The 144179-nt window shown below is 45.7% G+C and overlaps 2 protein-coding genes across 8 annotated transcripts; one reads left to right on the forward strand and one right to left on the reverse strand.

The window, feature by feature from the left end:
- Window positions 1–9026: 9026 nt before the first annotated feature.
- Window positions 9027–83444, forward strand: FAM241B (family with sequence similarity 241 member B). 7 transcript variants are annotated; one of them, XR_011024516.1, is made up of 5 exons: window positions 9027–9120; window positions 10441–10532; window positions 14045–14166; window positions 22273–22778; window positions 28469–28841. XR_011024516.1 is itself a non-coding variant. In XM_068258066.1 (4 exons), the coding sequence occupies exons 3-4, from the start codon at window positions 14074–14076 to the stop codon at window positions 22531–22533; spliced, it is 354 nt and encodes a 117-aa protein (XP_068114167.1). In that variant the 5' UTR covers window positions 9027–9120; window positions 10441–10532; window positions 14045–14073; the 3' UTR covers window positions 22534–28398. The 7 variants fall into 7 exon arrangements, 6 of the variants coding, with proteins under 6 accessions (XP_068114167.1, XP_068114171.1, XP_068114170.1 ...); XM_068258066.1 differs by lacking the exon at window positions 28469–28841 and having other exon boundaries at window positions 22273–28398; XM_068258067.1 differs by lacking the exon at window positions 28469–28841 and having other exon boundaries at window positions 9060–9140; window positions 22273–28398.
- Window positions 83445–133940: 50496 nt separating this feature from the next.
- LOC137536730 (zinc finger BED domain-containing protein 5-like) lies at window positions 133941–135794 on the reverse strand. The gene has a single exon (XM_068258951.1). It carries the CDS (start codon window positions 135792–135794, stop codon window positions 133941–133943), a length of 1854 nt encoding a protein of 617 aa, XP_068115052.1.
- Between the last annotated feature and the right edge of the window lie 8385 nt (window positions 135795–144179).

The following is a 144179-nucleotide window of genomic DNA, read 5'->3' on the forward strand; positions in this document are numbered from 1 at the left end:
AGCGGCTGCTCCAGGAGTCCATGGTGACGTGGACCCTTTCACCAACCGCGTGCTCCAGCCCTCGCTCCACATTGGCCATCACAAAGCGGTGCAGTGCAGGAATGGCCTTGCGGGCAAAGAAGTGTCTGCTGGGGAGCTGCCAGTCTGGGGCTGCGCAAGCAAGCAGCGCACGAATGTCGCTCCCCTCCTGCACGAGCGTGTACGGCAGGAGTTGGGAGCACATGGCCCGTGCCAGCAAGCCGTTCAGCTGCCGCACGCGACGGCTGCTGGGAGGCAGAGCCCTAACCACCCCCTGGAAGGACTCGCTCAAAAGGCTCTGGCGTGGCCTTTTGCTGACACGGGAATCAGCAGACACAGCAGAGGAGGCCACTGAGGACTGGCTGCCAGAACAGGCCTCAGTGTCGGCGGCAGGAGTTGCAGAGGGGGGAGGAGCAGTGCGTTTCCGCACTCCTGCTGGTGCTGCTGGAGGAGCAGGAGGGCGGGTGGCTGCTGTTGCTGCTGCTGCTGCTGAAGGCTGTGCAGTGATGGGTGTGGTGCCACTGCCAGCACCAGATGCCTTCAGCCTCTGGAACTCCTCATGCTGGTGGAAATGTTTAGCCACAAGGTGGTTGATGAGCGAGCTGGTGCTGAACTTTAAGGGGTCTGCACCTCTGCTCAACTTCCGCTGACAGTGGTTGCAAGTGGCGTACTTGCTGTACACAGTGGGCATGGTGAAAAAGCGCCAGATTGGTGACAGAAACATCCCCCTACGGCATGGAAGCGCTGCTGCCTGTCTCCCTGGGGTGGTTGGGGGGGGGGCTTGGGTGCGGCTGGTGGTGGTACTGGCTGATGCTGCTGCTGCTGCTGCTGAGCCTGAGACACCAGCAGGCTGTGGGACGCTGCCAATGCTTGCAATGATGCGCCTCCTTGCAAGGCCCACAAGCGCATCCTCCTCCTCCTCCTCAGAGCTGCTGAGGACGACATCCCCTGGAGGTGGTGGCACCCAGTCTCTGTCTGTCACCGGGTCATCATCATCATGCCCCTCCTGAAACATGTCCTGCTGGGATGATGACCCCCCAAACTCCTCTCCTGATGCATGGATGGGACGCTTGACTGTCGCCACAGTCTTGCTGTCCAATCCCTCCTCCCCCAAAGTGCCCATCAGCATCTCCTCCTCAAAATCGCCAACAACAGCAGACAATACCCTGATGGTGCCTGGGGTAAAAAGACTGCTGAGTGACAGGTCGGCGACTGATGGTGAACTGGCCTCCTCCCCAGGCCCTGCTGGGCGGCTGCTGCGAACAGGGGTGGTGGTGGTGGTGGTGGTGGTGGTGAGGGTGGAGGCCTCGGATGCAGAGCTGATGGCGGGCTGCTCATCCTCCGTCATGAGTTGCACCACAGTGTCTGCATCCTTTTCCTCAATGGGACGTTTCCGACCCGGCTGGAGGAAAATGGGAGCAGGTGCTACACGCTGCTGCTGCTGTGTCTCTGCAGCGTGAGTTGCAGATGCTCCTGCTGGGCGGCGCCCAAGGCGTCCACGGCCAGTGGCTATGGGAGGAATGTTAGCCACTGACGCTGCTGCTGCTGCTGCGGAACTGTGCATGGTGGCGCGCCCGCGGCTTGCCACAATGCTGCTCCCTCTCCTCCTGATTCCCTTGCTGCCCTTCCCCTTGCCCAAACCGCGCTGGCTGCCACTTCCAGACATCTTCAATGTTTTGGGCGTATAGACAAAAGTTTTTTAAAAGGGCGGGTGAAAAGTGGGGTACTTTAATGGAGTGGGTTGGTTGGTGAGGTGACTGAGTGAGTGTCCCCTAGTACAGTAAGTAAGTAGTAACAGTCAGGAAGTACAACTAGCAGTTACAATAATCAGTAGTAATCACAAGTAAATTTAGTGTGTGTACACTCAGACAGTGAGTGCACGCACGCAGGAGCTAGTAGCCTATGAACACAGTGACTGAGTGTCCTAGACTCCTAGTACAGTAAGAGTAAGTAGTAACAGTAAGTAGAACTAACTAATTACAATAATCAATCAGCGATCAGAAGGAAATGGAGTGTGGGTGTGTGTACACTCAGACAGTGAGTGCACGCACGCAGGAGCTAGTAGCCTATGAACACAGTGACTGAGTGTCCTAGACTCCTAGTACAGTAAGAGTAAGTAGTAACAGTAAGTAGAACTAACTAATTACAATAATCAATCAGCGATCAGAAGGAAATAGAGTGTGGGTGGTGTGTGTACACTCAGACAGTGAGTGCACGCACGCAGGAGCTAGTAGCCTATGGACAGTGACTAAGTGTCCTAGACTCCTAGTACAGTAAGAGTAAGTAGTAACAGTAAGTAGAACTAACTAATTACAATAATCAATCAGCGATCAGAAGGAAATGGAGTGTGGGTGTGTGTACACTCAGACAGTGAGTGCACGCACGCAGGAGCTAGTAGCCTATGAACACAGTGACTGAGTGTCCTAGACTCCTAGTACAGTAAGAGTAAGTAGTAACAGTAAGTAGAACTAACTAATTACAATAATCAATCAGCGATCAGAAGGAAATAGAGTGTGGGTGGTGTGTGTACACTCAGACAGTGAGTGCACGCACGCAGGAGCTAGTAGCCTATGGACAGTGACTGAGTGTCCTAGACTCCTAGTACAGTAAGAGTAAGTAGTAACAGTAAGTAGAACTAACTAATTACAATAATCAATCAGCGATCAGAAGGAAATGTAGTGTGGGTGTGTGTACACTCAGACAGTGAGTGCACGCACGCAGGAGCTAGTAGCCTATGAACACAGTGACTGAGTGTCCTAGACTCCTAGTACAGTAAGAGTAAGTAGTAACAGTAAGTAGAACTAACTAATTACAATAATCAATCAGCGATCAGAAGGAAATGGAGTGTGGGTGTGTGTACACTCAGACAGTGAGTGCACGCACGCAGGAGCTAGTAGCCTATGAACACAGTGACTGAGTGTCCTAGACTCCTAGTACAGTAAGAGTAAGTAGTAACAGTAAGTAGAACTAACTAATTACAATAATCAATCAGCGATCAGAAGGAAATGGAGTGTGGGTGTGTGTACACTCAGACAGTGAGTGCACGCACGCAGGAGCTAGTAGCCTATGAACAGTGACTGAGTGTCCTAGACTCCTAGTACAGTAAGAGTAAGTAGTAACAGTAAGTAGAACTAACTAATTACAATAATCAATCAGCGATCAGAAGGAAATGGAGTGTGGGTGTGTGTACACTCAGACAGTGAGTGCACGCACGCAGGAGCTAGTAGCCTATGAACACAGTGACTGAGTGTCCTAGACTCCTAGTACAGTAAGAGTAAGTAGTAACAGTAAGTAGAACTAACTAATTACAATAATCAATCAGCGATCAGAAGGAAATAGAGTGTGGGTGGTGTGTGTACACTCAGACAGTGAGTGCACGCACGCAGGAGCTAGTAGCCTATGGACAGTGACTGAGTGTCCTAGACTCCTAGTACAGTAAGAGTAAGTAGTAACAGTAAGTACAACTAACTAATTACGATAATCAATCAGCGATCAGAAGGAAATAGAGTGTGTGTTGTGTGTGTACACTCAGACAGTGAGTGCACGCACGCAGGAGCTAGTAGCCTATGAACAGTGACTGAGTGTCCTAGACTCCTAGTACAGCAAGAGTAATTAGTAACAGTAAGTAGAACTAACTAATTACAATAATCAATCAGCGATCAGAAGGAAATAGAGTGTGTGTTGTGTGTGTACACTCAGACAGTGAGTGCACGCACGCAGGAGCTAGTAGCCTATGAACACAGTGACTGAGTGTCCTAGACTCCTAGTACAGTAAGAGTAAGTAGTAACAGTAAGTAAGTAGAACTAACTAATTACGATAATCAATCAGCGATCAGAAGGAAATAGAGTGTGTGTTGTGTGTGTACACTCAGACAGTGAGTGCACGCACGCAGGAGCTAGTAGCCTATGGACAGTGACTGAGTGTCCTAGACTCCTAGTACAGTAAGAGTAAGTAGTAACAGTAAGTACAACTAACTAATTACGATAATCAATCAGCGATCAGAAGGAAATAGAGTGTGTGTTGTGTGTGTACACTCAGACAGTGAGTGCAGTGCGCACACGCAGGAGCTAGTAGCCTATATGAACAGTGACAGTGAGTGTCCCTACGGGTACAGTAAGAGTAAGTAGTAAGTAAGTACAACTAACTAACAATAATCTATCAGTAATCAGAAGGAAATAGAGTGTGTGTACACACAGACAGTGAGTGAGTGCACACACGCAGGAGCTAGCTAGTAGCCTATAAACAGTGACAGTCAGTGAGTGTCCTACTCCTAGTACAGTATAACTACAATACTATTAGTAAAGGACAGCAGAAATACTGGTATAGATGAGAGAAATAAACAGAGGACAGCTGCCCACAGAGGCAAGGCCCCCCTGAGGCCTAAACCTGTAAGCTTGCAGCAGCTGCCTGTCTCTAATGTAACACACAAGCTACTAACTAAAATACAATGTCTATCTAACTAACAACAATATAGGTGTATATGGCAGGTGTAGGTGAGCAAAAACGCTAGGTAAATGACCACAATAGAGCACTTGCTAAGCCAAAGCACAAAGGAGCAACTCTCTCTCTGTACAAGTCTCAGGCAAGCATGGAAAAACCTAACATGGCGGCCGCTATTTATAGGGTAGGGGCTGGCCAGGGTCCCCCTCTGTGATTGGCTGCCGTCAGAGGGCCTGGGAGCCCTCTGATTGGCTCTAAGGACATCAATCTGGGCTATGACGCTATTCGAGCTCGGTACCGAGCTCGAATAGCGCCGGGTTGCTCGAATAGCTCGAATAGTGAATGGGCTATTCGAGTGTACTCGGATAGCCCATTCGAATAGCTCCAGCTATTCGGAGCTCGAATACCGAGCTCGAATAGCTGAAAAAGAGCTCGAATATTCGAGCTACTCGAATATTCGAGCTCTGCTGAGCACCACTGGAGAAGACTGAGGACGGCAGCGTGGAGGCAATTCATGCGCATGGGCAGTGGCGTAGCTAAGGAGCTGTGGGCCCCGATGCAAGTTTTACATTGGGGCCCCCCAAGCACTCTGTACATAACAATTGATATGACGCACCAAAACCTGCCTAGCACAACCACAGTATCAGAGGTGCAAGAAGGGAATGGGGAGCAGTTTGTTAATAATTACCAGTATTCAAAGTATCTATAGAAGTGATTATTATGAGCACAGGACCAATAAAGAGCTAATACTGCAGTTGAGGGAGGTCCCTTCGGGGCCCCTCTGGCCCAAGGGCCCCGATGCGGCGGCTACCTCTGCAACCCCTATTGCTACGCCACTGGGCATGGGGCTGGAGGATGCCCCAGATATGTAAAAATCTTTTATAGTAACTCGTCTCTGGTACACTTTAAATACTATTCCCCCTCCAGAGTCATAGCAACTCAGAGGGAGAAGTAATTTGGGGTCCAGCTGTCGCTGGCACCCAAATGACACTTAAAATCCTGCTGTGCCGCTATAGACGTAATAATATTATGAGTGGCGTTGCCCAAGTCAGACGTTCAATGAGACAATGCACAGACAAAACAGTACAGCACAATATATGCACGAAAGACAACACCTTCATGTCTTGTTTTATGCTACTGCCCTAACATAATAGCAAGATTCATGTTACAGTCTATAGTTCCATATACCATATAGTTCCAACAAAACATCCAGTGTGGCACGTATCTAAATTCACATGATTTTAAATACAGAACTGCACTATATAATGCATGATAAGTCAAAGACTTTTTCTGGTAACATAAAGGACCAATTAGTGATTACAAAAGCAGGTATTTTATTTCTTTAATTCAAACAAATTCTCCAAAGTGTCCTAATGGTAATTACTTCAGCTTGCATGGTTATACAACAGCGACATCTAATGGTAAAATATGGGTAAACCAAATGGAAAAAGCTAGTATAGTGTGCTTGTCCAGATTGCAAATAAACCATAGTTTATGGTCTCTGCTTGATTATTGTGTATTGAAGCCCCCCTTTGACTACATATCCTCATACCTTCTAAATACACTGAATTTAACAAGATTTAATAAAGGGTTGGTTTTCCACTATTCCAAGTCCACCCAACGAATGCAGTTACAGCCCAATACGATAGGTATCATGCCAAATTTGCTTTTAACACAAGCATAAGCGCACATAAATGCTACAGGACGGATGATTGTGGGTGAAATCACATCACAATCGCATCTCAACAAAGGAAATGTTTCTGCATGTTTTCCAGTAGCTTAGAAGGACCTGGCATTTTTAGATCCATGACAAGTAACTGTAATCTGGTCACAAAACGCTGCAAGTGAAAACAGCCCTTACGCAAGTAAGACTGTTATAACTTTAAACATAATAAATATAATTACATTTAAGCTAGCTATACATCCAGTGGCGTAGCTAAGGAGCTGTGGGCCCCAATGCAAGTTTTACAATGGGGCCCCCCAAGCACTCTATATATAACAATTGATACAGCGCACCAAAACCTGCCAATGGCAACTACAGTGTCAGAGGTGCAAGAAGGGGATGGGGAACAGCTTGTTAATGACTACCACTATTCAAAATATCTATAGAAGTGATTATTATGAGCACAGGACCCTAACAGAGCTAAAACTGTAGTTGAGGGAGGGCCCTTCGGGGCCCCTCTGGCCCAAGGGCCCCGATGCGGTCGCAACCTCTGCAACCCCTATTGCTACGCCCCTGTATACATCTAGCGATGATGGGCAGATTCGACCAAGGGATAATTCACTCTCTAATTGAATCTGGTAAGAGAGAGAGAGAGAGATCTGTCGGCTGTCCATACACCGCAGGCCGATTCCCGATCAATTTTATGCTGAAATCGATCCTGAATTGGCTTTGTGACTCTGCATCCGACTGCCTCGCCGCCCGACACTTTCCCCCAAATGTTAAGTGTCGATGCCCCCCCCCCCCCTCCGGTCAGTGCAAGTTATACAATACCTGTCCCTGACCTCCGCTTGTCCCAGCAGGCTCTGGGTGCACCCTGTTCTGCATACACACGCACCACATGGTTGCCTAGTAACGTGGCCACGTCTATGACGTCTGACATCATACTTGCCCCCCTTACTAGGCAACCACGTGGGGTGCGCGCGTATTGAGAGTGGAGTGCACCCAGAGCTAGCGGGGACAAGCGGAGGCGGAGGAAAGGTATTGTATAACATGCACTGGGCGGTGGGGGTGGGGGGTCACACATGTAACGTTAGGGAAAATAGCACCAGGGTTTTCCCTGGTGTCCATTGGTTTCCCACTCCCCCCATACAGTATGCCCTGTTGTCTAGTGGTTCTTCTTCCTCCCCTGGATACAGCTATTCCCCGGTGTCTATTGATTTCCTCTCCCCCCATACAGTAATCCCAGGTTTCTAGCGGTTCTCCCTCCACCCCCCTCCTGTGTATGCAGTGATTGGCGCAGGGAACGAGGCTTGGTGAGTGACTCACTTCTCACCACATGTCTAGTGTCGCTCCTATTAACCACATGCCGGCTGAAATAGCCCAAGGCAAGCGGGGTGACCTAAACTGGAGATTACAGCCAGCTAAGTATGTAGCTGTGATCCTTCTGCTGCTCTGCATCCTTTCACTGCCGATGTAGTGAAATTTTTTGCAACTTTATTAGATTTTGCAACCGGTTGCACTTATTTATAGGTATAGCTATCAGAAAGTGCAATCTAACCATTGACTTCAACCTATCTGTATCGGAAAATGCAACCCAACCAAACCCTATTCTCACACAGAACCCTCCCCTCTTGCTCAACTAATACCCCCTGGAGGGAACAATCCCCCCTCTTGCTCAACTAATACCCTTCCCCCTGGAGGGAACAATCCCCCCCTCTTGCTCAACTAATAACGCCCTGGAGGGAACAATCCCCCCTCTTGCTCAACTAATAACCCCTTGGAGCGAACAATCCTCCCCTCTTGCTCAACTAATAACCCCCCCTGGAGGGAACAATCCCCCCTCTCTTGCTCAACCAAATAACCCCCCCCCCCGGAGGGAATAATCCCCTCCCCCTTGTTGCTCAGCTAATAACCCCCCCTGGAGGGATCAATCCCCCTTGTAGCTCAATGGCTTCCGTGGTTGCATAAAATTACAAGCGTGTTAACAGAGAGAAGCCACGCCTACACAGTTATACACTGTCCTCTAAGGCAAGTTGCAAAATATAATGGGTTGCAAAATCTTTCATTACACCGGAACACAAGGGGATGCTGTGGGACATGCCTCCCGACCTTGGGATGGTCCCAATGAAGTCAGGACTGTTGGGAGGCAAGCATTGCCTTCATATATTAGAAGCGTTACTAGTAATGAGCTGCTGAATCTGCCTGGGGGCAGCAGTGAGCATTGCACGGGCTGGCCTGGAAGGGGTAGTGTCCCTAGCCTGCCTGGGGGCAGCAGTGGCATTGCACGTGCTGGAAGGGGTAGTGTCCCTAGCCTGCCTGGGGGCAGCAGTGGCATTGCACAGCTGGGAGGGGTAGTGTCCCTAGCCTGCCTGGGGGCAGCAATGGAATTGCACGGGCTGGGAGGGGTAGTGTCCCTAGCCTGCCTGGGGGCAGCCGCAGCAATGGCATTGCACGGGCTGGGAGGGGTATTGTCCCTAGCCTGCCTGGGGGCAGCAGTGGCATTGCACGGGCTGGGAGTGGTAGTGTCCCTAGCCTGCCTGGGGACAGCAGTGGCATTGCACGTGCTGGGAGGGGTAGTGTCCCTAGCCTGCCTGGGGACAGCAGTGGCATTGCACGTCCTGGGAAGGGGTAGTGTCTCAAGCCTGCATGAGGAGGGCTGCAGTGAACAAGGCACTGATTTGGAGGGGTAGTGTCTCAAGCCTACATGAGGAGGGCAGCAGTGTGAAGTGCATGGGCTTGGAGGTGTAGTGCACCAAACCTGCGTAGTTGGATAGGGGCAGTGGTGAGCTGTGCACATGCTTTGGGATGTAGTGTCCCGAATCTGCCTGGGTGGAGGGGGCAGCAGTGAGCAGTGCACGGGCTAGGAGGTGTAGTGTCTTGAGCTTGCTTGGGGGGCAGCAGTGAGCAGTGCACAGGCTAGGAGGAAAGTGTTATGAGAACACACAGCCTCGCTTCCTGCTGATCTTTGTAACACGTAGGACGAAAACAGGAAGTGGCGGTAGGTGGATGAACTGTGCGGTAAGCTGCGCTCTGTGTGGCTGTGCGAGCGGACAAGTGCTCGGATAGGCAATAGAGGCTGCTCGCAGCTGGGCTGTCAGTGTGCAGCCGCTGAGCCCGGCAGCTGGAGGTGTACTGATCACATTAGACAGCAGTGGGTCCTGCGAGCAGCAGCATCTCTATACCTGTGAAGCAGTGTCCCTGCTAGGAGACATCAACTGAGGCGAAATTGCTTGTTTGCCATGTATAGTAAAGAAGACCTATTTAAAAGCCAGTGCAATCAGTTAAACTATTCTTAACCATATTAGGAAATCTGCTTTGTTTATACGTAAACTATATGGATGAGTTTAAAAGTGGACTTAAAGGGTACCTGAGATGAATGAATAGGCTTTATTCATACTTACCTGGAGCTTCCTACAGCCCCATGGGGTGCGTGGGGTTGCTCTTTGTCCGCTCTGTTCTGCCGCTATCTCACCTGGTAATCTGGGCAGTCATGCTCTTCAGTGCATGCTTGGCTTGGGCGCGTGCACCCTCGTTGCGCTCCCACACCCAGAAGCTTTATGCTCCTGGGCAGTGGGCAGTATGCTCCCTGCTGCGGAAGCACGACGGGGGCACTCACGGCCGTGCTATGCATGCACTGAAGAGCACAACTGCCCTGATTACTGGGTGAAAGCGGTAGAACAGAGTAGACCAAGAGGATGGCGAAGGACTTGGCAGGCTTTGGAAGCATTCACTTTCCCAAGGACACGTGTGCAGCATATTTCCTTTCATCTTCAGAATACTAGGGGACACAAGTACTTCCAAAGGCTGCCAGATAAGGGCTGAAGAGGTATTCGACCTGCTGGTCAAATAACTTAAAGAGACACTGAAGCAAAAAAAAAAATATGATATAATGAATTGGTTGTGTACTATGAATAATTACTAGAAGATTAGCAGCAAAGAAAATATTCTCATACTTTTATTTTCAGGTATATAGTGTTTTTTCTAACATTGCATTATCCTATAATATGTGCAGATTACACAACACTCAGCATTCAAAATGAGTCTTTCAGAGCAGTCTGTGAAGTAATGACATCTCCTCTGCCAGAGGAAAAGTAAACAGTTCAATTACAGTTGAGATAATAAAAGTCAGATAACAGCCCTCTCCATGACCAAGTTAGTCGGAGAGCTTAATAGCTTTTTTGCATAGAGATAACAACTGGAGTTTCTCAACTCTTCCTGTACTGGAAACAATTAGACTGATGTATCTGATCTTAATGTTTTTTTTCTTAGCTGTACTACACATACAAATCATAATATCATCATTTTTTTTTCGCTTCAGTGTCTCTTTAAGTGTGGGGACAGCAGCGGAACAAGGGCATGAGGAGAGGACAAGGAAGGCTCTATGGGAAACAGAGCCTTCCCTCTACATAAGTAAGTATATATTTTCTCTTGGCCTGCTTCAGGTTTACTTTAACCTCCTGGGGGATACAATAATATCGCCAGGGGGCGGCGCAGCACATTTTTTTAAAATTATTTTTTTTTTTAATCATGTAGCTAGCCTAGCACTAGCTACATGATAGCCGCTGTGCAGCGGCATCCCCTCACCCCCTCCGATCGCCTCCGGCAATCAAAGCAAACAGGAAATCCCGTTCAGAACGGGATTTCCTGTTTGGCTTCCCCCATCGCCATGGCGACGATCGGGATGACGTCATCGACGTTGTGACGTCAGGAGTCCCGATCCACCGCTCAGCGCTGCCTGGCACTGATTGGCCAGGCTGCGCACGGGGTCTTGGGGGGGGGGGGGGAGCGCCGCGGCACGGCGGGTAGCGGCGAATCAGCGCGGAGTGGCGGCGATCGGTATATACACGCAGCTAGCAAAGTGCTAGCTGCGTGCAACCAAAAAAAAATTATGCAAATCGGCCCACCAGGGCCTGAGAAATCCTCTGTGGCGGCTTACCCCGAGCTCAGCTCGGGATTATCCCCCAGAGGGTTAAGTGTGGTCCATGCCTTAAAAACACAGGATCAGGATGCCAGCTAGGAATTTGCATAGTTTAAAAGGAATAAAAATTACAGCCTTTACAACCCTCCCACTACTGTGTCCTTTTAAGGTTAGTCGCTTGGCAAGGAGATGGAGAATGTTAGGCATTTATACAGGGCTGTGGAGTCGGTACAAAAATCTTCCGACTCCTCCATTTCTGAAACCACAACTCCGGCTCCAACTCCGGGTACCCAAAATTGCTCAGACTCCAACTCCGACTCCTAAGTCTAATACTTAAAAGGGCTGTGGATTTTGTACAAAAATCATGCGACTTCGACTCCCGACTCGGACTCCTCAGTTTCTGAAACTCCGACTCCGGGTGCCCAAAATTGCCTCAACCCCGACTCAACCTCGACTCCGCAGCCCTGCATTTACAGTGGCTTGCAAAAGTATTCGGCCCCCATGAAGTTTTCCACATTTTGTCACATTACTGCCACAAACATGAATCAATTTTATTTGAATTCCACATGAAAGACCAATACAAAGTGGTGTACATGTGAGAAGTAATCATACATGATTCCAAACATTTTTAAAAAATAAATAACTGCAAAGTGGGGTGTGCATAATTATTCAGCCCCTTTTGGTCTGAGTGCAGTCAGTTGCCCATAGACATTGCCTGATGAGTGCTAATGACCAAATAGAGTGCGTCTGTGTGTAATCTAATGTCAGTACAAATACAGCTGCTCTATGACGGCCTTAGAGGTAGAGATGGCCCGAACCGTTTGCCGGGCGAATCTCTCTGGGCCTTCTCTACTCAGAGGTTGTCTAAGAGAATAATGGGAGCAACAACACCATGAAGTCCAAAGAACACACCAGACAGGTCAGGGATAAAGTTATTGAAAAATTTAAAGCAGGCTCAGGCTACAAAAAGATTTCCAAAGCCTTCAACATCCCACAGAGCCCTGTTCAAGCGATCATTCAGAATTGGAAGGAGTATGACACAACTGTAAACCTACCAAGACAAGGCCATCCACCTAAACTCACAGGCCGAACAAGGAGAGCGATGATCAGAAATGCAGTCAAAAGGCCCATGGTGACTCTGGATGAGCTGCAGAGATCTACAGCTCAGGTGGGGGAATCTGTCCATAGGACAACTATTAGTCGTGCACTGTACAAAGTTGGCCTTTATGGAAGAGTGGCAAGAAGAAAGCCATTGATAACAGAAAAGCATAACAAGTCCTCTTTGCAGTTTGCCACAAGCCATGTGGGGGACACAGCACACATGTGGAAGAAGGTGCTCTGGTCAGATGAGACCAAAATGGAACTTTTTGGCCAAAATGCAAAACGCTATGTGTGGCGGAAAACTAACACTGCACATCACTCAGAACGCACCATCCCCACTGTCAAATATGGTGGTGGCAGCATCATGCTCTTGGGGTGCTTCTCTTCAGCAGGGACAGGGAAGCTGGTCAGAGTTGATGGGAAGATGGATGGAGCCAAATACAGGGCAATCTTGGAAGAAAACCTCTTGGAGTCTGCAAAAGACTTGAGACTGGAGTGGAGGTTCACCTTCCAGCAGGACAACGACCCTAAACATAAAGCCAGGGCAACGATGGAAAGGTTTAAAACAAAACATATCCATGTGTTAGAATGGCCCAGTCAAAATCCAGATCTAAATCCAATAGAGAATCTGTGGCAAGATTTGAAAACTGCTGTTCACAAATGCTGTCCATCTAATCTGACTGAGCTGGAGCTGTTTTGCAAAGAAGAATGGGCAAGGATTTCAGTCTCTAGATGTGCAAAGCTGGTAGAGACATACCCTAAAAGACTAGCAGCTGTAATTGCAGCAAAATGTGGTTCTGCAAAGTATTGACTCAGGGGGCTGAATAATTACGCACACCCCACTTTGCAGTTATTTATTTTTTAAAAATGTTTGAAATCATATATGATTTTCGTTCCACTTCTCACGTGTACACCACTTTGTATTGGTCTTTCACGTGGAATTCCAATAAAATTGATTCATGTTTGTGGCAGTAATATGACAAAATGTGGAAAACTTCATGGGGCCCGAATACTTTTGCAAGCCACTGTATATGTGGATTGCAGTGATAAGGTTGTAAAGTGTGTGTGTGTGTGTATGTTAAACGTATCTATACAGGTAGTCCCTGACTGTAGGTTCGTTCTTTACCTGAATCTCTCCATAAGTCGAAACACCATAATCTGTTTCCCCTGTACCTCCTCTAGGCCTACAGTGTCACCCTCTGTGTCAACTCTGTTCCCCCATAGTGGGGTGGACAGTGTCCACCTCTGTCCCCTTGTGCGCTCAGTGTACTGCAACAAAATGTCATTTTATCGGGCTAAAAAACATTTTTTTCTTTGGATTTTTTACATTTGATTTTCTCAACTGCAGGGTCTTTTTTGAAAATACATTTTCCGACCTGTTCCTACAGAATAAAATTTCACATTTTTCAGGCCGTTCGTATCGGCGTGTCATTTGTAAGTCGGTTGTGTTCATAAGTTGAGGACTACCTGTACTGTACTTGGCAAATGGCTCCTCCGGGTAGGCTCTTGTATTGAGTAGCTTACCTCATTTTTCATTGGCAGGTCCACAGCCACGTCTGTTTGCTAAATAGACTGCAAGAACTGTACTGAAATTGTAAAGTGTTTGCTTATGATAGAGTGCTGTTATAGTCCAGCAAAATGCATATCTTGGTGGTAAGCTCACATATGAGAATACAGTAGAATCTCATTATAAAACTCATTCCGTAGGTCCCAAATTCTGATATAGTAAACTTCTGCTATAGAAAACCTACTTTTCCTGGTCCCTTGGAGTTTACTATAAAGGGATTCTACTGTATGAAGTGATTCATGAATTTGCTAACTTTTGCGAATATCCACAGATCATGAACTTGTGATGGAGAAGTTTTGTAAAGTATATATAGCTATATTTCTATGTTTCTGGTAGGTGGATCTAAGCACATCTCTTCGAGCAAAATGGTGAGAATCTTGGCAAATGGTGAGATTGTGCAAGATGATGACCCTCGGGTAAGAGCAAATACTCAGCGAAGGGATAATACTTCTCGCCAGGTGAGTGGCTTTTTTGATTCTTCTTAGCCTTCTGCTGAAGCTACTTACATATTTTAATTTTAGATTTGTCAACTGAAACAGTCCTTCCTGATTGTTTCAGCTAACCGTTCTACCCCTGTCCTTGTTCATCTGCCAAGTATGCTTTGCTCTGTGAAGAGGGAGGGAGGAGTAGGAAAAGTACATCCTCCACTTGTGGGAGCAATCATTATGCTGTCCAGGGCTAGGGTGAATAATGGAAGACTGTCGACTTTAAGGTGTACCAGAGACTAGTAGATAGAATGAATTGAAACTTACCTGGGATTTCCTCCAGCTCCATAAACACGTGCGAGTCCCTCGCCGTCCTCCTGCGGTCTACCGTTCAGCCACGATCAGCCCCAGTAACAAGCTCAGTCGGGTCCAGTCTGGGTCTTCTGCGCATGCGCGGACCTCCTGGGCATGCGCAGTAGACCTGGGAGAAGCGACTGAGCCAGTTACCAGGGCTGATCGCGGCTGAATGGCAGACCGCGGGAGGACGGCGAGGGACTCGCACGTGTTTATGGGGCTAGAGGAAATCCTGGGAAAGTGCTGATTCATTCTATTTATCTCTGGTTTACTTTAACCACTTAAGGAACGGGATTTTCCTGAGATCGGTCCTGCGTGGGCTCTCCAGCCCGCAGCACCAATCAGGATTTAGCCAGGGTGATCAGACTTCCCCCCCCCCCCCCCTTTTTTCCCCACTAGGGTGATGTCCTGCTGGGGGGGTCTGATCGCCGCCGGCTTGCTTCGCTTTGCGGGGGGCTCTTCAAAGCCCCGCTCCGCATCGTTTTCTGCGCTCCCTACCTCTCCTTACCTTCCTCTCCCATCATGGGCCGTCCTGTGCAGGCGCTCCCTCCCTCTCCTTACCTCCCTCTCCCATCATGGGCCGTCCTGCGCATTGTAGGATAGGCTTCAGCCTATCATATGTCGGCGATCCCCGGCCAATCAGATGCCGGGGATCACCGATCTGCCTTACGGCGCTGCTGCGCAGCAGCGCCGTATGACGTAAACAGCGGGGACTTCTTCCCCGCGTGTATACATTACGTGTGCGAGCTGCGATCGGCGGCTCGCACACTGTTCACGGAGGCACCCTCCATGAACTGGCATGTTTCCATGCTATACCACTAACGACCAGGCGCCGGCTATCGGCGTTAGCTGGTCGTTAAAGGGATACTGTAGGGGGGTCAGGGGAAAATGAGTTGAACTTACCCGGGGCTTCTAACGGTCCCCCGCAGACATCCTGTGTTGGCGCAGCCACTCACCGATGCTCCGGCCCCGCCTCCGGTTCACTTCTGGAATTTCAGACTTTAAAGTCTGAAAACCACTGCGCCTGCGTTGCCGTGTCCTCGATCCCGCTGATGTCATCAAGAGCGCACAGCGCAGGCCCAGTATGGTCTGTGTCTGCGCAGTACACTCCTGGTGACATCAGCGGGAGTGAGGACATGGCAACGCAGGCGCAGTGGTTTTCTGACTTTAAAGTCAGAAATTCCAGAAGTGAACTGGAGGCGGGGCCGGAGCATCGGTGAGTGGCTGCGCCAACACAGGATGTCTGCGGGGGACCATTAGAAGCCCCGGGTAAGTTCAGCTAATTTCCCCTAACCCCCCCCCCCCCCCCCTACAGTATCCCTTTAAGTGGTTAAGCGACATCAGTACACATTTTAGACTTTTATTTAAAAGGACTATGAATGATCTCTCTGGACAGCAAAAGTCTGAGGTGTGTTTGTAGCATATCTTCCAAAGCTTAGCTGTGCTCTGCACACCTGAATGGAATTGAAAAGGGGGCATTCATTTCAGGGTAGGAACACACTAGGCAGGAACGCTAGCATTGTGTAAAATGCTAACATTAACGCGCATAATGTAAGTCAATGGGCCACATGAAAAACGTATTTGTTTGCCTTCTGCAATGTGCGTTTTTGAAACGCAGAACTTGCTGCATATTTTTCCAAAATGCATCTAAAATGCACATAATGTATGTCAATGGTTATGCAGAGGTATAGTATTTTATTACGTTTTTATATGCGTTTTTGTATAAAAGCCAAGTTTGATGATTTATTTATGCTTCCTGTTGACTTCCTAGTGATGAGCCAGAGTGGACGTTGAAAATGTGTTTTTATGCTGGCCACATTCCAAAACGTTTGCACAAAATGCGCAATAACACACAAAACCACACTGGCGATTCATATGTGCGTAACGCAAGCAAAATGCGTGTGCGAAGTGCACTCAAAATGCACTTCAAAATGACATAGAACGCATAATCAGCAAAACGCAACCTTTTATGCACCACCTAGTGTGTTCCCAGCCTCAGTTGTAAAGTCAACTTGAGGCAGTTTAAACATAAAACATTAGATACTTACCAAAGAAGAGAGAAGTCTCTGGATCCTCCCGAGGCTTCTCGTGTCCTCCTTCAGACCACCTCTGTTGCCTGGGGCCGTCTGATTGTTCATGGCTGCTTGTACTTGAGCATGGCTGTACTGTGCCTGCGTAAATACGGAGCGCCTGTGCAGTGGCATGGAACCACTTGTGGATGAAAGGCTTCAGCTTACCGCTCAGGCACGGCAGTGCTCGCAAAGGCACAGTACGCCCCTACATTGCGTGGGCGCAGCCATTAGAGCATATCTGACAAGCTGTGAGGCTCCGTGTATGGCATAGTTGAGGGCGGGGTGATGAGAATAATTTTTGGGTTTAAAATCACCTCTGGTTCACTTTAATATTATCCCAACTAGCATTTTTTTCAGTTTTCTTCACAGCAGCACTCAGGAGAGCGTTGAACCTGCTGAGTGTACAAACTGTCCATTTTTCAACCTTTCCTAGTTTTCTAACGTGCCGCAGCTAAATGGCTTACCTGGGAGAATTGTGGAGCAGTGAGCAATTGTAACCAACAGCAACTCATCCATAGCAACAAATTACATTGGACACAATGCTGACTGGCTGCAATAGGTCTTGTCTGTTTTTTCCAGAGTGCAACAAAGGCTTGTACTATGAAATATTAGTTATGAATTTACATGATTTGTTATGTAATTAGAGGGACTCTAGTGAGAGGAATATGGAAGCTACCTTATTTATTTCCTTTAGAGCAGTGCTAATTGCCATGACAATATTTCTGGCTTCAGTAGTGTCTAAATCACACACCTGAAGCAACACGGAGTATAATTTGCCTACTTAAAACGGAAGGTAGTTGCGATTATTCAACTTTAAAGGGACTCGGAGCTGAACTAGAGAAAATGTTTTATTCATACCTGGGGCTTCCGCCAGCCCCATACACTCGGATCGCTCCCACGCCGCCGTCCTCCTCTGCTCGCAGCTTTGGTACCGGGTCCTCGCATTTCCGTCAGTCGGGGTCAGTCTACGCCGGAGAAGTGCACCCTCTACGTATCTCTCCAGCACCTGCTGGAGAGATACGCAAATAGCGCACTTCTCTTACGTCAGACTGGCTAAGACTGACGGAAATGCGGGGACCCGGTACCAAAGCTGCGAGCAGAGGAGGACGGCGGCGTGAGAGCAATCCGAGTGTATGGGGCTGGAGGAAGCCCTGGGTATGTATAAAACATTTTCTCTAGTTCAGCTCCGAGTCCCTTTACAGCTGAATAATCGCAACTACCTTCTGTTTTAAGTAGGCAAATTATACTCCATGTTGCTTCAGGTGTGTGATTTAGGCTCCGACTGACGGAAGTGCGGGGACCTGGTACCAGAGCTGCGAGCAGAGGATGGCGGCGGCGGCGGCGTGGGAGCGATCCGAGTGTATGGGGCTGGAGGAAGCCCCAGGTATGTTTAGTTCAGCTCTGCGTCCCTTTAAAGGACAGCTGAACTGAGAGATATATGGAGGCTGCCATATGTATTTGCATTTAAGCAATATCAGTTGCCTGGCAGCCCTGCTGGTCTGTTTGGCTGCAGTAGTGTCTGAATCACACCAGAAACAAGCATGCAGCTAATCTTGTCAGATCTAACAAAAATGTCAGAAACATTTCATCTGCTGCATGCTTGTTCAGGGTCTATGGCTAAAAGTATTTGAGGCAAACGATCAGCAGGATAGCAAGGCAACTAGTATTGTTTAAAAGGAAATTAATATGGCAGCCTCCATATTCCTCTCGCTTCAGTTGTCCTTTAAGTGAGCAACTGTGATTTCCTATGATGCATCACTGTAGAATGTGCAATGATGTCTTCATGCCTCTGAAGCCAGTAAAAGGGCTTTTCAGTCTCTTCTAGCCCCTTAAATTTTCCTAGTGGTGTTATTTACTATTTTAAAGTCCAACTAAACCTTGGCAGCAATATCACTGGAACTGTGAAAATATGTGAGTTTAGCTATTTCAGAGATAGAATTCAACTTATGTTTCAAACTGATATTGGCCAGTTTCATCCTTTGCCTAGAGTATGAATGCGAAAGTAGGTCTTACCTGTTACTCTATTGTCTTAATTGTAAGAAAAATAAATAATGCAGTACATGGCACAGCAGAAGTGTGTTCAGATGACCTGACTTCACATTCACATGTATTAGGACTTGTGTGCTTCCTAATATTTATTTATTTTATGTATTTATATATTACGCAGCGCTGTACAGAGTATATATTGTCTTGTCACTAACTGTCACTCAGAGGGTCTCACAATCTAGCCCCTACCATAGTCCTATGTCTAGGTATGTATCATGTAGTGTATATGTTACGGCCAGAACCCGAAGTGTGGCCACTTCTAGTTCTGGCTGGCCACTTCGGGTTCTGGCTGGCCAATGCGCGAAGTGGCCGCAGCGCAGCGGCCAATGTTAGAAATGGAATGTTTCCTTTTATTATGAATGTAGTTTTCCGGCCGTCTCTGGCCAAAATGTAGCAAAACAGTTCGTTCATTAAATGAAATGAAGCTGGCGGCAATGTAGAAGGATGAAGCCGCCCGGCTTCTGCTCCGCCTCCTCTCCTCCGCCCCTGCCTCTCTCTCTTCTCCCCGATACTGGCAGCGGGGGACATGCGTGTCCCCCCAGAGTCGTTCGTCGCGGCAGGCAATCCTGTCGTTCGTCCCTGCAGAGCGGGTGCCGGCAGAAGCAATGTCTGCAGCCTCCCCGCTCTGCTTTCCTGCCGCCACGAACGACTCTCGGGGACACGCGTGTCCCCGCCGGCTGCCCGAAGGAGAGAGAGAGAGAGAGAGAGAGAGAAGAGGCAGGGGCGGAGGAGAGGAGGCGGAGCCGCCAGCTTCATTTCATTTAATGAACGAACTGTTTTGCTACATTTTGGCCAGAGACGGCCGGAAAACTACATTCATAATAAAAGGAAACATTCCATTTCTAACATTGGCCGCTGCGCTGCGGCCACTTCGCGCAGTGGCCGGCCAGAACTAGAAGTGGCCACACTTCGGGTTCTGGCCGTAACATATACATTGTAGTCTAGGGCCAATTTTAGGGGGAAGCCAATGAACTTATCTGTATGTTTTTGGGATGTGGGAGGAAACCAGAGTGCCCGGAGGAAACCCCCACAGACACGAAGAACATACAAACTCCTTGCGCTGCAAGGCAAGAGCGCTAACCACTACTCCACCGTGCTGCCCAAATTAATTGTATGATGCAAGATGACAATGGACGCGCACACTGCATGATAATGTGCTATGGAATAATATAGCTTAGGAGATCAGGCCTTACCTATGTTGGATGGCTGGTGAGGAATGATATCAGCATACAGGCGCATAGCTACAGCAGTGATGGGCTTGGCCGTTCCTCCACAGTGCAACAGCTGATTTTTTTTATGGACTCTCTTCCAGCTGGGTTTAACCGTACAAGTGAAGTGATTGTTGTTTCCAGCTTGGTCCCTGGTAACTTAGATGGACACATAGCCGCATCTGTGTTCCACCCGGCTAATTTTTGTGACCATCCAGCTCTCATCGGCTCACCTCGCCTCCTATACTGTAAGCAGAGTTGCACAGAGAAGCACCAGCCCTGTATTCTCCCATCCCACCCAGCTGGAAAAAAATCTGTGGAGAACACTGCACGTCCTGGTGTTATCTCTCACCAGAGATCACTCATAGGTGAGACCTGACCTCACAGGGGACATTACCCAATTAGTATATTGCCACACTGTGTGCTGTTTCTTCAGCTTTGTGTATCTTGCTTCCTTTAAAGGGATACTGTAGGGGGGTCAGGGTAAAATGAGTTAAACTTACCCGGGGCTTCTAACGGTCCCCCGCAGACATCCTGTGTTGGCGCAGCCACTCACCGATGCTCCGGCCCCGCCTCCGGTTCACTTCTCTAATTTCAGACTTTAAAGTCTGAAAACCACTGTGCCTGCGTTGCCGTGTCCTCGATCCCGCTGATGTAATCAAGAGCGCACAGCGCAGGCCCAGTATGGTCTGTGTCTGCGCAGTACACTCCTGGTGACATCAGCGGGAGCGAGGACACGGGTGTGCAGGCGCAGTGGTTTTCTGACTTTAAAGTCAGAAATTCCAGAAGTGAACTGGAGGCGGGGCCAGAGCATCGGTGAGTGGCTGCGCCAACACAGGATGTCTGCGGGGGACCATTAGAAGCCCCGGGTAAGTTCAGCTCATTTTCCCCCGACCCCCCCCCCCCCCCCCTACAGTATCCCTTTAATAGCAGCACCAGTTGCTGAAAAAAAACCTTTGTTCACTGATCAGTGTACATTTAATAAAGGCTCGTGCTAATGTAGATGCCGGGAGTGCCGTCGTTATGACTATTGTTTACAATATGCTAACAGTGGCTTACCATCTGTAATTTCTGTTCCACTATTATTGTTCTTTATAACGTAAAATTAACCCTTTCTCTACCCTGTCCTCAAACAAACCCTCTTGTAACTATGCTTAAAGTGTACCTGAGATGAGAAGCATCTCAGGTACTATACTTACCTGGGGCTTCCTTAAAGAGGAACTCCAGTGAAAATAATGTAATAAAAAAGTGCTTCATTTTTTACAATTATTATGTATAAATTATTTAGTCAGTGTAAAATTGTAAAATCTTTTAAATCCCTTTTTACATTCCAACATTTATTGCATGGTGACATTTTTACTGTTGGCAGATGATGTAGCGGCTGCATGTTTTTTTGGGCAATTGGAAACAGCTGTAAACAGCTATTTCCCACAATGCAGCAAGGTTCACAGACAAAAAACTGCCAGGAGTACGTACTCAGAGTTTCTTGTGGGAGGGGTTTCACCACAATATCAGTCATACAGCGCCCCCTGATTGTCTGTTTCTCATGTAAAAGGGGGTATCAGCTACTGATTGGGATAAAGTTCAATTCTTGGTCAGAGTTTCTCTTCAAGGCCGCTCGACCCTCGCTGTCTCCCTGGGGGGCTCCAGTCCCCTGCAATTCAGCCCGAAAGCCTGGTCGAGTCGCGCTTCATTGCACATGCCCGGCCAGTTGCGCTCCCCCGTATCGCTCCCGAGGCTGGGAGCGTTCTGTGCTTGTGCAGTAGTACTGTGCTGAAGCAGAACATTCACAGGGACAGGAGCGCGCCTGGCCGGGCCGCGCATGTGCGATGAATCCTGACTCGACCAGGCTTTCGGGCTGAATTGCGGGGGACCGAAGCTGCCCAGGGAGACGGCGAGGGAAGAACCGCCTGAAAGGGACACTTTAGCCAGAAAAAAAAATGAGTTTTACTCACCTGGGGCTTCTACCAGCCCCCTGCAGCAGTCCTGTACCCTTGCAGCCAGTCACTAATCCTCTGGTCCCCCGCTGCCAGCTAGTTTCGTTTTTGCCGACAGGACTGGCCACGCATAGCTTTCTCCGCATTCCCGACTGTAATTAGCGCTATTGCGGCCGCAACGCGTACAAAAATACGCATTGCCGCATATCTCTGACGACAGATGGCAATCTCACTACAGGGTAACGGCCCCACCCAGAGGACGGAGGGAAAATTCCAGCGCTGGATCCCAGGGAGGTGAGTAAATGCTGGGCTGCTGCAGATTTCTCTGCAGCATGATTTTTTTGCCTGGTTTTAGGGTGTGAAAGCGTGCAAAATAATTGCAGTGCTTTTAGACCCTAAAATCCGGAAATAACCATACTGCCGGAGGGGGGTGGGGGTGTTGGAGTGTTAATGAAAGTTTGCAGTTTCTGTACTTTTTTCAGTTTTTCCAGAGGTTGTTTATTCCATTTCTCTCACACACAGGGATTTTTTAACACGATGGGGAATGCTGGACCAGGAGCACAGCAGGTGCCACAAGATGGGGGAAGGCAGGAGGGACGCTCGCCTTTCTCTGACATTAATCAGCAGTTGGTGAATATGGGATTCCCACGCTGGAATATTGGAAACCAGGTGGTGGAGCCTGTCATGTCCATCCTCATCCTCTTCCTCGTTCTAATGATGGGTTTCCGTGGCTTGCTCCTACTAGGCTTCATATATGTTGTTTCCCACCTAAGCCAGCGATAACTGCAAATGGATCACAAGGCAATACATGGAAAGACAAAGAATGAATGGTTTATTAAGTTGAATGACTTTGTGATGGTGCTTGTCCTCCTCAGAAGAGGAAAACCTTCTGAACTTTGCTTCTCCTGGAATCAAGAAATGTACCCAAGTTCCTAAGGGGCCAAAACTCATTCGCCATCAACAAAGGAAAGACTTCACAGGGCCAACCATTTGCAAACTGCATTTCAACATTGTTGAGCATTGCTCTGGTAAGGTCCAAAATGCATTTCATTGTTCCCTGATAAATACTTACATACTTACACATTTTGTGGCAAGCACTATCTAAATCTGACATTTTATTTGGGTACTAGTGAGTGAGCATTAGCCATTTGCTGCTTATATCTCTATGATAGGATAATAGTCTGTAGTGCGCATCTCCTCCTCCTCTCCCACTTGCCATGACAAAAGCTCCTCTTTCATTGCAGTTTTATGCTAGGTACACACCATATAATTTTGTGTTAGATAGATGATTCGATAATTTCCGACATGTACGATCTTATTTTCGATCCTTTTTGTCTGATCGATTTTTCATAGACGTGAATGGAAATAGATAAGAAAAGATAACGGAATCAAATCGGAAATCGATCGGAAAATCTAATCGGAAATCGATCAGACAAAAAATCGACTGAAAAAAATGCATTGTGTGTACCCAGCATTAGATCACGTGGAATAATCTACGGAGTCTGATGCCACCATTATCTTTTCAGTGGCTGCACTAGTGGAATGGAACTGTGAGCTCAGGTGGGTAGACAAATTCAGCCCCCACAAACTGAAATAATGGCTACAGTTCACTAACATCATGCTGGTGATAATACGGCAAGTGAAAACTTACCACAAAGCATAAATTTACATTGTAAATGTGATAAGTGTTCAAAGTAAAGGTGGCCATACACTGGTCGTTTTGCCATCAGATCAACCAACAGATAGATCCCTCTCTGATCAAATCTGATCAGAGAGGGATCGTATGGCTGTAAACAGATTGTGAATCAATTTCAGAATGAAACCGATCACAATCTGTGGGGGTGCTGCCGCCTGCATACATTACCTGCTCCGCCGGCGCGAGTCCCCCGGTCTACACTGTCTCTTCTCCGCTCCGGGCTCCAGGGCTGCAGCTTCACTGAACTTCCTGTCCGGGGGAAGTTTAAACAGTAGAGGGCGCTCTACTGTTTAAACTTCCTGTCCGGACAGGAAGAAGTGAAGCCTGCCGGACTCTGAGCCCAGCGCGGAGAAGAAGCAGCGGGGGCACGCGCCGGCGGAAAAGGTAATGTATTGCCGCTAGCATCGGTCGTCGGGCATTCGAAAGCCGCTATTGACGCACTCTTGACCCGCGGGCGATGGAGCAAAATCTTCCGCGCGGACAGATCGACGGGAACGATCGATTTCAGACGGAAATCAATCATTCGGTCAGCAGTTGCGCAACAATTTCACAATCGATTCAATCACAGGCTGTATATTGGCGGGAAAATTGTTAGGAGTATGGGCCCCTTAAGAGTGTTATCTTATCACTCCAGCCCTTAAGGTGCGTACACACGTCTGATTTTATGGCCGATTGTCGTTCAAACCGGATGTTTGAACGACTTGTCGTTCAGACTCATTATACACACAGACGACAAAACTTTTGAAATGCTAATTACAGCTATTTTAAATGTTGTTTGACTGGTCAATGGACCAGATCAAAAAGGCACGTACACATGCCATACTTCCGCCAACGATGGGTCAAACAGACCCTGTCGCTGGGCGGACGTTCAGCTGACAGCAGCACGTGTGTATGTGCTGTCGGCAGACTGATAAGGCTGAGCGCGTACACACATGCTACTGTCGGCTGAACGTCCGCCCAGCAGGAGGGTCTGGCAGACCCGTCGTTGGCGGAAGTATGGCGTGTGTATGTGCCTAAAGACTGATCAAACGACTCGTTGTTTGAATGTCTATTAGTGTCAAAGTAGAAGACTTTCAAACAAGTAGTTTGTACACATGTACGGACCTAACTGTCATTTGAACGACAGTTAGTCCACGGTTCCGCCAAGTGGATCAGTCAAAACTGCTGCTATCAGTCCAACAATCGAACGTACACACGTCCAACTGTCGTTCAAACGACCGGTTCAGTCGTTTAGAAATATCAGACGTGTGTACGTACGTTTTAAAGGTGCCCATACATCTAGCAATAATGGGCAGATTTGATCAAGAAACAAATCTCTCTGATCGAATCTGATTAGAGAGAGATCTGTCGGCTGCCTATTCACTGCAGGCTGATTCCCAGGGGCGTATCTAGAGATCATGGGGGCCCCACAGCAAAGCTTTCATGGGGCTCAGAGATGTAGGAACTCTTAAGCAATGCCACCTGCCACTACCCTATAGGTATGAGTTAATTGGGCAATTTACATTCTCATGCAATCAGCACTGCACGTAGATGGTTAATACATTAAGTACCACCTTGGCCCCCCATGCTCCAGGGCCCCATAGCAGCTGTTATGGCTATTGCTACGCCCCTGCCGATTCCCAAGCATTTTCAGCATGAAATCTCTTGGGAATCGTCCAAGTCCGCTGCCCCCCTAGTGTATAAATGTGCCCTCCTGTATACGCACGCACGCACGCACGCACGCACACACACACACACACACACACACACACACACACACTCCGTCTTTAGAACCCGCCACGCTGACGGTGTGATGTCACACACACGCCATGTGCTATACACCAGCAACTCCTTATGACTTGAGAACTTTTTTGTTTAAAAATGAATTCCATTCTCCTAGGTAGGAAATGTTGGCAACTATTGCCTGGAATATTACAAACCATAACAAGGATTGCTAAGATTCTATTGAAATGATGATGATGATGTGCTAGTGGTTGTATGAATTAATCTACAGTGAAAATATTTTGTAATAAATATAGGTTGTTATAGAACTAATGGAAAGAGCTTTAAAAAATAGTGTATGGTTTGCTGTTTTAATATTGGAAAGGTTTGGCAGATCCCATGAATTCTCTACTGTTCTCTAGCTCTGGAGAACCTTAGTATGGCAAGCACAATGACTGCAATACGTATTTCTCACTGCAGCTTTCCATGCTGAATGTGATTCACCTTTAAGGGATACCAGAGCTGAATGAAGTAGAAATGGGGGGAACAGGCATGTACAGGGAGCTGTCCTGATGCCCAGCAGCCCCCATTCCCCTCCTTTGGCAGCCTCTTCCGAGTTAGGCATTAGTGCGCAGGTGCTGGCCTGGCTGTACACATCCTACAGCGTGCGGCCAGTGACCGGAGCGCTCTGCTCATGACCTAATTCTGACGATGTAGGACGCACGCAGCCGGGCCAGTGTCTGCGCACTAATGCCCGATTTTGGCATGCCGGAAGAGGCTGCCAGGGGCATTTAGCTGCCAAAAGAGGGGGATGGAGGAGACCCCCGTTTCTCCTACTTCATTAGGCTCTGGTATCCTTCAAACCCAAACTTGATCAGGAAACATTTTAATAGGAATCAGGATGATATATAAACAGGATATGACTTATTAAACCAAGGGATTGCCAGTTGAAGTCTCAAGGCTTGTTCCACCACGATCACTAAAGTAGGAAGCCCATCATAAGGCTGACAGTGATATACAGAACCCAGGAACTACTGTGCTGCTCCAGCTGCCCACTAAGCAGTGTACGCATGTGCTTGGTTTCCCTATTCATTTAATGAAGAGGCGCGCTACTGATGTATTATAGTGGGATAGAATCCTATATAAAACACCAGCGCTGTGAATGTGCACTTCAGTGCAACGGCACAACTGCTAATTCTTATACCTTTTAGCAACCCTCACTATAATTCAGAGGGTTGAAAGGGAAAATGTTAGTCCCTGGTGATAGTAGAAAATATTAAATAAGGTGTGGCCTGGTAACTTTCTACGATCACTAGTCATCTTGTGTGATGTAGTAATAAAAGTGCAGTGTGAGCTGTTTGTAATGTTGAGTGATATACTGTATCATTTAGGAATAACCTCATTCTGTGCAGAGCAGCTGAAGGATCCTTTTAGGCTTAGCAGTTTGCTGCATATGTGGCTTCCATTACTCGAACACGTTTAATGTGCCATAGACTTGTGCAGAAATATTGCAGGTGTCTGTCAAAGTTTACAAGTGCAGTAATGAAAAGGCACAGAAAGACCATTGCAGATCCTATGAGCTATAAAAAAAAAATAATAAAATAAATGACCTCACTTGCACTAGGTAAGTGACACGTTCATTCACGGCCTTGATTTAATAAACTGCTCCCTGTGTGGCAAATACATTAATACTAATCTGTATTCAAAGTAAAAAGAGTCCCTGGGGGTTACTTACCTTGGGCGGTGAAAGCCTAGATCCTAATGAACCTTCCATCCCGTGCAGCACAGATCCAGTGCTGGGACCTCTGGACAGCAGCAGATGGCAATATTTAGCTGAGCCTGATCGGGTTCACTCTACTGCACAGGGCTTGGCTATTTCCGCAAGAGCCCGAGGGGGTAAATGGTACTGCGTCTGTGCTGCTTCTATAAGGTAAGTATTGCAGCATGCAGCATTCGCTACTGCGCCTGCGCGCACTTAGCAGATTTTCAGGAGAGCAATCGTTTGATCAGGGCTACACAGGAGGACAGGGGAAGCCTCATTAGGATCCAGAGGCCTTCCCCTCCCAAAGTAGGTACCCCCCAGGCCACTCTCTTTTTCTCTTACAGATTCTCTTTAAATATGGCAAACACTGTGTAGAATTTCAATTCAATAAATAGAATAATCTACAGTAGAAACTGGAGCAAAGGAATACATTTCTGCTGCCCAGAGCAGCCATTGAAATGTCCTATCATGTTCAAGCCTTCAAAGACAAAAATAAAAGGTGGAACTTGGTTTGCTGCAAGCACTACTTGCTCCCTTGCATATTAAAGAGGATCTGTACTAAGAAAAAAAATGCTCCTGGAGGTACTCACCTCGGGAGGGAAAAGCCTAGTCTAGATCCAATTGAGGCTTCCCCTGTCCTCTGTTGCACGTTGGTGTTGCTGCAGGTCCAGGAACAGCGGCAATGTAAATATTTACCTTCCCGGCTCCAGCGCAGGTGCTGAAATAGCCAATCGCAGTTGGGTCCACTCTACTGCGCAGACGCAAGTCTCCTGCACCTGCGCAGTAGAGCGGACCCAGCTGAGATCAGCTATTTCCCAGCGGAGAGCCGCAACAGTGTCCCCGCTGAAACAGGGAAAGGTAAATATTGCACAGCCTGACAAATTGTTGGCTGTGCTTTCCGTGGGCTGCAGCGAGACCTCCTTGGGACAGAGAAGGACGGGGAGGCCTCCCTCTCTCAAGGGGAGTACACCTCAGGGCGTTTTTTCTTAGTACAGTCTCTTTAAAGTGAAACTTCAGTGACATATAATAGAATGCAGTAAATTTTTCAGGATACCCATTTTTCCTTGAATGTTTCCCTGGCCTCCCAGTGATGTTTAGCCTAGGCTGGTTAGATATGCAGAATTATTCCCCCCCCCCCCCCCCCCCCAAGAATTCTGGGAGACCAGGAATATTTTGATATTTTGTACTGGCTTCAGAACTCAGTAAACAAACATTGCGCAGAGATCACCTGACAGGACCAAAGAGGTTGCCACCTGTCATGAATGTAAATCAGGGTGAGGGAACACTGACCATATAATATATAAGTGAACATTGTAAGAAAATAAGCAATTTTATTCATTATGTTATTTTCTTAAATGAGGTAAGCTCGAATAGATTTTCTTTGATACTGAATTAAAATATTGGATACATCTGTGTGTATTATTACCCAGTACATATAATATATTCTCAAAAAAGCCTGTAAAGGACCAAAATTAAAGAATAACTTTGCTTTCTTTGTCTTAATTCTTTTTAGTTGTTAAATGAATAGTAAAATGTTTTTTGTGGAACTCTCGTTATAGTGTCCTTGATCAGTGCTACACTCTGCTGAGTTAATTTGTTGGAACACCGGGCGCTGGTTGGGTAGCTTGTTGTGCTGATTCAGCTGCATTACTAGGGAGCAGAGACAGAAGAGGCCTTGTCTATGCTGGAAACCACTAGACACAGTCGGCATACTATCTAAGTAACCAGTACGCTCAACTATAGAATGGTGCGGGGCACTGCATGCTTGGCAAGGAACACCCTTCGCAGCTAGGCTGCTTGTGTAGCTGGAGATCCAGGATTTTGTGGAACTTTGCAGTGATCATCTGCAGCCTTTTGCTATTTAGCAAAACGTTTACAAAACTGGCTGACTCCTATTGCCCGTCTAAAATAAAATAGATTATATACCATTAATTTGTATTCGATATAGTCACTCCCACTTTTGCCAGATATAAATCTTAAATACATAATATAAATATATATATATATATATATATGCAAAGTGAAACAAAATGAGAGTAGACGAATGCTCCATGGGGAAACACTGCTTTTGTTCTATAAATAACCGCAAAAAAGTTGCACTTACTAGATCAAAATGTTAAATGCTTCTCAAGGGCTTGCGATGCCTCTCTTGTGATGCCTCTCCTGCTACCATGACCAGCTGCAGTATAGGTACCAGGTGTCTGTAAGGACTTGGGCTCCCACCACAGACTTCTGTGTGCCAGCGATGCTATTCCGTGTTTCGCCATGTCATGCCTTCGTCAGGTACGTCACTGGCGCGCACACACGTACGTAAGTATAAATAGGGGAGGCTTGAGGCCTGGCTGAGCCATACATATAACAGGCAAAGCATGCCCACTGTTTGCGCAGGACTCGCTGCCGTAACTAGGGTAGATTACCCCCACGTATGGTGTCTCCTGCCATGCGTAGCAGACACGGAGAGGTGACTCAAAAGAGTGTGCCATTAATGGTGCAGCTACCTCGGCGGGCAGGACAGGGACCTCCTGTTAACAATAACTTGCATTCCAATTCATGGTATAAAAACATTTTAGAACAAAAATCAACGTTGCCAAAATGTTGAAAAAGGTAAGATCTGTAAAAGTGAAAATAAACATTAAAATATATGAAATATTAAATTTAAAGGGACGCAAAATACAAAAATCATCAGTACAAGATTTTCTCCCCATGCAAACAAGAACATAGTTATACCAGTAACATTCTTGAAAATGTTAGTAAATTAAGGCTTTTTTTCTCAGCCAGCTCAGAGACTGATACTGAGAAGTGGTAGGCTTCATGTGAACTAATTAGCTTTCATTTTATCACCTAAGTTAGGCAAAAAATATCTAAAGCTCGCCATAAACGCATCGATTTTGATGACTTTGGTTGAATTTGCCAATAATGTATTGCTTCTACATTTTGAATCAATGTTGTGCTGTTTATTGATTGATAGTCTGATTGGCCATGTTAGAAAATATCTGTGGGATGGGGGTAGGACAGAACTAGTAGGAGATCAATGGCCGATACCTTTGCCCTGCTTCAAGTAGTCAGGCAAGAACTGCATACAGAGATACTCAGCTGCTGCTGGTCCATCAGACTGGAGGAGGAGAGCACAAAGGTTTTTAACTTCGAGGGCTCATTCACACTAGGTGCTGCGCTGTCAGTTTTGATGCAACGTACAGTATACAAGCTACATGGCAACATGAAAGTCCATAGACTTTCATGTCACCATTCACATTACAGGTGTGCGTTCCCATGCGTTACAATGTAATATGATGTAACGCTTCTGGGAACATCTAATCGCACAACGCACACATTTCCTGATGGGTTGCAGTGTTCTCCCCAGGCTCTTTTAGCCGGGTGCTCCACCCGGCTAGATTTGGTGACCACCCGGCTGTCATCAGCTCACCTCCTTACCTCCTCCTATGCTGTAAGCACAGTTGCCCTGCATTTTCAACTCGCCTCACCCGGCTACTTTTTCATGCCACCCGGCTACTATTTCATGCCACCCGGCTGGAAAAAAATTCTGGGGAGAACACTGGGTTGGCAGCCGACGTCTGCGCTCCTAGCGCACCACAACGTGTATTCTGTGCGATGGCCGCACGATGGCAACACATTCAGGAAATTACATTTGTGTATGTGCTCTGTAGTGCGAATGAGCCCTAGGCCTGTAGGTTGTTTTCCGGACACCCTGCATGTTTGTATAGAACAATGCATGTTTTCCACTGCAGTTCTATTGCATTGCGTAGGTAAATCATGTGATGTCTATAAAAATGCAACATGGTGTCAGGTAAACTAGCCCATTAATTAACATGGACTCTCATATCTAATGCATTTTTGTGTTCAGAAAAACTGCATACAGGCGCATGTAGTAGAAACAGGACTTCACTGAGGCATCAGAAAACTGCTGGCCGAAGTTTGCTTAGCCATGAACTGTAATGCTTTAAAAGTTAGACACCTGACTAGAGAAGGATATGAAGGTTGATATACTGTATTTATTTCCTTTGACACAATCCTATTTGCCTGGCACTCCTGATGATCATTCCAGCATTAGTAGTGCTTGGATCACACACATGAAACAAGCATGCAGCTAATAATATTATTATTGCCAGATACCTCTGGTCTGCATGCTAGTTCAGGGTTTCTGACAGTGGTCACTTTGCAGTTAGTCAGTGGGCATTGCAGGCTTAGGATGTAAAAGTGTACAAAGCTGCATGCTGTATGGCATGTAATATCTGATGAATACACTTTACATACTGTAATGGATTATTGGTGGGTATATTTGTTTTCCCTGTCATGTGCCCAAATAGGCACCACCAGCCAGCCATCGTGCCTACTTTGTGCCCTCTTAGGACAGAGTAGATGGGTTCATTCTATGGGTTAGGATACAAGCTTTATGGATTGGGAAGGGGTTAACCTTAAAGGGAACCTTAACTGAGGGATATGGATGTTTCCTTTTTAAACAATACCAGTTGCTTGCCACTCCTGATGATCTCTTTGGCTGCAGTAGTGGCTGAATCACACACCTGAAACAAGCATGCAGCTAATCCAGTCTGACTTCAGTCAGAGCACCTGATCTGCATGCTTGTTCAGAGGCTATGGCTAGAGACACAGGATCAGCAGGGGAGTCAGGCAACTGGTATTATTTATAAAGGAAAAATCCATATACTTCTCAGTTTAGGTTCCCTTTAAAGGAGTCTTGTAGGGGGAAAATGAGTTGAACTTACCAGGGGCTTCTAATGGTCCCCCGCATACGTCCTGTGCCCGTGCAGCCACTTACCGATGCTCCGGGCCCCGTGTCCGGTTTACCTCTGGAATTTACGACTTTAAAGTTGGAAAACCACTGCGCCTGTGTGGCCGCCCCCACGCTGCCACTGACGTCACCAGGAGTGTATTGCGTAGGCCCAGTACGGTCTGCGCACTACACTCCTGGTGACGTCAGCGGGAGTGAGGACACGGCTGCGCAGGCACAGTGGTTTTCCTACTTTAAAGTCAGAAATTCCAGAAGTGAAATGGAGGCGGGGCCCAGAGCATCGGTGAGTGGCTGCGCGGGCACAGGACGTCTGCGGGGGACCGTTAGAAGCCCCAGATAACTTTTTTCCCCTCTACCCCCCCCCTACAGTAGTCCTTTAAAGGGGCACTATGGGAAATGTATGTTGTTCTAGTATCCCTACTATTAGATAGGGACAGCATTACTTTCTCCATAGAGTTTTCGTAAAAAAAAAAAAAAAAATGCCTGCAAACAGCATTTTTTCCGCTGATCTCCCACCAGTAATCAGCTGCAGCCAATGTGGTGTTGATCACATGATCTGACTTGGCAGGGATGTGTAACATATTATTCCTTCTGCTCACACACTTGTCTGTGTCTGTCATCTCTCCCTTAGGCTGGGTTCACACGTAAAATGTGTCCTGTCCTGGCATCAGTTTTGTTTTCTATGGCTTGGTTCACACAAAAATCTGTTCTGGGCCAGTCCTGTCAGTTTTGTATCTGTTTTGAGTTTCTATGTCTTTGTTCACACATAAAATGAGTACAGTTCCAGTCTAGTCCAGTCCTGTCCTGACAATTTTGTATCCGTTTTGTATGGGCAGTTTTCTATGGGAGTGTGCACACTTCAAAGGTTTACAGTTTTAATCCTGTCAGGTAAAAGTGATATAAAACTGATGCTGAACTGACAGGACTGGACCAGACGGGATAAACAGATTTATGTGTGAACTAAGCCTCTCTTTCAGCAGAGATGCTGTTATATGTAACTGGAGTGCCCACACTATTTTCGGCTCGTGAGCTACTTAAAAAATTTAGTCGAAGTAATCTACCCCCCCCCCCAAAAAAAAAATACCCACCACAGAGGAAGCCCCTCCCCACCCAGCATAGACAGCCAGATGTTCCCCAATATTAGCAGTCCCTTTCCCAGCATAAACAGACAGATAAGCCCTCAGTGTTGGCAGCTCCCCTCCCCAGCATAGACAGCTATATGGGCCTCCAATGTAGCTTCCCTCCCCATATGCTGAGCAGAGCAGGGGAGCCTGTTTCAATCACCAGTCCTGCACAGACAGGATTCCTCTTCAGCCCTGCCTGTTGCACAGCCTCATCTCTATGACCACTCCAGTGGTTAAAGTAATGAGAGTTGCCACTGGAGGGTGTCATAGACTATGCAACACAGTTAAAGGACAACTGTAGTGAGAGGGATATGGAGGCTGCCATATTTGTTTGCTTTTAAACAAAACCAGTTGCCTGGCAGCCCTGACAATCTATTTGGCTGCAGTAGTGTCTGAATAACACCAGAAACAAGCATGCAGCTAATCTTGTCAGATCTGACAATAATGTCAGAAACCCTAAGGCTCCCTACACACTGCAAATCCGATTTGCAATTCCAATTTTCCCCAAATGCTATCAACAGAAAAACGCAGCATGCATTAACGATTAACCTCCCTGGCGGTATGCAGTTTCAGAGGCTGCGTCCGCGGGAGGATTTTTTTTAATAAAATAAATTTAAATGCTTAGGCTAGCACTTCGCTAGCTAACTATGTCCCCCAAGTCCCCCGGCACCGCTCTGATCCCCCTGTTTGCCGCCGGCAATATTTACCCCTCCGCGATCCCGCGAGAGCCGCAGCTTCACCATTTAGCTTCACTCGGCGCTATGGCGACGATCGAAGATGACGTCATGACATCATGCGCAGTCCCGATCCTCCCCATAGCGAAGCCTGGAGCTGATTGGGAGGCTGCGCCATCGCGGGATACCTGGGGGGGTACGTATAACGGCGTGGATCGGGGGAGAGAGGAGGGACTTGGTGGGCATTGTTAGCTAGCCAAGTGCTAGCTTAAGCCTATAAATCACATTTATTTTTTAAAAAATCCTCTCCGGCGGCTAGCCCGAGCATAGGTCGGGCTTACCGCCGTCAGACGTCGAAGTTCTGCCAAGCTCGAGGCTGCAATTCACTAAACTGCTGAAGCATCTGGTAAGTAAAACTTTTCTGCTATAGCTTTGCCACTACCTATGGGTGTCGGCAAAGTGGCATCCCCCAGGACCGCCTATTGCCGATCAGCGGCGGCACCTGGGGGACTGAATAGCCGGGGATCGCGTGCAGCATCCGCCGGCATTAGGCTCCGCCCACCCATGTCGTCAACCCGCCGGCCAATTAGCAGCGCCAGCGGGCTGTTGACCCTCGATCTGCCGCTACAAAGTGCATAATACACTTTGTAATGTATACAAAGTGTATTATACAGGCTGCCTCCTACCCTGGTGGTCCCAGTGATCAAGGGACCACCAGGGTAAGAGGCAGCTGTGTATGTATGCACCCAAGCACACTGATTCTGCCCCCTGATTGCCCACAGCACCCCTCAGACTTCCCCCCCCCCCCCCCCCCCCCCGCTTCCCCCCCTCAGACCACTGTTTGCACCCAATCACCCCCCTAATCACCCATCAATCACCCCCTGACACTATCTGTCAACGCTATATTTTAGATCAGGTCCTAAACTGCCCCTGGGGGCTTCTGATCACCCCCCACCCCCTCAGATCCTCCCCAGAACCCCCCTCCCGTGCATTGTTTACATCTGTTCTCCCCTCTAATCACCCACTGATCACCCATCAATCACCACCTGTCACTGCTACCCATCAGATCAGACCCTAATCTGCCCCTTACGGGCACCCAATTACCCGCCCACACCCTCAGATCGCCCTCAGACCCCCCCCCCCTCCCCTATCACCTCCCCAGTGCATTATTTACATCTGTTCTCCCCTCTATCACCCACTGATCACCCATCAATCACCCCCTGTCACCACCTGTCACTGCTACCCATCATACCCATCAGATCAGACCCTCATCTGCCCCTTGTGAGCACCCAATCACTCGCCCACACCCTCAGATTGCCCTCAGACCTCCCCTGATCACCTCTCCAGTGCATTGCTTGCATCTATTCTCCCCTCTAATCACACCCTGATAACCTATCAATTACCTGTCCCCGCTACCCATCAGATCAGACCCTAACCTGCCCCTTGCGGGCACCCACACACCTGCCCACACCCTCAGATCGCCCTCAGACCCCCCCCTAATCACCTCCCCAGTGCATTATTTACATCTGTTTTCCCCTCTCATCACCCATCAATCACCCTCTGTCACCACCTGTCACTGCTACCCATCATACCATCAGATCAGACCCTTGCGGGCCACCAATTACCCGCCCACACCCTCAGATCGCCCTCAGACCCCCCCCCCCCCCCCCCCCGATCACCTCCCCAGTGCATTGCTTGCATCTATTCCCCCCTCTAATCACACCCTGAGACACCCATCAATCACCTCCTGTCACCGCCTGGCACCCCCTAGCACACCTACCCATCAGATCAGGCCCTAATTTGCCCCGAGTGGGCTCCTGATCACTCGGCCAAACCCTCAGATCCCCCTCAGACCCCCTTCTGATCACCTCCCCAGTGCATTGGTTGCATCTATTCTCCCCTCTAATCACCCCCTGAGACCCATCAATCACCTCCTGTCACCCCCTAGCACTCCTATCCATCAGATCAGGCCCTAATCTGCCCCCTGCGGGCTTCTGATCACCCAGCCAAACCCTCAACCGCCCCACCGCAGTGACAGAATTTTTTTTTCTGATCACTGCTGGTCTCTACGATTTAATTGTGGCTGAGACCAACCGTTATGCCACACAATACGCAACCGCCAATCCAAGAAGCTACCATGCCCAGCCTTTTCGGTGGAAACCACTCCAAGTTTCCAAACGTAACATTTTTTTGGGGCCTTCTCCTTAACATGGGTCTAGTCAAAAAGAATGTATTGCGGTCTTATTGGTCTACGCACCCAATACATCACATGCCCATGTTCTCTGCTGCCATGTCCAGGTAACGATTTGAGAACATCCTGCACTTCAGTGCCAATACAACCTGTCATCTAAGAGGCCACCCTGCTTATGACCGGTTCCACAAAATTCGGCCCCTCATAGACCACCTGTCATCAAAATTTACAGATGCTTATACCCCTGAACAGTCACTTTGAGGCATTTGGTTTCTAGACTACTCCTCACGAATTTGGGCCCCTAAAATGCCAGGGCAGTATAGGAACCACACAAGTGACCCCATTTTAGAAAGAAGACACCCCAAGGTATTCCATTAGGTGTATGGTGAGTTCATAGAAGATTTTATTTTTTGTCACAAGTTAGTGGAAAATGACACTTTGTGAAAAAAAAAAAAAAAACAATAAAAATCAATTTCCGCTAACTTGTGACAAAAAATAAAATCTTCTATGAACTCACCATACTCCTAACGGAATGCCTTGTAGTGTCTTCTTCTCAGGAGAAGTAGTATAATGTGTTTTGGGGTGTATTTTTACACATACCCATGCTGGGTGGGAGAAATATCTCTGTAAATGGACAATTGTGTGTAAAAATAAAAAAAAATAAATAAAAATCATCATTATTTCTCCCACCCAGCATGGGTATGTGTAAAAATACACCCCAAAACACATTATACTACTTCTCCTGAGTACGGCGATACCACACGTGCGACGCTTTTTTTTTTTGCAGCCTAGGTGCGCTAAGGGGCTCAACGTCCTATGAGTACCTTTAGGATTTCACAGGTCATTTTGAGGCATTTGGTTTCTACACTACTACTCATAGTTTAGTGCCCCTATAATGCCAGGGCAGTATAGGAACCCCAAAAATGACCCCATTTTAGAAAGAAGACACCCCAAGGTATTCCGTTAGGTGTATGGTGAGTTCATAGAAGATTTAATTTTTTGTCACAAGTTAGTGGAAAATGACACTTTGTGAAAAAAACAATAAAAATTAATTTCCGCTAACTTGTGACAAAAAATAAAATCTTCTATGAACTCACCATATTCCTAACAGAATACCTTGGAGTGTCTTCTTTCTAAAATGCGGTCATTTGTGGGGTTCCTATACTGCCCTGGCATTTTAGGGGCCCTAAACCGTAAGAAGTAGTCTAGAAACCAAATGCCTCAAAATGACCTGTGAAATCCTAAAGGTACTCATAGGACGTTGAGCCCCTTAGCGCACCTAAGCTGCAAAAAAGTGTCACACATGTGCTATCGCCGTACTCAGGAGAAGTAGTATAATGTGTTTTAGGGTGTATTTTTACACATACCCATACCCATGCTGGGTGGGAAAAATTTCTCTGTATATGGACAATTGTGTGTAAAAAAAATAATAATTTACAGAGATATTTCTCCCACCCAGCATGGGTATGTGTAAAAATACACCCCAAAACACATTATACTATTTCTCCTGAGTACGGCGATACCACATATGTGACACTTTTTTGCAGCCTAGGTGCGCTAAGGGGCCCAAAGTCCTATGAGCACCTTTAGGCTTTACAGGGGTGCTTACAATTTAGCACCCCCCAAAATGCCAGGACAGTAAACACCCCACAAATGACCCCATTTTGGAAAGTAGACACCCCAAAGTATTCAGAGGGGCATGGTGAATCCGTGGCAGATTTCATTTTTTTTTTTTTTTGTCAAAAGTCAGCAGAAATGGAAACTTTTATTTATTTATTTTTTTGTCACAAAGTGTCATTTTCCACTAGCTTGTGACAAAAAATAAAATCTTCTATGAACTCACCATACCTCTTAGTGAATACTTTGGAATGTCTTCTTTCCAGAATGCGGTCATTTGGGAGATATTTATACTATCCTGGAATTCTAGCACCTCATGAAACATGACAGATGCTCAGAAAAGTCAGAGATACTTCAAAATGGGAAAATTCACTTTTTGCACCATAGTTTGTAAACGCTATAACTTTTACCCAAACCAATAAATATTCACTTATTGGATTTTTTTTTTATCAAAGGCATGTAGCACAATAAATTTGGACAAAAATTTATATAGATATTTAATTTAAAAAATGTCAGCATAGAAAGTAAAAAAAAAATTTTTGGGACAAAATTCATGTATTTTTTGATGAATATAATAAAAACTAAAAATCACAGCAGCTATCAAATAGCACCAAAAGAAAGCTGTATTAGTGACAAGAAAAGGAGGTAAAATTCATTTAGATAGTAGGTTGTATGACCGAGCAATAAACCGTTAAAACTGCAGTGGTCTGAATGGAAAAAAGTGGTCCTTAAAGTGAACCTCCGGACTAAAAATCTACTCAGCAGCACTGACAGTTTCACAGCATCAGAACTTTGTTTTTCTTACCAAAGCATCATTTTTAGCTGCATTTTTAGCTATGCTCCACCCATCAAAGAAAAAAAGCCCGGGCTTTTTTTCCCTGATGCTGTGCAGAGCATTATGGGATTTCCTATGTTGTTGTTCACGTTGCCTAGCAACTGGGAATGGTTATCAGCACACAGGACAGTTGGAACTGTGTCTCATGCTCCCTGTCACCTCCTTTCAACCAAAAAGATGGCTGCCATCATGAAATCAAACATTTGCCTGTTCTTTTAAAACAGTGTAGGTAAGAGATTATATTACCTATCTATTTAATTAACATAACTAATGTAACTTAATGACAGTATGTTTGTTTAGGCTGGAGTTCCTCTTTAAAGGAGTTATCAGGGAAAATTTTATAAAATAAGTGCTACTTACCGGGAGCTTCCTCCCGCCCCAAGCTCCCAGCATGTCCCTCGCCGCAGCTGTTCACCGCAGCTCCGTCCCAGTCCCCGGCGATGACGTCAGGCCGACGGCCTGTACTGCACCTGCGCAAGCGGCGCTGTCAATCACCGCCACGTGGGCCGGAGCGGACCGCACAGGCGCAGAACTACGGCACCTGTGCAGTCCGCTTCAGCCCACGTGGCGGTGATTGACAGTGCTGCTCGCTCAGGCTCAGTACAGGCCGACCTGGAGGTCGGCCTGACGTCATCGCCGGGGACCGGGACGGAGCTGCGGCGAGGGACATGCTGGGAGCTTGGGGATGGAGGAAGCCCCCGGTAAGTAGCACATATTTTATAAAATTTTCCCTGATAACTCCTTTAACCACCCTGGCGTTCTGATTAAATCGCCAGGGTGGCTGCGGGAGGGTTTTTTTTAAATAAAAAAAAAACTATTTCATGCAGCCAACTGAAAGTTGGCTGCATGAAAGCCCACTAGAGGGCGCTCCGGAGGCGATCTTCCGATCGCCTCCGGCGCCCAGAATAAACAAGGAAGGCCGCAATGAGCGGCCTTCCTTGTTTTACTTATATCGTCGCCATAGCGACGAGCGGAGTGACGTCATCGACGTCAGCCGACGTCCTGACGTCAGCCGCCTCCGATCCAGCCCTTAGCGCTGGCCGGAACTTTTTGTTCCGGCTGCGCAGGGCTCAGGCGGCTAGGGGGCCCTCTTTCGCCGCTGCTCGCGGCGAATCGCCGCAGAGCGGCGGCGATCAGGCAGCACACGCGGCTGGCAAAGTGCCGGCTGCGTGTGCTGCTTTTTATTTCATCAAAATCGGCCCAGCAGGGCCTGAGCGGCAGCCGCTGGCGGTGTTGGACGAGCTGAGCTCGTCCAGACCGCTCAGCTGGTTAAAGAGACTCCGTAACAAAAATTGCATCCTGTTTTTTATCATCCTACAAGTTCCAAAAGCTATTCTAATGTGTTCTGGCTTACTGCAGCACTTTGTACTATCACAGTCTCTGTAATAAATCAATGTATCTTTCCCTTGTCAGACTTGTCAGCCTGTGTCTGGAAGGCTGCCAAGTTCTTCAGTGTTGTGGTTCTATGCACTCCCCCCTCAGGGGGGAAAGAAACACACAAATGATCTCTTGAGATTCAAAAGGAATGCTGTATACAGCCTGCTTGTGTATGGATGTATTTTCTATGTGTGGACTTACTGTACATCAACCTACTTCCTGTTTTGGTGGCCATTTTGTTTGTTTATAAACAAACTTTTTAAAACTGTTTTTAACCACTTTTAATGCGGCGAGGAGCGGCGAAATTGTGACAGAGGGTAATAGGAGATGTCCCTTAACGCACTGGTATGTTTACTTTTGTGCGATTTTAACAATACAGATTCTCTTTAAGGGCCCGTTTCCACCAAAGCGAATCTGCATGCGGATTCGCATAGGCAATGCAAGTGGATGGGGCTGTTTCCACTTGTACGTCTGCGGGAGCGTTTTTGTGTGCGACTGAAATCTACACAGCAGAGCCGTCAGATTTCGCGTGTGAGAGGAATGCAAACGAATCGCCGCTAATGTATTTTAATAGGGAACTCACATGCGGGTTGAGCATGCGGTTTTTGATGCGAATTTGCATGCAATTTCGCATGGATATTAATGTTAATTTAAACAGGCAATAACATGGTTAAATTCGCATATACCCTTACCTATGCGGAATCGCATGCGAAATCGTGGCAAAAGCGCATGCGGAATCGCACCCGCATGCGATTTTGTCCGCGCTGAAATGCAGGTGATTTTGCACCGCACTAGTGGAAATGAGCCCTAAGGGGTTTTAGGACTGCAGTCCTTAAATGGTTAAACATTTAGCTGCCCAATAAAGTAAAACTATATTCGGCTGCTGGGACAAATTTTTCCTGCTGCTGGGGAAGTGTGCCTTTTCCAGTCTTGCCGGCTCCCTTACTTCTCTCTCTCAGCAGAATGCTGTTATGTGTAACAGATTATTTCTTCTGCTCATACACGTATCTGGACTTAACTGTCATCTTTCCCTTCCGTCTCTCTCTCTCTCTCTCAGCAGAGATGCTGTTATGTGTAACAGATTATTTCTTCTGCTCACACAGGTCTGGACCTAACTGTCATCTTTCCCTTCCGTCTCTCTCTCTCAGCAGAGATGCTGTTATGTGTAACAGATTATTTCTTCTGCTCACACAGGTCTGGACCTAACTGTCATCTTTCCCTTCCGTCTCTCTCTCTCAGCAGAGATGCTGTTATGTGTAACAGATTATTTCTTCTGCTCACACAGGTCTGGACCTAACTGTCATCTTTCCCTTCCTTCTCTCTCTCAGCAGAAATGCTGTTATGTGTAACACAGATTATTTCTTCTGCTCACACACGTATCTGGACTTAACTGTCAATTTTCCCTTCCGTCTCTCTCTCAGCAGAGATGCTGTTATGTGTAACAGATTATTTCTTCTGCTCACACAGGTCTGGACCTAACTGTCATCTTTCCCTTCCGTCTCTCTCTCTCAGCAGGGATGCTGTTATGTGTAACAGATTATTTCTTCTGCTCACACACGTATCTGGACTTAACTGTCAATTTTCCCTTCCGTCTCTCTCTCAGCAGAGATGCTGTTATGTGTAACAGATTATTTCTTCTGCTCACACAGGTCTGGACCTGTGAGCTATTAGCAGATGAAATTGCATTTAATGTTTGAATTTTCAAACAGCAGATTACAAGGCAGAAGCAGTGCCAATGCGCTTTTGCTTCTGTTGTAAACTTTATCAAAAGCGTTACTTGGCTTTTATTTGAGGCATTTGTGATGTGGTAAAATCCAGAAATTCTTCCTCTCCGGAAGTAGAAAACTGAACTGCATTTATAACATCGCTGACACATCAGTAATGTGGTAATCAGTGCAGTTCCTTTTTCTACCTCTGGAGGGAAGAGTTCTAGAATTTTACTACTGCCTCAACTAAAAGCCGACCAGTCAGTATGCCCAGACAGTATTTGGACATACTGACTGGCTGCACTTCAAGATGATCTCTAATGCTGGGGATACACGGTACGTTTCTGTACCGTGTATCGAGCAGCTGATCCGGCCAGCTGATAATATTCAGCTGGTCCGATCAAGCTGCTCGACCCCCGCCCGCTCGATCCCCGCTGGCAGACAATGGCAGGGAATTGAGTGGCTGATAAGGAGCGCCGGCGGGGCCGAGCGGTAATCGATCCGCGCGCACGTGTGGACGAGCGGGGACGCGGCTGGGGTTGCTAATCAGCCGCCGGATCGACCCGTGTATTCCCAGCATAAGGGTGCATACACACACATCCAATTTTCATAGGACAATGACTAGACAATTTTGACAATTTTGTGTAGGTAAGCTCTCATACCACATGTGAGTCGTAGAATTGGAAAATCAAAATTGCATTGCGTGCCAGCCACTTAAACTGTCAAAGGTAAAACACCTGCTACCTAACCCCTGTGTAATTAAAATTCAAAAATGTATAGGGCCACAATAAAATTGAGGACTGCAAATACTTGAGCATCTTCGTGGCATCTCTTTTTATCACACCATAGAAGCTTACATGTCTTAGATGTTACTCATGGACTAGGTCAGCCTGTAGTTACTTATCTTGGTTCTCATGCTGCCAGGGACGGATCTAGGGGGGAGCAAGCGGGTCTCTTGCCCCAGGCGCAGTTTGTTGAATTCTTAAAAAAGTGGCAAAATTTGGATGGGGAATGGCAGTTTAGGCGCCAAAACCTGACCTTGCCCCAGGCGCAACTTGGGGCAACTTGGTCTAGATCCGTCCCTGCATGCTGCCTGTGCTAGCGTTCTAATTCTTTCCAAGGAAAACTTTTTACATTTTTAGGCTCTAAAAATCAGGAAAGATTCAGAACGCTAAGTAGGTAAAGATATGTGTAATGGCTTACTTGAATTTCTTGAAACCTATCACATGCAAATTTAGGACACAACTTAGCATTGTTGAAAAAAAAAAAAAGCATTACCAAGATTTGAACACACATAACAGTGATTTAGTTCAAACCAGGTTGGTAGTATATCCACTACACCAAGCATGTTAATAAGTATTGTATGGTTCTATATGGAATTTAGTTGAGGCAGTAGTAAAATTCCAAAGTTCTTCACTCCAGAGGTAGAATACTGAACTACATTAATTTTTCTGGATTTTACCACATCTCAAATGGCTCAACTAAATGCCAATGGCTCAACTAAATGCCAAGTAACAATTTTGAGAGCCCAGTATATACCTGAAGCTATAGTGCAGTGGTATTGATTCTGTCTTGTAAACAACACTTTGCAGGTTTAATTCTGACGGGTTTATTTGAGTTCCTTAGAAGTATTCAGTAATTTGTCACATAGTTACATAGTTACATAGTTACTTTGGTTGAAAAAAGACATACGTCCATCGAGTTCAACCAGTACAAAGTGCAACTCCAGCCTGCTCCCTCACATATCCGTGTTGATCCAGAGGAAGGCGAAAAAACCCTTACAAGGTAAAAATTCCTTCCCGACTCCAGATGGCAATCAGATAAAATCCCTGGATCAACATCATTGGCATTACCTAGTAATTGTAGCCATGGATGTCATTCAACGCAAGGAAAGCATCTAAGCCCCCTTTAAATGCAGGTATAGAGTTTGCCATAACGACTTCCTGTGGCAATGCATTCCACATCTTAATCACTCTTACTGTAAAGAACCCTTTCCTAAATAAATGGCTAAAACGTTTTTCCTCCATGCGCAGATCATGTCCTCTAGTCCTTTGAGAAGGCCTAGGGACAAAAAGCTCATCCGCCAAGCTATTATATTGCCCTCTGATGTATTTATACATGTTAATTAGATCTCCTCTAAGGCGTCTTTTCTCTAGACTAAATAAACCCAGTTTATCTAACCTTTCTTGGTAAGTGAGACCTTCCATCCCACGTATCAATTTTGTTGCTCGTCTCTGCACCTGCTCTAGAACTGCAATATCTTTTTTGTAATGTGGTGCCCAGAACTGAATTCCATATTCCAGATGTGGCCTTACTAGAGAGTTAAACAGGGGCAATATTATGCTAGCATCTCGAGTTTTTATTTCCCTTTTAATGCATCCCAAAATTTTGTTAGCTTTAGCTGCAGCGGCTTGGCATTGAGTACGATTATTTAACTTGTTGTCGATGAGTACTCCTAAGTCCTTCTCCAAGTTTGATGTCCCCAACTGTATCCCATTTATTTTGTATGGTGTTAGACCATTGGTACGACCAAAATGCATGACTTTACATTTGTCAACATTGAATTTCATCTGCCATGTATGTGCCCATATAGCCATCCTATCCAGATCCTGTTGCAATATAACACTATCTTCCTTAGAGTTGATGATTCTGCACAATTTTGTATCATCTGCAAAAATAGCAACATTGCTCACTACTGTATCCACTAGGTCATTAATAAATAAATTGAAGAGCACTGGACCCAGTACAGACCCCTGTGGGACCCCACTGCTAACAGTCTCCCATTTTGAGTATGATCCATTGACCACAACTCTTTGTTTTCTGTCCATTAGCCAGTTCCCTATCCAAGCACACAGACTCTTCCCCAGTCCTTGCATCCTCATCTTTTGCACCAGACTTTTGTGGGGAACAGTGTCGAAGGCCTTAGCAAAGTCTAAGTATATCACATCTACAGCATTCCCAATATCCATATTAGCATTCACTACCTCATAAAAGCTGAGCATGTTAGTCAAACAGGACCTGTCTTTAGTAAACCCATGTTGATGCTGAGAAATAAGATTATTTTCTACTATGAAGTCATGTATAGTATCTCTTAGTAACCCCTCAAATAGTTTGCATACAACTGATGTTAAGCTTACAGGTCTATAATTTCCTGGATCTGATTTTTTGCCCTTCTTAAATAATGGGAAAACGTGGGCTGTACGCCAATCCACTGGGACTCTGCCAGTTGCAAGAGAGTCACAAAAGATAAGATAAAGGGGTTTATCTATAACTGAACTTAATTCCCTTAGGACCCGAGGATGCATGCCATCCGGGCCAGGTGCCTTGTCTATTTTTAATTTATTTAGTCTTGCCTTTACTTCTTCCTGCGTTAAGTATTTAATATTACAGTTAGAAGATTGAGACTCTTCCGCCTCTGTAATTTGCAACAGTGCTGTTTCCTTTGTAAAGACAGAAGCAAAGAAAGCATTTAATAACTCTGCCTTACCTTGGTCATCCACCATTGAGTTTCCACCTTCATCCTTTAGGAGTCCTATACAGTCAACCTTTCTTTTTTTAGAGTTGATGTACTTGTAAAACTTTTTTGGGTTAGATTTGATATCCCTAGCGATTTGATTTTCAGCTTCGATCTTTGCTAGCCTAATTGTGTATGTAATATTTTAAACTGCCTTGACTGCTCAATATAGCCACATATAACATCATGCAGTTGACCCTCAAATAGCAAGTTTGGTGTAGTGTTTACACCACAAAGCTACTATACACAAGTTCAAGTAGTGCATGGAGAACCCAGTCTTGTAAGTTTTTAGAGATAGCTTAATGGTTAAACTCTTGGGTTTCCTAACACAGAGACCACAAGCAATTTGGTGTTCAAATTAACCTTTGAGCTATGGCTCCTTTGCTGATTAAGCCCTGAAACTTTATTTCACTTTGACAGCTTACTATAGCCACTTATACATGCAGCCAACTTTCTAAAGGAATGTTTGGTGAAGTGGTTAAATCACCAAGCTAAAGCTATTGTTAACTGAATCATTAATTTATTAATGTTCAAATTGTAGCTAATGCTTTTCTTTTCCCAGAAACCTTGCACCTTGAGTGCTCAATATAGCCACATATACCAACCTACAGACAACAATCTAACAGTATGTTTGGTGTAGTGGTTAAATCACCAAGCTACCGTGAACTGAATCATTGATTTATGAGTTCAAATTGTAGCTAATGCTTTTCTTTTCCTATAAAGTGACTGGTTTTCGGAGGTTCAAGTAGTGCATGGAGAACCCAACCTCATAAGTGTTAGAGATAGCTTAATGGTTAAGCTCTCGGGTTGCCTAACACAGAGATTACAAGCAGTTTGGGGTTCAATTCCTGTCCAGGCCAGCATCCTTGAGGAGGACCAGAGGAAGGATAATGTCTTGCTGATGGCGTATGAAGAAATAATCTTTTAGAAATCAGCTGCCCTGGGAAGCACAGCTTCTTTATAGAGAAGATTCGTCAGAAGTGCCAGCAAAATGCTCAGCATTTGTACCAGTCATGAGTTTTAATGTAGCCCTATATGTATGGGAAGCTGGGACAGTGCGTGATTAAGTGACTTGTCCAAGGTCTGGATTCAAGGCTGGCTTCAGAGGGTATAAAGAGATCATTTGCATATTCAGTAGTGATGCATTGTGGGAGACCACAGTAGCTCTCTTATAGCTAAATGATCACAAATATCTTCCGTTTTCAGATGGCAAACTACACTTAGCATTGCTTTTTAGTAGGGGGGCTTTTCAGTCTCTTTTAATCCCCCTATACATTCCAAGTATTTTGGAGCACCCCAAGCTGCTTGGGTATTCTGTTGTACTGGTCCAAGCCCTATGCCATGTCAATCCTTGCTATGCACTGGGAAGCACCAACAGTCTGAAGCAGGCTGTTTTCATCTTGGGTTGATGTGGCACTGTAAATTTTATAAGCTATAGTAGGTTTGTTATATGCCTGTAGTTGTAAATACAAGGCTGGCTCCAGGGGCATAGAGATATAATTTGCGTATTCAGTGGTGATGCGCTGTGGAAGACCACATTCACACACACACAAGGCTGAACTATCACAAAAACCTTCTGTTTTTAGAAGACAATCTATACCAGAAACTTTGCTATGCTACAAGCATGTTCGGTGTAGTGGTTAAAGCACCAACGTATTGTCTTGTGTTACTGATATTTGAGTTCAAATCTTTGATAATTCTTTTCTTTTTCCCTGAAAGTCATAGGTTTTAAGGTAGTTTACGTTCAATTAGGGTATGGAAAACCAAATCTCATAAGTGTTAGAGATAGCTTAATGGTTAAGCTCTTGGGTTTCCTAACACAAAGATCATAAGCAGTTTGGTGTTCAATTGGCGTTAGAATTAGAACTGGGGTCTTTCAAGAATTCACATAATGGTTATGCTGACCTTCAGAGTTATTAACCTGCAATCTATGGTTCCTTCGCTGACTAAGCCTTGCAACTTTTTTCCTTTATACCTTAAACTTTGTTATTGCACCATGACTGCTCAATAGAGCTACATATACCAACATGCAGTCAATACTGTAGCAGTATGTTTGGTGTAGTGGTTAAATCACCAAGCTACTGTGAACTGAATCATTGATTTATGAGTTCAAATTGTAGCTAATGCTTTTCTTTTCCCAGAAACCTTGCACCTTGAGTGCTCAATATAGCCACATATACCAACATACAGTCAGCAATCTAACAGTATGTTTGGTGTAGTGGTTAAATCACCAAGCTACTGTGAACTGAATTATTGATTTATGAGTTCAAATCGTAGCTAATGCTTTTCTTTTCCCAGAAAGTGACTGGTTTTACAGAAGTTCAAGTAGTGCATGGAGAACCCAACCTCATAAGTGTTAGAGATAGCTTAATGGTTAAGCTCTTGGGTTGCCTAACACAGAGATTACAAGCAGTTTGGGGTTCAATTCCCGGCCAGTCCTGGCCAGCATCCTTGAGGAGGACCAGAGGAAGCATAAAGTCTTGCTGACGGCGTATAAGGTGATGATCTTTTAGAACTCAGCTGTCCTGGGAAGACAAGATGCTCAGCATTTGTACCAGTCATGAGTTTTAATGTAGCCCTATATGTATGGGAAGCTGGGACAGTGCATGATGAAGTGACTTGTCCAAGGTCACAAGGAGCCGATGCCGGGATTAGAACCGGGGTCTTTCAGGAATTCTCGTAATGGTTACGCTGAACCTTCGGAGTAATTAACCTGCAAGCTATGGCTCCTTCACCAACTAAGCCCTGCAACTTTTTTCTCTTATGCCTGAAACTTTGGCTATATTGAGCAGTCATGGTGCAGTAACACTTATACTGTGAAACAGTGGAGGCTATTAGCATGTTTGGTGTAGTGGTTAAATCCACAAACTACTATGCACTGCATCTTTGCTATATGAGTTCAAATCTTAGCTAAAGCTTTTCTTTTCCCAGAAAGTGACCTGCGAGCTATGGCTGCTTCACTGAATTAGCCCTGTAACGTATATCCCTTATACCTGAAGCTTTAGGTATACCCAAGCAGCTCAGGGTGACCTAAAACTACTAGAACAGTATAGGGGCCAAAAAGAGACCTAAAAGCTCTGCTATTTATAAGCAATGCTCAGTTTAGTTTGCCTTTTTAAAACAGAATATATCTGCGATAATTCAGCTTTAAGTGAGCAACTGTTGTCTACCACAATACATCACAACCAAAGATGCTAATTATCTCTTCATACTCCTAAAGCTAGCCTTACATCCAGAGCCACTGATGCATAGCAAACCTATCACTTATAAAATGTACAGAGCCACAGCAACCTGACATAAGGTAGAAACATTGCTTCAGACTGCTGTCACTACCCACTGCATGACAGAGATTGATATGGCTTTATGGGTTTAGGCTTGGACCAGTACAACAGCATACCCCAGCAGCTCGGGGTGACCCAAAACTATTAGAAAAGTTTAGCGAACTAAAAGAGATCGAAAATCCCTCCTACTCCTACTAAAAAGCAATGTTCAGTGTTTTTTGTCTTCTTATAAAAGAAGGTATTTGTGATAATTCAGCTTTAAGTGAGCGACTGTGGTCTCCCACAATGCATCACTACTGAATATGCAAATTATCTTTTTTTATGCTCCTGAAGCCAGGCTTGCATCCAGAACCGCTGGTGTACAGTATAGCGAACCTATAGCTTATAAAATTTACAGAGCCACAGCATACTTTCCTAGTAGTTTTCAGTCACCTGGAGCTGCTTCAGTATTCTGTTGTACTGGTCCAAGCCCTATTCCATAAAGCCTTATCAATCCCTACCATGCACTGAGGAGGACCAGCAGTCTGAAGCAGGCTGTCTTCATGTTGGGTTGCTGTGGCTCTTTAAGTTTTATAAGCTATAAGTTTGCTATACACCAGTGTTTCTGGATGCAAGGCTGGCTTCAGGGGTATAAAAAGATAATTTGCATATTCAGTAGTGATGCGTTGTGGGAGACCACAGTAGCTCTCTTATAGCTAAATAATCACAAATATCTTCCATTTTCCGATGGCAAACTACACTTAGCATTGCTTTTTAGTAGTAGGGCTTTTCAGTCTCTTTTAATCCCCCTATACTTTCCAAGTATTTTGGAGCACCCCAAGCTGCTTGGGTATTCTGTTGTACTGGTCCAAGCCCTATGCCATAGAGCCATATCAATCCTTGCTATGCACTAAGAAGCACCAACAGTCTGAAGCAGGCTGTTTTCATTTTGGGTTGATGTGGCACTGTAAATTTTATAAGCTTTAGGTTTGTTATATGCCTGTAGTTCTAAATGCAAGGCTGGCTCCAGAGGCATGAAGATATAATTTGCGTATTCAGTAGTAATGCGCTGTGGAAGACCACATTCACACACATAAGGCTGAACTATCACAAAAACCTTCTGTTTTTAGAAGACAATCTATACCAGAAACTTTGCTACGCTACAAGCATGTTCGGTGTAGTGGTTAAAGCACCAAAGTATTGTCTTGTGTTACTGATATTTGAGTTCAAATCTTTGATAATTCTTTTCTTTTTCCCTGAAAGTCATAGGTTTTAAAGTGGTCTAACACCCAGCATTTCAACTTTGCTTTAAAAGATTGCTTACAGCTTATAAACTAGTATGCCAGATTTTTTTTTTTAGCAGAAATTCACTGAATGGATTAAACATGACATTTTAGTGCTGCATTTAGCTAGAAATGCTCCTCCTGCTTGCTTGTTTAGTTACAAATGTATCTATCTACAATGTAACAAACAAACACTGCTCTGAGAGAACAAAGAGGGCTTCCCCGGCAGGCTTTTCAAAGGTCTATTTGTATTCCAAATAAAGATACATTTGTAACTAAAAGATTCCTAGTTAAATCCAACACTAAAATGTCATGTTTAACCCATTCAGTGAATTTCTGCTTAAAAAAAAATCTGGCATAATAGTTTGTAAGCTGTAAGCAATCTTTTAAAGCAAAGTTGTAATGCTGGGTGTTAAACCGCTTTAAGGTAGTTTAAATTTAATTAGGGTATGGAAAACCAAATCTCATAAGTGTTAGAGATAGCTTAATGGGTAAGCTCTTGGGTTTCCTAACACAAAGATCATAAGCAGTTTGGTGTTCAATTGCCGTTAGAATTAGAACTGGGGTCTTTCAGGAATTCACATAATGGTTATGCTGACCTTCAGAGTAATTAACCTGCAATCTATGGTTCCTTCGCTGACTACGCCATGCAACTTTTTTCTTTTATACCTTAAACTTTGTTATTGCACCATGACTGCTCAATAGAGCTACATATACCAACATGCAGTCAATACTGTAGCAGTATGTTTGGTGTAGTGGTTAAATCACCAAGCTACTGTGAACTGAATCATTGATTTATGAGTTCAAATTGTAGCTAATGCTTTTCTTTTCCCAGAAACCTTGCACCTTGAGTGCTCAATATAGCCACATATACCAACATACAGTAAGCAATCTAACAGTATGTTTGGTGTAGTGGTTAAATCACCAAGCTACTGTGAACTGAATCATTGATTTATGAGTTCAAATCGTAGCTAATGCTTTTCTTTTCTCAGAAAGTGACTGGTTTTACAGAGGTTCAAGTAGTGCATGGAGAACCCAACCTCATAAGTGTTAGAGATAGCTTAATGGTTAAGCTCTCGGGTTGCCTAACACAGAGATTACAAGCAGTTTGGGGTTCAACTCCCGGCCTGGCCAGCATCCTTGAGGAGACCAGAGGAAGCATAAAGTCTTGCTGACAGGCAGTATGAAGTAAGCATCTTTTAGAACTCAGCTGTCCTGGGAAGGACAGCTTCTTTATAGAGACGATTCGTCAGAAGTGCCAGCAAGATGCTCAGCATTTGTACCAGTCATGAGTTTTAATGTAGCCCTATATGTATGGGAAGCTGGGACAGTGCATGATGAAGTGACTTGTCCAAGGTCACAAGGAGCCGACGCCGGGATTAGAACCGGGGTCTTTCAGGAATTCTCGTAATGCTTACGCTGACCTTCGGAGTAATTAACCTGCAAGCTATGGCTCCTTCACCAACTAAGCCCTGCAACGTTTTTCTCTTATGCCTGAAACTTTGTTATTGCACCATGACTGCTCAATATAGCCACTTATACTGTGAAACAGTGGACGCTATTAGCATGTTTGGTGTAGTGGTTAAATCCACAAACTACTGTGCACCGCATCTTTGCTATATGAGTTCAAATCTTAGCTAAAGCTTTTCTTTTCCCAGAAAGTGACCTGCGAGCTATGGCTGCTTCACTGAATTAGCTCTGTAACTTTTATCACTTATACCTGAAGCTTCAGGTATACCCAAGCAGCTCAGGGTGACCTAAAACTACTAGAACAGTATAGGGGCCAAAAAGAGACCTAAAAGCTCTGCTATTTATAAGCAATGCTCAGTTTAGTTTGCCTTTTTAAAACAGAATATATTTGCGATAATTCAGCTTTAAGTGAGCAACTGTTATCTACCACAATACATCACAACCAAAGATGCAAATTATCTCTTCATACTCCTAAAGCTAGCCTTACATCCAGAGCCACTGATGTATAGCAAACCTACAACTTATAAAATGTACAGAGCCACAGCAACCTGACATAAGGCAGAAACATTGCTTCAGACTGTTGTTCCTACACACTGCATGGCAGAGATTGATATGGCTCTATAAGTTTAGGCTTGGACCAGTACAACAGCATACCCAAGCAGCTTGGGGTGACCTAAAACTATTAGAAAAGTTTAGCGGACTAAACGAGATCGAAAATCCCTCCTCCTCCTACTAAAAAGCAATGTTCAGTGTACTTTGTCTTCTTATAACAGAAGGTATTTGTGATAATTCAGCTTTAAGTGAGCTACTGTGGTCTCCCACAATGCATCACTACTGAATATGCAAATTATCTTTTTTTATGCTCCTGAAGCCAGGCTTGCATCCAGAACCGCTGGTGTATAGCTAACCTATAGCTTATAAAATGTACAGAGCCACAGCATACTTTCCTAGTAGTTTTCAGTCACCTGGAGCTGCTTCAGTATTCTGTTGTATTAATCCAAGCCCTATTCCATAAAGCCATATCAATCCCTACCATGCACTGAGGAGGACCAGCAGTCTGAAGCAGGTTGTCTTCATGTTGGGTTGCTGTGGCTCTTTAAATTTTATAAGCTATAAGTTTGCTATACACCAGTGTTTCTGGATGCAAGGCTGGCTTCAGGGGTATAAAGAGATAATTTGCATATTCAGTAGTGATGCGTTGTGGGAGACCACAGTAGCTCTCTTATAGCTAAATGATCACAAATATCTTCCGTTTTCAGATGGCAAACTACACTTAGCATTGCTTTTTAGTAGGAGGGCTTTTCAGTCTCTTTTAATCCCCCTATACTTTCCAAGTAGTTTTGGAGCACCCCAAGCTGCTTGGGTATTCTGTTGTACTGGTCCAAGCCCTATGCCATAGAGCCATATCAATCCTTGCTATGCACTAAGAAGCACCAACAGTCTGAAGCAGGCTGTTTTCATGTTGAGTTGATGTGGCACTGTACATTTTATAAACTATAGGTTTATTATATGCCTGTAGTTGTAAATGCAAGGCTGGCTCCAGAGGCATGAAGATATAATTTGCGGATTCAGTAGTGATGCGCTGTGGAAGACCGCGTTCACACACATAAGGCTGAACTATCACAAAAACCTTCTGTTTTTAGAAGACAGTCTATACCAGAAACTTTGCTACGCTACAAGCATGTTCGGTGTAGTGGTTAAAGCTCCAAAGTATTGTCTTGTGTTACTGATATTTGAGTTCAAATCTTTGATAATTCTTTTCTTTTTCCCTGAAAGTCATAGGTTTTAAGGTAGTTTATATTCAATTAGGGTATGGAAAACCAAATCTCATAAGTGTTAGAGATAGCTTAATGGTTAAGCTCTTGGGTTTCCTAACACAAAGATCATAAGCAGTTTGGTGTTCAATTGCCGTTAGAATTAGAACTGGGGTCTTTCAGGAATTCACATAATGGTTATGCTGACCTTCAGAGTAATTAACCTGCAATCTATGGTTCCTTCGCTGACTACGCCATGCAACTTTTTTCCTTTATACCTTAAACTTTGTTATTGCACCATGACTGCTCAATAGAGCTACATATACCAACATGCAGTCGATACTGTAGCAGTATGTTTGGTGCAGTGGTTAAATCACCAAGCTACTGTGAACTGAATCATTGATTTATGAGTTCAAATTGTAGCTAATGCTTTTCTTTTCCCAGAAAGTGACTGGTTTTACAGAGGTTCAAGTAGTGCATGGAGAACCCAACCTCATAAGTGTTAGAGATAGCTTAATGGTTAAGCTCTCGGGTTGCCTAACACAGAGATTACAAGCAGTTTGGGGTTCAATTCCTGGCCTGGCCAGCATCCTTGAGGAGACCAGAGGAAGCATAAAGTCTTGCTGACGGCGAATGAAAGAAAGAATCTTTTAGAAATCAGCTGTACTGGGAAGGACAGCTTCAGTTATAGAGAAAGATGCGTTGGAAGTGCCAGCAAGATGCTCAGCATTTGTACCAGTCATGAGTTTTAATGTAGCCCTATATGTATGGGAAGCTGGGACAGTGCGTGATTAAGTGACTTGTCCAAGGTCACAAGGAGCCGACGCCGGGATTAGAACCGGGGTCGTTCAGGAATTCTCGTAATGGTTACACTGACCTTCAGAGTAATTAACCTGCAAGCTATGGCTCCTTCACCAACTAAGCCCTGCATCTTTTTTCTCTTATGCCTGAAACTTTGTTATTGCACCATGACTGCTCAATATAGCCACTTATACTGTGAAAAAGTGGCCATTAGTAGCATGTTTGGTGTAGTGGTTAAATCCACAAACTACTGTGCACTGCATCTTTGCTATATGAGTTCAAATCTTAGCTAAAGCTTTTCTTTTCCCAGAAAGTGACCTGCGAGCTATGGCTGCTTCACTGAATTAGCCCTGTAACGTATATCCCTTATACCTGAAGCTTCAGGTATACCCAAGCAGCTCAGGGTGACCTAAAACTACTAGAACAGTATAGGGGCCAAAAAGAGACCTAAAAGCTCTGCTATTTATAAGCAATGCTCAGTTTAGTTTGCCTTTTTAAAACAGAATATATTTGCGATAATTCAGCTTTAAGTGAGCAACTGTTATCTACCACAATACACCACAACCAAAGATGCAAATTATCTCTTCATACTCCTAAAGCTAGCCTTACATCCAGAGCCACTGATGCATAGCAAACCTACAGTTTATAAAACGTACAGAGCCACAGCAACCTGACATCAGGCAGAAACAATTGCTTCAGAGTGTTGTTCCTACCCACTGCATGGCAGAGATTGATATGGCTCTATAAGTTTAGGCTTGGACCAGTACAACAGCATACCCAAGCAGCTTGGGGTGACCCAAAACTATTAGGAAAGTTTAGCGGAATAAAAGAGATCGAAAAGCCCTCCAACTCCTACTAAAAAGCAATGTTCAGTGTACTTTGTCTTCTTATAACAGAAGGTATTTGTGATAATTCAGCTTTAAGTGAGCTACTGTGGTCTCCCACAATGAATCACTACTGAATATGCAAATTATCTTTTTTTTATGCTCCTGAAGCCAGGCTTGCATCCGGAACCGCTGGTGTATAGCGGACCTATAGCTTATAAAATGTACAGAGCCACAGCATACTTTTCTAGTAGTTTTTAGTCACCTGGAGCTGCTTCAGTATTCTATACACTTAGCATTGCTTTTTAGTAGGAGGGCTTTTCAGTCTCTTTTAATCCCCCTATACTTTCCAAGTAGTTTTGGAGCACCCCAAGCTGCTTGGGTATTCTGTTGTACTGGTCCAAGCCCTATGCCATAGAGCCATATAAATCCTTGCTATGCACTGGGAAGCACCAACAGTCTGAAGCAGGCTGTTTTCATGTTGAGTTGATGTGGCACTGTACATTTTATAAGCTATAGGTTTATTATATGCCTGTAGTTGTAAATGCAAGACTGGCTCCAGGGGCATGAAGATATAATTTGCGTATTCAGTGGTGCGCTGTGGAAGACCGCGTTCACACACATAAGGCTGAACTATCACAAAAACCTTCTGTTTTTAGAAGACAATCTATACCAGAAACTTTGCTACGCTACAAGCATGTTCGGTGTAGTGGTTAAAGCACCAAAAGTATTGTCTTGTGTTACTGATATTTGAGTTCAAATCTTTGATAATTCTTTTCTTTTTCCCTGAAAGTCATAGGTTTTAAGGTAGTTTAAGTTCAATTAGGGTATGGAAAACCAAATCTCATAAGTGTTAGAGATAGCTTAATGGTTAAGCTCTTGGGTTTCCTAACACAAAGATCATAAGCAGTTTGGTGTTCAATTGCCATTAGAATTAGAACTGGGGTCTTTCAGGATTTCACATAAGTGTTATGCTGACCTTCAGAGTAATTAACCTGCAATCTATGGTTCCTTCGCTGACTAAGCCATGCAACTTTTTTCCTTTATACTTTAAACTTTGTTATTGCACCGCGACTGCTCAATAGAGCTACATATACCAACATGCAGTCAATACTCTAACAGTATGTTTGGTGTAGTCGTTAAATCACCAAGCTACTATGAACTGATTTATGAGCTCAAATTGTAGCTAATGCTTTTCTTTTCCCAGAAACCTTGCACCTTGAGTGCTCAATATAGCCACATATACCAACATACAGTCAACAATCTAACAGTATGTTTCGTGTGTTGGTAAATCACCAAGCTATTGTGAACTGAATCATTGATTTATGAGTTCAAACCGTAGCTAATGCTTTTCTTTTCCCAGAAAGTGACTAGTTTTACAGAGGTTCAAGTAGTGCATGGAGAACTCAACCTCTTAAGTGTTAGAGATAGCTTAATGGTTAAGCTCTCAGGTTGCCCAACACAGAGATTATAAGCAGTTTGGGGTTCAATTCCTGTCCAGGCCTTGTGAGCAACCTTGAGGAGGACCAGAGGAAGGATAATACTGATGGTGTAAGACGAAAGAATCATTTAGAAATCTGGACAGCTTCTTTATAATGTAGCCCTATATGTTTGGGAATCTGGGACAGTGCGTGATTAAGTGACTTGTCCAAGGTCACAAGGAGCCGACGCCGGGATTACAACTGCGGTCTTTCAGGAATTCTCGTAGTGGTTAAGCTGACCTTCGGAGTAATTAACCTGCGAGCTATGGCTCCTTCACTGACTAAGCCCTGCAACTTTTTTCCCTTATGCCTGAAACTTTGGCTATATTGAGCAGTCAAGGTGCAATAACACTTATACCATCATGCAGTGGACACTACTAGCATGTGTGGTGTAGTGGTTAAATCACCACACAACTGTAACGATTGGTGTCAGCAAGTAACAGAAATCTGATTATTAGGTGATTTGCAGTATCACCTATAATGCAGATATATACCTGATTATATGATGATCTGCAGAATCACCATTAATACAAGTATACAAACAGCTACTGTGATAGTAAAGTATGGTGCTTGGTGCAACAGTAGTTAGATAGGTTTAGCTATGCCACACCAGAGGAGCTGGTGGGCACTAACAGTACTGAACACCTCACCAGAGACAAGGGCCCTCTGGTGAGAGTAGAGTAGTCAGACTAAACAAGTTGGCAACAGACTGGCAGATACGGTACAAAGACAGAAGGCAAAGGCAATAAGGTTATAACAGGCAGAGTCAGCAACAAGATCAGATTTGCAGAAGTACAGAATCACTGAGAGTAAGAATGGTCAGGACGAGCAAGAGTCAAACACAGATAATACAATATCAAATTATGATTATGGCTATCAAAATCCTATAACTGTGTGAAATCCCCGGTTTCCTCCCGGATCAAAGCACACCGGATCTATCTAAGGTCTGAGCGCTAACACGAAGTATTCGCAACAGCAGACAAGTTGCGAGTGATTCCGGGAGGCTTAAGAAGCAGAGTAGACTACTTTGGCACGCCCCCTCTCATCAACCAATGAGGAGCGGCGAGCGTCTCCTCTGACTTCAGCCGGCCGGCCGGTCAGCTGACACGCCTCCTCCCCGCATAAAGGTCTAGTCTGTGCGCGCTCGCACGTGACATTGCAACCCTATGTGCTGCTGACAAACCCGTCCTCAGCGTGCTAGACGCCCGAGGACCGGAACAGATTGCTAGGCAGAGAGATGGAGGCAGCTGCGGTGGTATCGCTGTTCACCGCAGCTGTCTCTTTCGTGTTTGTTACAACAACTATGCACTGCATCTTTGATATATGAGTTTAAATCTCAGGTAAATCTTTTCTTTTTCCAGAAAGTGACCTTTTTGTGCATGGAGCACCCAACCTTGTGTTAGAGATTGCTTGATGATTAAGTCCTTGGGATTCCTAACACAGAGATCACAAACAGTTTGGTATTCAATTCCCATTCTAGGAAATTGTTGAGGTGGCCTGAAGAAGAATTATGTCTCAAAGAAACAGTGGCGTAACTAGAAATCACTGGGCCCCCCTGCAAAACTTTGGATGGGGCCACCCCCATCCAAAACCATCTCTCCGGCTTTCTGCACAGGCAAACTGAGAATCGATGTTATTCAATTGGTCTAGTTCACGCTGAATGTGTTTTCCCCATGCAGATAAAAACAGATAGCAGTGAAGCATTGCATGCATTTTCTCTATCAATTATATTAGCTTCTGTGAGAAAACGTGCATGTTTTTACACCGCAGACACACATGGTGTGCTAAGAATTATTTTATTTTAAATGCAATTTTATGGGAATAATAAGAAAAAAATGGGAAAAAAAATCATTATTTTTCAGTTTTCAGCCATTATAGTTTTAAAATAATTCATGCTATCATAATTAAAATCCACACATTTTATTTGGCCATTTGTCCTGGCTATTGCAACGTTAAAATTATTTTTCTAGTACAATGTATGGTGGCAATATTTTATTTGGAAATAAAAGTCAATTTTTTCAGTTTTACATCCATCACTCATTTTAAGCCCATTTTTTAATAATTATATATTTTTTTCCCTTAAATTCAGTAGGTGTGTTTTACAATTTGGCCACAAGATGTCCCCGCTGAGCAAAAAACCTATTAGCGTACTATGTTTGCTAATAAGATACAATGTATCACTACATTGTAACTACTGGAATCGACGTAGGCTTCCATCGGATAGCCTCCAATCACAGTGGCGGTGTGGAGTTTATGAATGGAAACATTGTTTCCATTCATAAATTTAACGATCGGCGGCGGAAACCGGCGGAAATCAGCGGCGGGAGATGTATGTAAAGAATAAACACTGTTTTTGAACAAAAACAGTGTTTATTCACGGCGGACATGTACGGATTGGCACAGGGGACTTTTGCCCCCTGCAGCCAATCCCCCCTGCTAGCAGCAGCAGCGTGATCACGGGCATCTGCCCGCAGGATCGCCTGCAGACCCCCCAAACTGCAGGCACGTGACTAGTGCGTCCCTGCGGCTCTAGCTGCTGCCGCTGCGGACGTGAAGCTCACGTCCGCGCAGCTGAAATGGTTAAGCTGCATTCCAATGTTCTACATACAGCACAATCTGCAGTTGTGAGCATAAACTCAATAAAATGTTTATGAGCTTGATTCACTAAAGGGTGCTAACATAGTTAGCACGCCTAAAAGGTTTGCACGTGAAAACTAGGGTGCTAAGTAGTTTGCATGGGCAAAGCTGTTACTGATCATCACGTGGACGGTGCGATGTTTCGCGCGCACTGGTGCGACGGAAATTTTGTGCGCGCAAACTTTTGCATGCATATTAGCATGTGCAAAGGCGCTTTGCACGTGCTAAGGGGCTTTTCACAAGCGTGCTAACACTTAGCACCCTTTAGTGAATCAAGCCCATTGTGTAGTGTACTATCAGAAGAAAATAATGTTTGAAAATAGCAGAAAACTAAATTACACATTGCGCGTAAAGAATATCGCACGCAATGAATTACGCCGTATTGAATTAACTCACATGTTTCACAGCACCAAACTCTATCTGCTTATCGCGCCAAGCGCCGTACTTATCACGTAAAAAGCATACTTATCGTGTGAAGCGCAACACCATACGCGCAATAAAAATGATCACGTGATCGCTAAACTTTTCACTCACAACACGTGCGTACAATGGTTTACGCGCGCGTATGCGCATGAAAACCTTTAGCACGTGATAACTGTGTTATCACGCTTTAGTGAATTGAGCCCCATGTATCCAGAACAGTGATTCTAGGTAGGCAATCTTAGTTATTCGCAATGAAGCAATTAATGTCTAATTCAATATTGAGTCCTCCTGGTTCCAGGGTTCCTAGCCTATGTATCCACTCTGTTTCTTTCCTACAGAGCTGCTGCAACCTGTAAGGACCTCGCCAATGTGTGTACACCTCTTCAATAGCAGCAACTTTCAAGCCACTGGGATCTTTATTATGCACTTTGGCAAATTGTGCTGAAACCCTGTGCCAACTGTATCCCTTACGAATGTTATACATATGCTGGTATTTGCGCTTTTTCGCCGGACGAGTTGTTCGACCAACAAATTGGAGATTGCAGGTACAAGTTAGTACATACACCACATATGCCGAGGAGCAAGTCATGCATTGTTTAATTGGGAACCTCCTCCCATATTTGTTAGAGATCACAGTGTCTGCGTTCACACTATGGGTTTGATTCACATAACTTATCATGATCACGCTAGCGTTTTGCGCATGCTATAACACTCGTAACGGTTTTCACGCGCAGTCATGGATTTTCACACGAAACCAGTCGCATCCGTTTTCGCACGTAGATTCTCGTTTGCCCACGCAAACCGTTACGTGCGTTATAGCGCCCGCAAAGCCCTAGCGCAACCTTGATAAGAGTTATCACGGCTTTGTGAATCAAGCCCAATCTGTGTCCCTACAGACACAACAGTCTCTACATTTGTGAAACCCCGATTTTTGCCAAAAAAGTGTTTGTCTCAACGGGGGATCCACACAGCTCGGCACCAGAATACCCCTAATATTCGGGACCCTTCTATACAAAAACCTAGGCTTTGATGGTATAACCTTAGACAGAGATTCATCCTGTTGCAAGACAGGCCAGTGTCTATTAATTATATGTTATATCTGTCTAAATTGTTTATTGAATGTGCAGATAAAAGGAAGGTCCACATGGTTATCATCCTTATATGCTTACCACCTTGTAAGTTGGTTCCTGTCTATCTCCCCCACTTCACTCTTGGTTGTTTTCGCATACCTTTTTTCTACAAATCTTCTGTTAACATGGGCGCCTGCTCCTTGTAGTCCATCATTGAGGAACAATTCCTCCTCACCCTTTGGAACTGTCCTTTAGGGACGGCTTTAATCCAAGATGGGTGATGGTAGCTAGACGTGGGAATAAAACCATTCCTATCTGTTTTGTTTTTTAAAACACTAAGTATTTGAAAAATTTCCAAAAAATGAATATTAGAGTAGCTACTCTCTGCTTCCAATTTTATATTGGAGCAAAGGGAATTGGCCATCTCCTATAACGTATTCCATTCTTCAGTTGTACCTGCCCATAGAATTACCAGATCATCTATATATCTATGCCATAATCTAATTTGTTCTGATCCCAACCGTATCGTCCTTTCCTCCCATTCTGATATATATATATTTGCCAGAGATGGTGCGAACGGGGCCCCCATGGCACATCCTTTTATCTGCAGAAAAAACTCACCCTTGTACCAGAAATAGTTTCTAGTGAGTGCGAACTCCAACAATTGTACCAAAAAATCTATCTGTCTAGGTTGCAGATTCCCCTCCTTTATAAATGCTCTTCTAACCGCGCCTAATCCACCCTGATGAGTAATATTAGTGTATAGGGATACCACGTCTGCTGTCACAAGCAGCGTGGCATCCTCTATCACCACATCATTAAGGATATGAAGCGCGGATCTCCTGCTAGCCCCATAGAAGGCCGTTCACACCAAGCGGCATGGAGCGGTCCTGGGGCTGCCACCGCGCTCACGCCAATTGGCATGGAGCAGTCGGCAAGAAGTTAATCAGCCCGGGCCGCATGCTGTGGACCGCGAGCTGCATTCCTTAAATTCCAACCCCCCTCCCTTCCTGCAGAGTTGCGAACAGGTGTCAGGGGATTTGAAACTCACTTTGATCAGCGATTCCCATGTTTCGTCTCCATGGCAACAGGGCGTCACATGACGCGACGTAGGGAACATGCCAGCGTATTGTAGTCTGTCGGTGGGCCAGGAGTAACAGCTCACACAGGACGGATATGAAAGCAGTATGCCCAGCAGTGGGCTAAACATTGCTTCTTTTCTAGTGAAATTAAGTGTGCAAATGTTCCCTGAACTTTGCTAGTTAGGACAGGTATCAGTTTAGTGTCAGGCGAGGGCTAGGCTAGTGGTATGATTTAGGCATCAAATAAAGATTATATTACTGCCAGGTGAATACTAGGCTAGTGTTAGGGTTCTTGTGAGCATGAGGTTAGGGTTAGGCCTATACAGACATTAGGCAAATGAAACAGTCAATTGTGATGATTTTGTACTCCCATCATGACATAATACAGTGGACCTAGCACCACCAAGACATTCCCTTTAATTCTTTAGCAGCCCCACCAGTTATCTTGTGTAGGATAACTTCGGGCAGGGCTGCTGTAATTGGCTATACTACCACGCAGCAAATGCAGAAGGGAAGGCTTGATATTTACCTAATCCAGACGCAGGATCGTCTCTCCTCTTCTACCACCAAGAGGTGCTATAATGCTTACATCATTCTCCATGTCCTGCTCACGTGTGAGCGTCACAGCACTGCTTGGTGGGGGAAGGGGAGAGATGATCCTGCATCTGGATCAAGTAAATATTAAGTGCTTGTAATGAATAGTGACATGTCAGCTGTGGTGGATAGCAGTACCACCGCAGCTGCTCCTGGTTCGCTGCCTGCCAGGCTCCCTGCGCCTCGGGCGTCTAGCACGCCGAGGACGGGTGTGGGGAGTAATCGTGTGTCGGCTGCGGTGGACGGTGGGTCCACCGCGGTCATTGCTGGGTCCCTGCCTGCTGATTTTTCTGCGTCCCAGGCGTCTAGTACGCCGAGGACGCGTGTCTCTGCTGGGCTCAGGGGTACATTAGCGCGTGCGCGCGCTCACCGTCAGGATCTTTATGCCAGGAGGAGGCGCGTCAGCTGACCGGCTGGTCGGCTGACGTCAGAGAGCATGCTCGCCGCTCCTGATTGGCCGAGGCTGGTGGGCGTGCCTTGGGGGTCTCCTCCGCTTTTTAAGCCTCTCGGCTTCACTTGCAAATTGTCTGCTGTCGTGAATACTTCGTGTTAGCGCTCAGACCTTAGATAGTTCCGATGTGCTTTGATCTGGGAGGAAACCAGGGATTTCACACAAGACTAGGAATTATTATTACTACTGCTATTATTGCTTGATTATCTGTGTATGACTCTGGCTAGTTCTGACCAATCTTAGGGCTCGTTTCCACTAGGGCGAATCCGCATGCGGGCACTGCATGCGGATTCGCATAGTTAATGTTAGTGGATGGGGCTGTTTCCACCTGTGCGGCGTGCGGGAGCGATTTGGCGGCGGGCCAAATCTGCACGACGGGACCCGCAGAATTCGCCTGCGTCGGGAATCCGTGCGAATCGCCGCTAATGTATTTAATATTAAAAACGCATGCGTTTGTTACATGCGTTTTTACCCGCGATTTCGCGTGCGATTTCGCACCCTTCTCAATGTTATTTTGCCCTGGCAGTGTCATGGTTAATTTCGCATGGCACCCTGCCATGCGAAATCGCACGCGAAATCGCGGGTAAAACGCATGCGGAAACGCACCCGCATGCGTTTTTACAAGCGTCGGAATGCCGGCGAAATCGCGTCGCACTAGTGGAAACGGGCCCATTCTGTATCTCTGCCTGTCTGATCCTGTTGCCAAACCTAGCCTGATACTCGTTCTGCCTCTGTCTCCTGATTTTGTACCTCTGCCCATCTGATCCTGTTGCCAACCTTGCCTGATACTCGTTCTGTCTCTGTCTGTCGATTCTGTACCTGACCAGTCTGTCTGTTGCCGATCTGATCTGTCTGACCATTCTACTCTCACCAGGGACCCCCTGTCTCTGGTGAGAGGTTCAGTACTGGTAGTGCCCACCAGCTCCTCTGGTGAGGTAGTGCTAATACTGCCAGTATTACTGTTACACCAATCACTACACTTAGTGCATAAAAGTGTGTTTAGATTACGTCACTTCTTAGTGGCATATTAGCTTGCTAGCTAACACATCAGTATCTATATATCTGTATTATTGGTGATTCTGCAGATCATCATATAATCAGGTATATATCTGTATTATAGGTGATACTGCAGATCACCTGATAATCAGAAATTTGTTCTTGCTAACACCAATCGTTACAGTGCTCCCTGCACTGCTCTGCATTAGGCTGGGGGAGTAAAAAAAAAACAATGTGGCACCACAACACACATAGCAGAAAAAAGAAAAGACAGAGAACAGGTCCCCCGCCGCCAGCTAGTTTCATTTTTGACGACTCTGGGCGGGCCACCATGCATACATTTGCATGCATGCGGACATTAACACATACATTTTTACGTGTTGGAGGTGCAACGCGTAAAAATTATTAAGCGCTGCACCTCCAACACGTACAAAATGATGTGTTAATGTCCGCGATAGCTTCCTGCACCAGCGGGAATGTGTGCAAATGTACGCGAGGCGGCCCACTGACTCCGAGTCAGCAAAAACGAAACTAGCTGACAGCGGGGGACCGGAGCAGCAGTGAGTGACTACGAGGGCACAGGATGGCTGCATGAGCCTGGTGGAAGCCCCAGGTAAGTGAAACTCATTTTTTTTTCGGTTTAGGTTTCCTTTAAAGAGGAACTTAAACCAAACATTGAACTTCCTTCCAATCAGGAGCTGATACCTCCATTCCAACGAGAAAATATAAGCTTACTCTTACTGGTAACAATGAGTTCCATGAAGTCCTCCATGACAGTGACCGGGAGACTGCTCCTCTTATCTACGGGACAGGAAGCACATGACAGATTAAAAAGTCAACACCCACATCCACCCTGCAGTGTTTAATAATTATTTGTAGATAACAGGTGGACTTACGATACCTGGGTAGGTTATTGGCCTGTCGTAAAGGGCTTCTTGGAACTCATCTTACCGGTAACAGTAACCTTATATTTCCATTAGTCTTTCACGACAGTGACCAGGAGATGTTCCATATTACTCCCTTCTAAGGGCGGGACTACAGCAGAGAGAACTTTGTGTCCAAAGGCCAGATATTAATAATATAGAAGGTCCAATCTATAGTGTTTAATAAAGGTATTGTAATTGGACCAAGTGGCCGCATTGCAGATCTGATGAATAGATCTGTGTGGATGATATAGTGGTGAATAGATATGTTTCGAACGGTTCGCCGGCGAATGGTTCCAGGCGAACTTTGGTGGTTCGCGTTCGCCTGAGAAGGCGAACTTTTGTGGAAGTTAGATTCGCCCCATAATGCACTATGAGGGTCAACTTTGACCCTCTGCATCACAGTCAGCAGGCACATTGTAGCCAATCAGGCTACACTAAGCCCTGGAGCCCCCCCCCCCCTCCCTATATAAGGCAGGCTCGCCGGCCATTACACTTACCTGTCTGCCTGCTATTAGACAGACTAGGGCGAGCTGCTGCAGAATTGTTCTCCTAGGGAAAGATTAGTTAGGCTCTTGGCTTCTTAGCTTGCTCCTGGCTGATTATTATTGCTTTAATAGCACCCCTCAACAGCTCTTTACAGAGCTAATCCTGTTCTTTGATTTTTTTCTGTGTGTCAAACTGACACTTTTGTTGCATACACAGCCTTGCTAATTCATACTGTGTGTGCCACTGCCAGCAGCCCAGCACATTCAGTGACTACCTGTGTGTGTGACAGGGAGCGCAGCCCAGCACATTCAGTGACTACCTGTGTGTGTGACAGGGAGCTGCACATTGTACTACCCAGTACTGCATATACCCAGTACCTGTTGTGTTTAGTTAATCCACCTCATCACTGCATATACCTACCTTTGTGTTGAGTGAACCACCTCACTGCATCTAACTACCTTTTGTGTTGAGTGAACCCAGCTCACTGCATATAACTACCTTTACTGTTCAGTGAACCCACCTTACTGCATCTAACTACCTTTTGTGTTGAGTGAACTCACCTCACTGCATCTAACTACTTTTACTGTTGAGTGAACCCAGCTCACTGAATATAACTACCTTTACTGTTCAGTGAACCCACCTCAGTGCATCTAACTACCTTTTGTGTTGAGTGAACTCACCTCACTGCATCTAACTACCTTTACTGTTCAGTGAACCCAGCTCACTGCATATAACTACCTTTTGTGTTGAGTGAACTCACCTCACTGCATCTAACTACCTTTACTGTTCAGTGAACCCAGCTCACTGCATATAACTACCTTTTGTGTTGAGTGAACTTACCTCACTGCATCTAACTACCTTTTGTGTTCAGTGAACCCAGCTCACTGCATATAACTACTTTTACTGTTCAGTGAACCCACCTCACTGCATCTAACTACCTTTTGTGTTGAGTGAACTCACCTCACTGCATCTAACTACCTTTACTGTTGAGTGAACCCAGCTCACTGCATATAACTACCTTTACTGTTCAGTGAACCCCCTCACTGCATCTAACTACCTTTTGTGTTGAGTGAACTCACCTCACTGCATCTAACTACCTTTACTGTTCAGTGAACCCAGCTCACTGCATATAACTACCTTTACTGTTCAGTAAACCCACCTCACTGCATATAACTACCTTTTGTGTTGAGTGAACTCACCTCACTGCATCTAACTACCTTTACTGTTCAGTGAACCCAGCTCACTGCATATAACTACTTTTACTGTTCAGTGAACCCACCTCACTGCATCTAACTACCTTTTGTGTTGAGTGAACTCACCTCACTGCATCTAACTACCTTTACTGTTGAGTGAACCCAGCTCACTGCATATAACTACCTTTACTGTTCAGTAAACCCACCTCACTGCATATACCTAGCATCCCCCCGAGATGGACAAAATGGACAAAGCAGGTAGAGAAAGAGGTAGCGGCAGACCCAGAGGAAGGCCACCTGGCAGGTCTGTACGAGGTGGTGTTGCTGTGATTTCGTGTGGCCCTGGCCCAAAGTACAGTGCTCAGAAGAAGGCACGTGCCATCACTTCCCAAGATTGTCAGGACGTGCTTGATTATTTAACACAGAACACCTCATCTCCCGCAGCCACCAGCGCTAGTACAAGCACCACATCCGCTGCATTTGACACTTCGCATGAGTTATTTGGTGGTGGTGAAATCACTGATTAACAGCCACTACTGCAACAACAAGATGAAGGCGCAGGTACACCACCTCATACGTCTGAGTTAGGTGGCGATAGTATGGACGTAACTTGTGAGGAGGGGAATGATGAACCACCTGATGTTGGTGCCGTTGTGGAGGTGTCTGAGGAAAGTGAAGCTGGGCAGGAGGATTATGATGACGATTATACGGATGCAACGTATGTTCCCAATAGAGGAGGTGACCAGTGGGACACTTCAGAGGGGGAGTCAGAGAGGAGTAGGAGGAGACAAGTCCATGGAAGAAGCAGAGGGAGCTCGTCCTCAGAAACAGCTGGGGGCAGTGTCCGGTGCCATGTATCGCCAGTTATGGACAGCCAGCCAACGAGCCCTTCAACGTCACCTGCTGATGCCACCGTAGCGCCATCACCCCAGGGGGGCTCAGCGGTTTGGAAATTTTTTAACATGTGTGTCTCAGATCGGAGCAAAGCCATCTGTTGTCTCTGCCAGCAAAAATTGACCTGTGGAAAGGCCAACTCTCACGTAGGGACAAGTGCCTTACGAAGGCACCTGGAGAAAAGGCACAAACAGCTATGGCAAGAACACCTGAGGAAAAGCAGCACCCAAAAGACAAGCCACCCTCCTTCTCCTCTTCCTCCTTCAGGTGCATCATCTTCTTCAGCCACTTTCTCTCTTGCACCTTCACAGCCACCCTCCTCCACACCGACTCTGCCCTTGAGCGGTTCCTTCTCCTCTGCCCACAGCAGTAGCCAGCTGTCCGTGAAGGAAGTATTTGAGAGTAAGAAGCAAATGTCTGCCAGTCACCCTCTTGCCCGGCGTCTGACAGCTGGCGGGGCGGAACTATTAGCTCGCCAGCTATTACCATACAAGCTGGTGGAGTCACAGGCTTTCTGTAAATTTGTGGCCACTGGGACACCGCAGTGGAAGATACCAGGCCGAAATTATTTTTCACAAAAGGCCATACCCAAACTGTACCGTGCAGTTGAGAGGCAAGTGGTGTCATCTATTGCGAAGAGCGTTGGGTTAAGGGTCCACCTGACCACAGATGCCTGGTCTGCCAAGCATGGGTAGGGGTGCTACATTACATACACAGCCCATTGGGTCAACCTGGTGACCGATGGCAGCAAGCAGGGAGTACGTGGCTGCGCAGCAGACCAACTTGTGACATCTCCACGGCTTGCAGGGAGGCCTCCTGCCACCTCCTCTCCGCCTGCAACATCCTCTTCGCTGTCATCATCCTCCTCCTCCTACTTGGCTGGTGCCGTGATCTCCTCTTCAGCTACACAGCCCCCGCACCCCAGGGCCTATGCTGCATGCCAGGTATGACTGTGTCATGCCATCTTAGACATGTCTTGCCTCAAAGCGGAGAGTCACACTGGAGCAGCTCTCCTGGCTGCTCACAAACAGGTGGAGCAATGGCTGACCCCGCACCAGCTGGAGATCGGCAACGTGGTGTGTGACAACGGCAGCAATCTCATTTCCGCGTTGAATTTGGGAAAGCTGACACATGTACCCTGCATGGCACATGTGCTGAATCTGGTCGTGCAAAAGATTTCTGTCCAAGTACCCAGGCTTAGAGGACGTCCTAAAGCAGGCCAGGAAGTTGTGTGGGCATTTCAGGCGGTATTACACGGCCATGGCACGCTTTGCGGACATTCAGCGGAGAAACAACTTGCCGGTGAGACGCCTCATTTGTGATAGCCCGACTCGCTGGAATTCCACCCTGCTCATGTTCTCTCGCCTGCTAGACCAGGAGAAAGCCGTCACCCAGTACCTGTACAATTACAGTAGAAGGACACAATCTGGGAAGATGGGGATGTTGTGGCCCAACAACTGGACACTGATGCGAAATGTATTGAGGATCATGCAGCCCTTTGAGGAGGTGACAAAACTGGTGAGTCGCGCTGAGGGCACCATCAGTGACTTGATCCCCTGCGCTTACTTCCTGGAGCGTGCCGTGCGTAGAGTGGTGGATAAAGCTGTGGAGGAGCGTGAACGAGAACAGTTATGGCAGGAGGAGTCGTGGGAGCAATTTTCATCCGAACCAGATGTTTCCTCAACACCTGCGGCAGCACAGAGGGGGGAGGAGGAGGAAGAAGAGGAGTCGTGTGGGGAAGGAGAGGAGTCAGACTCGGATGATGATGATGAGGAAGGTGTTTCTGTGGAGGAGGAAGAGGCGGCGGAAGAAGAACAACCGCAGCAGCCATCACAGGGGGCTTCTGCTGCTCCACGCTCCCGTGGTATTGTTCGTGGCTGGGGGGAGGAAGAGGAATTGCGTGCCATCACTGAGGAAGAGCAAAAGGAGATGGAGAGTACGTCTGCATCCAGCTTTGTGCAGATGGCCTCTTTCATGTTGTCCAGCCTGTTGAGGGACCCCCGTATCAAAAAACTCAAGACGAATGACCTGTACTGGGTGGCCACGCTACTAGACCCTCGGTACAGGCACAAAGTGGCGGACCTGTTACCAACTCAACAGAAGGCGGAAAGGATGCAGCACTTGCAGAACAAGCTGGCAATGATGCTTTACAATGCGTTTAAGGGTGATGTGGCAGCACAACGCAATCAAGGTACCACTGGCAGTAATCCTCCTCCTCCCAAGTCCACACAGGCAAGGACAGGACACTCCAGTGATCTCAGGGTGATGTCGGACTTGCGGACATTCTTTAGTCCAACGCCTCGCCATAGCCCTTCCGGATCCACCCTCCACCAACGCCTGGACCGGCAGGTAGCCGACTACCTGGCCTTGAGTGTGGATGTAGACACCGCGAGCAGCGACGATGAAACCTTGAACTACTGGTTGCGCAGGCTTGACCTGGGGCCAGAGCTGTCCGAATTTGCCATCCAACTTCTCTCTTGCCCTGCCGCAAGCGTCCTGTCAGAAAGGACCTTCAGTGCAGCTGGAGGCATTGTCACTGAGAAGAGAAGTCGCCTAAGTCACGACAGTGTTCAGTACCTTACCTTTATCAAAATGAATGAGGCATGGATCCCCGGAGGGCTACTGCACGACCGAAGACTAAGTCAGTCCCCACACACAGCATCTCTGCCTGCAGGCCGTTTGCCTTCTCCGCCACCACCAACAGGGTCCAGGACTCTAGGCGGATTCCTGAATTTTTAAGGCCACTGCTAGCAGCGGCCGCTATACTAATTTTTCTGGTGCGTGTACATGCCTGCCTAAGTTTTCTGGCTGCACTGCGGGCGGCTGCAACAACAAAACAAAAGGCATGTACATGTGCCCATCCCCCTTCGTGATCATTACCTTGCTGCGGTGAAGGGGCTTGCGTATCACAATGAAGCAATGACCGCCGGCCATATGAGTGTCTCGGGTGGGGGTGGCACACCAAAGATAATAAGGTTGTTGCTTCATTGTGGTCAGACCAAATTTGATCAGCTGGACAGTCACTGTTCTGTCATTCAGCTACCTCAGCCCGGCGACCATTTAGGCTTGAAAACCGCCACGGCCTGCACTCTCGCCATGGTGCGCAACAGTCCAGCACGGCCGTCACAACGCAAACAGCTGTTTGCGGTGCGTTACATAGTGAGTTTGGTGTGTCAGTGTGAAGCAGTACTCTAATTACACTCCCTGATTGATGTATACACATGCAAGATATTTTCAAGCACTTAAGGCCTGCAATTTAGCATTCAATGTGATTTCTGCCCTTAAAACGCTGCTTTGCGTCAAATCCAGATTTTTCCCCGGGACTTTTGGCATGTATCCCACTCCGCCATGCCCCCCTCCAGGTGTTAGACCCCTTGAAACATGTTTTCCATCACTTTTGTGGCCAGCATAATTTTTTCTATTTTTCAAAGTTCGCCTCCCCATTGAAATCTATTGCGGTTTGCAAACTTTTCCGCGAACCGAACCTTCCGCGGAAGTTTGCGAACGAGGTTCGCGAACTGAAAATCGGAGGTTCGCGACATCACTAGTGGTGAAACCCCTCCCACAGTGTGATGTCATCATGACCATGGTCCTGATAATTTGCGGCCTAGGAATCTCATTGCGTTGTGGGAAAGAACAGCTTTTTCCAACCGCCAAGCAAGCTATATCTCCCTCTGTGCATTACTCTCAGTAACGATCATTCCGTATAGATCACCTGGCAGAACTAAAGATGTCACCGTCTGTGATAAATTTCAGAATCTAAATCAGGGAGAGGAAATATTTTACAAGAGACAAACAATGACTAAATAAAACTATAAATGAATATTATAAAAGCAATTTTATTCATATTATTTTTACTACTGTTCCTCTTTAAGGCCCCTTTCACACATGTGGTGTCGCATTGTGGTACTCTCCCCCACTGCAGGTCATTGCAGTGGCCATTTGTCTCTATGAGACAGGCCACAGTAGCCGCATTGCGACGGATGCAAGTGGTCTGGGAGCCACAGGGTAACGCAGAAGCTGCAGTGCCTTACCCAGCAATTCCCAGAAGAAAATTGGAAGTCCTGTGTTCCTTCTTTTTTTTTTTTCTTAATGGACGCATCATGTCTATAATTGCAGTGCAAATTTCTGAGCCCATTGCAGTGCGATCCTCCAGCTGACACTGGACGATCACACCACCACAGTGTGCAACCAATGTGTATGGGAGAGCTGGCAGGCACTCGGGGCAATGTCAGATAATACACCCAAACAACTATGTGCTCAAGACTGATGAAAAAACAGAGTAATCATGGACCAAAAAGTATGAAGAAAAGTCTGGCACTATAGTGTTTAATAATGCATAAAAATGACACAAAATATGCAGATATTGGTGAACATCAGCGAGATATGACAACCATGTCAAAGTGGCAATTCAAAAGTCATACCATAAGTTTCACATAACATTACGCTTGAAAGGTCGCGTGCACGCGTCATAGATGACTTTAGTGCACGCTAACCAATGACAATGCGTAAAAACTCCTCAATGTACGGAGCTGCATCTAAGCGCTCTAGTCGTACACAATAAGTAATAACCATGACAACCTCAGTACTCCCCAGTCTAACATAGGCAATGGGGATGCCGAGGGTAAGCGATCATCCATGACGCGTGCACGCAACCTTTCATGCGTAATGTTATGCATTCCACCAGCCCGTGTTGGAGATTGGATAGTGCAACTACGCATTTCCGGAAGGGGCGGGTTCTATCGCGGCGGACCGGAAGTGTATCTTTATACACTTTAAAACGCTCCGCCGCCTTCCCAGCACTTGATGCACACTCACCTTGGAAAAAGCTTGGCGTAAGCCATGCGAAACGGTCGTTAGGCCGTGCACCCTCTGGCACCCACCACCGCTACCTCCAACCTACACCCAGGTACCACCAGTGACACTTATGGTATGACTTTTGAATTGCCACTTTGACATGGTTGTCATATCTTGCTGATGTTCACCAATATCTGCATATTTTGTGTCATTTTTCTGCATTATTAAACACTATAGTGCGAGACTTTTCATCATACTTTTTGGTCTATAGTGTGCAACCAGTCTGATATGAAACAGTCTTTATTTTTCACCAAGTTCATTTGTGTTGTACAGGCAGAGGCGGACCTACCATGACGCAGCCTGAAGCATCTACTTCAGGCCACGTTTACTTGGGGGCGGTGCCAGGAAGGGTGACACCCGCATGGTAGGTCTGCCCCTGCCAACCCGGCCAAAGTGGGAAGGGGGACTGACAACATTTCTTCCTTTCTCTCCATGGGCCCCCCTCCTGTGCCCCCTTGATTAGCTTGCTGTATATTGATCAGTGATGAGCGAAAATGCTGCGAGCAACACTGATAATGATCCCTGAACACTTTACCACTTTTTTAGACCAATTAAAAAAAAAATGTTCAAAGTGAGTAAATTTAAAAAAAAATGATGCGGGGTGCCACCTCCTGAGCCTCTTTAGCCCCTTGCAGGCTGGGATGGGGCTTCACACCCTGACCTATTCCAGCCTGCATGGTCCATGGTATGGGAGGCTCTGGAGGAAAGGGTTATCCAAGCCTCCCCCTCTCCCCCAGAGCCCGTGTCCAATCCATGGACAAGTGGCTCTTCCCCAACTCATCATCATTGCTCATCACATCCTCGGGGTCAGGCATAGCCGTAATTCACCAGCATTTTTTCACTATCCGACATTGTGATTCCGAATTCGTGATTGCCTCTTGATCATGAATTCAGTTCCGAATGTACTCGTGACCGTGGTCCAAATCCAGGTCGTGATCACGGATTAAGCTGTGATTAAACCTCCAAAACCCGACAACTTTAACAGTTAATATCCAAGCCCACTTACATGCCCGAAACACCACATTTGCAGGTTATGTTAAGAAAAAAAAGTGGGAGCAAGTGGAAAACATTTATTCAAAAAGACTTTATACTTTTTGATAAAAACCGATTTTAAAATTTCAAACGAAAAAAGTATACTTTTAAATGTGGTAAATGACAGTTCGTTAATGAAACAAAACCCACACACTTTAGCGGTTAATAGCAAACCCCGCTTACAATATTTTTCTTTTTTTTTTTTTTCTTTTTTTTTTTTATGTTCAGTGTGGGAAATAAAAAATAAAATGATGTGGGATCCCCCTACAGAGCATATTTAACCCCTTGTCCCCCATGCCAGAACCTGGATCCCCCGCCGACAGGGGCTTCGCACCCTGAGCTATACCAGCCTGCATGGTCCATGGTTTGGGGGGGGGCTCTGTGGGAGATCAGCGGCCAAGCCTCCCCCCCCCCCAGTGCCCCAGGAGGAGGTGGGGGCGATGACTCCCTGAGGGGGTTCATGGTGGCATCTGGGAGACCCCTTTAAGAAGGGGACCCCAGATGCCCACCCCCTCCCAGGAGAAATGAGTATAGGAGTACAAAGTACCCCTTACCCATTTCCACAAAGGGTTAAATTAAATAAAAACGCAACCACGAGAAAAGTCCTTTAATATTCTTAATTAACCAGAAATACTTACCTGTACCTTTAAAAAAATGTTCCCATGCCAATATCCTCGGAAAAAGGTCCCATGCCAATATCCTCTAATCTTGCGATCTTCTTACATTGATTGAAGATCGCCGCCGCCTCCACACACACTGTAGCTCTCAGCTAATGCACTTAGCATAGCTGAGAGCAAAGCATCTTTAAATTTCCCTCCAAGGCTCCCCATTATGGGGAGCCTTGGAGGGAAATTTAAAGATGCTTTGCTCACAGCTATACTTAGAATAGCTGAGAGCTCGTCATCTGCGGATGCTTTGCCGTCGGCTCCCGCTGTCCTCCCCACCTGCCCACACCTATCACCCTCACCCCTGCTGGCACCCAGTACACCCATTGGTGTACTGGGTGCCAGCATGGGTGTGGGTGACAGGTGTGGGAGGCAGGGACAGGTGTGGAAGGCCAGCCTGCATGGGGGACAAGGGGTTAAATATGCTCTGTAGGGGGACCCCACGTCATTTTTTTTTTAATTTCCCACACTCTGAACATTAAAAAAAAATAAAAATAGGAAAATAATATTTTTCCTCCACTATCTTTTTAACATATCCTGCAAATTTGGTGTTTTGCTATTAACCGCTAAAGTTGGCAGGTTTTGCTTCACTAATGAACTGTCATACTTTTTTACTTTGAAATTTTAAAATCGATTTTCGAGGTCTTTTTGAAAAAAAAAATTCCCCTTGCTCCCACTTTTCTTCTTCAAATAACCATAACATAATGCAAATTTGATGTTTCTGGCATGTAAGGGGGCTTTGCTATTAACCGTTAAAGTCGGCGGGTTTTTAATCACGAATCACGACTCATGATTACATGCAGTTATTTGACTCAAAACCACACTCGAGTCGGATATCTGTTTCTATTCGTATTAACGAGTAAATTTGAAAGTGGGCAGAGTCGAATTCGTGATCACTCGAATCATGATTGGGGGTATCCGAGCACCCCTGACCAGGAGGAGGTGGGGGCCAACAACACCTGGGGGGGGGGGGGGGGGGTTCATGGTGGCATCTGGGAGTAAAGGGGACCCCAGAAACACACCCCTTCTCCAGGTGAAATGAGTATGGAAGTACATAATACCCCTTACCCATTTCCAGAAGGAGTTAATTGTAAATAAAAACGTAACTATGAATAAACACCTTGCCACCGAATGGGCTCTAGCTAAATTTGAGCACAAGACCCTCTCTGCATAGGACAAGTCTTTCTTGCCCTGAAACACACTCTGTTCAAATGAATCTTTCAACAGCACATTACCTTTGTAGCCCAGCACACTCCTCAAATGTGCTTCCCAGATCAGGGCTGCTCTCAGACTGACCTGATTAGCCTTATATTCTCCACCTGACCACACCTCCCTCAGGGAGAACAGCAAAACTTGGTGTGGATCTCTTTTGCCTACCTGACTTGTGTCTGAGAGAGGACTTGAAATCCTGGAGTGGATTTCGCATGTCAGTGCAGAAGAAAATTCTAGGACATATACAGTATATACACCATCTATGACTTTCCCTGACTCTCTATCTCTGCCACTGCCACACAGCTTATGAGAACAACAACAGCACTAGTGGTGCTTGTAAGGACTTGGCAATTACTAGTCTGTAATTACCGAGTTCATAATTGACAGTTACGAACTCGTAATCGGATGAAATTACAAACGCCGATTACAGGTGTACACGAAATTGGACTAGTGAGTACTCGAAATTTCGATTACGAGTCGGCAATTTCAAGTAATTTGAGTAATTATTATTATTATTATTATTTATTGGATTTATATAGCGCCAACATATTACGCAGCGCTGAACAATACATAAGATTACAGACAATGATAACAGGGGTGACCGACAGCACAATATAGGTAATACACAATAGATACAACAATACAGGTAATAAAAAGCAATAAGATACACAATACAGTACAGGAAGTATAATGCCAGATCATACACTGGAGTGGTAGTGCTAATAATACAGGTTTACATATTCTGGGAAGGGTTTACAATCATGTATGATACATAAGGGGAGAGGGCCCTGCCTAAGGCTTACAATCTAGAGGGAGGGGGAAATGACACAAAAAGGAGGCCTTCCCTGACCGGGAATCAAACCCGGGCCGCAGCAGTGAAAGTGCCAATTCCTAGCCACTAGACCACCAGGGAGCGATGCACTACACCGTACATACACTACACCATACATACACTACACCATACATACACTACACCATACATACACTACACCATACATACACTACACCATACATACACTACACCATACACTGCATCACACATACACTGCACCACACATACACTGCACCACACATACACTGCACCACACATACACTGCACCACACATACACTGCACCACACATACACTGCACCACACATAGGGCTCGATTCACCAAGCGGTGCAAAGTGTTAGCACCGTGGTGAAAAGGCCCTTATCACGCCTAAACTCACTTTAGGCATGATAAAGGAGGCCTCGCGCGCAAAGTTTGGGCGTACCGGCGTGCGAAAACGAGGCGCACCGCGTGATGCAGCTGTTTCCGCGTGAACATGCCTCCGATCGCGCGTACTACGTCCACATCACGCGAAGTCAACTTAGAAATAAAATAACATCTGTTTCAGCGTTGACTTCGCGCGTTCGGCGGTGCGCGCGCGCCATTGCTACTACGCGCGATGGGCAGTAGGCGCCGCGCATGCCCAATCAATTAATGATGTTAATACAATAATGTAGTTAACATCTAACAGGTGTTTTTGGCCTTTATAAGTTTGGCTTATGAGGAGAGGATTCAGTGAGGATTCAGTTTGTGATTGAGCAAGTAAGTGCTGTTTGATGTTGTGCCTTCCATTTATTTTCAAGGTGAAATGCTACTTTTGTAACATATTTGTTTGTGTCAATGTGAATGAATGTGTCTTTTTATGATGATTTGCAGTGAGTTGACTATGATGTCCTGAGGGGTCCCTCTGCTCCTGGGCCCCTGCTACTGTGAATGCCTTGAGCATTGGTAGGTCCAAAATGTCCTGTATGTGCAGTGTTAGTTAGTAAAATGTTGTTAGTAATGAGTGAATGAATGTGTCTTTTTATGATGATTTGCATTGAGTTGACTATGATGTCCTGAGGGGTCCCTCTGCTCATGGGCCCCTGCTAGTGTGAATGCCTTGAGCATTGGTAGGTCAAAAATGTCCTGTATGTGCAGTGTTACTTAGTACAAAGTTGTTAGTAATGAGTGAATGAATGTGTCTTTTTATGATGATTTGCATTGAGTTGACTATGATGTCCTGAGGGGTCCCTCTGCTCATGGGCCCCTGCTAGTGTGAATGCCTTGAGCATTGGTAGGTCAAAAATGTCCTGTATGTGCAGTGTTACTTAGTACAAAGTTGTTAGTAATGAGTGAATGAATGTGTCTTTTTATGATGATTTGCATTGAGTTGACTATGATGTCCTGAGGGGTCCCTCTGCTCATGGGCCCCTGCTAGTGTGAATGCCTTGAGCATTGGTAGGTCAAAAATGTCCTGTATGTGCAGTGTTACTTAGTACAAAGTTGTTATTGTTAATTTCCTTTCCAATTTCATTTGCAGATGGAGCCTTATGCTAGTTGGTTGAGCGAGGCTCGGGCTGTTGACCGCATGAGCCGCTATAATCTGCGCAGGAGACGGATTCCACGTCTCATCCCGGAACGCATTGATGTTGCGTTGCTTTCAGACAGAGAACTGCTGAGGCTGACAAGGCTGAACAGGGCAGCCTTTGATGAGCTGTATGCTCGTTTGGAGACCTATCTCAGGCCATTAACATCTCGAAGTCATGCTGTGAGTGGGCAAACTAAGTTGTTTGCCTGCCTGCAGTTCCTGGCCAATGGGAGCTTTCAACGGCTGGGTGGCTTTGCCTGTGGGGTGTCCCAGTCCACCATGAGCAGGGTTATATCCCAGTTCCTGATAGGCATGCGGCGGATAAGCAGAGAGTTTATCCACTTTCCTAGGTCCCGTGCCCAATGGGATGCAGTCAAAGTGGCATTTTACCATCTTGCCCAAATGCCCAATGTCATCGGGGCCATTGACTGCACCCATGTTGCACTTGTTCCTCCAAGTGCCGATGAATACATGTATTGGAACCGGAAGCTTGGCCATTCGTTGAATGTCCAAGTAGTGTGTGGCCCTGACATGGAAATATTCTCTGTTGTCGCTAAATTCCCTGGTTCGTGTCATGATGCCCATATTTTGCGTGAATCTGGCCTTTTTAATTTTTTTCATGCGTTTTATCGTGAAGGCGGCTGGTTGCTTGGTAAGTTTTTCCTTTTTTTTTTTTTTTTTGGGGGAGTTTTGCATTTGTCATATATATATCGGTATGTCTAATGTTGCCCTACTAATTTGTTTGCTTTGTATTACATTCAAGGTGATGCAGGATATCCTTGCCTGCCCTGGCTTCTGACACCTCTTGGCCATCCAAGCAATAATGCGGAAGAGGCCTATAACAGAGCACATGTGCGTACCCGTTCTGTTATAGAGCGTTGTTTTGGGCACTTAAAAACGCGTTTCCGCTGCATTGACAACAGTGGAGGTGCGTTGTTATACAAACCACAGAAGGTCATTGACATTATAGTGGCCTGCTGTGTGTTACATAACATTTGCATTAAGCAAAACCTCCCTAGCTACAGGCTTCCACACACACCCTTATCTGTGCAATCCGATGACTTTGATGAGGAAGAGGAGCCTGATGAGGCTGGCAATGTAGTGCGTGGAAGAGTCATTGTAGACTTTTTTGAGTGATTTTTTTTTTGGCTCCCTTTTTTGCAGCGTAGAGTAAATATTTGGACTATCAATAGTACGCTGGGCATAGGCTTGCAATGCTGTTGTCCATGTATATTGTGGCCTACACGTGTATTTGTCACAAATTAAGGAATAATGTATGTAATTTGCACACTGCAGGCCATTGCATGTGTCCATTGGGCAGTGTCAGGTAATGTCTACCTGTATTGGAACGACCGCCACTAGTGTTGCGCTCCCTGCTTGCGCCCCATCCACATACAAATCACGCACGCCGCAATAGACGCCCCCAAAATATTTCCGGTTGCAAAATGGATTGCCAGGTGCCATTTGCACAAACTATTAGCACCTGAATAAATCACAGTGATCGCACAGTTGGACACTGTCCAACTGTGTGATCACTGGGATTAATTCTGCTTGCAATAGTTATTGCAAAAGGCACCTGGCAATGCATTTAGCGGCACAAAAAAACGCCGTTGCAGGCTGGACTTTTAGTACAACGTGCAGACTTACATGTAATGCAACGTGGCCAGTGTGAACAGGCCACGTGTGACATTGTTGTGCCTTACAGGCTGCCCTAACCTGCGCCTGTAATGTCCCTGGGTGCAAGCAGCCTAAACGGGCCCTAAGTAGCTAATTAATAGCTCTGTATGTTTACCTTTAATTTTTACTTCAGGCTCTCCTGTGTTGTGTGCAATATACGCGTATAGCGCAGAGTCCTATGCGCGTATAGCGCAGAGTGGTATGCGCGCACGCCGCGGGGCACCGTGTGCGCGCGGCGTTCAGTGACATGTGCATAGCACGCTACGTGCTGCGCGCGCGTTGGCGCCCTTAGGAAACAGGAAGTGACAGGAAGTTACTCATCTGGTGAGAGGGAACCTGACTCAACAGGCATCATGGTGCAGCACTTCACCAGGCGAGAGCGCGTTTATTTGGCCACCGTAAGTATCTGAGTTTGTGCCTGTGTATTACATGTATCTGTTGTCTTGCCTGTATGTATATATGTCTGTATGTAGTTGTTTGTTGTTGTTGTTTCTTCATTACTGTATATCAGGGTGTGGTTCCAACCTGGCTCTATCACAGACTGTTGTTTTTGTAAATGTTGCCATGTCTCTAGATCTGATTGATGAAATAGACTGTGTACATTCTACATTTTGATCAGTGTCAATTTCAGCCGCATGTTTTTTCTGACAGTATTATAAATGTGTTTGCGTATTAAGTTGTCATGTGCTAATGCTGGAAAATGTCTTGTGCTGTTATGTGGCATTGGGGAAGCAGAAGCTTCTTTTAACAATGTTATTTGTAGTACTTAAAGGGCCAGTGCACAGTATATTTTTGGGTTTGAAAAGTGTTGTATTGTATGGCTAATTATGTGGCAGTGGTTAATGGTTTGTCCTTTGTGAAATGGTTTGTTCCCATGAGTGATGTTACCCCTTGAGCAACAGAGCATTTTTAACCTTTCTGTGCTACTTCCATTCAATTGTTTTGAACGTTAGCTTTACTTTTCGCAATGAATGAACTCAATCTTGTTTTTTCCCACACAAAATAGGGTTTTTGGAGGTGTGACATTATGGCAATTGTTGTTTGGTTTTTTCATATGTTGTAATGGGGAATTTGCCCAAAATGTGTGTCCAAATAGTTTGGCCCTCATTAGGCCAAATATAGTAGTTCAAACAAGCATGGTACTGTATTTAAAGGGACTCCGAGCAGTGCATAAACTATGGAAAGATGAATATCATGTAAAGCTCGCTTTCTCCTCGTTCAAATTAAATATACACCGCCGCCCTCTGCCTTTTCAGTTTTGCTATGTTCAGGATTGTAATTGCCTCAGCAAAAATTTGGCTTGCAAATATCGAGACAACTAAAAGGCGTAGAATGACACATTTGGTGTTGTCTGAAAGCGGAGAAACATAGCTTTTCAATCATGCCCATCTTGCCATAGTGATCTTGTATTACACAGGGCGACATTTTCGCAAAGTCAACAGCTCCATTCAGCCACAAATGTCGCCGTGTGTAATCCAATTTTAGTATGGAAAGATGGCTTTCATTGTAAAGTAATTTTTTAACTCTTTCTGCCGACACCTCAATCGACATTCTACGCCTTTTTTTTTTCTCTATTTTCGCAACCGTAATGTGGCCCGCGCACATTACAATAGCAAAACTACTCAACACTAAAAGGTGTATGGCGCTGGTTTATATATCATTGCAAAGAGGAGAAAGAGAGCTTTCAAATTAGCTGCATCTTTCCATAGGCTATGCCCTGTTCGGAGTCCCTTTAAAGACCCTGAAATGTAGGTGCACATTTGTCCCGCCTAGAAACCAATGATATTTGGGTCTTGATCTCATTTTTGGAGCCAAATATTGGCAGTGCTAATTAAGGAGAATGTTTTCCCATTTGGCCTCCATCCATAATTCCAAGTGCCTAGTTTGGAAAGTAACAGTGTTATACCCTCTTGACAGACCATTTTTCCACATTCAATCCCTAAGGTATTTTTGATATTTTATTGTTGTCTTTGGTCATATGAAATCATAACATTTGAGGAACTGTGCCCGGGAATTATGGAATGTTTGTGTGGCCCAAAAAAAATAGTGGTATGTGAAAATTGCTTTCGGGTGTGGTTGGACTATTTGCCCACAAGATGTCCACAGTAACTTTTGGTTGATGCGCCCTGCAAGCGTTCTTAAGTATGCTTTCAGGAAGTAGTATGATGCTGAGGCCAAATTTGTAAGGTCACAATAATTGCACTGCTTCTCAGAGAAGCAGCGCACCATTGCAAGGGTGACATCAACGACCGGTCATAGTTTAGCCCGTTCATTGATCTCCAGCTCACCAGGCAGTGTGCATGTGAGCGTTCCCATGAGCGCCTGGGACTGCGGGAAGTAGGGATTTGGCCAGCCCTGTTAGTGAAAGGAGAGAAAAATGGGCAGCTAAATACATACACCGGGGGGGGGGGGGGGGGGGAGTGGTTAATTAGCTGCTGACCTTGTTGATGCAGGAATGCAATGTAGCTGGGTATTTGGCACACACTGTAAGGCTGTGTCACCAACTTGGTGAAACATTTGTCAATGCCACAGACAACACAATTTCAACACCATGGTATGTGGAGTTGCTGAAGGCAAGGGTTTCTAACCCATTACATTAATACTCATGTCCCTGTATCGACCGATAGAGGAATGTATGTGTGTGAGAGAAGGGCTTGAGGCCACTTAGGCTATTAAGTCACTGAGGGCACCACCACCACAAATCTATTCTCCCTTGGTGTCCTGTGTTGTTAATGATGTTTGTGACTAGTAGCCTGATCGTAGAAATACTGTGGCGACAGATCACTCTACCCTCCTTGTACAGATGACTTGGGTGGGATTTGTGAAGTGTTATTTAGGCAGTAATAGTTTGTATGTAATGGGTGTGGGCGCTGGTAATGGCACGCTAGCAGCAGCCAACATAACTCCTTATCTTGGTTACTGTATCACTGGCAAGCTGACACTGAGAAAAGGTCCTCAATCAAATATGAGGAATTGGTTGTGTGTGGGTAATGTTTGTGTAACTTAACCAAACTTTCACTATTTTTGCAAACAGACGGGGTGACATTTTAGGAAATGTATGTATTAACTTCACCAATTAACATTATTTGCATTAGCCAACATAAAGGTCCCCAAAGTCTCATGTCAAACATGTGTAATGTACAGTGTGTAGCATACACACAACAATGCTGTGTTTGTTGTCATTCTGTGCTTGAAACATTTGTTGTTTGTTAAGTGGCTCACTCATTTCAGACTCAGACAGCAAGTGAGAGTTGCCTCACTGCAACAAGCAAAGTAATATTAACTACTTACTATCCAGATAATGAGTTATAATAAAATACATTACATTAGAGTTAACAACAATCCAATCAGTGTCAGTACAGACTCAGGAGTGAGTCACCCACTTAAAATACCACATATGTCACTCTTTCAGACACAGAAAGTGAAAAGGAACACAGCATAGTTGGTTATTTGTGTGCTACCCACTGTACATACACATGTCTATCTCAGCTATACTTTCATTTGAAAAGAGAATTTATTCCCAATGTTGTTTCTCTTACAGACACTCCTCCAAACAAACTATGACGGGATGACTGATATGTATCAGAAGAGGCGGGTGATGGAGGAGCTGCAGCGTGAGCTCCGCCAGAACTTCCGGGGCCACCACACCATTACCCAGATCCAACAGAGGTGGTCCGACATGAAGCGCAGGGAGCGGAGCTTCGTCCGAGAGGTCCGCCGGGAGCATGTTCCTGGTAAGTAATGTATATGAACGATCAGCATTATGATGGATGGCCGCTGGTAATCTAAATATGTAATTTACAGGTCCCTATGTAATTATTGTGTGTGCCATGCTTTCTGTGTTTATGTGGCCCAAATTGTGGCCCGAAGGAGCCTCAATGCATATTGCAGGGGTAGCTTAAGTAGGTTTGATGTGGGATCATTACCTAGAGCACACGAACGAGCATGCATCTCTATTAGCATTACAGTGAGATTGAAACCTATGTTTGGTACACTGTTGTGTAAGAAATTGAGAATATTCGTTATAGGCCAAGCAGATCCCTTCATGCCTTGGACACACCATTGCATTTAAGCATGAAATAGCACTATAGATATAGCAGCGAGTGTTTGTGTGATTGGCCATACACCAGTACTACAGGTGTGTTCTCTGCACCATCATTCTCAAACCATAACTTGCTTTGTGGGAATATACAAATTATTTCACACACATCCATGTGCATTTATAAAGCAAAGTAACAGTGAGAAACGTTATAGGCTAGGTTTGATTGATGGCTTATTATTGGAATGGGCCCCACTGATGATTAAATCTGTTTCTGTCACTCAAACTATTTCAAATGAAGATAAGGGAAATGGCTACGTAATTCATTGAATCAACTTGCCTTATACGACATCAATTGTGCACAATGTCATAGTACATTTAGTAAGCATTGTGTAATCTTACATCTAGTTAGCAATATACTTCTTTACACAATACAGAGGTATACGAATTGTGTTGTGTGAAACAGTGCTGATCACCCTTAAGTGGCTGAACCACTTAAGTACCATCCGTCACAGCCCCCTTAATGATCCAAGAAGGTACCTACAGGCTGATGGAATCCTTACTAATAGCTGTACATATCTGCCACATGTCTGCTTTCAGAGCCACTATTAGTGAGGGAGCGTTCTGAATGCCTGTATTGCTGACTCTCTACTATATAATGGCTGGTAACCATTAGCCCCCCAAAAAATGACCACCTTTCATGTTGCATGGCCCTTAAATACCTATGTTTTTATTTTGGTCTCTATAGATGCACAAATGCCACCCCGCCGACACCGCGGGGATGCGGCACATGATGACTCGGACGAGGCTCCGGACCCGCCACCTCAGTTGGATGTGGGTGAAGAAGGTGGGCCATCCCAGGACCCACCTGATGTTGGGCCCCCAGCTCTAGAGGCCGAACCCCTGGGAGGCCCACCGGATGTTGTTGTGGCCCCGGAAGGCCCCCCAGCACTAGCTGCAGCCCCCCAACATGGGCGAAGACGCCAGAGTAAGTTTAACCATTCTTATTACTTCAAGAAAGTTTGCATGCATATTGTTTTGAAACTAACTTTTGTTTTGTTGTGTTTTTTTTAAGGACGTTCGCAATTGGCAGCCATAGCCCGGCAATTGGGGCAACTGGCTGCTGCCATGCAGGGGGCCCTTTCAGACTCCTCGGAGTAATGTAAATAGTTTTGGTTGTTAAATTTGTTTGATGTAGAGCTGCTGTATATAGTTTGGTATGGTGTGTAGATAGTTTTATATTGTGTGTGTGTATATATATATTTGTATATTGTGTGTCTATATATTGTGTATGTAGTTTTATATTGTGTATATATTTGGATATTGTGTATATATTTGGATATTGTGTATATATTTGTATATTGTGTGTAGAGATTTGTATATTGTGTATATATTTTGATATTGTATATTGTGTGTATAGTTTTATCTTGATCTAGAATTTCCAAATATATGTTTCAAATCGTACACTTGTGGTTAGCATTGTGTTGTTGTGCTATAGTTGCTACAACTTAGGCTTCCTTCACTACACATGATTAGGAGATTCTGGTTACATTAGTGGCCTCATTATCTTTCTCCAAACACCTAATGCTGGATACACACGGTGCGTTTGCGCACTTGATTCTCCTCATTTGAAATGTTTGCCAAAAACCAATTGACGGGAAAATCGAGTTCGCAAACGCACCATGTGTATCCAGCATAATGCACAGTTGGAACTCCCTCGCCACACGGGCCACCAACAGTGCATGTATTCTCAGGCAACATACATTAAAGTGATACTGTTTTTAATTTACATCCATTTCACTGTTTGTGGGCCTTCAGGCCAATGCTTTCTGCAGTGTGTGGTCAACTTGTTATACATAACCTATTGGCATGGTCACAGTACCAAGCGCCCAACTACAATGATGGCTGAGAACTTCACACTCAGACAGCATTATAATATTCCAATAGTCAATGTGTAACTAAGGACATAGTCAAGCTTCTAGAAAAAATTGGGAAAAACAAGTCGCCCTACACAATGTCAACTAATCTATTGGTGGCCATACCTCAGTATGAATTGTTTGGTTTGACCAATAAAGTACTCTTCAAAGGAAACTAATGTCTGAACCTAAGAAGATGCATGTTTTGTAAAGATTAACACTCTTAATAAGGTCTACCCCCAACAAATATTAAATGGAACTGCAATGTGTGGCCAAAAAAATTATTTATTCAAAAGTTGGTGTAGCAAATCATTCTGCCTTTCACATATTTCATTCTGCCTTTCAGTGGCTTCCGCCATTCTGGCTAGAGTCAGGTTTTGCCACTCAAGCCCATCAGCCAACCGTCCCAATATCAGATTTTGGGTTTCCACAAACCGAGCCATGCGGCTCTGAATTAAGTTCTGCCGATCCAGCCCCTCGGCCAAACGCAGCTGGATAGCCTCTTGGCCCACTCCTGCATTGGCCAGTCTCTGCATACTTCCCCCCATGTCCGTAGCACTACGATTTAAGTACCCGAAGTCCTGGTGGAAGCGGGTCATGTGTTCCTCCATGAGTCTCCGATAGTCCTGTTGGGCCTGAAGAAACTGGCGGGAATGCCACCGGTCATTATTATAGTCGGACCGCGAGTAATTTGTGGAATGGGAGGAGGTTCCTGAGCTGGCCTGGTCGGAAGTTGGCGACAGAATTGGTATAGTGGTGTGTGATTCGGCAGAGACATGTAGGTTGAGGTTTGGCCCTGGGCATTCACCCATCACATCTGGACCACTAGGCAGTGACATTTCATCACCTAGGAAGAGAAGAGTAAATGGTTTCTAAGTAGAAGTTTGCAAGAACCCAAACAACCTTTCCAAAAAAACAAGACATTACAAATACAAGAAATAAAAAATAGGGTCAGCATGCACAGGCTCCAACACAATGACAACATCATGATTCAAGTCAGTGTGAGCTATAGTTGAAAATGAACAGAAAACAAATACAAACCATCACTTTTGCATGTACATACTGTCACAATGGCCCAGAATGTTTAATACAAAGAAACACGTTTCCAGAACCGAAAGTTCATGTACTGCATTAAATTGCAAAGCGTGTGATGTGGCTTTAAAGGAAAACCACATTGAGAGGGATATGGACTAATATGGATGTTTCCTTGAAAACAATAACAGTTGCTTCACAGTGCTGATGATGTATTTGCCTGTCTTCATGGTCAAATGAGATGTCTCAAATCCTTTATAACTTTAGGCACAGCACATGATCTACATGCTTCTTCAGGGGCAGTTGCACTAAATATTAGGGACACACAAACAGCAAAGTCATGCAACTGTTATTTAGTTCCAAAGGAAATGCTATTGACTTTTGAAGGGCACAAAACACACAACTATAGTGCCGGTTATTTACAGCTGCATCCCTCAGTGTGATGGAATATGGTGTGAAATTAGTGGCCAAACACTGCCTACACCATTGTTGTAGTCAAATCTTTACTTTCAATCACTCCATGCATAAAATTGTCAAAATTTACGGGGCCTTTGGGAGTGGCTCTATAGTGGCACTCAAATGGATGACGGTAGCAGCAATACATTCCCGGCTCCTGCCAGCACAAGTCACCCTGTGTCCCCCCCCCCCCCCCCCAGCTTTTTGTGCAGCACTTGACTGCAGCTTCATATAACTTCCTGGCACCGCACAAACTTGACACACTACACCACCCTCTGTTTAAAAGTAAAGCAGCAATAAGTGCAGATGGAGGCCAGCGCAGAGAAGAAGCAACAGGGACAGAGGGGGACTACCGCTCACCAGAGCAGGTAATGTATGAGTGGTGTCTGTGGAAACCACAAGGCATTGGCAGCATCTCCACAGATATTGATCATTTTCATACTGAAATACAATCACATTCTGTTGCGAGTGAAGCAAGCCATACAATCCCTGTCTCATCCAATTTTTCCCCTGAGTGATCTGTTGGTTGGATGTGCTCTCAAATATACCAGTATATGCCAGCTGTTCCTTTTGCCACCCTTTAATGTAAGGATTGCAGACTCAGGTACATGGTACTATTATCTTAACAATTGCCTTGATTGGAGACATCGACATACATATATACTGCTTCAATGTAACCACCATGGAGGCTGGCCATGGACTTTACAGTGAGAAGCACATACAGACAAAATAGATATCTCATTTGGATGTGCTTTGCACTGTAAAGTACATGCACAACCTCCATGGTGGTTACAGTGAACCAGTCTTGCACAAACATTACCATGGGGGGGGGGGGGGGGGGGGGAATGGAACACCTGTGGTGTATCAAGGCTTTGGATCCTATTGACCGTTTCCCCCCTCCTCCGTCCCATGGTGGTGGACACTATCCTCCTCAACCAACTGCTATTGACCTCGGAACCTAGCACACGAAACCACATGCACAGTACGGGTCCTCTTGACAGAAATTGACTACAATAGGCATTCGCCATGCAGCAACTGTAATGCTCAGACACAAGTGGCCAGCATACTACAGTGTGAAGCACGGAAAATGCCTATTCACAACAATCACAATTATAATCGTCACTAAAGTGCCCCCACTGGAGGGGCAAAAGGGTAAGATTGGCCAAATAAACAAATGGTCAGCTCTGGGTTCCCTGCCCTGCACCACCAACGACAGAGGAAAAGGTGGAAACCCTCTGAAGGGTGATGAGGCTTCACACACCCAAGGTCAGTACCAATGCATTGCTGAAACTTAATAGTGAATGTTGTCTGTTTATTTCACCATACCAACAACATATCTTACACAAAATCAAACACCATGTAGAGGATTAATGTTGGGATTCTGAGATTCCTTCTTTCAATGTGAATTACAACATCTAACCTCCAATTGCAGCATTCCTATTGGGCAAAATTGATAGTCCATGCAAAATGCCATGCCATGTAGGTGGGGTTGGACATGGAGCATTGTAGATCATACAAGAAAAAGAATGGACTCAGGCACTAGCAAATCCTTAACAAAGGCGTATGTGCTCATGTACACTCACTACCTCACCAACCCATGTGTCACTTGCCATTCATGAGCCATTGAAAGGTCCTTTGTTGCAGATTAGCTGCATGCTTTGATATGTATTGAGTCTGAACATTACCCACACACCTCTCCACCGGCCACATGCTACACTGTGACAGTGTTTTAACAAGGAAGATATGTTAGCCAGCAAATCCCTCTTCATATCCATTTGCCTCAAGGACATATGCTAACACATAAAACTCACCACCACTTGCTGCTCCATGTGAAGCCTCCTCATGTTGCCATGGGTCAGACTGCAGGCCCTCATCCACACTGGCCCCAGAAATCACATCAACTACACAAAAAGGAGCAGACATCGAAAGGTTAGGACACTAGGCAACACAGCCAGCTCCTCGGCTGCCTTGTTCAACAGCAGTTTCTACATACACAGGAAACTCACCAGCACTTAGTCCTGGCGGAGATAAGTCCACAGATTGGCGTGGCAGAAAACACACTCCAGCATCAGTCCCAGAGGCAGCAGCAGAGTGAACATCAGCTACACAAAAGGAAGAGGAACACAAAGGTTAGGACACTAGGCAACACAGGCTGCTCCTCCACTGCCTTGTTCAACAGCAGCTTCTACATACACTGGAAACTCACCAGCACTTTGTCCTGGCGGACGGAAGTCCCCAGATTGGACTGGAAGCAAAACCACAGCAGCATCAGTCCCAGAGGCAGCAGCAGAGTGAACATCAGCTACACAAAAGGAAGAGGAACACAAAGGTTAGGACACTAGGCAACACAGGCTGCTCCTCCACTGCCTTGTTCAACAGCAGCTTCTACATACACTGGAAACTCACCAGCACTTTGTCCTGGCGGACGGAAGTCCCCAGATTGGACTGGAAGCAAAACCACAGCAGCATCAGTCCCAGAGGCAGCAGCAGAGTGAACATCAGCTACACAAAAGGAAGAGGAACACAAAGGTTAGGACACTAGGCAACACAGGCTGCTCCTCCACTGCCTTGTTCAACAGCAGCTTCTACATACACTGGAAACTCACCAGCACTTTGTCCTGGCGGACGGAAGTCCCCAGATTGGACTGGAAGCAAAACCACAGCAGCATCAGTCCCAGAGGCAGCAGCAGAGTGAACATCAGCTACACAAAAGGAAGAGGAACACAAAGGTTAGGACACTAGGCAACACAGGCTGCTCCTCCACTGCCTTGTTCAACAGCAGCTTCTACATGCACTGGAAACTCACCAGGATATTGGGCAGAACGTGATGGGCCCTCTAAGGATTGTGGGATGTTAGGTGACAGTCCAGCATGAGCCTGAAGGCCAGACCCACCTTCACCTACAATTTTGACATTGAGAAAATAAACATTATAAATGTCATAAGCATACTCAAACACGTATTCACTTTCCAGGAAAACAGCATCATGAATTACCCTCATCCGAAGCTGCTGAGGTTGGCGCGTCGGCATCGTAGCCACCCCGGATGCCATGCAGGGCCTCGGTCATCAAATGTGGCTCGACCACCTGCTCATAATCCAGTAAAGTGAGTGATGCGGGGGGACCACCACCGGTACCAAGGCTATGTTGAACAAACAAAAAAGAACATCAAATAATTATAGCACTACAACTAAACTGTCTGCACTATCCTGATAATCCTGTCTGTGTGACTGTGATCCAGTGGCAAACATTCGACATGCACTTCACATGCTAGTATTTAAACCCGACACATACTGCATGCACCTTTGTCATGTGAAATTCACACACTACTGCAGACTTTAATATGGGTACACACGTCAGTTCAAAGTGTGGGCCACATGAAAGCTCACAGACCAATATTACCCCCTTCCATGTAGTATGAGAGACATACCTTCAGAGTCTAGACTATGGAGCTGAACTCCACCTCAGATACAAAACTTATAAAGAGGATGGACACAAAGATGCTGGACACATGCAACAGATCAGTATGTGGCCAAATTCCGTTGATGCAAAATACATTGAAAGACTATGATATCTGCCGATTGCACACACACGTTGTTTAATGGGCCATCATGTGCAGATCACACAATTGTATGCAGATGTGCATATACAACCTGGTTGATTGGAACTGCAGATAATTGTCCCTTCAACAAGGTGTCTCTGAGATGTGCAGATATCAATTTGAAATTCATTTAGCAGCAACGGATAGCAGGAAGTGATATTTAGATGCTAATTATCTTTTTAATGTGTCCAACATCTTTGTGTGCAGCATCTTGCAAAGATTTTTAAAGGATGGGTAGTTCAGCTACATAGATGAGACCGTGTTGAGTATGGCCCTAATACTACATGGAAGGTGGTAAAATTGCGAGGAGAAATGTCATTTGAAAAAGACTTTGATCTGACATGTGTAGGCACCTTTACTGTTCTGCAGGAGTCATCATAAAATGCCTGCGCAAAGGCCTCATTGTTACCTGAAAACAAAATGGAGCATAGCATTGCTTGTTATGTTCTGAAAGGGAAAAGTGTTGTTGCAACGTTTGGGATACATTCATGTTTGCTACATACCATAAGCAAACAGAGATGTCTGTCCACTTCTACAATACAACTGTAATCCAATTAGAATAACAAACACAATACCAGGGGTTATGTGGCCCCGTGGTTTAGGCCTATGTTTCCAAAACTTACAGTGACTAAAGCATGATATGCAGCCATTTTGTGCTATTGTCATCGCAACACTTGTGGCAGCCTCAATATCCCTGTAGCTTCACTGGGTTTGAGGTACCGTATATACTCGCATATAAGCCGACCCGCATATAAGCCGACCCCCCAACTTTTCCCTGAAAAAACAGGGAAAAATGATTGACCCCCATATAAGCCGGGGGTAGGAAATGCTGGATTGGTGCAGCCCCCCAGTGTGTCCCAATATAGCTAGTATAGTGCCCAGTATAGGTAGGTAGTGTCCAGTATAGCTAGTATAGTGCCCAGTATAGCTAGTAAAGTGCCCAGTATAGCTAGTAAAGTGCCCAGTATAGCTAGTAAAGTGCCCAGTATAGCCAGTATAGTGCCCAGTATAGGTAGGTAGTGCCTCAGTTTAGCTAGTATAGTGCCCAGTTTAGCTAGTATAGTGCCCCAGTATGGCTAGTAAAGTGCCCAGTTTAGTTAGTATAGTGCCCAGTTTAGCTAGTATAGTGCCCAGTTTAGCTAGTATAGTGCCCAGTTTAGCCAGTATAGTGCCCAGTTTAGCCAGTATAGTGCCCCAGTTTAGCTAGTAAAGTGCCCAGTTTAGCCAGTATAGTGCCCAGTTTAGCTAGTATAGTGCCCAGTTTAGCCAGTATAGTGCCCAGTTTAGCTAGTATAGTGCCCCAGTATGGCTAGTAAAGTGCCCAGTTTAGCCAGTATAGTGCCCAGTTTAGCCAGTATAGTGCCCCAGTATGGCTAGTAAAGTGCCCAGTTTAGCCAGTATAGTGCCCAGTTTAGCCAGTATAGTGCCCAGTTTAGCTAGTATAGTGCCCAGTTTAGCCAGTATAGTGCCCAGTTTAGCTAGTATAGTGCCCAGTTTAGCTAGTATAGTGCCCAGTTTAGTGAGTATAGTGCCCAGCATAGGTGGGTAGTGCTCCCCCCCCCGCGCTCCCCCCGCGGCCGCCGCAGCTATTTTACCTTCTTAGACAGTGGCCGCTTCCTAATCCGCGTTCCTCTTCTTTCTCAGAGTGTCAGTGTTTCACAGCAGCGCGCCGGGCGCTGCTGCTGTGACGATGCAGGGGGCAGGAAATAGCGCGGCTCCCTATAACGGCGATCTGTATCGCCGTTACCAAGGGAACCGCTCTTTCCTGCCCCCTGCATCGTCACAGCAGCAGCGCCCGGCGCGCTGCTGTTATACACTGACACTCTGAGGAAGAAGAGGAACGCGGATTAGGAAGCGGCCGCTGTCTAAGAAGGTAAAATAGCAGCGGCGGCCGCGGGGGGAGCGGGGAGGGGGGGGGAGCGGGGCGCGGACCACCCGACCACCCACCACCCACCACTAGACCACCAGGGAAGACTCGCATACAAGCCGACCCCCCAACTTTTGACCCCCTTTTTGGGGGTCAAAAATTCGGCTTGTATGCGAGTATATACGGTAATCCCAAACAATGACAATCACTCAGTGTACAGGGTCACTTTAAAAACGAGAAGTCATCAACTGACAGTGATTTTTTGAATGCCATTTGTAAGACCAAGTAAAAACACAAACCAGCACACCTGCCCTGCTGATGCATATGTATGAATTAGTTATACTGTTCAAACACACAAACACATAAAGGTACACCAAATTAGTCACACAAATCCATGCACTCATGCATGCTTGCTCAGGGCCTGTGTCCAAGGACCATAGGCAAATGATCAACAGCACAAGCAGCCAAGTGGTATTGCATGAAACCTTACACATATGGCCGCCTACACATCTTGAACAATCAATTAGCGGTTTGACACATCCAACATACCGAAGTGTGGATTCAGGAAGAGCTGAGAGTTGTGCCTTGTACCAATTGATACATTACAGACTGGCCTTATGTACATATGTAACAATCACACCACCAACAGCCATGCAGACACTAAACACAACTATATGACATATCATCAAAACTGGATGCATGCTGGTGCAGGCAGTCAAACAGCAAACATTTCAACAATTAAATTGCAAATTCACACTGCAAAATACCATTAACTTCGTTATCCATCTTGACATGTGTGGCTTACAATTGCATGTCGTATAAAAGGGAACTGCTAAAGGGCTGGTGCACACCAAGCTGGTTTGTTAGCGCTTCTGCAGCCACTTGTGGATGCAGATATGCTTGGTCAATGAATCTGAGTGGGGTGGGTCACAACACTTAGGTCCTTTTTCCACTACCCTGCAATTTGCTTGTGATTTCAAATGGCAAGGTACATTAAACAAATGGAAACTGCAGCAGCAATTTCCAAGGGCTGTTTTTCACTATGAAATGCCATAGCGATTGGCTTTCAATTGCCAGTATGCGATTGCAAGTGACCTACTCTACTCATTAGAGTACAGCTCAATCGCATACCAAATGCGCCAGGCCACCAATTGTGCTTTTACCAACATTGCATGTCAAGCGGATGGCACTTGGGGCCCTTTTCCGCTAGCGCATTTGCGCTAGGTGACGTGCCAAATGGAAAAGCGCTACTGATTGTACAATCAGTAGGGTTTGCAAAATAACATATGAATGGCGGTAGGTTATTTCCACTACCGTGGTTTGCTTTTGCAGCAAACGCAATAGCGCCATGGATCCAATTTTCCCTCCATTTTGCTATGCACTACAGCATAAGAACATCGGGAACGCAATGGCCTGAACTTTCTATAACATTTGAGATACAGCAATCGCTAGCGTTCAGCGTGAACGCTAGCGATTGCTAGTGGAGAACAGCCCTAATAAATTGCTGCTGCAGTTTCGATTTGCTGCATGTACCTTGCCTTTTCCCAAAAAAATTCACAGCGCAGGCGAGTGGCAAAAGGGCCTTTGTGTGAGCCAATAGCGATGCGATGTTGGTAACCGTGCAATCGTCATCCTGCAGCGTTTAGTATGCGATAGAGCTGTATGCAATTGCGATGTACTATAATGAGTATAGTAGCTCAAACACAATAGCATACTGTACATTGATAAGCAATTGCAATTTGGATTAGCAACGCCATTTCATCCTGCAAATCCGCACAAAAAGTATGTTCAGCAAATCTAACACTCAGAAAAATAACCACTTGGGAGCTGGTTGACACAATTTAAGGATAGAGAAGCTGGGCTCATTCACACTTATAATGGCAAAATGCCGCACATTATCGGTAGCCTTTTGCGGGAGTGCTTTGGCGGCCATTCAGACAAAAACATCACTTAACACGGTTTATGACCAATCGCAATTAGCATTCTATCCACACTAATCACCAACGCTACTTGAGGAGCACTCATCGCCACCAAACCACAGCGTTTTGCACAAAATGCTAATGCAGCAGTGTGACCACTGCCACTCGCTACATTGGGTAGCGGATTGTGTCAAACCACTAGCTTTTTTCCGTGAGTGCAAATTGTGCAACTCATGCTGAGCAGAGATTTGGCCCTTTAAGAATGTTGGAAATCTCAAACAACTAAAGGTGCGTACACACATCAGACTATAGTCTTTGGAAAATGAAAGATCAGACACCAATCTTAGCACCCTTCATGTAGTATGAGAGCCATACCTTCACAGTCTATTGTATGGAGCTGAACTCCCCATCAGACCGAAATCTTTGCAAGATGCTGCACACACTCAAAAGATCAGTAGCTGCCAAAGATCTGCTCCTGCAAAATATCCATTCCTGCAAATTTCAAAAATAGTCAATGAGATATGCAGAACACCATACACACATGATTTCAGTGACATTCATCTGCAGATCAGATCCACCAGGATGGATTTTCAGATCTGCCGAAGACTGCTTGATCTGCAGATGAATGACAGCTAAATCGTGTGTATGCTGATCTGCCAATCTCATCGACGATCATTGCAATTTGCAGGAATGCATTTTTGCAAGAACACCTCTTTTGCAGATACTGATCTTTTGGGTGTGTACAGCATCTGTGTGTGCAGCATCTTTCAAAGATTTTTATCTGATGTGGAGTTGTGCTCCATAGAAAAGACTGTGTAGAGTATGGCTCTCATACTACATGAAGGGTGGTAAGATTGGTCTGTGATCTTTCATTTCCCAAACACTATAGTCTGATGTGTGTATGAGCCTTAAGACTCTTCAGAAAAACAGTAAACGCTAGGTGAAGCGCTACAGAAAACATAACCAAAACCTATTAAAGGGAACCAGAGTCCATAGCAAAAGATTGTATACATAACTTCCAGCCCCATACACACGGATCACTCCCACAACGCCGTCCTTTGTTGGTTGGATCCGCCGGTACAAGGGTCCGTCATGTCCGCCAGTCAGCGGCCAGATGCGGCCAATGTACCACATCCCACGGGGCGCCCTCCATATCCATACACATGACACAGCTTACTGCGCAGCCGCCTGCAATCAGGTATGGAGGGCGCCCCTGTGATGCAGACAATTGTCCACGTCCCCCAAAAGTGACTGGAGGCGGTACCGACCATCCAGGAAGTGGAGGATGGCGGCGTGGGAGCCAGTGTTGGCAACTCATCCCTTTAATTAATGACACATGAATTATGCTTGTTTTGGGGCTAGGTGGATGCAGTTAAAGCACTGATTATGTCCAAATAGCCCCTGAACCGGTATAACTTACATATGAGACTAATTAAAGGGATGAGTTGGCAATACTGGTGATAGCAATCCAGGCTTATGGGCCTTTAACACCCCAGATATATTGCAAAGCTTACACTTCACACAAATTTGCACATCTCAGATTCCCTTGAAACATATGCTAGCATTTAGTGGATGTGATAGCTGGTTTTGCTATGTGCCAGGCCGCAAATAATAAAAAATTGTGTTTATGCATTGCATTGCCCATTATACTACATATAAACGGTTAAGATTGGATCAAATTTACTTTAACCATGGATGGCCAACAGCAATTACACTACGACATATTTGTTGCTTCCGTTGTGGAAGACACATAATATACATGCCACCAATTAAATTGACCATTATTGTAGTTTAGCACATGGTTAATTAACTAACATTTTTTTAAAAAATACACATGCTTTCAAAACTTACGCGTATTGACGCAGCTTGGACAATTTCTTCCGCAGCCTCAGCTTTATATCCGCAAACCGCTTGCGGCATTGCTGCTCGGTACGCTGGCGATGGTCAACAGCGCACACTTCGGCGCAAATAATTCGCCAAAGGCGGTTCTTTGTGGCCACATCGGTCTTACCAGAATTTCGCCCGTAGAGATCATCGAACCTCAGCACAACCTCCTCACAGAGTGCCAAGTTCTCAGCCTCAGAGAACCGGATCCCCCTTCTCCGGGGCTCTTGGCTGGTGGTCTGGTGCGAGCTCCTCTGAGTGCCTGAGGGGCCAGGATGGGGGCTGGGACTGCGGTGGCGGTAACTGCCACCTCTGGGACTGGTGCGACGGGGACTCGGACTGCTGCGATGGGGACTGCGGCGACGGGGACTGCGGCTGCGGTCAGAGCCAGGCCGATCTGATCGGCCACTACGGCCATGACGATCAGGGGTGGGCGACTGCACCTGTGAAGAAAGGCGCAAGCTTCTCCTCCTGTTTGCATCCATGTCAACCCACAAAAAAGCAGCCTCCAACTAATCCTTTAATACACACACTAAATAGCTCAATTGAAATCACCAATAGAATTAATTACATGTAATTGCACACATTTTCGCGCGAAGCCGCCGAACGCGCGCACGCGAGCACGCGAGCACGCGCCGGCGAGATTTTAAAAAGTGCAGGCATTGCGCGAAGAGCAGTACTTCGCGTGAATAGCCCCGGTTCACGCGAAGCACAACGCTCTTCGCGCGTGTGCAATATAGCGCGCGAGCACACATTTTCCGCGCGAGTCCGCACATCGCGAGCCACGGCGTACGCATGTCCGCGCGCAACCGCAAGGGCGCGCGAAAACTGGGTTATCACCGCTTTGTGAATCGAGCCCATACACTATACCATACACTACACCACACATAGGGCTCGACTCACAAAGCGGTGCTAACCCAGTTAGAGACTTTAGGCGTGATAACCATTGGACCACGCTGGTGAAAGTGATAAGTTTAGGTGTGATAAGTTTAGGCATGCTAAGTTTAGATAAGTGTAGATAGCGTGCAAAGTCCCGCACGCAAAGCAGCGCCATTAAACTCTATGCGAAGTGCACAGGACTTTGCTAGCGCAAAACTTTTGATCAGCTGTGCACTGCGGTGCTAATGCAGTTGGAGCTTAAACTTATCATGCCTAAACTTATCACACCTAAACTTATCACACCTAAACTTATCATGCCTAAACTGAGTTTAGGCGTGATAAAGGGCTTTTCACCAGCGTGCTAACTGTTAGCATCACTTTGTGAATCAGGCCCATACACTACACCGTACACTACACCATACATACATACATACACTACACCACAAATACACTGCACCATACATACACTGCACCACAAATACAACACACATACACTACACCACACATACACTGCACCATACACTACACCATACATACATACACTACACCACACATACACCACACCATACATACACTACACCATACACTACACCATACATACATACACTACACCATACATACACTACACCATACATACACTACACCACACATACACTACACCACACATACACTGCACCACACATACACTGCACAACACATACACTACACCATACATACACTACACCATACATACACTACACCATACATACACTACACCATACATACACTGCAAAATACACTGCACCACACATACACTACACCACACATACACTACACCATACATACACGACACCACACATACATTGCACCACACATATACTACACCATACACTGCACCACACATACACTGCACCATACATACACTACACCATACACTACACCATACATACACTACACCATACACCACACATACACTACACCATACACTACACCATACATACATACACTACACCACACATACACTACACCACACATACACTGCACCACACATACACTGCACCACACATATACTACACTATACACTGCACCATACATACACTACACCATACACTGCACCACACATACACTATACCATACACTACACCACACATACACTACACCGTACACTACACCATACATACATACATACACTACACCACAAATACACTGCACCATACATACACTGCACCACAAATACAACACACATACACTGCACCATACACTACACCATACATACATACACTACACCACACATACACCACACCATACATACACTACACCATACACTACACCATACATACATACACTACACCATACATACATACAAATCCAAATCCAAATCCCAAAAAGCTTTATTGGCAGGACCAAATACATTTAGCATTGCCAAAGCAAAACAAGACAAAACATTAACATGGGGGGGGGGGGGGGGGGGGGTTGTGGGAATAGGGAAGGATATAGGGAGTTGGGGTATATAGTCCATAGGTGTGTGGATGATGTAAGGGGCAGCATGGGGGGCTGGGATATACAGTCCATAGGGGGGTATTGGGGGGGAATACAGTCCATGTGGTATCATGTTCCTCTCAGTTGGTGGCAGGCAGTGACATATCTGGCAGCTATTTGCACGGTTGTTTCCTCCTCCCCCAGTAGGATGTAGAGTTTCCGCTCCTCATCTGTGGAGGTAAAATCCTGGATGTGGGCGGAGAGTCTCTGGAAGTGGGCGGTCCTCACAGGTGCATATTTGCTGCAGTGTAGCAGGAAGTGGGCCTCATCCTCCAAGACCTCCTGGTCGCATTGTCTGCACAGTCTCTCCTCCCGGGGCTTCCATGTCTGTCTGTGCCGCCCTGTCTCTATCTCCAGGCTGTGGGCACTCAGACGGTACAAACTCAAGACCTGTCTGTCTTTGTGGTGATGTAGCCTCTCCAGATATGGAGCCATTGTGTACTCCCTCTGTAGTGATTGATAGACAGCGAGTTTCTTGGAATTCTTTATGTCACTTCTCCATTCCTCTATGTATCGTTCCTTGCAGCTTTCTATAGTCTGTTTTATTTGGGCTTTTGTCAGCCTGTGTTGGTGGCCTTGGCTGGGCTGGCTGCTGATGCTTTGCTTGAGAGCGCGTGGTATGGCCTCGCCCCCCTGGCTCAGTGAGGCTTTATGGTGGTAAGTGCTGGGGTTGCTGCTCTGTATATGCGCCCAGTATGAGAGTGCCCTTTGCTGGATAGTAAGCCATAGTGGGAACCTGCCTAGCTCTGCCCGGCAAGCTGAGTTTGAAGTGCTTCGATGGACTTGGAGGAGATACTTGCATACACTACACCATACATACACTACACCAAACATACACTACACCACACATACACTACACCACACATACACTGCACCACACATACACTGCACCACACATACACTACACCACACATACACTGCACCACACATACACTGCACCACACATATACTACACTATACACTGCACCATACATACACTACACCATACACTACACCACACATACACTACACCATACACTACACCACACATACACTACACCACACATACACTGCACCATACACTACACCATACACTACACCATACATACACTACACCATACATACACATACACCACACATACACTATACCACACATACACTGCACCACACATACACTACACCATACATACACTACACCATACATACACTACACCATACATACACTACACCACACATACACTGCACCACACATACACTGCACCACAAACACACTGCACCACACATACACTACACCATACATACACTACACCACACATACAGTACACCATACACTACACCATACATACACTACACCATACACTACACCACACATACACTGCACCATACATACACTACTACACCATACACTACACACCATGCATACATACACTACACCACACATACACAACACCACACATACACTGCACCACACATACACTGCACCACACATACACTGCACCATACATACACTACACCACACATACACTACACCACACATATACTGCACCACACATACGCTGCACCACACATACGCTGCACCACACATACGCTGCACCACACATACACTGCACCACACATACATTGCACCACACATACACTGCACCACACATACACTGCACCATACATACACTGCACCACACATACACTGCACCATACATCCACTGCACCATACATACACTGCAAAACACATACACCATACATACACTGCACCATACTTACACTGCACCACACATACACTGCACCACACATACACTGCACCACACATACACTGCACCATACATACACTGCACCACACATACACTGCACCACACATACACTGCACCACACATACACTACACCACACATACACTACACCACACATACAGTACACCATACACTACACCATACATACACTACACCATACATACACTACACCATACACTACACCATACATACACTGCACCATACATACACTACACCATACATACACTACACCATACACTACACCACACATACACTGCACCATACATACACTACACCATGCATACATACACTACACCACACATACACAACATCACACATACACAACATCACACATACACTGCACCACACATACACTACACCACACATACACTACACCACACATACAGTACACCATACACTACACCATACATACACTACACCATACATACACTACACCATACACTACACCACACATACACTGCACCATACATACACTACACCATACATACACTACACCATACACTACACCACACATACACTGCACCATACATACACTACACCATACACTACACCATGCATACATACACTACACCACACATACACAACATCACACATACACTGCACCACACATACACTGCACCACACATACACTGCACCACACATACACTGCACCATACATATACTACACCATACATACACTACACCACACATATACTACACCACACATACGCTGCACCACACATACGCTGCACCATACATACACTACACCACACATACACTGCACCACACATACATTGCACCACACATACACTGCACCACACATACACTGCACCATACATACACTGCACCACACATACACTGCACCATACATACACTGCACCATACATACACTGCACCACACATACACCATACATACACTGCACCATACATACACTGCACCACACATACACTGCACCACACATACACTGTACCACACATACACTGCACCACACATACACTGCACCATACATACACTGCACCACACATACACTGTACCACACATACACTGCACCACACATACACTGCACCATACATACACTGCACCACACATACACTGTACCACACATACACTCCACCACACATACACTGCACCACACATACACTGCACCACACATACACTGTACCACATATACACTGCACCACACATACACTGCACCATACATACACTGCACCACACATACACTGCACCACACATATACTACACCATATACTACACAATACATACACTGCACCACACATACGCTGCACCACACATACACTGCACCACACATACACTGCACCATACATACACTACACCATACACTACACAATACATACACTGCACCACACATACGCTGCACCACACATACACTGCACCACACATACACTGCACCACACATACACTGCACCATACACACACTGCACCACACATATACTACACCATACACTGCACCACACATACACTGCACCATACATACACTACACCATACACTACACCATACACTACACCATACATACACTACACCATACACCACACATACACTACACCATACACTACACCATACATACATACACTACACCACACATACACTACACCACACATACACTGCACCACACATACACTGCACCATACATACACTACACCATACACTACACCATACACTACACCATACATACACTACACCATACACCACACCACACATACACTACACCATACACTACACCATACATACATACACTACACCACACATACACTACACCACACATACACTGCACCACACATACACTGCACCACACATACACTGCACCACACATACACTGCACCACACATACACTTCACAAACACTACACCACACAAACACTACACCACACGTAATGTTAATTTATAATGAAATTTAAATGGCTGTTTGGCCAGGGATCAATATACAGCCGCAATATGGCTGTATAATGATGCCTGCCCACTTTACCTATTTTTTAGACCAATAAAAATATGTTCAGAGTGTGGGAAATAAAAACATACAGTTAATTGGCTTCCCACTAAAATCGCCCCTAGACTGTGATGGACCCATGCCTATGGTAGGGATTAGATTGTGAGCCTCTCTGAGGGATAGATGGTGACAAGAATTTATACTCTGTACAGCACTGCAGAAGATGTTGGTGCTATATACCAGTACATATACCATGGACCTTTCCACCACCACCATGGAGAAGGTGTCCTCTTGCCTCCCAGCTATCTCATCCTGGACGTCTGCCTGGTTCCTAAAGTTAAACTTGGATAACACAGAACTCCCTAATCTTCCCAGCCTGTGCAGTTTCACCCCCCCCCCCCCATAGACATCTACGTCATTGTCTACTCAATGGCACAATCATCCGCCCAACCACACAAGCCCGCTGCCTGGGTGTCACCCTGGACTGAGCCCTCTCCTTCAACCCCACATCCAAACCATTGCTAGGGCCTGCAATTTCCATCTACGCAACATCTCCAAGATCCGGCCTTTCCTGACCCCAGACATCCGGCCTTTCCTGACCCCAGACACTGCCAAATTCCTTGTCCATGCCCTCATCCTCTCCCATCTGGACTACTGCAACACCCTCCTATCAGGCCGTCCTCAGAACCGTATCGCTCCCTTACAATCCATCATGAATGCAGCAGCCAGACTGATCTATTCCTCCCACCGCTCTGTCTTCACGACTCCCCTATGCCAATTCCTTTCACTGTCTTCCAATTTGCTTCAGAATCAGCTTCAAGATCCTATGTTTGGCCTACACATCTATACACATATCTTGCCCGACCTACATCTCTGACCTGGTCAGCAGATACACATCTGGCCGCCCACTTCATTCCTCCAACAACCGCCTCCTAACCACCCCATGCATCTCGCACTCCCATCCATGACTATTGGACTTCACTAGAGATGCCCCCATCCTATGGAACTGCCCATCAGGTGTGCCCCTTCTTTCAACACCTTCAAAAAAGCACTCAAAACACACCTCTTCAAGGAGGATTCCCCACCTCGATGCTGCCCTAACTCTTTTTGGTGAGAACCCCTTGTTGCATCCCCCTCTCCTTTTGTGTCACCATCCCCTCCCTCTAGATTGTAAGCCTTTGGCAAGTCCCTCTCTCCTTGAGTCTCATACTTGATTGTACACTCTACCCAGAATATATGAACCTGCATTATAAGCACTACTACTCAAGTGTATGATCTGGCATTGTATTACTACCTGTATTTTGTTGTGTATCTTATTGCTTATTGCCTGTATTGTTGTATCTATTGCCTATTACCTGTATTGTGCTGTCACCCCTGTTATCATTGTCTGTAATCCTATGTATTGTAATGCAGACAGGACATAGACTTTAATACAAAGCCTGCATACAGCAAAGTAGAATAATTTGACCAGTTACAACGCTGTACTGTAAACAGCCCCTTAGAATTGTATGGGTAGGGAGTTGGCATGCAGAATTATTCTGCAATGCAATTGATGCACTGTGAACTAGGCCTTATAGTTTTGGGGTATTACATCATAAAATACTCGTATTTGCCTTGTACTCATGCCTTCAACAGTTTGCTTTACTCACCCTACAGTATTACCATAATCTTTACTGCAAACGGCCTCACTCGACTAAACAGTCCAGAATCAGATTCAAGACACTGTGTCTGACCTACAAATCTGTCCACAAAACCTGTCCAACCTACATTTCCGATCTTACTCAGAGGTACACTCCGCTCTTCCAATGAACTTCGCCTAACCGCCCCCCCGCATCACCCAGTCCCATGCACGCCTCCAGGACTTCTCAAGAGCTGCTCCAACACTATGGAACTCCCTACCTCCACCCGTTAGGGCAGCCCCCTCCTTCAACATCTTCAAAAAAGCCCTCAAAACTCACCTTTTCACTCTGGCCTACTACCCCTCACAAGTGCTCTAAACCCACAGCTGAACTCTGGTCCCCTACCTTCCATGTCCTTACCTCTCCCTCTTGATTGTAAGCCTTTGGGCAGGGTCCTCCTCCTTTTGTGTCCTACCTGATCATGCACCTCCATTACTGTGAACCCATGCTATGCATCTGAGTGAACCTAAGTTGCCTAATCTCCATGCTCCCCTCCAGTGACTAAGCATTACCTTGTACTCATACTGTGCTGCATGATCTGGTCTTTCTTGTTGTCATTTTGCTGTATGTCACCCCTAAATATTGTATGTATCCCTATTTATTGTCCAGCGCTGCGTAATATGTTGGCGCTTTATAAATACAATAAATAAATAAATAAAATACTCGTATTTGCCTTGTACTCATGCCTTCAACAGTTTGCTTTACTCACCCTACAGTATTACCATAATCTTTACTACAAACGGCCTCACTCGACTAAACAGAAGGATTACCACACTTACTTGAAGTGGAGCAGTTGTTCTGCCAACACTGTAATCAAGTGTGCCAATACACTATATGGATACTTGGCATGAACACAGTACTTTTGGCTTTTCACTTTACTTGAGAGTCCTAATGCGTTCATTCAGTTTTTTTCCCCTTTGTGTTTAGTTGCAGTCTCATCCCCTGGATATTATACTCATGATATATTATATATATATAAATATTTTTATTTGGCTGCCTGGAATAGTTCATGGACTAAACCAAAATGTGCCACTTAAGGCTTCTAAGAGTCCTGCACTTCGGTTGTGTGTACTATATTTCTTATGTTAAGTACCTATCTAGAATACGTTCTTAATCTTATTGGATTATGCAAATGTTAGAGTTTATCTTCCTCATCTAAAAGATAACAATACATTAGCGTTTATTTTCTTTTTTTATTCAAATGATAAATGTTAGAGTTGATCTTCCTCATTTGAATTATAGTGATAGAGGTATTAGTAGTTTAATTATTCACGCAACTATTTCTCTAGTCTCTCATTAAAAGACAACAAAACTCAGCCCTTCAGGAGAGAGCTCTAACCAGCTAAGCCTGAGACCTCGGAGGCTGTTTAAACTGCAGACCACATCTCACAGGGTTTCTTCTACTGATTGTTCAGAGATTAATTCATTGTTTACTGATTTGTGGACACTAGGATACTGAAAGTCTTGTCTATGGATAGAAGCTTTGACAAGGGAAATCCATGGAAGGTTCAGGGACCTGGAAACTTTTTAGTAACTATTGGTCATCATAATCCCTAAGGAACAGGGCATATTTAAAGTCAGGCCACACAAGAGTATTGTTCAAGGCAACAAAAGAGGCATATGTTGAATTTTTACCACTTGATATTTAAAGAGGAGCTTTACCGAAAGATATTAGTAGGTGAAAAAAAAGGAAGACATTGCAAAGTAAGAGGTTAAAAGAAAAAAAAAAAGATAGATAGATAGATAGATCACAAAATGATTGATACTTGCCATGTAATTTGTTCATGTTGTGTGATACTCCATGAGCTAGCAAATCAGCATCTTAAATGCTGGCTGGCATGCAAAAAAAGAACATTGAAGAAACTTGAAGAATGTATATATAAAAATACAATAAATCTTTATTGAAGACAACATTTGTGCAAAAATATTCATAAAAAGTATCCTTCAGGGCTTTATCATTGTAAAAATTGCTCCAGAAAGCGATTGCGATTTGTGATTTCCAAATCGAATCACTGTAGTGGAAAATACTTCTCGTGATTTCTATGATAAAGTAACAACCCTAGCAATTTAAAAATCACTAGCGATTTGCGATTTTGCGATTCAGCAATCACAATCGCTCTAGTGGAAAAGGGCCCTCAGGAAGCATTTTCCATAGGAAAGAATGGCGAACAAACAGCAGTGGTTAACATCAAGATTAGTGCAATTGTAAATATTCAGGCGACAATGTCGACTTGTTTCAGGACAGACCCTTCATCAGGCCTCCACATGTAAAGACAAATCTGTATAGTTAACACTTGTTCTTAAAAAACATATGGACAATATGAAGCCAGGTATGACTACTCATCCAATATTCAAACACAGGAACCACACATGGCAGGAGCTGGAGGAGAATGGGTGTTGTGGCACACCTCAGAGGATATTGTTCTTTTTGATTCCTTCTATACGGAATATGAAAAAAAAAGACAAAAACACAACAGCGCCAACTGCCCTTATGTGTAAACACACCCACTAATAATGTTTTGATTGGCTAAAAGGTATGTGTGTGTGTGTGTGTGCATACATATCTCACACTACAACAAGGTCAGACAGGAAAGTGTCATAGCAAAGAAATGAACAGCGCTACTTAAAAACAGCTAAGGCCTAACTGCAAGAGAGTGCAAGCCCCACTTGTGGGATAAAAAGCACATCTAGCATACACATAACCTGTCTACCACTGGAGGATGTTGGGTTTCCTGTAACCGCTTGCATGCATCTTGTTAAGTCCTTTTATGACAACTTCCAAAAACGGTCAGTGCTAACTAAGAATGACAGCCCTTGGTCGGACGAGGATATGGTGGCTTTACAATCTCTACAGGAGCTGGCTTTAGAGAGCTCACCTTTGAATGAAGACACAGATTTGGTGCCTTTTGGATCTGGCCCCCGCTTCTTTCTTCCCCGACTGGATGATGTCGGGCTTAGAAATAGATCACGCAAATTTCCCCCCTTCAACCTTAGTCCCAATTTAAAAACTTTCATTGAGGTAGTTGAAAGGGATGTGTTGAAACTAAAGGGCACCAAGTCATCTGTTGACAACCTCGAACCTGAAGAACGCGAGACGTTGGATAAATTAATAAACAATTAAAAACTGGACTGTAAAACCATCTGATAAAGGGGGCAACATGGTTATCATGTCGGTAGACGCATATAAAAATATGTGCTTTGAAATTCTCAGGAAGCGTGAGTGCTATGTGAGGGTCTCCATGTCCAGGGTCACTCGTTGTCAACAGCACCTCTTTTCAATTATCGATAATGCGGTGGTTAGGAATGTAATTGATGAGAATACAGCACAATTTTTGAAGGTTGCTAGTCCAATCTGTCCAACGTTCTATGCGCTACCCAAGGTGCATAAGAGGTTGGACAGACCTCCGGGCCGTCCAATTGTTTCTGGACGTGGTTTTTTAACGGAGAAAATTAGTATATATGTGGACCGATTTTTACAGCTGCATGTGCAAGCTTTACCATCATATATCCGTGATACATCGCATTTGTTGCAGGTGCTGGATGGTGTACAATTACCGACAGGAACACTGCTGGTGTCCCTGGGAATACGGGCCGTTGGTACTTTTTTGAGTGAGCTGGGTATACAATGTGCAGCGCACAGCGAGTTCTTGTTGACCTTGCTTGAGTTTTTGTTGACCAACAATATTTTTGTTTTTGAGGGCTCCCACTACCTCCAGGTGCAGGGGGCGGCGATGGGGACGATCTGTGCCCCGTCTTACGCCAACCTGTACCTGGGGGAGTAGGAGCGTAAGCTTTTTTCAAATGATGGTCTCTCGATGTACCTGTGCCATATTCTGGCAAGGCACAGGTACATCGATGACATCATCATGTTTTGGACGGGAGGTCAGAGCCTTCTGGGCCAATTGGTTGAACGGATAAATGAAAATTCCAGTAATCTTAGGTTCACTATGCAGTACAGTCCCTCTGGGATCCCCTTTCTTGACATTTCCATCCTCCTTGACGATCATGGTCAAATATCGACCTGTCTCTATAGAAAGGACACTGTCACTAACTCACTTCTGAGGGCAGATGGCTTCCACCCTACACATACTGTGAGAGGGATCCCTATAGGCCAATATTTGCGTGCGAGACGTAATTGCTCTGATGATAAATCTTTCAAACAAGAAGCAGATAATCTGAGGAGGAGATTTAGAGAGAGGGGATACCCGGAGGGTACTCTTAAAAAAGCATTCAAAAGAGCGGATGCCAGCGTTCGAGCATCTTTGCTCTCGACTGGCCCTCGAACTGCACGTGACACGGAGCCGGCTGTGTGCTTTTGCACCAGATACTCAGCTCAACAATCCAAAATCACACATATAATTGAGAAGCATTGGCATATTTTGGCCAATGATTCAAAATTGAATAAAGTGATTCCGGCAAGACCTCAATTCTCTTTTAGACGGGCGCCCTCTTTGAGAGATAAGGTCGTGAGCAGCCATTTTTTGGATCCTTCCACTAGTGGCAAACATTGTAAGCTGACAGGCACTTATACATCTGGTGGATGCTCCATGTGCAGATACATTCAGGTGGGGAGATCGGTGAAACTACCGGATGGTAGGGATTGGGAGTTGGCACACTATGTTAACTGCAATACTTCCTTAGTGGTTTACCTTCTTTTATGCCCTTGCGGTGCATTTTACATAGGCAAGACCAAACGTGAGTTGCGGGATCGCATCTCTGACCATGTTACCAACATTAAGAGTAGAAGCCTCTCCAATCTGACCCGGGGCTATGCTGACGCGTCGGTTGGTCGCGGATACGCTTCCCCGCTGTGTCGGCTGGCCCCGCCCTCCCGCCCCGGATTGGCCGCTGGTGGGGGCGGGCGTGGCCCGCGCTCAGTTCCTCGCGCGCAGGGGGGAATAAATGGAGGGTGACACAGGGAAGTGACGTACCTCCAGAGGAAGTCGGAAGTCCGGCGAAACCGGTAGAGGAGACGCATGTGCTGCGTCCTGACCCCCGCCTCCTTGTACCTCTCCACTTCGGACTTGCCTGGCCTTTGGCCCCCATCTGGGCACCCCACACACCCAACAGATCCGCATGGCCCTCAGCCACCACCGGCCTTCCTCAGCAGCCTGAGTTTGTCAGCTACTTAATCAAGCCTGGAAACACGTAAGCAGCCCAGGAGGCACCATTTGAAAGTGACTTTGTATGCTGCATGTACATTTACCCTGGATGAGATCTATGTAGCAGGATCTTGCACACTGCCGATCACACAGGAATGGGTGCTGCAATGAACTCTATATGCTGCTACTGACTAACAATTACGCTTGAGCTGCATGCTAATCCGGCTTCAGCTGGCGGATTGAAACACTGTTTGTGGTGCTATATATGTGCTGGCTGCTCACATCTACGCTTGCTATAATATGCTGCTTTGCTCATGTACTGTATATACCTCTGACATCTGAAATTTATACTCACCTGCCGATTCAAGTTTGCTCTGATATTGATCATACAATTTCTGGAACATATATCAGTCACTTGGACTAAAACTATTGCTGTTGTACACAACAGAGGAATATATCCAACATATTGGTGTTGCCGCTGTGTTGAGGCTTACAGCCTATGCTTTTTTCATTGAGCTCATTTGATCAATCAGTGTTATATCATATTTTTTCAACAGTAAAGTAGATGCATATACTTCACTGATTTTTGGGCTATACTGCGAGTGGTGGGTTGGAGGCTAGTGGATATGGGTGGGGGGGTTGTCCGCTAGGTGGATAGGGGAGGAGGGGGAGGGAGACGCACATTTTTAAGGTTATTTTATTGATATAATTATGATGATTAATAAAGATTTTGTACATGGTTGTTTACAAACTGTTTGATTGGTTTTGTTCAATCGGATCACACCTGCTGTAGTATATGTCACAGTGTTTGTTTCCAACTTGTTAAGTACTCGTCCCTCCCACTGCGGAGAAGTCATCCCCCTATGGGAGGGGACCTAACACTAACTAAATCCTAACCTATGCATATGCATAGCCTGGGTGCGCTACCAAATAAAATCGAAAATTGAAAATTGCGCAAAAGGTGGATCAGCACATCACCAGGCCGCCTCCGAATGGCCTACAATCAGAGGTGCGCTGAGCCCCCCCAGAAACTGCAAACGCACCTTGAACCCAAACAGAAGCTCTGCATATACACCAAAAGCAAGGCTGCTAAGTGGGAGCAGCTGACCAAAAATGAATTAAATTAGTACATAGCAAAGAAATGAACAGCGCTACTTAAAAACAGATAAGTGCCTACCTGCAAGAGAGTGCAAGCCCCACTTGTGGGATAAAATACACATCTAGCATACACATAACCTGTCTACCACTGGAGGATGTTGGTTTCCTGTAACAGCTTGCATGCAACTTGTTAAGTACTCGTCCCTCCCACTGCGGAGAAGTCATGGCCATGGCACCGACATCACATCATGGGAGGGGTTTCAGCTCAATATCAGCCACACAGATGTCGCTGATGATCTCTTCAAGAAAAGGTAAATATGTCTAATGGGAAAGGGGGTATTAGCTAATGATTGGGATGAAGTTCAATTTTGCATTAGCTAATTATTGGGATGAAGTTCAATTTTACATAAGCAAAGTCCCTCTAAAATATATCCATCTTTATTCTTATAACCAGTACACAAGAATATGTTTAACTAGGCATATTAGAGCAAATGTGTGCTTGTTCTTAGACAGTAGTATAGGTTAGATATTGTACAGTTCTAGCGATGCAGGGGCAGAGCGACCAACAGACAGATCTCTCTCTGGTCAAATCCGGAGGTAAAGCTGCCTCTGTTGCCTGCCCAGCCAACCCCCAAGAGTAACTGTCCCCCCTGGTGCTCATGCAGTGTAAAATCTTACCTGTTCCGATGCCGCGACTCGCTGCCTCCTCCGCTGTTACCCCGTGAACCACATGGTGACGTCATAGACATGCGTCTGGTGTCACACAGTGAATGAGGCACAGCTGCAGGACAAGTGAGATTTTACACTGCACGGACAGCGGAGGGAATGTTTGACACTTGTGAGGACAGTGGCCAGGGGTCTGTCACGTTCATTTTGATAATTGTAATCTGTATCCAAGTATAAATGTTTCCTCTGCTACTGCAAACATCGTATTTGTGGTGCCTATACTGTGACCCATTAAGCAATGTGATCAGACATGTCTGTATGGACCTCCCTAGAGCAGAATTTATATATCTATATATAAATGGCTTATAAGTAATGATGGCTGTTTTTTCCCCAGGGATGCCCATAATTATATAATTATCCAACATATTCCACGATGGCCACAATTTAGGGGTTGCAGCCAGGCACTGCAGTAAAAGTTGCTGTAGCTGAAATACATATTTTTTACAAGAGGATGGCCATGTTTGTACAGTTTGTATCATGCACATTTGTTGTAAGGCCATTATTGGCCCCTCTAAGGTGTTCCTTAGAGTCCTGGGATGTATTCGGTCTCGTTCTTGGGGCTCATTATAATGAGGTGTTCAGTGAATGTTCCTCTTTATGTGTCTTATTCAGGTGTGGATAGCTCCTAATACATTAACACTGGTTCTCCTTCTTGCCCACAGTGAGAGCCATCCTCCACTGAACAATGCACTGTGGCTGATTGTACAAATGTGCACAAGGCCTTAAAGCCCAGGTTGAAACCAAACCGCTTACATTTATGTCAAGTTTCTTTGTGATGTAGAATGGGGGTAAAGAAGCACCCAGGGGTTTATAAAACTGAGTTAAAAACAACAGTAAAAACGATAAATGATTCTCTTTTTTTCCTATGAGAATGTCCGTATTGAGGTAAGCCACCTCATTTATCGTTTTTACTGTTGTTTTTAACTCAGTTTTATAAACCCCTGGGCACTTCTTTACCCCCATTGTGCTTAGTCACCCCCCGCCCCCCCCCCCACACACACACACCTGTTGTGGGTGGGGTTTAAAAAAAGACCAGTTTTGAAGCCGTTATTGTCTTTTAAGCCTCATCTACACGCGTAGATGAGGCTCCGATGTTCCTTATCAATCGAGCCATGGATGCGGTTTGATTGATAAGATCCGACAGGACGGATCTCCCCACCGCCGATTCCCTGCTCGTTCCCAGCGAGGGGACAATGGCAGGGAATCGAGCGGAAGATAAGCGGAGCAGGGACGAGCGGGTATCGAATCCGGTGCACGCGCGGGCGAGCAGGGACGCGGCGGGGACGCGGAAGAGGCGATCCGGCGGCTAATCGAGCCACCAGATTGGAGCCTCATCTACGCGTGTAGATGAGGCTTTAAAGAAGAAGCGACCACCACCAGTCCCAGTCTGGGACACCCCGAGTGGAGACGGGTTCATTGTCTCCACCTGCTTCCTGTGGCTGGTTGCCCCCAGCAACCCACCTTTGTGAGTAGCCCTTTTATAATTATATTGTTTTCAGTGTTACTGACATACTACACCATTTGTGCTCCCAATTTTTGTTTTGTCTCGTCTTTCCAGGGTGTCCCGACACCCCATCCACTGTGTTCTCTGTGATGAGTTTTTATGTTAGATTTCCAATTTATTACTGTACAAATACCAGGTTGAGCGTGATTTCAATATGTGCTGATCTAATGCATGATCAGTTGTGGTGGTGTTTATTGTCCATCTCAGGAATGCAGCCATTTCTGACATCTCTGAATGTAAGGATGTGTTTTGGGCACTGGTGTAGGGGGATCACCATAGTAGCTGCTATGGGGCTTGTAGCCACAGAGGGGTGGCGTGGGGGCAGTTTGCATGGTTGCAGGCAATATGGGGGTTACGTGCTAAGAACTCTGCCTACTTATACTGAGGAGGTGTGCCACCACTGACCTATACTGTACTATACTAAGGGTGGGCTACTTCTGGTTGCCTATACGTGGGGACCCTGTGGCTACCTATACTGACGGGGCCATTTCCGACTACCTATATGGGGGGGGGGGAGGGATCTCTGGATTTTTATACTGGGTGATACCTATATTGGGTGGGTACTACTTCTGGCTGCCTATACTGCGGGAGCTATTGCCTTCCTATACTATCTACATGGTCTACCTGGTGCTATATAATATTGGGGACTACCTCTGGCTACCATTACTGGAGGGCTACTTAATACTGGAGGGTACATTGTAGATAGGAATTGCTTTCACCTTCATGTTTTTCACAGTGTTTGCTGTAGGCGTAAACACATCCTCACAACCTGTTCTGCTGAGTTTCCCCACTTTCTGTTGTGGTATACGGTGGGCTGTGCTGTAGGTCCCCATTATAGAGCATGGTGATGGAAGTAATCCTGTGAATAGTGATCATGCCCTGATACTGCAGAGGGACACAGCCCTAAGAAAAAGCTAATGATGTCAGGGAGGGTGAACAGCTCATAGAGATTTCTGGGCATTATCAGGAGATCCACTAATCTCCTGGCCTAATCTTTTCTGGTAATAATGTGCTGGTGTCAGATTGCATTTGCAGCTTGAATGCTCTTTTTGCGAGGATTGTAAGGACTTCTGTTTGTCAGGCAAATAATCACCGTAAATGCAAATGATCATTCTATTAAACATTAGCTTGTATCTAATTCAGCATCTGCTGTTTCAGTTTGTGGGCGAAATTGTGGAGATTGCATGGCAGAGGTCACTAATGCAGGAGTGTACTGAACAAGTAGGATAATTGCCTTTATAGCTGACAGAAATGGGAAAATAAAGTCTAATGAAAAATCTGTAGTTTATTTATGCATAAATATATTTTCTACTGGTTCAAGACTGTCGGTATAAACACAGTGACATATTGCTTTCTTATCATTTCATTGCATTAATTCGTTAGGTACTCATTCTACACAGTGTTTAAACAGATTAGGTAGGCTCTCATTTTGCACAGATTTTGTGAGTTTACTTTAGGCCCGCTTCTCACTAAAGGTGCGTACACACGCACTACTAAACGCAACGACGGGTCCGCCGGACCCTCCCGCTGGGTGGTCTTTAGCCGACAGTATGCGCGTGTGTACGCACCTTTAGGGTGCTCATACATTATTCAATATTGATCGACCCTCTGATTTGACAATTTTATTGAATTGGAAAAGGAAGAGTTGGCAACATGGCCAGCCAACAGATCTCTCAATCCATTTTCGGCTGAAATCGATTGGGAACGGCGGAAGAATATCAGTTACAAGGGTTCGATCGGGTACATGGTGGTAACAGTATTCACTAGTGTGACAACTGACAGCCCCCAGCTGGTGTTTCCCAATTGTGAAAATTGTGAAGTACCGCAAAATCCAGGCAGAGGTCGGTGCAGGCAGCAGGCAGAGAGTAGTCAATATTCAGGCAGAGGTCGGTGCAGGTGGCAGGCAGAGAGTAGTCAAAATCCAGGCTGAGGTCGGTGCAGGCAGCAGGCAGAGAATAGTCAAAATCCAGGCAGACGTCAGTGCAAGCGGCAGGCTCAGAGTAGTCAAAATCCAGGCAAAAATCTGTAACAGTATGGCAGAAGCACTTAGCTCAGAAGCAGTTGGGAACCAAATGGCTATATTGTTAACATCCTGTGCTTTCAAATGAGCTTATCTGCCATCTCTGCCATGGCAGTCAGGTGACACAGGGAGAGATCCAATTACACATGGGCGTAACAATAGGCCCTGCAGCCCCTGCTCCCGCGGGGGGGCCCGCTCTGGGCCATTTTGTGGGGGCTGGAGGGGTGGCAGCATGAGGGGAAAGCCCTGGCCACAGTCGGCAGGGAGAGGGGAAGTTCCCCCCTCTCCCTCACCTCGGGGCTCTCCCCTCTGCACTTCTCTCCAGCTAGTTACAGTTTGGGCAGTGGGCAGCGGGCAGCGGCGGCAAGATACATACCTTCTTCCTTGCGTTCCACCGCATACTCCTCGCTCTAGCGGCTGACGTCACTTCCGAAAGTGACGTCACTTCCGAAAAGGCTTGGTTGCCTAGCGACAATTAGAGGGAGGCGACGTGGGCGGTTTCTAAGACGGGTAGCGACGGTATTTTAATGATGTCAGTAGGACGACTGAATGAGTCATTACGACGAAACGCGTAGGCCGGAGCCGGGCAGCACGCTGACAATCCGGAAGCACAGGCAAGCCAAGTGAGGACGGAGCGCCTTGTATCCGCGGCCAAGGGCTGCTTTGATGTCCGGTGTATCTTGGATTGCTTTTTATTGATTTTAAAATAAAGGAATTTTACGTGGAGTTCACTGGAGGAGCGTGGAGTACTGTATACTTCTACGTGCAATATACGAAGCTGCTATCCGGTGAGTGGATTCACAGAGGGGGGAACTCCGTTTCTATTCCCAGTAGTGAAGGCACATCCCCCTGGAGTGCAGCACGTGGTGGAAGTTGCAACTTGTTTATACAGTGCTGAGCACTATGTGCGTTCTTTTGTTTGCTTTGTTTTTATAGGGGTCATTTCTCTGTTGGAGATTAAGACTAAGTAAGCACAGCAAGTGACTTGTGATATTGTCCCTGCTGAAGAGAAGCACCCCCAGAACATGATGCTGCAACCACCATATTTGACAGTGGGGATGGTGTGTTCAGAGTGATGTGCAGTGTTAGTTTTCCGCCACACATAGCGTTTTGCATTTTAGCCAAAATGTTCAGTTTTGGTCTCTTCTGACCAGAGCACCTTCTTCCACATGTTTGCTGTGTCCCCCACATGGCTTGTGGCAAACTGCAAACAGGACTTCTTATGCTTTTCTGTTAACAATGGCTTTCTTCTTGCCACTCTTCTATAAAGGCCAATTTTGTGCAGTGCATGACTAATAGTTGTCCTATGGATAGATTCCCCCACCTGAGCTGTAGATCTTTGCAGCTCGTCCAGAGTCACCATGGGCCTCTTGACTGCATTTCTGATCAGCGTTCCCCTTGTTCGGCCTGTGAGTTTAGGTGGACAGCCTTGTCTTGGTAGGTTTACAGTTGTTCCATACTCCTACCATTTCTGAATGATCGCTTGAACAGTGATCCGAGGGATGTTCAAGGGTTTGTAAATCTTTTTGTAGCCTAAGCCTGCTTTAAATTTCTCAATAACTTTATCCCTGACCTGTCTGGTGTGTTCTTTGGACTTCATGGTGTTGTTGCTCCCAATATTATCTTAGACAACCTCTGAGGTCGTCACAGAGCAGCTGTATTTGTACTGACATTATATTACACACAGGTGCACTCTATTTAGCCATTAGCACTCATCAGGCAACGTCTATGGGCAACTGACTGCACTCAGACCAAAGGGGGCTGAATAATTATGCACACCCCACTTTGCAGTTATTGATTTGTAAAAAATGTTTGGAATCATGTATAATTTTCGTTCCACTTCTCACGTGTACACCACTTTGTATTGGTCTTTCATGTGGAATTCCAATAAAATTGATTCATGTTTGTGGCTGTAATGTGACAAAATGTGGAAAACTTCAAGGGGGCCTGTAACGATTGGTGTCAGCAAGAACAGATTTTCTGATTATTGGTGATCTGCAGTGTCACCAACAATACAGATGCTATACCTGATTATGTAGTGATCTGTAGAATCACCAATAATGCGAGTATAGCGAGACACCGGACAATCAGATGTAAGGATAGGTGTTTGGTGCAACAGTAATACAACGTATACTGATCACCTGTGGAGCGGGTGATTCAGACTGCAGCCGGTGGTCACCTGAGGAGCAGGTGATTTAGACTGTACTGCAGCTACTGATCACCTGAGGAGCAGGTGATTCAGACTGTACTGCAGCTACTGGTCATCTGAAAGAGCAGGTGATTCAGACTGTACTGCAGCTATTGGTCACCTGAGGAGCAGGTGGTTAAACTGTACAGAGAATTCCTCACCAGAGACTAGGCTCACTGGCGAGGGCAGAAGAGTCAGACAAGCAGATTCGGCAACAGACGGACAGATACGGTACAAAGACAAAAGGCTAAATCAGAGTAGTATTCAGGCTGAGTCGGCAACAGGATCAGATAGGCAGAAGCACAGAATCAGTAGGCAGAAGAGTAGTCAAGGCTTAGCAGAAGGTCATAACAAATAATACAATTCAATTAGTACTTTAGCTATCAACAGAATCTGACTAAGTGTGGATCCCCAGCTCCTGCTGGTTCTAGCACACTTTGGGATCTGACTAAGGTCTGAGTGCTAACACGTAGCATTTGCAACAGCAGACGAGGAGCCACTGACAGGCAGGTCCTATATATACTGAGAGCGCCCATTAGCGCCGCCCCAGCCACTCAGCCAATCAGGAGCACTGCTGGAGTCAGCTGACCGGCCGATCAGCTGACTCCCCTTCTATTCGCATAAAGGTCCTGTCGCCTGGCGCGCGCGCGTAGCCCTCAGTCTATGTGCAACTGAAGGGCTAGGCAAAACTCAACCATGTAGTAGCGCGGCGGAGGCCGCTGGCTGAGACGCGGAGACAGCCGCCATGCCGCTCACCACTGCGGCGGCATCTCCGCTATCCATTACAGGGCCGAATACTTTTGCAAGCCACTGTATATATATATACAGTATATATACTGTATATGTGTACAGTATATGTATGTATATGTATACTCTATATATGTATATATTTAGAGTTAGAGAGTTTAGCCTGTTTAATTCCTCCTCATTTGTCTGTAATCACAAGATGTAATTTGATCTCTCCCCTGTGTCACATATATACAGTGGTGCCCATAATTATTCATACCCTTGGCAAATTTTGACTTAAAGTTACTTTTATTCAACTAGCAAGTACAGGGATTGGACAAAATAATGGAAAACACCTTGAAAATCAACAAAATATATTTTAATATGGTGTAGGTCCACCTTTTGTGGCAATTACAGCCTCAGTTCTCCGTGGTATTGATTCATACAAATTGTGAATTGTTTCCAAAGGAATTTTAGCCCATTCTTTAGTTAAAACACCCTCCAGTTCTTTCAGAGACGATGGCGGCTGAAATCGACTTCTTACTTGAATCTCTAAAAATGACCATAAATGCTCATAATGTTGAGGTCTGGGATTTGTGGTGGCCAGATGAGATGCTCAACTTCATTAGAATGTTCCTTGTGCCATTATTTAACAATTCTAGCTGTATGGATTGGGGCATTATCATCTTGAAAGATGGCATTCCCCTCCAGAAACAGTTTTTGAACCATAGGATGAACCTAGTCGCCCAAAATTTCTAAATAGTCTCGGCTGTTAATTCTTCCATGAAGGGAAATCATTGTCCCGGTGGATTTCCAAGAAATAGCACCCCAGATCATCACAGAACCCCACCATGTTTTACGGTTGGGAGAAGGCAGTCTGGATGAAATGCTTCTTTCGGCTGTCTCCAAACGTACACTCGGCGGGAGGCCAGAAATAAGGTAAACGATGATTCGTCAGAAAAAAATCAAATTTTTCCACTGCTCAAGGGACCAATTCTGGTGGTTTCTACACCACTCTAAACACTTTGAAACATTTGTCTTTGAGAGCAGAGGTTTTCTAATTGCAGTTCTTCCGTGGAATCCAGATTTGTGCAGCTCCTGACGAACAGTTTTTGTGGAAACTGGGTTCTGTAGGTGTTCATTCAGCTCTGTGGTGATTTTAGGAGCCGTGGTCTTGCAAGCTTTTCTAACAATACGATTTAGAGTCTGACGGTCTCTCTCAGAGAATTTCAACTTTCGGCCACAACTGTGTTTGCTGAGGACATTTTTTCCTTCTCTTTCAAAGGCAGTCATTACTTTTGAGACAGTACCTCTTGAAATGCCAAGCATTCGGGCAGATTCTGTTACAGTAGCGCCTGCCATACGAGCACCAACAATTTGGAGTCTTTGAAAGTCTGAGAGATCTGCCATTTTTATAAATTATAACCAACTTTTGTTTAAATATCTGTAAAAAAAACCCCAGTTATTTTAATTAAACATATCAAATAACAAAAATGATAAACAAAAAATATAACATATGTCAAGTTTTGATTGCTTAAAACATGTTATGTATGATGCCAAAATGTTAGGTGTTTCCATTATTTTGTCCAACCCCTGTAATTTTTTGATGGGAAATAACATAGGTGTCTTCCAAAAGATAATAAGACGATGTACAAGAAGAATTGCGAGGAGAACGCCAGCGCATACCGCTAAGGCTGCGTCTGAAATGACCACCAGCTCAGTGTGCAGCACCTAAATAGATTTCCTGCACACCTCGCATTCAATTCAGATGCAAATCACATGAAAATATGCTACTACTTATTATGCAAACAGGAAACTCAGGAAAAGGGGCTGGGAGCAGCTAACCTGATAGTTACATAGTTACAAAATTAAGAAAAGGTGGGAGGAAAAGGCTGCGCATCCCTAAACTCATGTTGCAATTGAATGGTTAATCACACAGGCATACATCGCCTCTGCCAGACTGAAAAATGCATGCCATGCATCCAAGACAAGTGCTAACATGTATTAAGCTAGGAGGAACTTTAGCTTCCAATATGGTTTGCATGCAAAGTATATTATACTAGACACATGCGCCACGGTAAGGCAAACCTCCGGGCAAGTGACCTAACCTAAATTTAAAACCTTGGGAGCAGCTAAGCAAAAATAAAATGTGTAACTTACATTTTGTTGAACAGCGAGGAGAACGCCAGCGCATACCGCTAAGGCTGCGTCTGAAATGACCACCAGCTCAGTGTGCAGCACCTAAATAGACTTCCTGCACACCTCGCATTCAATTCAGATGCAAATCACATGCAAATCTGCTACTACTTATTATGCAAACAGGAAACTCAGGAAAAGGGGCTGGGAGCAGCTAACCTGATAGTTACATAGTTACAAAGTTAAGAAAAGGTGGGAGGAAAAGGCTGCGCATCCCTAAACTCATGTTGCAATTGAATGGTTAATCGCACAGGCATACACCGCCTCTGCCAGACTGAAAAATGCATGCCCTGCATCCAAGACAAGTGCTAACATTTATTAAGCTAGGAGGAACTTTAGCTTCCAATATGGTTTGCATGCAAACTATATTATACTAGACAGGTGAGGTAAACCTCTGGGCAAGTGCCCTAACCTAAATTTCAAACCTTGGGAGCAGGTTGCGCGTCACAGTGGCGCAAGTGTCTAGTATAATATACTTTGCATGCAGACCATATTGGAAGCTAAAGTTCCTCCTAGCTTAATAAATGTTAGCACTTGTCTTGGATGCAGGGCATGCATTTTTTCAGTCTGGCAGAGGTGGTGTATGCCTGTGCGATTAACCATTCAATTGCAACATGAGTTTAGGGATGCGCAGCCTTTTCCTCCCACCTTTTCTTGACTTTGTAACTATGTAACTATCAGGTTAGCTGCTTCCAGCCCCTTTTCCTGAGTTTCCTGTTTGCATAATAAGTAGTAGCAGATTTGCATGTGATTTGCATCTGAATTGAATGCGAGGTGTGCAGGAAGTCTATTTAGGTACTGCACACTGAGCTGGTGGTCATTTCAGACGCAGCCTTAGCGGTATGCGCTGGCGTTCTCCTCGCTGTTCAACAAAATGTAAGTTACACATTTTCTTTTTGCTTGGCTGCTCCCAAGGTTTTAAATTTAGGTTAGGTCACTTGCCCGGAGGTTTGCCTCACCGTGGCGCAAGTGTCTAGTATAATATACTTTGCATGCAAACCATATTGGAAGCTAAAGTTCCTCCTAGCTTAATAAATGTTAGCACTTGTCTTGGACGCAGGGCATGCATCTTTCAGTCTGGCAGAGGCGGTGTATGCCTGTGCGATTAACCATTCAACTTCAACATGAGTTTAGGGATGCGCAGCCTACAAGATGAATTACTGTGGAAAAAAAAAACATTTCTCAGCTTTTATTTACATTTGAGCAAGAAGTGTCCAAAATTATTCATACCGCGCAGCTGAGCTCGGGTTTACCACTCTAAGCAACTTTATCTCAGCCTCAGCTCAGCTCAGGATTACCACCAGGGGGATTAAAGTCTCACCTCTCCACCCTGGCCTCCTCCGGTGTCTGCTGTCACCAGGGGCACCTGAATCACATGACAATGGCACATGTGTGATGTCACAGCATGTGCCATAGATCAACTGACAATTGAAAAATTTGTCATCTGACTTGTCTAAAAGCTTGGGTAGACTGGGATACAATATAACATGGATTTTCAATGCTAATAGTGAAATTCATTGCAAAGTCTAGGGAAATACAGACTCTGCACAGTAGCATAACTGAGGACCTTGGGGCCCCAGTGCAAGTTTTGCATGGGGCCCCAAGCACTCTATTGACATGAAGCCCCAAAACCTACCAAGGACACTTTCAGTATCAGAAAGGTGTAATCAGAGTAAGGAGCCAGTTAGTTAAAGGGAAGGTCCGAGCACTATTAAAATAAAAAAATCCACTTACCTTGGGCTTCCTCCAGCCTCCTGCATCCATCATGTGCTCTCGCCGCAGCTCTGGTGCAGAAGCCGACCTCGCCAGGTCAGCTCCTGGGTCGTATTCTTCTGAGCTCCAGCATGCGGCTCACTGGTCACGCTGACGTCATCCGGACTGTACTGCGCAAGCTCAGAACTACTGCGCCTGTGCGGTACAGTCCAGATGATGTCAGTGCGACTCTGAGAGCCGCTCACGCAAGCGCAGTGGGGATCTTGCACCGGAGGGGACCCCGGGCCACCATTGGTTCTGCGGCGAGGGCACAGGACGGCTGGCAGGGGCTGGAGGAAGCACCAGGTGAGTGGATTTTTTTTTATTTTTATAGTGTTCGGATGTGTCCTTTAAGGATTGCTACTGTTCAATGCACATATAAAGGTGTTCATTACCAGCACCAATGAAAAGCTAAAAAGATGTATAAAAGAGGGAACTTCATGGGTCCCTTTAGTCCAGGGGGCCAGATGCAGTTGCAACCTCTGCATCCCCTATTGCTACACCTCTGACTCTGCATTTGGAGAAGGATAGTACAAATATTTCAGAAAAATGTGATCCTTTGAGATATATGAATAGTTATAACATTTTAGAGAAGAACATTTAATTTTGCTTTGAAAATGCAAAGTTAGATATAGTAGCCAGGACATTGTAAGGATTGTGGAATTATCTCCGTGGTCAGCGCACAAGATGTGCGCTGACACTGCGGAAATCTCCCACAAACGTCTGAATAACAGAACCCAGCTGTGGTGCAATGCACCTGTAGAGGGGAATTCCCACCGGCAGAGGGAGCTGTGGAGTGCAGAGGAATACAGCCTCTGCACTGCCACAGATGCCAGATAGGAATTGTACGAGGGGAAGCAATACAGGGCAAGATAGGCCCCTAGTGAAAGAGAGTGAGCACACAGACAGAATGTATGTATGTCCACCAATCTAGTCGCCACCTGGCGACGGCGAACACACAACAGCGAAAACCAAGAGGGAAAGCAATCGCAAGAAATGGCGATTGCTAACAGCGACACAACAAGACTGAAAGAGCACAGAGCGTAAGTGTAGTAAGAAAGACACAGCAAACAACAATGATCAGAACGCCAAGGAAAATAACAAACGCACTCGCTAAGTGCGGTCACCGCACGAGAAGCGCAACAGCGACAAAACACGATAATGGCGTGGTATCCGCACGAGAAGCACAACAGAGACAAAACACGTCAACCCTAACTAACAAATGAACCCAGAAACACAAACAAACAAATAACAGAAACGCTTGCTAATCGGTTGCCTTACCTCAGCCAACAGCAAGCGTTTACTCTGGACAAACAGACAACAGGAACAAGACAGATAGGATCCACTGCTCTTCCGCAAGAGCAAGTGCGATTCGCACACAGGAACACGACTGAAAAGGATCCACTGCTCTTCCGCAAGAGCGAGTGCGATCCGCACAATAAGACAGACAGAAGGAGCAACCAGCAGCCACCGCAGCCGAGGTTATACTCCAAGATACAGACCAGAAAGATCCACCGCCTCTAACGCTAGGGCAAATGCGATCTAAGTTCAAGACAGAACGATTCAGTATCGCCAACCACTGGCATCAGTGCAATCGCACAGACAAGACAAGACAGACTAGGCAGTACAAATATACACAAGCTGACTGCACTAAATAGGAATGCAAGGAGCACTCCCCAAGAATTAACTACACTAAGATAGCAATATAGCAAACAATAAGCAGAGGCTGAGACTCCAGGTAAGTTAGCAGGAACAAACCATCATGACCAGCAGGGAATTCTGGGAGGAAATGGTATTTATACTGCAAGCCATCAAAGGAAGCAGCTAAGCAATTTGCATGACAAGTGGATGCAAATTTCTCCCCAGAACAGCAGCTCTGAAACTTGCAGAGTGAAGACAGGTCTCTTTTCCAGAGACCTGCAGCACTCAGACCTAAAAAATGGTCAAACAGCAGCGCAGATCATTACAGACATAAAGACAACGTTATTGTAATGTATGCGGAATAGTTTCCGTGGTCAGCGCACCAGACGTACACTGACGCGGCGGAAATCCTCCACAAACGTGTAATTGGGAGAACCCAGGTTAGGTGCAATGCACCAGTAGAGGGTAATTCCCACCAGCAGATGGAGCTGTGGAGTGCAGACGAGCACAGCCTCTGCACGGCCACAGATGCCAGATAGGAATTGTACGAGTAGGATCAAGCAGGGCTGAATAGCCCTCAAGAGAAATAGCACAGGGACAGACAGAATGTGTGTTCATCAATCTAGTCGCCCCCCAGCGAAGATGAACACACATCAACGGAAAGAAAGTGCGAATGCAATCGCAAGAATGGCGATTGCCAACAGACACCAGACTGAGAAGGACAGAGCATTAGAGTAGCAAAGGCACAGAAAACAACAATCAGAAGATAAGGAAAATAACAAACGCTAGCTAAACGCGAACACCACACTCATTCGCAACAGCGAACGCGTTTCTTTACGATCACCGCACGTTAGGCGCCCAGTGATAAGCGTGCCACCCTAACTGACCAAAGACAGACAAACACGAAATAGAGAACGCAAACGTTTGCTAAACGGTTACCTCACCGAGCCTACAGCAAGCGTTCATATCAGACAAGACAGACAGACAGACAGGTGGGGTCACCAGTAGCAACCGCTGCTCTGGTTAACACCCCAAAGGCTGAGATACAGAAGGAGGCACTGCCACTACCACTAGGGCAAGTGCGATCCAGACAGGTGGAGCAGCCAGCAGCAACTGCAGCTCTGGCCTACACTCCCAGACAGACGATTCCCTGTCGACCGCCGCTGGCGACAAGGCAATCGAGGCACAGAAGGAAGCACTGCCACTACCATTAGGGCTTACGCAATCCAGACAGATGAATAGAAGGGGCTACCAGTAGCAACCGCTGCTCTGGTTAGCACCCCCAGACAGACAGAATGATTTGCTGTCGACCACCGCTGGCGACAGGACAATCGCAACACAAAGACTGTACAGGCAAAACAGATAATAAAATCTGACTGCACTAGAGGGAATGCCTAGTACAGTCCCAAGAATCACTCTAATATAATCTTTGACAAACAGGCAAGGCTGACACTCTAGGAGTGTTTATCAGTAACAAAACATGAGGATGACCAGCAAAGGATTCTGGGAGAACATGGTATTTATACTGCCAGCCTTCAAAGGAGGCAGGTAGGCAATTTGCATAATGAATGTATGCAAATTCCTCAGCAGCAGAGCAGGTCTGAAACTTGCAAAGCAAAGACAGGTCTCTTTTCCAGAGACCTGCAGCCCTCAGACTTAAGGAATGGTCAAACAGCTGTCTGTCTGTGCAGATGGCTGAGCGGATCATTACAGTTATCATGATTCAGTTTCTCATGTGAGCCCATTACAACTGATGCAAAACAGTTAGATCCCTTTACAGATATGAATGATTGAAACATTTTACAGAACAACAATCAATATTGCTTAGGAAACTGAAGCAGAAATAATAGCAAGGAAACAAAGAGAATGTAACCATGATTCAGTTCTCTATGCGGGTCTATTAAAGGGTGAATGTGAACAGGGAAGAAGATGATGTGGGTGATTTTCCTGAATCAAAGAATAAATACACAGCGAGTGAAGATTCTGACAAGTGGCAGAAAAATACAGAGGAAGAAAAACTGGAAAATGTTACTGATGAGAGATCAGAAGATTTTGTGAAAATGGGTACACAACTTGATGAGAGTATACTGTCCAGCAATGATGAATCAGAAAACAGATACTGATATAGCCTAGCACATACCTCAAAGCCTTGTACATGCCATTAGACCACCCCTACACAGAATTGGCTTGCCTTAAACTACATACACAGGTTCAACAAGTGCACAACGTGCAAACAACCACCCGCACGACATGACGAACTGAACAAACTGACGTACCGCACGACCTGTATGTCCACACGTCCGGACAGATAAACTACCAACTCATTTACATACTGCGCACGATAGCGGAACAACGGATTACACATTGAAAACAAGTACAAGTCATTTAACAGTCACTCAAACGACTTGTACACACGGACCATCTGCACAATATCAGACGACCGTAGGCCAACATAGATCCGACAGTTGGATTGGGCGCAACACCTGTTATCAGTCACTTGCCAAGTCGTTTGCACGCGTACACACGTCTGATTGTCGTCCAACAGTCTAAATGGACTAAAATCGGACGACAATCAGGCAGGTTTGTTAACCACTTCCCGACCGCCCACTACACAGGGGCGGTGGGGAAGTGGAGCCCTTCAGGACGGCCTCACCCACAGAGGCGGCAGTCCATTAAAGGGCATGGGCGGAGCGATCGCGTCATCCGTGACGCGATCCTCCGCCCGGGATCGAAGCACGGGCATTTTGTCTCCGCTCGCCGGCCACTTAGCAGAGCCGGCGAGCGGAGGAATCCGCAAATGTAACCAATGAATGAGTATAAGGCACTTTGTTAGGTAAACAAAGTGCCTTATACGTGCTTCCTCCTCGCCTCGTGGTCTCATTGTTGCAGAGACCACCAGCGAGGAGGAAGCCTTTTGTGAGTAGTACAGCACACGTGTTTTTTTTGGCCTACAGCCCCCCTGATCTCCCACCCCAGGCCTCATACCCCCCCTGATCACCCCAGCAGACCCCTGCCCAGCACCCTTGCACCCATTTAAAACCCCCACCCCCCCACCTATCACTAACTAGCGACGCTATCCCCTGTGTTAGGTCCCTAACTGCCTTCTAGTCACCCCTGATCCCCCCCCCTACCTTTAGATCACCCCCACACCCCATCCCAGACTACCCCCCTGTATACTGTATACATCTGTATACAGCTACATTACCCTCTGATCCCCCTCTGATCCCCCTCTGATCACCTGTCTATCACCTGTCCATCAGCCCTCAGCACCCCCACCCATCAGAGCAGACCCTAACTGCCCCGCGGGGGTAACCGATCACCTGCCCAGGCCCTCGATTGCCCTCATACCCCCCTTCTGATTACATCCCCTGCTGTTTGTTTACATCTGTCCTCCCCAGCAATCACTAACTGATCTTTGATCAGTAACCCCCTGTGTCTGCCTCTCATCAGATCAGGACTCAGTCTGCCCCGTGCAGGCTCCTGATCAACCCCCCACCCCCTCAAATCGCCCTCAGACCCCCCCCTAATCACCGTCCAAGTGCATTGTATTTGACTGTGCTGCGCTTGTATTCGATTGTGCTGCGCTTGTATTCAATTGTGCTGTAATTGTATTTGATTGTCCCGTGATCGGCTTCGATTGCCCCGTGATTGTTTGATTGCCTGAGACCCCACTTCCCGCCACACCCAACCCCACCCTCCCCCCCCCCCACACCCAACCCCACCCTCCCCCCCACCACCTCCAACCACCACCTTCCGAGTGCATCAGATTTGCTTGTGCTGTGATTGGAGTCGATTGTGCTGTAATTGTATTTGATTGTCCCGTGATCGACTTCGATTGCCCCGTGATTGTTTGATTGCCTGAGACCCCACTTCCCGCCACACCCAATCCCACCCTCCCCCCATCACCTTCCGAGTGCATCAGATTTGATTGTGCTGTGATTGGAGTCGATTGTGCTGTAATTGTATTTGATTGTCCCGTGATTGTTTGATTGCCTCTGAGACCCCACTTCCCACCAACCCCAATACCTCTCAAATACTCCCTTTTTGCTAGGTAGGTGCTCTTTTTTTCTGGGTAGTCTCGGAGGAAAACCCCATAAATTTAGCAATCCAAAATGGCAAGAAGGGGGCTTTCCGATGACGAGGTATACAGGTACATGGACCAGTCGGATGAGTTCTTTTGGGAAGAATCATCCGTCGAATCTTCCGGGTCCGAATTTGAACCTGTAGAAAGCAGTGGTTCCCTGACCGATACTGATGACGAGGCTATGGTCCCGGCTAGAGCCAGGCGTACCAGACCCCAAGTCGTTAGACCGCAGGTGGCGCAGGATCCGCCTCAAGGGCAGCAGGGTGGTGCTAGCGCTGTTGATAGTTTTCTTGGTGAGGCAGGCACCAGCAGCGCAGCATCTCCTGGACTTAGTGCCAGTGCTTCCGTAGACCCTGGCGAAGTGGTGAGCGTCAGCATGGAAGTTGAAACTGGTACGGTGGCAAGTGCAGTAGTACCCCCGTCGCAGCCACCAAGAAGAAGACGGGCCCGTAGTACCCATAGACTCCCAGAGGTGCTGGCACAACCAGATTGGCAATCCCCTGATTCCGCCGCACCCGTAGTGCCCCCTTTCACCGCCCAGTCTGGAGTCCAGGTGGCGACAGCTCATCTAGGAACGGCCCTAGACTTTTTGCAGCTGTTCATCACCCAGGTTCTCCTGGACTTAATTGTGGTTGAGACCAATCGTAAAGCCACACAATTCATCACCGAGCACCCGGAGAGCATGTATGCCCAGCCTTTCGGGTGGAAACCAGTCCAAGTTTCCGACATTAAAATCTTTTTGGCCCTTATCCTTCACTTGGGACTAATGAAACAGAATGTATTGCGGTCGTATTGGTCTACGAACCCAGTAAATCATGTTCCCTTGTACCCTGCTGCCATGTCCAGGACACGATTTGAGTCCATCCTGCGCTTCCTGCACTTCAACGACGACAAAACCTGTCATGAAAGGGGAGACCCTGCTTATGACCGGCTCCACAAAATTCGGCCCCTCATAGACCACCTGTCCTCAACATTTGCAGATGCTTATATCCCTGAACAGAACATCTGCGTAGACGAGTCCCTATTACGCTTTACCGGGCGCCTTGGCATCAAACAGTACATCCCAAGCAAGCGCGCCCGGTATGGGGTGAAACTGTATAAGCTCTGTGAAAGGGCCACAGGCTATACATGTCGTTTTAGGGTCTATGAGGGAAAAGACTCAAAATTGGAGCCGGTCGGATGCCCTGACTACCTGGGGAGCAGTGGAAAGGTTGTGTGGGACTTGGTGTCACCCTTGTTCCAGAAGGGGTACCATCTTTTTGTGGACAATTATTACACAAGTGTGGCCCTCTTTCAGCACTTAAAGTTAGAAGGAATCCGATGCTGTGGCACTGCGCGGCCTAGTCGCCAGGGCTTCCCCCAACGGCTCGTTACCACCAGACTTGAACGGGGGCAGAGGGCCGCCTTGCATACTGAAGACCTGCTCGCGGTGAAATGGAGGGACAAGAGGGACGTTTACTTTCTGTCCACCATTCACACAGACACGACAGTCCAAATTCAACGGGCAACTGCGGTCATTGAAAAGCCCCTTGTCGTCCACGAATATAATGTCAACATGGGAGGGGTGGACTTCAATGACCAGAGGTTAGCGCCCTATTTAGTTACCCGGAAAACAAGACGCTGGTATAAGAAAGTGTCTTTTTATCTGATTCAATTGGCGGTTTACAACAGCTTTGTTCTCTACAGTAAGGCTGGGAGAACTGGATCTTTCCTCCAATTTCAGGAACAGATCATTCTGGACATCCTGTATCCAGGTGGTGCCAGGGCCCCCCTCCCCAGATGCAACTAGCCGACTGCATGGAAGGCATTACGCCTATCAGCTTCCGTGTGCCCCAGGTCAACGCATCCGAAGAAAACGTTGCCGTGTCTGCAGCAGGGCTGGAACAAGGAGTGACACCGTTTATTATTGTCCCCGCTGTCCTGACCAGCCTGGCCTATGCGTAGGGCCGTGTTTTGAGAGGTACCACGAGCAGGTACACTATTAGAACCTAGGGAACTCCAGACACAGGAGTAGGCACACACTCGGTGGTCTTTTGCACATTGTCGCAGGGAGAGGAGAGGTAAGCTTGAAGACCAAACGGGTAAGCATAAAAGTGGGAAGAAGGATCGGTTTCCATGCTTGATATTGCTGATCTGTCCTGGGTTGGCGATATAAGACGGCATGTTTGAATTTCCCTTGAGTGTGGACACCCCCGGTTTATATGTGATTTGGGCCTATGATGATGCTTTAATGCCACACAGAGTCATCTCTATTGGCAGGCATATTGCTGTATCCTACAGGCATAATGCTGTATACTAAAGTTCTGAGGCCCAGTCACATAAGTTGGTGGCTCACCCTGAGTGCAGGGTGGCACGGGGTGTCTCTCTCCTGAGGTTATCACTGCCATTGATGTGGAGCAAGGTATGTTTGCCGTTCATTTTTCCTTTCAGCCCAGAGTGCATTACTTGTATACCCAATATAAGGAGTATAGCAGAAACTCCTAATACTGGCCATACATGTAATGATTGCAGAGACCCTAAAATGCCAGGACAGACTCCACAAATGACCCCATTTTGGAAAGAGGACACCCTAAAGTATTATGTGAGGTGCACGGTGAGTTCATAAAAGATTTTAGTTTTTGTCACAAGTTAGCAGAATTTTTTTTTTATTTTTTTTTTTAACAAAGTGTCATTTTCCGTTTACTTGTGACAAAAAATAAAATTTTCAATGACCTCACCATTACCCTCATGGAATACCTTGTTGTGTATTCTTTCCAAAATGGGGTCATTTGTGGGGTTTGTTAACTGTCCTGGCAAGTGGGCGGGGTGCTAAATTGTGAGCACCCCTGTAAAGCCTAAAGGTACTCATTGGACTCTGGGCCCCTTAGAGCAGTTAGGGTGCAAAAAAGTGCCACACATGTGGTATCCCCGTACTTGGGAGAAGTAGTACAATGTGTTTTGGGGTGTATTTTTACACATACCCATGCTGGGTGGGAGAAATACCTCTGTAAATGACAATCTTTTGATTTTTTTACACACAATTGTCCATTTACAGAGTTATTTCTCCCACCCAGCATGGGTATGTGTAAAAATACACCCCAAAACACATTGTACTACTTCTCCCGAGTACGGCGATACCACATGTGTGGCACTTTTTTGCACCCTAACTGCGCTAAAGGGCCCAAAGTCCAATGAGCACCTTTAGGCTTTCACAGGTCATTTTGCGGAATTTGATTTCCAGACTCCTCCTCACGGCTTAGGGCCCCTAAAATGCCAGGGCAGTATAGGAACCCCACAAATGACCCCATTTTAGAAAGAAGACACCCCAAGGTATTCCGTTAGTAGCATAGCGAGTTCATAGAAGATTTTATTTTTTGTCAAAAGTTAGTGGAAAATTGATTTTTATTGTTTTTTTCACAAAGTGTCATTTTCCACTAACTTTTGACAAAAAATAAAATCTTCTATGAACTCGCTATGCTACTAACGGAATACCTTGGGGTGTCTTCTTTCTAAAATGGGGTCATTTGTGGGGTTCCTATACTGCCCTGGCATTTTAGGGGCCCTAAACCGTGAGGAGTAGTCTGGAAATCAAATTCCGCAAAATGACCTGTGAAAGCCTAAAGGTGCTCATTGGCCTTTGGGCCCTTTAGCGCAGTTGGGTGCAAAAAAGTGCCACACATGTGGTATCACCGTACTCGGGAGAAGTAGTACAATGTGTTTTGGGGTGAATTTTTACACATACCCATGCTGGGTGGGAGAAATATCTCTGTAAATGGACAATTGTGTGTAAAAAAATCAAAAGATTGTCATTTACAGAGGTATTTCTCCCACCCAGCATAGGTATGTGTAAAAATACACACCAAAACACATTGTACTACTTCTCCCGAGTACGGCGATACCACATGTGTGGCACTTTTTTGCACCCTAACTGCGCTAAAGGGCCCACAGTCCAATGAGCACCTTTAGGCTTTCACAGGTCATTTTGCGGAATTTGATTTCCAGACTACTCCTCACGGTTTAGGGCCCCTAAAATGCCAGGGCAGTATAGGAACCCCACAAATGACCCCATTTTAGAAAGAAGACACCCCAAGGTATTCCGTTAGTAGCATAGCGAGTTCATAGAAGATTTTATTTTTTGTCAAAAGTTAGTGGAAAATGACACTTTGTGAAAAAAACAATAAAAATCAATTTTCCGCTAACTTTTGACAAAAAATAAAATCTTCTATGAACTCGCTATGCTACTAACGGAATACCTTGGGGTGTCTTCTTTCTAAAATGGGGTCATTTGTGGGGTTCCTATACTGCCCTGGCATTTTAGGGGTCCTAAACCGTGAGGAGTAGTCTGGAAATCAAATTCCGCAAAATGACCTGTGAAATCCTAAAGGTACTCATTGGACTTTGGGCCCTTTAGCGCAGTTAGGGTGCAAAAAAGTGCCACACATGTGGTATCGCCGTACTCAGGAGAAGTAGTATAATGTGTTTTGGGGTGTATTTTTACACATACCCATGCTGAGTGGGAGAAAGATCTCTGTAAATAGACAATTGTGTGTAAAAAAAATTAACAAATTGTCATTTACAGAGATATTTCTCCCACCCAGCATGGGTATGTGTAAAAATACACCCCAAAACACATTATACTACTTCTCCTGAGTACGGCAATACCACATGTGTGGCACTTTTTTGCAGCCTAACTGCGCTAAGGGGTCCAAAGTCCAATGAGCACCTTTAGGCTTTACAGGGGTGCTTACAATTTAGCACCCCCCAAAATGTCAGGACAGTAAACACACCCCACAAATGACCCCATTTTGGAAAGTAGACCCTTCAAGGTATTCAGAGAGGGGCATGGTGAGTCCGTGGCAGATTTCATTTTTTTTTGTCGCAAGTTAGAAGAAATGGAAACTTTTTTTTTTTTTTCTCACAAAGTGTCATTTTCCGCTTACTTGTGACAAAAAATAATATCTTCTATGAACTCACTATGCCTCTCAGTGAATACTTTGGGATGTCTTCTTTCCAAAATGGGGTCATTTGGGGGGTATTTATACTATCCTGGAATTCTAGCCCCTCATGAAACATGACAGGGGGTCAGAAAAGTCAGAGATGCTTGAAAATGGGAAAATTCACTTTTTGCACCATAGTTTGTAAACGCTATAACTTTTACCCAAACCAATAAATATACACTGAATGGGTTTTTTTTTATCCAAAACATGTTTGTCCACATTTTTCGCGCTGCATGTATACAGAAATTTTACTTTATTTGAAAACTGTCAGCACAGAAAGTTAAAAAAATCATTTTTTTGCCAAAATTCATGTCTTTTTTGATGAATATAATAAAAAGTAAAAATCGCAGGAGCAATCAAGTAGCACCAAAAGAAAGCTTTATTAGTGACAAGAAAAGGAGCCAAAATTCATTTAGGTGGTAGGTTGTATGAGCGAGCAATAAACCGTGAAAGCTGCAGTGGTCTGAATGGAAAAAAAGTGGCCGGTCCTTAAAGGGAAGGTCCAAGCAAAAAAAAAAAATGAGTTTCACTTACCTGGGGCTTCTACCAGCCCCATGTAGCCATCCTGTGCCCTCGTAGTCACTCACTGCTGCTCCAGTCCCCCGCTGGCAGCTTTCTGACCTCGGAGGTCAGGGCCGCATTGCGTACATTTTTACGCATTCCCGCTAGTGCAGGAACATTAACATATACATTTTTACGCGTTAGTGGTGCAACGCATACATTTTTGTTCCTGCACTAGCTGGAATGCGTAAAAATGTATGCAATGCGGCCCTGACCTCCGAGGTCAGAAAGCTGCCAGCGGGGTACTGGAGCAGCAGTGAGTGACTACGAGGGCACAGGATGGCTACATGGGGCTGGTAGAAGCCCCAGGTAAGTGAAACTCATTTTTTTTTTTTGCTTGGACCTTCCCTTTAAGGGGTAGAAAGCCCTAGGTCCTCAAGTGGTTAAGCATGTGCACAGGCCTTCTTGCTGTGCTTTTAGACATATAAATACAGGTCATATGTGTAAATTCCTAAGTGTCAGTTTATCTAATTGTCATTTTTGTAACTTTCTTTGTACAAGTCACTGTCATTCATCATTGGTATATTTTTTTATCTGCTGAAATATACATTAACTGTTTATAGCTGCACCTAGGCATCATTACTTTTCACAATAATATAGTCAGACTAAAAGAATATTAGTCAGAATAAAGGAATATTAAACATGGAATAAAATATGGAATAATGTCATATACCTTGTATAGCAACATATGAACTCCGCCCTACTTTAGCCAGAAAAGGCAGAGGGCTTTCTCAGTCACGCTAGTTCTATTGTAAACTTTATTGGAACATGGCATTAGTTCCCTTTACAAACAGCTATGTGAAAACTTTTATCCAAATAGATAAATTGGATTAGCCTTTAGACTGCATTTGTCACCAGCACTGGTTTGTCCCCTAGTACATAATGATGTATTTCTTAAATTCAATTGCTAAGACACTCATTATTAAATTAGTGCCTACTGCAAAGTAATTTCAACAGCAATGGTGGTTAGACCTAAAGCTAAGAATACACAGTACAACATTTTTAATAGATTACAGTAAAACATTTTTACTATAGTAAACTCATTCTTAACAACACATATATTATAAAAACTGATACAAATGAAACTACTCCTCATAACTATTTGGTCAAAATATTGGAAGCAGGATATTTGGGTGCCCGTGGCTAATGGACAATGTAGGCGCCTTCATAGGCGTAATGCAAATATTAGCTATTGGGAGCTAAAAGCAGAAATTTCGGTGCCCGATAAATATTGTTTTGAAAATTAGAATGTTATCGTTTTTGAAACTTCAATTGTTTTGAAAATTAGAACGTTATAAAGTTTTAAATATTTTTCGTATCTGATAATTATTGTTTTGAAATGTATCGTTTTACAAATTATAAGGTTAGGAAGGGGCTTTTAGGGTTAGGCATCAGGAAGGGGGGGTTTTCACGGAAATGTGATTTTGCACAGTCTCTACACTCAGATTAAGTATAATTAAAGTGGATCCGAGATGAACTTTTACTCATTGCATAATTGTGTTCCTTTCCTATTGTTTATAGGGCATTCCTCAAGCCAAATACTTTTTTGTTTTTGTTTTAATACTCTAATTCCCTATCAACTAAACAAGCCACGCCCATAGTTTTTCAGAGAGCCAAGGCACTTTCAGACAGTAGCAAGGGCTCATGGGAGCTCAGTCTGGGCAGAAGGAGGGGGAGGTATTACTAGCCAGAGATTTCAGAGGCAGAGGGAGGAGGAGGGGAGATTAGGGTTTTTTGCTCAAGATGCAGATAAGCCTGCCTCTGTGTAATGTTCACAAACAAAATGGCTTCTGTCATTGTATCACAGGAAGAAATATTCATATTCTATTAAAGCTGTTTGCAGCTAGATTTGCTGTGTAAACTATCTAAACTTTAGATAAGATATATAGACAAGTTACTTGTTATAGTTTGTTTTTCATCTCAGATCCGCTTTAAGTACAATCCCGCAGCGCCAATGGGAGAAGAAAAAAGTGCACTTGGGAGTTACTTACCTCAGCAGGGGAAAGCCTCTCGATCCTAATGAGGCTTCCCTCATCCTCTTCACCTCAGGAATCCAGCACCTGCAGCCACTGAAAAAAAAAACCAGCAACATGCCGGTGGCGGCGCGTGCATGCGCACTAGTGGCTACCAGCTTAGGCTCCAGTGCAAATAGTCGTTCCTGATGATTGGGTCTACTCTACTGTGCAGGCATGGGGCATCTGGGCGAGCACAGTGGAGTGGACCTAATCTGGCTTGGCTAGCAGGAAGCTGGTCATGTGCAGGCGTGCACGCCAAGCTCCCAACGAGATCTTCAGGGATCCAAGTGCAGGTTTCCCTTTGGTGAGGATGGGAGAAGCCACTTTAGGATCTAGAGGCTTCCTCCCTCCCGTAGTAAGTACCCCTCCAGGCACTTTTTCACTTTAAGCCAGTGGTTCTCAAACTTTTCCAGGTGAGGGCACCCTTGGTGACTTTGAAATTTTTTCAAGGCACCCCTTGACAAAACCAAATACCGAAATGCTGTTATGACACAACATCAGTTAGTATTTGTTCTAGTATAAGTTACAGTGGTTCGAAAAGTATACATATAAAAATTGCACATAATTCGATTTGGTAAAATTATTGTATTTATTGTATTTATAGGTGCGGACATATTACTATTACACAGCACTGGACAATAAATAGAAAACATACAATGTTAACAAGGTGTGTCGGACAGAGAGGTAGACATGTTAACAAACCACTTTAGTTTACCTAATGAGAAGTATGAGCCTGTTGGGCACTGCACAACTTTTCAAACCTTGGAATCAGATTTGATACAGCCAGCCTCATTTCCTTTTCCACTTCAAGTTTTGAACGATACTTGCTCTTAATCACAGCAACTGCTGAAAAACCAGCCTCGCATAGATATGAGGTTGCAAATGGAATTAAAATGCGCTTGGCTTTCGCACTCAGTAGGGGATATTCATTAGCAATTGTTATCCAAAAATCAGTTAGGTCCATGTGAGAAAATTTGGCTTTTAAATTTATGTCACAGGACAATTCAATGAAACTTTCTTGTTCGGCAGAAGTAAAATCTGATGGAATCTCATTCCGAAATGGGTCTTGGACCCATGCATATTTATTACAATCTTCTGGGAAGTATTTTTCAAACCAGTAACTGAGCTGTGTGAGGTGGTATTCAAAAACACATTTCAGTTCATGGTCCAAGGATAGGTCATTGGATGTAATGAAATCATGCATCAATGGGAAACAGTCCTTCCAATCATTTTCTTCTAATTTCCTCCTCCAAAGTATTAATTTTTTTTTAAATGCTGATATCTTCTCAGAAAGTTTCAGAATGTGTGTGTTCTTTCCCTGTAGGGAGAGATTTAAAACATTCAATTTTTGGAAGACATCACACAAGTATGCTAATTTTGCCAAGAAACCTGTATCTAAGAAGTGTCTGCCACACTCATGATCTTCTTCTTCAAGATAGGAGTAGAGTTCTTGACGCAATTCAAAAACACGAGACAGTACATTGCCACGAGAGAGCCATCGTGAGCTACAGTAGTACAATAAGGATGTATGCTCAGATCCCATATCCTCACACATTTTTTTAAAAAAACATGCTTTCTGTGGTCGAGTTTTAATGTAATTTACAACTTTTAAGACATTTTCCATTACTAGGTTAAGTGGAGGACTGAGTTGCTTTGAGGCAAGTGCTTCTCTGTGGATAACACAGTGGGTCCAGAGTGCATCAGGAGCTTTATTTCTTACAAGTGCCTGTAAGCCTCCATAACAGCCAGACATAGAACGACCTCCATCCGTGCAAACTCCAACACACTTTGTCCAGTCCAGGTTGTTGTCACTCATAAAAGTGTCCAGAATATTGAACAAGTCTTGTCCCTTTATACCTGCCGTAATACTTTTACAAAACAGGAGGTCTTCCATGATTTTGTCTTCATCAATAAATCTTGCATAGCAGATCAAATGAGCATCTTTGTGGCTGTCAGTTGCCTCATCAAGCTGTAATCCAAATTCCTTTCCCTTCATTTTTTCAGTAATTTGATCATTGAGATCTTCGGCCATGCATTCAATTCTCCGACTAACAGTACTGTTGGATAAAGGTATTTTGGAAAGCAGTTTTCCTGTAGATTCTCCAGCCATAAGTGTGACCATCTCCATAGCAGCTGGTAAAATCAGATCCTCTGGAATGGTGTGGGGCTTTTTACACTTTGCCACTAAATATGCTACCTTGTATGAGGCTAGCAAGGCATTTTTTGGTATTGAGGCTTGTTTCAAAAATGTTTTCTTTTGTTCTTGTATGTCACTTAATCTTCTTGCAAAAAAATCAGGAGATTTATTAGCCACATTAGGATAATTTGTTTCCAAGTGACGTTTTAGTTTACTAGGAATCATGCACTCTGGAGCCAAAACTTTGAGACATATTACACACTGCGGACGCTCTTCTTGATGGATCTCCACTGAAGTAAAACCAAAGTTTAGATAGGAGTCGTCATATTTCCGACATTTACGTCTCTTCACACCTTTGCCACCACTAGTCTGTGGTTCACAATCTTTGTCTCCATTCCCGTGTTTCCTATTGAAGTTCAAAAACCTTTCCATTTTTAAGCACAGTTTTTGATTTTGTATAATTGTGTTTCTTGTCTTGACGTTGCAATGCGTGAGAAATCTGCAAAAGGATAAGCAAAAATATTCTTGTGGGTCTGGGTATGAACAATAGTAGCCATATTACACATCAAATGTTGCCAAATTGTATACATTGAACTTGAAGACATATTATAAGCCACATGTAGCATCAATAATATGTTGAGGAAATTACCTCCTTTAATGAGGAAACACTCCCTCTCCAAGTAGCCCATGACCACCTTGTGCAAGCCAGATGGAGGCCCTCTGGCTTGTGCATGCCGGATGGAGACTCACTGGCTAGTGCAGGCCTGATGGAGGCTCTCTGGTTTGTGCAGGCCAGATAGAGGCCCTCTGGCTTGTGCAGGCCTGATGGAGGCCCTCTGGCTTGTGCAGGACTGATGGAGGCCCTCTGGCTTGTGCAGGCCTGATGGAGGCCCTCTGGCTTGTGCAGGCCTGATGGAGGCCCTCTGGCTTGTGCAGGCCGGATGGAGGCTCTCTGGCAGGTTCCGGCCGGATGGAGGCTCTCTGGCAGGTGCAGGCCGGATGGAGGCTCTCTGGCAGGTGCAGGCCGGATGGAGGCTCTCTGGCAGGTGCAGGCCGGATGGAGACTCACTGGCTGGTGCAGGCCTGATGGAGGCCCTCTGGCTGGTGCAGGCCTGATGGAGGCCCTCTGGCTTGTGCAGGCCTGATGGAGGCCCTCTGGCTTGTGCAGGCCTGATGGAGGCCCTCTGGCTTGTGCAGGCCTGATGGAGGCCCTCTGGCTTGTGCAGGCCTGATGGAGGCCCTCTGGCTTGTGCAGGCCTGATGGAGGCCCTCTGGCTTGTGCAGGCCTGATGGAGGCCCTCTGGCTTGTGCAGGCCTGATGGAGGCCCTCTGGCTTGTGCAGGCCTGATGGAGGCCCTCTGGCTTGTGCAGGCCTGATGGAGGCCCTCTGGCTTGTGCAGGCCTGATGGAGGCCCTCTGGCAGGTGCAGGCTGGATGGAGGCTCTCTGGCAGGTGCAGGCCGGATGGAGGCTCTCTGGCAGGTGCAGGCCGGATGGAGGCTCTCTGGCAGGTGCAGGCCGGATGGCTGGTGACAGCGCTGGAGTGAGGTCATGTGTAGTGATTGTCAGCATATTTCCCCACAAAATGCATTCAGATGGTCAGCAGATTTCCCAAAAAAGAGAGGGCCTGACGGGCAGGTCGATAGATGTCCCCAGTTTAGGTAGCCAGGTCTATAGGTGTCCCCAGTTTAGGTAGGCAGGTCTATACGTGTTCCCAGTTTAGGTAGCCAGGTCTATAGGTGTCCCCAGTTTAGGTAGGCAGGTCTATACGTGTTCCCAGTTTAGGTAGGCAGGTCTATACGTGTCCCCAGTTTAGGTAGGCAGGTCTATAGATGTCCCCAGTTTAGGTAGGCAGGTCTACAAGTGTCGTCCCCAGTTAGGTAGGCAGGTCTATAAGTGCCCCCAGCCTGGAAGGGGGGCAGTGGGCACAGAGCGGTGGGAAGCCCCACCCCCTCACCTAGGGCCCTCCCTTCCGCGCTCCCCCCTCTATAATTGCACCCAGCAGCGGCAGCGAGCGGGAATCACTTACTGAGAATCATACCATCTCGCGTGCCGCTGCTGGTCTGGTCTTCTGCACTGCACTGTCCAATCACTCTCTCACAGGAAGTACAGTGAGAGTGTGATTGGATTGTGTCAGTGCAGAAGACCAGACCAGCAGCGGCACGCAGAGCTATCGATCTCTCGGTAAGCTGTTCCCCGCTGCTGCCGCTGGCTAGCTGCAATTCTGGTGGGGAGAGCGTGGAAGGAGCGGGCCCTAGGTGAGGAAGAGGGGGGAGGCTTCCCCCCCTCCCCACCACTCTGTGTCCACTTCCCCCCTTCCTGCGCTGTGCCCCCTCCTTTTCAGCACTGGGGCCCCCAGGGGCAAGAGGCCTACCAGGCAAAAACCCGAGCTCCCGCCGGGCCTGTCTGAGCCTGCGTGTGAGGCCTCAGAGCAGCCCTACAGGTAACACACAGGTAACACAGTGTGTGCAAGTTTAAAGGGAAGATCCGCGCTGCCCAAAAAAAAAAAACTGCACTTACCTGGGGCTTCTTCCAGCTCCTGGCAGTCGATCGGTGCCCTCGGCTTCCGGGTCGGCTTCCTGTGCGCTCCAGGGCGCGGGTCACGTGGGGTACATGACGTCATCAGGTCTCTACTGCGCAGGCGCAGAACTCCTGCGCCTGCGCAGTAGAGACCCGATGACATCACGTACCCCACGTGACCCGCGCCCTGGAGCGCACAGGAAGCCGACCCGGAAGCCGACCTGGCGAGGTCAGCTTCTTCACCGCTGGACACCGGGAGTGAGAGGAGCTGCGGCGAGGGCACCGATCGACTGCCAGGAGCTGGAAGAAGCCCCAGGTAAGTGCAGTTTGGTTTTTTTGGGCAGCGCGGATCTTCCCTTTAGGCACCGCGTGTAATGCTATATGACGCCGCTTGATGAATCAAGCCCAATTTGTGTGGCCAAAGAGCAAGCAGACTCAACCCCAAATGCTCCCCCCCCCCAAGTAAACACCATGTATGGAGCCAAACATCAAGCAACTCCCTACCCCCCCCTCTCCCCCCCCCCCCCCCCCCCCGATATCATCACATGCTGGCAGGGTCGGACTGGGACACTAAGGGCCCACCAAGGAAGGTTCAGCGCGCCGCAGCAAAAATAAATGGGTGTCACCACGCACTGGAACATCGGCGTGGTCATGCCAATGGTAGGGATTAGATTGTGAGCTCCTTTGAGGGACAGTTAGTGACAAGACAATATATATATATATATATATATATATATATATATATATATATATATATATATACACTGTACAGCACTGCGTAATATGTCGGCGCTGTATAAATACTAAATAATAATAATAATAATAATAATAATAATAATGGGCAGACTTAAAAAAAAAAAAAAAACACAAAATAAGTAGCGGTGTTATTCACAGAGATTAGGTCTGACCAGATACATTTTAGATAAAATAATCAAGTAGTTACATGCCTCATGATAATTCATCAAGTAGTTAAATGGCGGCAGATACCCCCACAAAATGCAATCTGGCTGGCGGCACATAACCCCCACAAAATGCAATCTGGCTGGCGGCACATAACCCCCACAAAATGCAATCTGGCTGGCGGCACATAACCCCCACAAAATGCAATCTGGCTGGCGGCACATAACCCCCACAAAATGCAATCTGGCTGGCGGCACATAACCCCCACAAAATGCAATCTGGCTGGCGGCACATAACCCCCACAAAATGCAATCTGGCTGGCGGCAGATACCCCCACAAAATGTAATCTGGCTGGCAGCACATAACCCCCACAAAATGCAACCTAGCTGGCAGCATACCACTCTACCCCCCCTCCCCACGTGGCCTCCCCCAACCCACTCCCCAGGTAAACATGCATCACCAAAACCTCCTTCACCAACCAGGCAATATCAGACAAATATTTGGGCATCTTAGACATGCTAGCCCAGCACACCCAACCCCCCGACCCTCTTCCCCAACCAGGAAGCAGTAGGAAACCTTACTTTTCTGTTCTCTGCGCGCCGCTCTTTGCTGGGGACAGACGATAGCCAGAAGTCCGGGAGTGAAGAGTCTCTGCTTTGATCAGCGCGGCTCTGATCTCCGGAGCATCCCCCACTGATGACGTGCCGTCCAATCAGAGATCTCTGAGAGCGAGGGGCGGCACAGCTCACACACACAAGACTCTCACACATGTGGCTACGCTGGCCATTCATAAAAAACAATCAGCTCCACAAAGGGACACAGGCGTAGCTGTGATTCCAGCACGCAAGGACACCCAGCCGCGGCACCCCTGCAAACTGCCCGCGGCGCACTAGGGCGCCGCGGCACCCACTTTGAGAACCTATGCTTTAAGCAGTTAGCAGTTGAAAAAGTGCTAAAAAAGTAATGAAAAGTGTAATTGTAACGATTGGTGTCAGCACACAGAGAGAATCTGATTATTGGTGATCTGCAGTATCACCAAGAATACAGATATATACCTGATTATTGATGATCTGCAGAATCACCAATAATACAAGTATAACTAACCTCTGGGCACCTATATAGTGTGAGTGTTTGGTGCAACAGTAATGACTTTGAGTAGGACCACCCGAGGAGCAGGTGGTCCTTGGTAGTATGAGGAATACCTCCCTCAGGGAAGTGCGAAGACCTTCCAGCAGCCTAAAACTTCCAAGGGGGTGGAGCCCCAGGCTGAACAGCAGGAAGGCCCTGTGGCTAAGTGAAACCTAGAAGGTGGGCGTCACAAGCAGGACTGAAGACTAATCTCTCAATGGAGAGGGATAGCTCGCAAGGTCGGGCAGGCTAGGTCGGCAACACACGAGCAGATAAGGTACAGAGACAGAAGGCTGATTCGGTACCAGGGACAGGCAGGGTTGGCAACAGGTATTCAGATATGCGTAGGTACCGAATCAGAAAGCAGAAGGAGAGTCAGGAAAGCAATAGGTCATAACAGATATCAAACAAGGCCTAGTCTTGGGTGTGAGGTCCGTGGTCTCAACACCCTGGAACTAGTCTGAAGTATAACACAATGGTAACACAGTATCCCTAGTCTTGGGTGTGAGGTCCGTGGTCTCAACACCCTGGAACTAGTCTGAAGTATAACACAATAGTAACACAGTATCCCCAGTCTTGGGTGTGAGGTCCGGGGTCACAACACCCTGGAACTAGTCTGAAGTATAACACAATAGTAATCTGGCTCAGTGTGAATTCCCAGGTCCTCCTGGTTCTAACACACTGTGGGATCTGACTATGGTCTGAGTGCTTCCACGTAAGTGTTCGCAACGGCAGACAACTTGAGACTGACCAGCAATAACTATATATAGAGTGGCACTCCCCGGCGCCACCCATCGCTGATCAACCAATAGCCGCCCGCTCTGAGATCAGCTGACCAACCTGGTCAGCTGATCCCTCCTCGTTTGTCATAAAGGTTCTGCCTCTCAGCGTGCGCGCGTATTCCTCAATCTGTGTGCACTAGAAGGCCCAGCCACATCAGACGCACGCTGCCGCATGCAAACCGCCGCGCTGGACGCGGAAGCGGCCGCCTCGCTGCCAGTCCGCGCGGCGGCTTTTCCGCAATCTATTACAGTAATATTAAACTAATTTGGAGCAATATCTTGCTTGGTGTAAGGTTTAAATGCATTTTATTTATAAGATTTGAAAATATTACCTTGGAGAAGACTATAGGGAAAGTGAATAGATTATTGACCTCTATAAAGGACCAAAAATCTAATGATGCTGAGGCTGAAGTAACATGTCAGCCAAAAGTCTTGCTGTTACAGCAGCTCCACTACAGGCCATAGCCACCAGTAGTGTTACCAGCTGAGGGATGGCAGTCAGTTTGGTAGTATTGATAATGATGGAGGCAGAGTAGAGAGCAACTTCTGGGGACACAAGAACACTGTAGAAGGTGGGCACTTATCTTTAAGTATTATAGTTTTGGTAATTAGGGGGCCTTGTATGTTTCACATGCAGGTCACGGCAATGCCTCTTCAAACATTCTTCAAATCCTGTATGAAATTAAAATGCTAACAAAAAAATATAGCTACTTTTATACATGCCTGGGACTTCTTCCAGCCTCCTCCAGGCTGAGTGCTTAGGGCCCTTTTACACTTAATCAGTTGCTCTCAGTTATAACTGAAAGAAAACTGATTTTCAAAGTAATGCCAATGTTTCACACTTATCGCATTTTAACTGAAATCTACTTCACAATGCACTGCTGCTAAAAATCGCATACCAACACGCTCTAACGTGTACTAACGCATACTAACGCACACTAACGCACAGCAACTGATTAAAGGGATACTGTAGGGGGGTCGGGGGAAAATGAGCTGAACTTACCCGGGGCTTCTAATGGTCCCCCGCAGACATCCTGTGTTGGCGCAGCCATTCACCGATGCTCCGGTCCCGCCTCCAGTTCACTTCTGGAATTTCTGACTTTAAAGTCAGAAAACCACTGCGCCTGCACGCCCGTGTCCTCGCTCCCGCTGATGTCACCAGGAGTGTACTGCGCAGATACAGACCATACTGGGCCTGCGCTGTGCGCTCTTGATGACATCAGCAGGATCGAGGACACGGCAACGCAGGCGCAGTGGTTTTTTTAGACTTTAAAGTCTGAAATTCCAGAAGTGAACCGGAGGCGGGGCCGGAGCATCGGTGAGTGGCTGCGCCAACACAAGATGTCTGTGGGGGACCGTTAGAAGCCCCGGGTAAGTTCAACCCATTTTCCCCTGACCCCCCTACAGTATCCCTTTAAGTGTAAATTGACCCTTACTCACCATCCTCCTGCACCGCCTGGATCTTGTGCTATTTGCCTGTAAAGTCTTTCAGTCTGGGGCATACTGCGCAAGCTCGGCCTTGCCTTGCTCACACCCACATTGCGCTCCCGCCGTCTGGAGCATGCTGTGCAGTTTCCAGTGATGGGAGCGCGATGGGGGAAAGCATGCAGCCGGACTGTGTATGCTCTGACTGCCGACCAACTGAAGGACTTTAAGGGCAGAATAGCAGAGGATCCAGGCAGTGCAGGACAGCTAGGGAGCAATCAGTCTGGAGGGGGCTGAAGAAAGCCCCAGGTATGTATACCGTCTCAGGTACACTTTAAGGCAGAAAGCCATTTTCTTTTCTAACTGTTGGATCTTTATATATGAAAACTATGTTAAATTAATACTCTTGTACTTAGCAATTGGTAGAAGAGTTTTATAATGTGATTTTATGCTGCGGTAACACTTCCAAGGAGCAATACACCCTACACAAAATCTTACCCCCGAAAGTACCCCCCTTACAAACCCCAAAATAAATCACTGCATCTCTCAGTTCTAGAAATGAATCTGCAAGTCATTCAGTGCTATCTGAATTTCCAGGCAGCTTTAGCAATATAGCTGGGTGTAACGGAACCACAAAACATTCTTATGAAACCAGTATTACTATTAATTTTTACCTTTCTGTGCTGTGAAACATAAATAATTTTGAAAGGTTGCAATTATTTTTGTTCAGTTAGCTAGAAAACAATATCATTTCATTTTCATATGTTGCTTAAGCTGGATAGTTACAGCTTGCAAGGGTTCCACAAAACTCAACACAACACAGTTTGTCATCTGCTTAGCTGTACTTCATGGAAAAGATATTTAAGAATTTGGTGCAAATATTTCAGGCAATTTTTTTACTTTTTTATCTTGCACACATTTTATTACAAAATGACGATTCCATGTACAGTACATAAGGGTTACAACGCACAACCCAGTGTTATGTCGTAATGCATGGTTTTAAATACAGTTCACCAGGTCAAATGTAATACCTGCTTTTTGTAACTTTAATGCAAGGTGCATTATTTTTATATGTCCCACATAAAAAAAAAATAAGGCCCTGTTCACAGTGGTCAATTGGGTTGCAGAATTATTCTGCATGTCAACTCACTGCCCATTCAATTCTATGGGCCTGTTCACAGTAATGCGTTGTAACTGATCATGTTATTCTAACTCGCTGCATGCAGGCTTTGTATTAAAGTACAATGAGGGTAAAGAAGTGCCCAAGGGTTTATAAAACTGTAAAAACTGTAAAAAAAAAACAACAGTAAAAATGATAAATGAGGTGGCTTACTGCAATAAGGACATTCTCATAGGAAAAAAGAGAATTTTATTTTTACACAGGCAACGCGTTTCATGGGTCCAAGCCCACTTCCTCAGGCTAACAAGAGTGCTAGAGTACGTAGAGCCAGTATGCATGATGCGCTTCTCTGCATACTGCATATGCAGAGATGCGCTCCATGCATACTGGCTCTACATACTTTGGCTCTCTTGTTAGCCTGAGGAAGTGGGCTTGGACCCATGAAACGCTTTGACTGTGCAAAAAAAAATAATTCTTTTTTCCTACGAGAATGTACTTATTGAGGTAACAGACTGACACATCATTAGCTGACACATCATTGCATTCCAGCGGTTCTGGAGGTGTGTTTAGCTTCTAAGGGTAACGATGGTTAATTTGCATATATTCAGCAGTAATGCACTGGGAGACATCTCAAGCTCACTCCAACCTGAATTATCGCAAATTCTTTCTGTTTTAAGAAAGCAAACTCTTGTTTTCCTTATTGAGGTAAGCCACCTCATTTATCATTTTTACTGTTGTTTTATAAACCTTTGGGCGCTTATTTTCCCTCATTGTGCTTACTCACCCCCCCCCCCCCCATCTGCTGTGGACAGGGTTCAAAAACAGCCCACGATTGAAGCCGTTATTGTCTTTTAAAGAAGAAATGACCGCCACCAGTCCCAGTCTGGGACACCCCAAGTGGAGACGGGTTCATTATCTCCACATGCTTCCTGTGGCCGGTTGC

This window comes from Hyperolius riggenbachi, chromosome 10 (assembly GCF_040937935.1).
Source record: "Hyperolius riggenbachi isolate aHypRig1 chromosome 10, aHypRig1.pri, whole genome shotgun sequence".
NCBI lineage: Eukaryota > Metazoa > Chordata > Amphibia > Anura > Hyperoliidae > Hyperolius > Hyperolius riggenbachi.

Bases quoted from the DNA above. Each gene is read 5' to 3' on its own strand.
- FAM241B (XM_068258065.1), top strand. From the start codon at position 81,732: ATGACTGATATGTATCAGAAGAGGCGGGTGATGGAGGAGCTGCAGCGT. The intron at 81,898-82,950 runs GTAAGTAATGTA...TGGTCTCTATAG, and splicing joins CCGCCGGGAGCATGTTCCTG to ATGCACAAATGCCACCCCGC. The intron at 83,191-83,277 runs GTAAGTTTAACC...GTTTTTTTTAAG, and splicing joins ACATGGGCGAAGACGCCAGA to GACGTTCGCAATTGGCAGCC.
- LOC137536730 (XM_068258951.1), bottom strand. From the start codon at position 135,794: ATGGAAAGGTTTTTGAACTTCAATAGGAAACACGGGAATGGAGACAAA.